The sequence below is a fragment of the Camelina sativa genome, chromosome 2 (genome assembly GCF_030686135.1).
Source record: "Camelina sativa cultivar CO46 ecotype springtype chromosome 2, ASM3068613v1".
Classification (NCBI taxonomy): Eukaryota; Viridiplantae; Streptophyta; class Magnoliopsida; order Brassicales; family Brassicaceae; genus Camelina; species Camelina sativa.
Window position 1 is genome coordinate 13,397,934 of NC_141881.1, and position 142,078 is coordinate 13,540,011.

The 142,078-nt window shown below is 37.1% G+C and overlaps 11 protein-coding genes, 1 non-coding gene and 6 pseudogenes across 17 annotated transcripts; 12 read left to right on the plus strand and 6 right to left on the minus strand.

Annotated features, from left to right (window-relative positions):
* The first annotated feature begins 5,229 nt into the window (after positions 1-5,229).
* On the plus strand, positions 5,230-14,530 carry LOC147948551 (uncharacterized; annotated as a pseudogene). Its single transcript, XR_015567116.1, has 4 exons — positions 5,230-5,271; positions 6,209-6,232; positions 6,308-6,638; positions 13,669-14,530. The product of XR_015567116.1 is annotated as an uncharacterized LOC147948551 (transcript).
* Positions 14,333-17,329, minus strand: LOC104719470 (nucleoside diphosphate kinase III, chloroplastic/mitochondrial). Its single transcript, XM_010437410.3, has 8 exons — positions 17,253-17,329; positions 15,881-16,119; positions 15,453-15,593; positions 15,325-15,362; positions 15,184-15,234; positions 14,910-15,077; positions 14,727-14,839; positions 14,333-14,639 (listed from the first exon to the last, which is right to left on the minus strand). Exons 2-8 carry the CDS (start codon positions 15,960-15,962, stop codon positions 14,516-14,518), a joined length of 717 nt encoding a protein of 238 aa, XP_010435712.1. The 5' UTR covers positions 15,963-16,119; positions 17,253-17,329; the 3' UTR covers positions 14,333-14,515.
* Positions 17,330-17,433: 104 nt separating this feature from the next.
* On the minus strand, positions 17,434-18,307 carry LOC147948552 (putative protein S-acyltransferase 2 pseudogene; annotated as a pseudogene).
* A 376-nt stretch (positions 18,308-18,683) lies between these two features.
* On the minus strand, positions 18,684-29,362 carry LOC104749367 (uncharacterized). The gene is made up of 4 exons (XM_087467533.1): positions 29,293-29,362; positions 28,862-29,030; positions 28,654-28,750; positions 18,684-18,773 (listed from the first exon to the last, which is right to left on the minus strand). The coding sequence occupies exons 1-4, from the start codon at positions 29,360-29,362 to the stop codon at positions 18,684-18,686; spliced, it is 426 nt and encodes a 141-aa protein (XP_087323659.1).
* A 6,869-nt stretch (positions 29,363-36,231) lies between these two features.
* On the plus strand, positions 36,232-36,338 carry LOC147948553 (small nucleolar RNA R71). Its single transcript, XR_015585878.1, has one exon. It is a non-coding gene; the product is annotated as a small nucleolar RNA R71 (small nucleolar RNA).
* Positions 36,339-43,229: 6,891 nt separating this feature from the next.
* LOC147948554 (uncharacterized) lies at positions 43,230-44,223 on the plus strand (annotated as a pseudogene).
* A 10,005-nt stretch (positions 44,224-54,228) lies between these two features.
* On the minus strand, positions 54,229-55,067 carry LOC104719462 (uncharacterized). Its single transcript, XM_010437400.3, has one exon. It carries the CDS (start codon positions 54,898-54,900, stop codon positions 54,556-54,558), a length of 345 nt encoding a protein of 114 aa, XP_010435702.2. The 5' UTR covers positions 54,901-55,067; the 3' UTR covers positions 54,229-54,555.
* A 15,356-nt stretch (positions 55,068-70,423) lies between these two features.
* Positions 70,424-71,161, plus strand: LOC147948555 (uncharacterized; annotated as a pseudogene).
* Positions 71,162-75,873: 4,712 nt separating this feature from the next.
* LOC104719445 (long chain acyl-CoA synthetase 5-like) lies at positions 75,874-79,984 on the plus strand (annotated as a pseudogene). The gene is made up of 19 exons (XR_015573688.1): positions 75,874-76,085; positions 76,422-76,485; positions 76,575-76,664; positions 76,767-76,823; positions 76,910-76,958; positions 77,066-77,142; positions 77,247-77,286; positions 77,368-77,462; positions 77,570-77,737; positions 77,826-77,936; positions 78,028-78,115; positions 78,228-78,294; positions 78,372-78,447; positions 78,520-78,637; positions 78,712-78,956; positions 79,061-79,200; positions 79,337-79,519; positions 79,591-79,710; positions 79,789-79,984. The product of XR_015573688.1 is annotated as a long chain acyl-CoA synthetase 5-like (transcript).
* A 3,830-nt stretch (positions 79,985-83,814) lies between these two features.
* On the plus strand, positions 83,815-85,848 carry LOC104719435 (putative protein phosphatase 2C 54). The gene is made up of 4 exons (XM_087477025.1): positions 83,815-84,041; positions 84,453-84,931; positions 85,264-85,412; positions 85,619-85,848. The coding sequence occupies exons 1-4, from the start codon at positions 83,903-83,905 to the stop codon at positions 85,740-85,742; spliced, it is 891 nt and encodes a 296-aa protein (XP_087333151.1). The 5' UTR covers positions 83,815-83,902; the 3' UTR covers positions 85,743-85,848.
* Positions 85,849-87,148: 1,300 nt separating this feature from the next.
* On the plus strand, positions 87,149-89,913 carry LOC147948556 (uncharacterized). The gene is made up of 5 exons (XM_087467555.1): positions 87,149-87,391; positions 87,665-87,754; positions 87,829-88,312; positions 88,500-89,075; positions 89,186-89,913. Exons 1-5 carry the CDS (start codon positions 87,149-87,151, stop codon positions 89,911-89,913), a joined length of 2,121 nt encoding a protein of 706 aa, XP_087323681.1.
* Positions 89,914-90,965: 1,052 nt separating this feature from the next.
* On the plus strand, positions 90,966-93,547 carry LOC104719426 (uncharacterized). Its single transcript, XM_010437364.3, has 4 exons — positions 90,966-92,018; positions 92,153-92,248; positions 92,329-93,366; positions 93,452-93,547. Exons 1-4 carry the CDS (start codon positions 90,966-90,968, stop codon positions 93,545-93,547), a joined length of 2,283 nt encoding a protein of 760 aa, XP_010435666.2.
* Positions 93,548-101,174: 7,627 nt separating this feature from the next.
* LOC104719419 (GDSL esterase/lipase At1g31550-like) lies at positions 101,175-103,209 on the minus strand. Of its 2 annotated transcripts, none has more exons than XM_010437352.2 (5): positions 102,729-103,209; positions 102,352-102,564; positions 102,116-102,264; positions 101,748-102,021; positions 101,175-101,653 (listed from the first exon to the last, which is right to left on the minus strand). In XM_010437352.2, exons 1-5 carry the CDS (start codon positions 103,000-103,002, stop codon positions 101,373-101,375), a joined length of 1,191 nt encoding a protein of 396 aa, XP_010435654.1. In that variant the 5' UTR covers positions 103,003-103,209; the 3' UTR covers positions 101,175-101,372. The 2 variants fall into 2 exon arrangements, with proteins under 2 accessions (XP_010435654.1, XP_087338912.1); XM_087482786.1 differs by having other exon boundaries at positions 102,116-102,179; positions 102,729-103,159.
* Positions 103,210-106,765: 3,556 nt separating this feature from the next.
* On the plus strand, positions 106,766-111,878 carry LOC147948557 (uncharacterized; annotated as a pseudogene).
* Positions 111,879-113,634: 1,756 nt separating this feature from the next.
* Positions 113,635-115,915, plus strand: LOC104719411 (cytochrome P450 709B3-like). Its single transcript, XM_010437339.2, has 5 exons — positions 113,635-114,128; positions 114,225-114,448; positions 114,532-114,776; positions 114,854-115,220; positions 115,339-115,915. Exons 1-5 carry the CDS (start codon positions 113,771-113,773, stop codon positions 115,777-115,779), a joined length of 1,635 nt encoding a protein of 544 aa, XP_010435641.1. The 5' UTR covers positions 113,635-113,770; the 3' UTR covers positions 115,780-115,915.
* Positions 115,916-117,279: 1,364 nt separating this feature from the next.
* Positions 117,280-122,843, plus strand: LOC104719401 (uncharacterized). Of its 2 annotated transcripts, XM_010437327.3 has the most exons (7): positions 117,280-117,901; positions 118,004-118,082; positions 118,268-118,344; positions 118,427-118,541; positions 118,898-119,240; positions 122,440-122,551; positions 122,648-122,843. In XM_010437327.3, the coding sequence occupies exons 1-7, from the start codon at positions 117,414-117,416 to the stop codon at positions 122,721-122,723; spliced, it is 1,290 nt and encodes a 429-aa protein (XP_010435629.2). In that variant the 5' UTR covers positions 117,280-117,413; the 3' UTR covers positions 122,724-122,843. The 2 variants fall into 2 exon arrangements, with proteins under 2 accessions (XP_010435629.2, XP_087338929.1); XM_087482803.1 differs by lacking the exons at positions 117,280-117,901; positions 118,004-118,082; positions 118,268-118,344; ... (1 more) ...; positions 122,440-122,551; positions 122,648-122,843 and adding exons at positions 119,572-120,748; positions 121,039-121,209 and having other exon boundaries at positions 119,160-119,354.
* A 573-nt stretch (positions 122,844-123,416) lies between these two features.
* Positions 123,417-127,175, minus strand: LOC104719384 (endoglucanase 19). Of its 2 annotated transcripts, none has more exons than XM_010437316.2 (9): positions 126,661-127,175; positions 126,135-126,347; positions 125,836-126,036; positions 125,535-125,624; positions 125,283-125,447; positions 124,922-125,206; positions 124,221-124,569; positions 124,033-124,107; positions 123,417-123,930 (listed from the first exon to the last, which is right to left on the minus strand). In XM_010437316.2, exons 1-9 carry the CDS (start codon positions 126,859-126,861, stop codon positions 123,632-123,634), a joined length of 1,878 nt encoding a protein of 625 aa, XP_010435618.2. In that variant the 5' UTR covers positions 126,862-127,175; the 3' UTR covers positions 123,417-123,631. The 2 variants fall into 2 exon arrangements, with proteins under 2 accessions (XP_010435618.2, XP_010435611.2); XM_010437309.2 differs by having other exon boundaries at positions 123,417-123,933.
* A 2,230-nt stretch (positions 127,176-129,405) lies between these two features.
* Positions 129,406-130,529, plus strand: LOC104749335 (uncharacterized). The gene is made up of 2 exons (XM_010470940.1): positions 129,406-130,104; positions 130,230-130,529. The coding sequence occupies exons 1-2, from the start codon at positions 129,406-129,408 to the stop codon at positions 130,527-130,529; spliced, it is 999 nt and encodes a 332-aa protein (XP_010469242.1).
* Positions 130,530-142,078: the final 11,549 nt, after the last annotated feature.

The following is a 142,078-nucleotide window of genomic DNA, read 5'->3' on the forward strand; positions in this document are numbered from 1 at the left end:
TTAGGAATATCCCGTTAGGCAAAGGCGGAATGGAAATTGAATTCTATAGGGTGCTAATGACCGAACGAAAGGAATGGCCAGTGAAGCCAGAAGAATACGGTAAATATGGGTGGGTTACTGATGAAGTAAGTTTATCTTAATGTCTTAGTTATTGTTGTCGTTGTCTGACTTATATTACATTATGGCTGCGTTGTTGTTTACTACTCAGTTTTCTGTTGTACAGCACTTGGGCGCGTTTATGAGAGTCCTTAGGTGTAGGTACAAACGAGATCCCTTCCCATTCCACAACAAACGCATTGCGTTTATAGACCCGTGGTTCACCAGTGAAATGGTTCACCGTCATTATCCGTTGTTCAAGTCCGAACCCAAGTTTTTTACAATGACTGGCAATTGTTATGAAGAATTAGTTAAAGGTTTGATTCCATCAGATGAACAAACTAATTTGAAGTGGATAGAAGATGTGGATCACCTGTATATTGCTCCACAAATTGGAGGCGATCACTGGGTGGCGCTGCACGTGGATCTCAACAGAAGGCATATTGATTGCTATGATAGCATCGTGGGACAAGTAACCGGAGAGAGTGAGCTTAGAATGCTGAATGCTTGTAGGGCGTTTACGCGGATGATTCCAGCCATGATGAACGCGAACGTTCCTCACGAAATTCGTACACCTACTTACAAACAGTTTACCTTCAGGAGGAGGACAGTCTCCAAGGTCCCTCAAAACGTACAGGTTGGTGACTGTGGCGTGTACGCTTTAAAGTTTATAGAATGTCTAGCGCTTGGTGTGTCTTTCGATGGAATCTGTGATCAAAACATCCAGGGTATACGTGTTAAAATGGCAGCAGAAATCTTCGATGAGTCACCTGATTTTATGAATCAGTTCACGTAAAAAACATTTGTATTTCTTTTGGTAGGTAGGAATTGCACTTTGGATATGTAAAAAAACCTTTGGATTTCTTTTGGTAGGAATTGTACTTGGATATGTAAAAAAACATCTGGATTTCTTTTGGTAGGAATTGTACTTGGATAAGAAAGTTCTTTGTTTAGTATATTTTCAATGTTACGGCTGAGTTATGTACTTCACACGGCTGAGTTATAATTAAATATTGAATAAACATATATGTTATGGCTGAGTTATATATTTCGAACGGCTGAGTTATCTACTTCGTACGGATGAGTGAGTTATGGCTGAGTTATGAACTTGGTACGGCTTCGTTTAGTCTTTCGTGTCGTGCCTCGATATTACTAAAAGTGTTGTTGGGGAAGCCCAAACAATAATTCTGTGCCTGCTCAGATCCACACGCGTAATCAATTTATAAAGTTAGTTTTTTCACAATATATTATACAAAATAATTAAAAAATTGAACTCAAAATTCGAATAAAAAATCTTAAAATTCCGACAAATTGACTAAGTGATGGCTGAGTTATTGACTTACACGGCTGACTTATAAAATATTTGTAAATTTACATTATTATAACTCAACATTTAAATGTAAAATTGAATTATGAATATTACAATTATTATAACCAATAAAAAGTAATAATTATAGAGAAAGATTGATTTTTACACATTCTCACCAAGGATGTGTAAAACATACAACACATGACGTTTAGGGGTTAGGGTTAGGGTTAGGGTTGGGGTTTAGGGTTTGAGATGTAGGGTTCAGATTATTTGATTTTTGGATTTGGTTCTAATGTGTTTTAATGTGTATAGTTTAAGGTGGTAATATGGATATAATAATATTATTACCATTTGAATATTTTTTAAAAAAATCAAAAAATCAAAAAATATTTGGTTATTTCCGGTTATGGGTCGGTTATATTAATATCTAACCATAAATAACCCAAAATATATTGTAATTAAGTATTTCGAAATTAATTAAACATACCAATTCAAAAATATCAAATTGGAAAATTTATTTTATCGGTCGGTTCGGTTTAGTCGGTTATTTAGGCATTCTAATAAATAACCTAAAATATATTGTAATAAAGTAGATTAGCCTAATATAACCAAAATTAAGCCGAATATATCCGAAATAAACCAAACATACCAATTCAAAAATATCAAATTGGAAAATTTATTTTATCGATCGGTTCGGTTAAGTCGGTTATTTAGTCATTCTAGTTTGAGGGTTGGCTGAGATATCGTCTATGACGGCTGAGTTATAATTAATGATGACTGAGTTATAATTAATCATGACTGAGTTATTAAAATAGATTGATAAAACACCACAACTTAGAAAGTTCATATCAATTCCAAAAAAAAAAAAAAAAACAACGGAGCTTGACTAATCTCACAGATACTTGTTCAAGCTCTCAAACTTCTTCTCCAGCGCGTCATATTTCTTTTCCAAATACAAGATCATTTCTTCTTGAATCTCGATGCGCTTCTTGGTTGCATCCAAGTCCTGCTTCATCTCATTCTTCTCCTCCTGAGTAACCCTAAACTCTTCGCGCACTGCATCAGTCCACCACTTCCTGAAACCGCAGCCTTGACCGGGACCCTTACAAATAGTACATAATTCATATTAGATTAAAAAAAAGTCAGAAACAGAACACAAAACTCAACAATAAGAGTACAAAAATCTTTACATCTGTGATGTCATACGGACAACTGAAATAACGTTCTCCTCTCGTGGTAGGATCATTAGAAGTGGCAACGAGAAGCACCGCACCGCAATTACACCCGATTGGAACGCCCTTGTCTCGCCTCCGGATTTCGCCGTACCTCATTTTCATATTTATTTCATTACGATTCAGTTCCTACAGTTCCACAAACACAATATTAAGATGATGCTTTGAGATTTCAGATAGTCTAGAGATCTACCTCAGCTAGTGCTTCAGAAGCAGTTTTCTCATCAGCCCTGGAGTTGCCGCCGTATATATCTCTATTTGCCATCATCTTGACTCGATCTCGATTACTGAAGCAATAAATCACACCAAATCCCTTAATTTATACTAAAACAATATATCGAACGACGTCGTTTGACAGTAATATACTTGAAGGCTGAGTTGTGTTCTTTACACGACTGACTTAGGATAGTCAGTTAAATTAACAACTTTGTTATGGCTGACTTATGCAACGGCCATAATAATGGTTTTACGGCTGAGTTATCCGACGGCCACCCTATTAATTTATTATATACCCGCTCGGGAATGCAAAAAGGGTTGTTGGGGAGACGCAAACAATAATTATGTTTCTTGTTATCATCCATACGCTTAATAAAAATATTTTAAACGATTTATTATTAAAAATAAATTCAAAAATTTGAATTCAAATTTTTCATGTATTTTTATTTATTATTAAAGAAGGGGCCAGTAATTTGACTAAGTAGTGGCTGGGTTATTGACTTAAACGGCTGAGTTATGAGATATTTGTAAAATAAGGTTATTATAACTCAAAATTAAAATTTAGAATGGCAAAATGAATATTACTATTATTATAACCAATAAAATAATAATTATAGACAAAAAGAGTGATTTTTACACATTCTGATCAAAATGTGTCAAACATACCAAAACATGTTGTTTAGGGGTTAGGGTTAGGGTTAGGGTTAGGGTTAGGGTTAGGGTTAGGGTTTAGGGTTTAGAGTTAGATGAGGTAACATTATTTGTTTTTAATATAACAGTTTGGTTTTGGATATAATGTGTTTGGATTAAGGTGGTAATATGGATATACTTATGGTTGAACCATTTTGAAAATAATTTTTTTTTAAAAATTTTAAAATTTTGAAATTAATTTTTGGTTATTTCCGGTTATTGGTCGGTTAGATGAATATCTAACAATAAATAACCCAAAATATATTGTAATTAGGTAGATTAGCATAATATAACCGAAATAAGCCGAATATAAGAAAACTAGGCAAACATACCAATACAAAAATACCAAATTGGGAAAAATTATTTTTTCGGTTCGGTTCGGTTTAGTCGATTATTTAATCATTCTAATTTGAGGGTTGGCTGAGATACCGTTTATGACTGCTGAGTTATCTTTCCATCATCGACAGTTACAATGAGAGGGAAAGTGAACGGTTTTTAAACCGCGGAAAAAAAAAACTCTCTGTCCTTATCGTCGGCGAAATCTAACCCTAATTGCGCCGGCGATAATCTGTCTTTTTCTACTCTCCCGCCGTCATCTCTCGCCGTCCTCGCTCGATATCCTCATTCGCTCTTTCTTCTCTTCGTCGGCGCTGGTCTTGTTCGTTTCCGTCTAAGCCATCTCGTCTTCGAGTTTCGGTATGTGTCTTCCTATTTATTTTTGAGATACGGGTGATTGTCGCTGTCTTGGATGGCTGAGTTTGGACTGAGTTATCTTATGCTTTACGACTGAGTTATGTATTATGGCGGAGTTATTATATGCCTTGTGTTTGCCATATGTTATGGCTGATTTATTTTATGCTTTACTATCAGATGGCGAAGGATATTTCTGAAGAACAAGCAAGGGATTACCCACCAAGACTATACACTAAAATAGAGTCTAGAGATATAAACACAAATTTCAGGATGTTAGAATTACCTCAGATTAGGGAATCAATAGGACTGGATGCGTGGGATGAAACGAAGAAAGTACCAATTGGAATAATCTCTAAGCTAGTTGATAGCCAATTCGTCTGGTCTGGTAAGGTTGTTCATTTCCTACTATGTAACCAGTTAAGGGTACATAAGAAGGAGCTTTGGTTTGTGGTCGGCGGTCAACCTATCAGGTTTGGGTTGAATGAATTTCATTATCTGACGGGGTTAAACATAGACCCAATGCCTACTGAACAGTTTGAACTTGAAGAGGAACACAAAAAGTTCTTCCGACTTTTGAAAGTGCCTGGTGGGGCAGGTCCAACGCTACTTGAACTCAGAGAAGCATTAAAAGTGTGCCGGGGATGGGTTAACCTTGATCATCGTAAATGGTTGGGGCTGTTGCTTCTTCAACACATTGGACTTTATGGTTTGCATCATAACTCTAGAATTCCATATGAAAGTGCCAAAAGAGTTTTTGATGATGAAGCAATGAAGACGTATCCGTGGGGTCGGTCAACATTTGAAGCTCTTGTTGATTCCATAAAGATGCTGAACCCTACGGGAAAGTCGTACACCCTCAGTGGGTTTACACCCGTGTTACAGGCTTGGGCGTATGAGTCCATCAAATGCTTTGGAGAACGGTTTGGGAATGCATCAGCTAATGATGGTGGCATACCAATGCTTCAATGGGGTGGAAACCGTACACGTTCTACGATGGTATCGGTAATTGCTAAAGAGATCAAAGTGCTTGGTGAGGTAAGGTTTATATCTGGTTGAGTGATTGTTTAGTAATGGCTTCGCTATGATTTAGTTATGACTGATTTATTGTTTAGTAACGGCTGAGTTATGGTTTAGTGTTGGCTGAGTTATTGTTTAGTGTTGGCTGAGTTATTATTCCCTGATGGGTCTCATATTCTCTTATGTTACAGCTGCGTGTGACTAAAATGGTTATGAAGGATGATGTACGGGAGCTATTTCATACGTGGCCAGATCAAAAAGACGACCCAGCAGTTGATCGCCTTATCCAAGACATACATGAGGATAAGTTTGTTAAAGGTTTTTGGGATGTTGATTCTGACTCTCCTCCCGCAAAGAAGCAGAAAGTCAAGAAGGTGGTAGTTTCCAACAGTCAGGGTGGTGGATCTGGTGAAGGAGCTGAATAGAAGGTGGTAGTTTCCAACAGTCAGGGTGGTGGATTTGGTGAAGGAGCTGAACAGAAGGTGGTAGTTTGCAACAGTCAGGGTGGTGGACCGGTTGGAACTCTCATTGAGTTGGTGTCTAATTTAACCTCAAGGTTTGACACCTTGGAAAAAAACATTGGAGATAGAATAGAAGAGAGGATGAATGAAAGGTTTGAAACCAGGTTTCGTTCTGTTGAGAGTGATCTCAAGCAGATGAAACAGCACGTGCTTTCCTTGGGTGTTGGGCAAACTGGCCAAAACAATGTTGAAGACCTTGGGGATGAACTGTTTTCACAAAACACTTGTAAAAATTTCAAAATAAGGAACCTTATTGATGAACTGTTGTCACCAAAAAGTCCACCAGTACTAGCAGTTCCAGGAAAAATGCACCAAAACTACTCTGTCAACAGTCCTCCGGTATTGTCTGAATTATGTTAATCTTATGGCTGAGTTTCCAGATTGTTTAGGTTGAGTTATCATTATCTTTAATTGTCTTCGCTTATGTTATACAGGTAGTTGGCAGTGGTTTGGCTGGGGTCAGTAGGAATCTGAATAAAGAGTTTGATAAAGATGAGTTTGATAAAGATCATCTTCTTAATTTCATTGAGAAGTCTCCAGCTGCTACGAAACCAATTCAACGGACTAACACGAGGAAAAATGCCAATGATGGAAAGAAGGACGAAGAATTAAATGCAAAGAAGGCCAAAGTTGAGGTGGCGGCTGCGAAGAAGGTCAAAGAGTTTGCGGAAAAGAAGGCAGAAGATGAGGCGGTAGCTGCAAAGAAGGTCAAAGAGTTGGCGGAAGAGAAGGATGGAAATAATCCGCCAAAGAAAAGAGTTAGAAAGACTACTAAGCCTAATCAAATCAATCAATTGGGATCTGATTTGAATGAGGGAGTATCCAAAGCTGGTGCAAACGCTGGTGCCGACGCTGCTGACAGCAGTATATGTGATATGACAGCCAAGATTATGGCTGAATACAATATCCTTGAACCTGAATCTGAGGATGATGAGGAGGAAAAGATTAGGCTTGATAGAATCAAAGCTTTAAGGCTGGAGAATGTTAAGCTGTCCCCGGATGGAAGTTCATTGAATAAACTACAAGCTACACAAGAGAGGACTTTTCCTTATATTGGGGACAACGGACTGACGTGCATGAGGAAGAACTGTTCACCTGGACCTGGAATATATGATCCTCTGGCACCTGTTGATCCGGTCAAGTTGCAGAAACTTTTGGAGTACCTAAAGAAAGCCGAGTATGACCCTTTAGACCCTTGTTAATCACATCTTGTTAAAATTATATTAACCTGTTCTTATTTTTTTCTTAGGGATACACCATTAGGCAAGTCAACATCAAATATTGAATTCTATAGGACTCTCATCACCGAAAGAAATAACTGGCCGTCTGGTACATTTGGGTGGCTGTTTGATAAAGTAAGTTTAACTTGATGTCTGAGTTATTATGTTTACGGCTGAGATATTATAAGTGATGGCTGAGTTATTATGTTTACGGCTGAGATATAATACATATTGACAGTAGGTGGCAGTGGTATGATTTGTTATTGTTTACGACTGACTTATATTACATTATGGCAGAGTTGTTGTTTACTAATCAGTTTTCTGTTTTACAGCACTTGGGCGCGTTTATGAGACTCCTCAGTATTAGGTACAAACGAGATCCCTTCCCATTCCACAACAAACGCATTGGGTTTATAGACCCGTGGTTCACTAGATCGATGATTGGTGATTATACGATGTTCAATATGAAACCCAAGTTTTTTAAAATGACTGGCAATAGTTATGAAGAATTAGTTAAAGGTTTGTTACCACTAGATGAACCGACTAATTTGAAGTGGATAGAAGATGTGGATCACCTGTATATTTGTCCACAAACTGGAGGCAATCACTGGGTGGCGCTGCACGTGGATCTAAAGAGAAGGCATATTGATTGCTATGATAGCATCGTGGGACAAGTAACCGAAAAGAGTGAGCTTAAAATGCTGAATGATTGTAGGGCGTTTACACGGATGATTCCAGCAATGATGAACGCGAACGTTCCTCACAAAATTCGTACACCTACTGCCAGTCAGTTCGGTTTCAGGAGGAAGAGTGCCTCCAAGGTCCCTCAAAACGTACAGGTTGGTGACTGTGGCGTGTACGCTTTAAAGTTTATTGAATGTCTAGCGCTTGGTGTGTCTTTCGATGGAATCAGTGATCAAAATATCCAGGCTATACGGGTTAAAATGGCTGCAGAAATCTACAATGAGGCACCTGGTTTTTTTGATCCAGATTAAATAATGCATTATGTCCTTCCTTCGTTTCGTTTGTTATCTCGTTGTACTTGGATTTGTAAAACTTTGATTTGTCTATTTTCAAAATTATGGCTGGTTTACGGTTAAGTTACGGCTGATTTACATACTTCACACGGCTGACTTATGAAATATTTGTAAATTAAAATTATTATAACTCAAAATTAAAATATAGAATGAAAAAGGAATATGACAATCACTATAAGCAATGAAAAGTAATAATTATAGACAAAGATTGATTTTTACACATTCTGATCAAAATGTGTAAAACATTCAAAACATGACATTTAGGGGTTAGGGTTAGTGTTAGGGTTAGAGGTGTATGTTTCATATTTCCAATTTTGAAATTATTTTTCGGTTATTTCCGGTTATGTGTCGGTTAGATGAATATATAACCATAAATAACCAAACGTTTCAAAATTAGGTCGATTAACTTAATATAACCGATAGCAAGCCGAATATAACCGTAACTAACCGAAAATAATGTAAAAATAGTTTCCGGTTTGGTTCGGTTGGTCGGTTATTTATTCATTCTAATTTGGGGTTGGCTGAGTTATGGTAAAGTTATTGCTGAGTTATCGTTTACGGTATATTAATTTATTATATACCTTCTCGAGAAGACAAAGTGTTGTTGGAGAGACACAAACAATAATTATGTTTACTGTTAAGAACCACACGCGTAATAAGTAAGATTTTAGCGATTTTTTATTTAAAAAGAATTTAAAATTTGAATTTGAATTAAAAAAAAAAAAATTTAATAAAAGTATTTCTCAAACATTTGACTGATACGGCTGAGTTGTCGACATAAACGGCTGACTTATGAAATATTTGTAAATTATAATTATTATAACTCAAAATTAAAATATAGAATGAAAAAAGGAATATTACAATCACTATAAGCAATGAAAAGTAATAATTATATACAAAGATTGATTTTTACACATTCTCACCAAGGATGTGTAAAACATACAACACATGACGTTTAGGGGTTAGGGTTAGGGTTAGGGTTAGATATGTATGTTTCATATTTCCAATATTATGGGTTTTAATATAACAGTTTGGTTTTTGTTTTATTGTGTTTGGTTTAAGGTGGTAATTTGGATATACTAATATGATAACCATTTTTCAAATTTTTAAAAAAATTCTGAAATTACTTTTCGGTTATTTCCGGTTATGTGTCGGTTAGACGACTATATAACCATAAATAACCCAAATGTTATCCAAATTAGGCCGATTAACTTAATATAACCGATAGCAAGCCGAATATAACCGTAACTAACCGAAAATAATGTAAAAATAGTTTCCGGTTTGGTTCGGTTGGTCGGTTATTTATTCATTCTAATTTGGGGTTGGCTGAGTTATGGTAAAGTTATTGCTGAGTTATCGTTTACGGTATATTAATTTATTATATACCTTCTCGAGAAGACAAAAAGTGTTGTTGGAGAGACACAAACAATAATTATGTTTACTGTTAAGAACCACACGCGTAATAAGTAAGATTTAGCGATTTTTTATTTAAAAAGAATTTAAAATTTGAATTTGAATTAAAAAAAATTTTTTTTAATAAAAGTATTTCTCAAACATTTGACTGATACGGCTGAGTTGTCGACATAAACGGCTAACTTATGAAATATTTGTAAATTATAATTATTATAACTCAAAATTAAAATATAGAATGAAAAAAGGAATATTACAATCACTATAAACAATGAAAAGTAATAATTATAGACAAAGATTGATTTTTACACATTCTCACCAAGGATGTGTAAAACATACAACACATGACGTTTAGGGGTTAGGGTTAGGGTTAGGGTTAGGGTTAGATATGTATGTTTCATATTTCCAATATTATGGGTTTTAATATAACAGTTTGGTTTTGGTTATATTGTGTTTGGTTTAAGGTGGTAATTTGGATATACTAATATGATAACCATTTTTCAAATTTTTAAAAAAATTCTGAAATTACTTTTCGGTTATTTCCGGTTATGTGTCGGTTAGACGACTATATAACCATAAATAACCCAAATGTTATCCAAATTAGGTCGATTAACTTAATATAACCGATAGCAAGCCGAATATAACCGTAATTAACCGAAAATAATGGAAAAATTAGTTTCCGGTTTGGATCGGTTTGGTCGGTTATATAGTCATTCTAAATTGGGGTTGGCTGAGTTATGGTAACGTTATGGCTGAGTTATCGTTTAGGGTCTTCTCAATAATATGAAGATATGAAAACGTATTCTTCTTTCTTTCTTGGGTCTTTTGTTCTGTCAGATTACTAATAAGTATTAAAACATCTCTCGATATTACAAAAAATGTTGTTAGGGAAGCGTGAAAAATCACTAATTCTGTGCCTGCTCAAATCCACACGCATAATAAATTCATAAAGTGAGCTTTTTATCACAAGATATTATTGCAAATAATTAAATAATTATTATTCGAATTTCGAATTTTATTTTTCTTAAAGTATTAAAACGTCTCTCGATATTATTAAAACGTTTCACGCATTTTTATTTTTTGTAAAAGTATTTGTCCGACAATTTAAATTAAAATTATTATAACTCAAATCTAAATTTAAAATAATTATTCAAAGTGTTACGGTAAAGTGATGTCTGAGTTATTCTATAATGTGGTTGACTTATTGAACTTTATGGTTGAGTTATGATTCTGTGATGGCTGAGATATCGTAATAACGACTGATTCCCTTCCCTTATATTAATATGAAAGTACTAACAAAACGAAATAAAAAAATAAAAAAACACAAAATCATAGTTCGTAGTTCATAGTTCATTAGTTCATGTAGAAGACGACACAAAAGTACAATGAGTAAGAAACCGAAACGATACAATAAATTAAGAGAATTTAAAGGAAAAACAATAGGTTAACTTTTGGAAAAACGAAAGGTCACGTCGACTATTAGGTTAACTTATGGTTTCCCGCCAAAATATTGCTTTACAGCTGAGTTATATTTTTACGGATTCATGTTATGGCTGAGTTATAGTTATCAAAAGACAGGTCGCGTCTATTATTAGGTTAACTTACGGTTTCCCGCCAAAATATCGCTTAACGGCTGAGTTATAGTTTTTTACGGGAAAACGAAAGGTCTTGTATATTCATGTGATGGCTGAGTTATAGTAAGTGATGGCTGAAATATATATATATATATATATATATATATATATATATATAACTTGACGGCTGAGTTATCACTAGGATTATTAGTCTATTACATGAATAGCTTATGGTTTCCCACCAAAATACGATACAATGAATTAAGAGAATATAAAGGAAAATATATATATATATATATATAATACTTTCTAAACTAAAATATAGAATCAAACTCTAACAACACATATGAGATATAACAACATTTGATATTGGTGGGATAGGAGGAGAGAATGATTACTTATAAGATAATAATCCAAATTAGATAAAAGAGATAAATCTTTTAAAGTAAGAACAATGTAAAATATATATCATGTAGTCTCTAAAATTAAAATTTAGCATTAACAATTTACAACGATATTTCATTTGTCTTTTACAACCCATACAACAAAAATAAGAAATCAAAAATAATAAAAAAAAACGAAAAATGATTTGAGGTATTGTAGAAGAGAATGAGAAAATGTGAAAAAGGAGATAGTAAAAGAATGTCAATATGAGAGAATGATAGATTGAGAGAATGCTTATTTATATGATAAGAAATGATGAAAGTTACATTTAGAACTATGGAGTTATAATAATAATTTATTGTGTTTGAATAAAATTGAGTGGTAGAATATGATTAATGCATAATTTATTTTATTTTCAGTTATAATTTTATTTTAATGTGTGAGTTAAATGTATTGTGTTTATTGGGTCTTAAATATTGTTTAAAGCAATTAGAAAGCAAATAAAAAAATAAATAAAAATTAGAAAATATTAAATGAAAATCAACCAATAAGGAGAGACAAAAAGCTTACTTTTATATACATGATATATTGCTTTAAACTTTGAAATGAGAAATATATTATAAACAATAATTTTGCATGAGAAATATATTAATTTCGCCAACCAAAATATGAATATAAGTTTACCCAACCAAAACAAATAAAAAATGTTAAAATTTAACCAAAAATATTTTCTCTTGAAAGATAAATAAGTTAGTAGGAGGAATGAATTAATGTACAATTATTGGATAGGAGTTACATTTGAGTTAAATGGAGTTACATGTCTTTAATTATAAATAAATATTTTAATTTTTTATAACCTAAAATAAAAGGAATACCAAGTGGCTGAATCAAAATTCACATGATTTGGTTGTTTGTTGATATAAACTCAACACTTACACATAATACTTCAATATAAAAAAAAATATTACTTTTTAAGTGACACACTAAATTAGTTTTCTTATAAAATTATATGAATTCTTCAATCTCAATAATTTTTAAAATCCCAAGGATAACTTATATTTTTTTAGTTTTCACTCATCAATTTATCTTATAGTGCTAGATTTCATACTAATGGTTTCATCTTTAGAGAATTTAGTGAAATGATATTTTTAAAATGATATTTTATTTTTATATTTAAGTTCCAGTTGAATATGTTTTTGTTTTTTGGATCATTTTTTATCTTGATTAAAAGACACAAAAAACCAATTGTTTAATTATGTTCTTTTTGTTTTCAAAAACCTCAAATCATAAAAAAAATATATATTATATTGATCTCTGCAGATTTATCAATTGGATCACAAAACAAAATAGTCTTTATAAATGGATAAATGGATAATTATATTGATCTTTATAAATTATTAAAAAATGATACATGAATATGTGAGATAACCAGAGACATAATAGATAATTACATATGGATCATTTCAACTTTATGATCTTATTATGTGGTGAATATTGTAAGGAAGTATGAAAATAATGACTTATAAGATGTTAATATAAAATAGAAGCTTTTACAATGATATTTGATTTGATTTTTTATAACCCATACAACAACAATAACAAAAAAATACAAAACAAAACAAAACAAAACAAAAAAAGAGATTTGAGAGTAGTGGAAGAAGATGAGAGAATGAAATAGTGATAGACTAAGAGAATAAGATAATGAGTATTTATAGGAAGAAAAATGATGAAAAATTATATTTAGAAAAATGAGAGCTACAATTCTAATTTATTGTTTTTTAATACAATTGATTAATACAACTTAGTGGAAAAATAAAGTTAATGCATAATTTATAGGGAGAAGCTATAAAGATTTCAGTTTTATATTATGTGAGTTAAATGTGAAAATTAATTGTTTTTAATTTGTGTTTTAATATAATTTTTTTTTTGTTAAAATTGCATTGCCAAGTGGACCAATAAGGAGAGACTGGAATTCTACTTTTATATATATGATTGGAAACCCGATCCGCTTGAAGGAACCGGCAAAATATCCAAATCGATCCCGATTTCTATATCTAAACCGAACCGAGAACTGAATGGCTATTGAAATTAATAAGTGGTCGTCGTATAGACTCTACTTGACCTGAGATAAGAATTATCAAAGTCTTTGTGTTTAATTTAGTACGCAAAACGCAAGTTTGTGTTTGCTCTATGACCAAAAAACACAGTGGAGGCAGCACAAGTTTGGATGACTAGTGAAGCTGTGTCGACTGTTGTGGTTGTTATATAGTAGAGTATCAGATCACAGATGTGGTAGCTCAAGATGCAAATATCTATGAACGATTGAAGAAGGTGGCTCAAGTTGGAGATATAGAAAGACTCTACGAGTTGATAGCAGAAGATGCAAACATTCTAGATCACTTTGATGAAGTGTCTTTTTCTGAATTCTGAGACACCACTACACATTGCAGCTGAGCTGATAAAGGGCAAACTCATTTTGCCATGGAACTAATGACCCTTAAACCGTCGCTTGCTTTGAAGCTAAACGTGTCAGGTTTTTTAGCCTTACAAAAACAACCACCTTCGAATGGTGAGAGGGTTCGTGGCAATCGACAGCAGCTTACTTAGCATCAAAGGAAGAGGAAGGATTACTCACTCCTTTGCATCACGTGGCTCAAATAGGTGATGCTGAACTGTTTAGTTAGTTCTGTTTTGCTTGTCCTTCTTCTATAAACGTTTTGACGATCAACTGTGAGCCAGCTATGCACATTGCTGTGAAGAAACATTAAGTTTTGACGTTTAAGGTTCTATTGGGATGGATTAAAGCGAGTAAACAGGAAAGAAGTCTTGGACTTAGAAGGATGAAGATAATAACACAGTCTTCCATATTGCTGCATCGATAAATCAGACTGAGGTCTTCTACAAAATTTAAAAGCCAACAGAACAAACAAGAATTTTCAAAAAGTAATCATCCCATACTTATTGCTTATGCTCTTGATTACTGAGTTCATCGGGGAAAATCAAAACCCGTAATGTGTTTGTATCCGTAACAACTGTTTCTTGTTTTTATTGTATGGGTAAGATAAGAAAAAAAAAAACAATGTTCTCTGGTTTCAAAGACGAGAGATAGTGGGACTTTAGTTTTCGCCATAGAGCCACTTCTCAGAATTGTTGGTGTAAGAAACAAGTTCTTGAGGCTTAAACCACAGACTGATCTCATCCTTTGCTGTCTCTGGTCCATCACTTCCATGGATTATGTTCCTGCAATTTTCACATTTTCAGTTACCAAATCTTTTTAAAACGTCCTAATGCGAATTGATGATTTAAAGAGGAGAAGAGAGAACAAACCTGCCAACAGTAACTGCAAGATCTCCTCTGATAGTTCCAGGCTCAGATTTCTGAGGATCGGTGGCTCCAATCAGTTTACGTCCGTATCTGATCACTCCTTCTCCTTCCCAGACCTTAAAAACAAGACATGTTAGTCTAAACTCAAACTCCAAAAGATGAATAGAGAGTTTCTCTTATCTTTACCATGGCAATAACAGGTCCAGAGCTAAGGAAGTCACACAAGCCATTGAAGAAAGGTCTTTCCTTAAGGTCATGGTAATGCTTTTGTGCAAAATCTTTAGAAGGAACAACAACTTTGATACCAACAAGCTTGAATCCCTTGCGTTCGAATCGAGAAACGATCTCTGATATCTGTTGATTCATGAGACAGGAAGGATTCAGACACATATGAATAAGAAACTATAACAACTCAGACCAATCAAGACTAAGCAAAAACCAATCGTTACTGTTTCATTACCAGTCCTCTTTGCACTCCATCAGGCTTGATAGCAATAAAGGTCCGTTCCATCTGATTTAAACAGAACAGTTCAGCAACAAATCACATAATGACTATGAATAGAAATCAAGAAATACTAAAAAAATGGTTTCTTCTTTTTACCTCAGCAGCAAGAACCTCTTGATCTTGTAGCATGTAGGCTGTAAAACAAAAAAAAAAAACAATATAGTGGTCACGAATTGAAGTCTAAACTCATCCTATTCTACACAGATTTTGGGTGTTATCTAAACCTGCAGCAGGAAGAGCTAAGAGTCCAGTGATCCAACTCTTTGAGGCAACACCAGAACCTGATGCTCTTGCAAAGTTAGATGCATACAGAGGAATCTTTCCTGATGCGGAAACAGCTGCTGCAGCACCAATAGCTCGTCCTTCTATTAAAAAAATCAAGATCAAGAAAACAAAAATCAGATCTTACCGCAAACTTAGGTACCAGATCCCAAATTCAGAATAACACTACAAAGAAACGAATCCATCAGATCATATAAACACTAGATCGATCTCACCAAATTTGAATCCATAGTTAAAACGAATCAAATCAACCGATCGAGGAATCTAAAGCATCTATATAGAGATGTTCCAACACATGAATTCAAGAAGTTATCTCAAAACGTTTCAAGAAAAGAATCAAAAACAGAGTGAAGATATAATTAAAACGTACCGGAGAAGAAACGAGCATTCTTAGCTGAAGAAAGAAGAGACCTAGCTGCTTTGGAAGCAGATCTGCAGATTTGGGAGCTCATTCTTTTTTTTTTTTGTTGGTTTTGGGCAGAGAGAGAGAAGTGAGAGTGATGAAGTGAAACTGAAGCCTTGGAAAAAATGTAGGTGTGAAGATGATGATGAGGTTTGTTGGGTCGGGTTTTTTTAATAGCCTGCGTTGTTCGGGTCGGGTTTAAAACCCTACCCAAATCAAAAGTAGGCACAGACAATTTAATCACGTGTTTGTACTTATGTGAGAGACTTGTCAAAAATCAAGTTTATGTAATAAAACTACACCAATTCTAGACCATACTAGCATATTAATTAACATCTTTTAACATGTTTTTTAAAATGATTCTCTGTTTTTATAATGTTAAAATGGTCAAATACAAAGATTAGATGGAAGATAAAGAGCAAATCATAACAATATTATAACATACTAGGTTAATACCCGCGCTACGCAGCGGGGTTGTTTTTAATTATTTTTTAAAATATTTTTATTATTTATGTTTTTGAAAAAAAATTTGCATGTTGTTTGTAATAAAAAAAATCATGAGTAAACATAGTTTTTGATGGTGTTTATTGATAATGTTTTAGTTTTTAATGGTTTAGCCAATGAAATAATGAAGAGAGGTAAGAATTTGTGTCCCTTGGATTCACTCGGATCCTACGGTTTGAAAATACGCCACATCAGCTATTTGAATTATCTCTTCTTATTGGCTCTCGTTTTATGTATATTTTTATCCCATTTTAATCTCTTTTTTAATTTAAAATGATTTAAAATACTATTATCAAATGGAAATGTGTTATAATAATGAGAATATGATCATAATATTTTTTTAACATAGATTTCAATTTATTAGTAATTTTTTACAAATAAAACCATAAAACACAAGGTAAACTATTAATGAAAAAAGGCTTACAACTAAACAATTTTTATAATTAATTTGTATATTTGTAATATTATATTTATTCCTATTGTATGTTATTATAATTACAAAATAACTTTTTGTTTTATTTTATTTTGTTAATTTCTAAATAATAAAATGTGTCTTAATATTGAAGATTAAACCCTAAAACCTATACCCTAAACCATTAAATTTTGAAACACATTTAACTATTTTTCAAATAACAAAGTAATATACAAAAAAAAACATTTAAAACTTTTTACTTAAATTTTATCTACGAATTATGAACATATGAAGCATTTATATATATATATATATATATGATAATACATTAGTTTATTCCATTGTTACTTCTATTTTTTTTTTATATATGTCAACTGATAATACAAATTTTCAGGAACTTAATCATTACTTTATTCAACATACCTCTTCGAATTGCAGACGAACTTGTTGATAAAATGAGGAAGAGAACACACAAAACAAGGCACAAGGTTTGCTTCATGCGGCTGAGAGAGAAAGAGAAACTAAGAAGTTTGTGACAGACATATACCGAATATATATACACCGATTCGATCTGAGATTCCTTTTTTTTTAAATATATTTTTTCTTATTTTGGTAGAGTATAGTTTACACAAGTAATCAAGCATTTTTCACACGCGCAAAGATTCTGCAAAAGATCTATGTTCTGTGATCCATGGTTTCTTTTTTTGTGAGATCTCACATCAACACTCAATTTTCTTGTTAAATATGCGGGCTCTTGAATCCCTGGGATGGGAAACACGGTGTTGGTCTCAATTGTTCCTTCACCTAGACCTTTCTTTTTGTTAGTTTGTTCGATGTTTCTATTGTCATACCTCAATGTCTGGAGGAGCAAACCGCCCTTGCTGTTTTTGCAACCGCCAATTTCCATTTCCATATCATATTTATCTCCTCGAGGTCCAAAAGTTTGGTCTAGCTCAGATGCAATGGATCCAACATCTATGTCAGTTTCCTCTGGAGCCCAGTCTCTGAAGTTGATCATAGGAGGTGGGATTCTGGCAAAGAACAACTCATACAGGTTTTTGAAGAGACCCTTTCCGTAAGGGTTTCTTTCTTGTCATATCGGTATGAAATTCTCATAAGTTGTCTGCAAAATAGTAATAAAAGAGTCAAAATTACAAGCAAACTAAACAAACAAATTTGCAAAAACAGATCACCAAACAGAGCAGCAAGAGTAAGGTTAAGGATCTTGCCTGATTAGTGCAGATGAGGTAGAGGTGGAATACAGTGAGTCCGCCGACAAACCAAACAACGACGAAGCAGTAGAGGATAAGAACAACAAAGACGAAGTCGTTTGCGATGACCGCTAACAACATCTTGCCGTGTAACTCAAGCATACTGATCCAAGAGAAGACAAAGACGTACAAGCAGAGGAGTGTTGAAGTTGATATGAAACAGACAAAGACGTACAAGCAGATCTGCCGTGAAATCGTAATCTCCATCTTCGAAACCAATCAATTTGCAGTCGAGAAACTCCGGTGGTGACCTGAGAAACAGAGAAGTATTATCGCGTATATTTGGTTCTTTAGGCCACGTAAGAGCACATTTCGATTATCTGTATTATTGTTATAATTTTATTGGTTGTTTATTTTTACTGATGTGTCAGCTTCTGGTTCAATACATAAGCTGAGGTGTCAACTGGAGAGAAACTCCCTTGTACTTTTCTAGTATTGATTTTTCAAAATTATTTTTCTTTATCCCAAATGTATATCTAGGAAAAGCACTAATACATAGAAACAAAAGGAACAAAATTAAGAAAGAGATAACTCAGCTTTTATTTTTTGACCAGAGAAAAGAAAACGATGATAAATCAGCTTTTTAGTTCTTGAGACCAAGAGTGAGCTCAAGGGACATATTATCATCATTGTTGTCAGCGTCCTCTTCATCGCCAGATTCATTCAGTCCAATCTGCCATACACAACCATGTATACACATTAATATAATACCAATCATAGATGAGATCATGCATGAACTTGTAACATCAATTTTTTTTTCATCTTTGTAATGTTTTCTTCTTTTTTCGGATTTACAGTCTATTACGTGTGAAGTGTAGTTGGAAGAAGAGGTTCCTTTTATCTTTACTGCAATCTATGCTTCAAACACAGTGGAGGAGAGACAATCGCTATGGACTTCTCTAAGAGATACCTGCATCTCCTTTAATTTCTCGTCCAGGCCATGGTTAGTGGGAGGTGATTTTAAGGAGATTTTAAACCCGTGGGAAACTTCTAATGATAGCATAACCCATTCAACCTCAGCTATGAGAAGATTCAGGGACTATCTTTCAGATACCGGACTTTTTGTTCTCCCTTTTCAAGGTCCTAAGTTTACTTGGTCAAACCACCAGCCATCCAACCCGATAGCTACAAAGATTGACCGTGCTCTGGTGAATGCCCAATGGTTACTGGATTTTTCGTCTAGCCATTGTTCTTTTGAGCCGCCACAGTTTTCAGACCACACACCTTGCCATATAAGGATCCGCTCTAAACCGCCTTATTTTGGATCCCGGCCTTTCAAGTTTTTCAATCTCCTAACCAGTTTGCCATCATTTGTAGAAACAGTTGGAAGCTCGTGGAGATCTTTTGGTCATTCAGCTTCATCCTTGTCGGACATGTGCCATAAGCTTAAGCATTTAAAAAGGCCACTAAAAACGTTGATGAAGGAACGTTTTAGTGACATTGAGAAGCGGGTGGCAGAAGCGGAGCATGAGCTATCATCGCTCCAAGTCTTGGCTCTTAATGACCCAAATACTCATAACCTGCAGCAAGAGTCAACAGCAAGGACTTCCTGGTACTCTCTGCGGTTAGCTGAAGAGAGTTTTTTCAGACAAAGATCAAGAGTTCGATGGTTGGAAGTGGGTGACTCAAATACGAGGTTCTTCCATGCTTTGATGAAGATCATAAATGCTACAAATGCTATAAAGTATGTCCTAAGGCCTGATGGGTCTCGCTCAGAATCTTTGGAAGAGGTACATCAGTTGGCAGAGAGATACTTCTCATCAATCCTATGTAAACCTCGTGGTGACCATTGTCCTTTCTTGAAGGAGTTCTTAGGGAGACTTATCCCGAGCCAACAGATCCATTCTCAATTAGCTTTGCTCTCTATCCAAGTTAATGATGATGAAATCAAGAATGCCTTATGGTGTCTTCCTCTCAATAAAGCACCGGGCCCAGATGGATACCCAGTGGAATTCTATAAAGCGGCATGGCTGGTTCTAGGTCAAGAGTTCACATCAGCGGGCAAAGAGTTTTTTGCATCGGCCTTTTCGCAGACCTGTGTCAATGCAACCTCTCTGATCTTGATTCCAAAGCGCAGTGGTGCGGATGATCTGAAAGATTTCAGGCCCATTTCTTGCATGAACACAACCTATAAAGTGATTTCTCGAGTTCTATTTGATAGACTTAATAAGATTCTGCCGGCAATAATGCTCCCTAATCAGACGGCTTTTATCAAAGATAGGCTTCTCATTGTGAATGTTCTTCTAGCTTCTGAGGTTCTTCAGGGCTACCATTTGGAGACTCTCTCGCCAAGGATCACTTTAAAAGTTGACATCTCTAAAGCTTTTGATTCAGTGAGGTGGGATTTCGTTATATGTGCTTTGGCCGCCAATGGGATTCCTGATCTGTTTGTATAGTGGATAATAAGCTGCATCTGTTCTCCAAGTTTCTCTATCAGCATAAATGGGGTCACTTCTGGATATTTCAAGGGCAAAACTGGTCTCAGGCAGGGAGATCCCCTCTCTCCAATCCTCTTTGTGATGCTCATGAATGTCCTTTCTCTAATGCTTAACAAAGCAGCGCAAGATGGTATCTTTGGCTACCATCCTGGTTGTCAAGATGTAGAGCTCACTCACTTGTGTTTCGCCGATGACCTTCTTATTTTTCTCGATGGAATAGAAGCCTCTCTGGCCGGAGTGTTCACGGTTCTCTCTAAGTTTGAGAAATTCTCTGGTCTCTCTGTAAATATCTCCAAAACCTCCATGTTTTCATCTGGTATAAATGAGGATGTTCTATCACGAATGATGACAAAATTCCCTCTTCCTCTTGCCTCCCTTCTTGTGCGCTATTTGGGGCTTCCATTATGCTCAAGATAGTTATCTATTAAGGATTGTGATCGTTTACTCTCAAAAATTAGGGCGAAGATGAACTCTTGGTTGCATCGGCATCTGAGTTTGGCGGGAAAGTTGCAGTTGCTTTCCACTGTTATTTCGGGTATCATAGGCTTTTGGACAAGTGCTTTCCTCCTTCCTAAGAAAGTCATCAAGAGTATAAATAGTTTGTCTAGCTCTTTCCTATGGCATGGCTGTTTGGACAAGTTTACTGGAGCAAAAGTAGCATGGGAGGATCTCTTGTTCCCTAAGAGAGAAGGAGGCCTGGGTTTGCGATCGTGGCACTCGTGGAATGAAACGTGTGCCATGAAATTGATTTGGATGGTTTTTTTCAGAGCGGGCTCCATCTGGGTTGCTTGGATCAGGAAGAAATATCTTTCTATTTCCACTTTTTGGGCTCTAAACGGGAACTCTTCTAGGTTTTCATGGATGTTCAACAAACTGCTCAAGCTGAGGCACAAAGACATAAACTTCCTCATGATTAAACTGGGCACAGGCGAGGATACATTCTTCTGGTGGGATCCATGGACTCCTTATGGCTCACTCATTCACTTCATGGGCCCTGATGCTCCTCGTCAGCTTGGGATTCCTATATCATCTTTGGTTTTGGACATTAAATCAGGTGCAGTGTGGAATCTCCCACCCGCTAGATCATAAACCTATCTTCAAGACCTAAGCTTCATCACCACTCTTCTAAACTTGGAAGTAAGTGACTCTCCCTCTTGGATCATCAACAATAAGGCATATAAGTCTTATAATTCCAAAGTTATGTGGAACTCTATGCGATTATCAAGAGCGACGGTTTCTTGGTTTTCTCTAGTCTAGCATAAAGCTGCAGTGCCAAAACATTCGCTGGCTGTTTGGCTGTTTATTTATAATTGGAACCCTACTTTGGATCGTATGATTAGATGGGGGCTGGATGTTGAACCGACCTGCCTTCTTTGTGGTCTGCATGATGAGTCCAGGAACCATCTATTCTTTCAATGTGCATACACATCTGAAATCTGGTATGCTTTGATTGGAAAAATGGATTTGCCTAATCCTCCTCTGGATTGGGAAAAAATCATCCAGTGGATCCCGTCAGCAACTTCCTCACCGGTTATCTCTCTTGCACTTCTTCAAGGGTGGCAAGCTTGTGTGTATGAGATTTGGAATGAGAGGAATCGTTGGTTCCATGATGGTATAACACTCCCTCATACCATAATCCTACGCAAAATTACTACGGCTATAAAGTACAAGTCAACAGCTCTCAAGAATCTCTCCTCGAAGCATGGAGAAGCTCTGGAACTTTTCTGGTCCACGCACTAAGATGACTTTCTCAGTCTGTTTGAGTGGTTTTTTCCCCTCCCCTCTTAAGTCTCTTTTTAAATCTGTAATATGCTGGTTATTTTGTTGGTTCTTGTCTGATTCCTTGTTTTGTTAATTCTATTTTTATATATAAGAAGGCCCTTTAACAAAAAAAAATTCAGATAAATATCCCTCATTATAGAAGGGCCTTTAATTTTTCCAAGTGGGGAATAAAACTAGCGATCTGAGTTTCGACCTCTGTTTAGAAAAGTCGAAGATTGGCCATTAGACCAAACCCCATTTAGTATGTTACTATGTTTCGAAGACATGTATAAGAGTTTTTGGTGTCATAATAAACGCGTTGTATATAAGTCCTTTGTAGCAAGTCTACGTTATTAGTAATTATTATTTATCATGAAAAACATAAAAATATCAAAGGAAGAGTATACATACTCAAGAGTGGACAATCGTTCCTCTCTCTTCTCTCTCTAAAAGTTTTTTTCCTCAGATCTAGTTTTCTTTCTTCTTCTTCGTTTCTTTTTGGCCCAGATCTTCATAGATTTGGTCTGGATTTCAAACCGCTACAGGAGTGAGGTAAGCTCTCTTCTCTGACATCGGAGCGGTGTGGTTTTTCGGGCACGCGTTGCGGTTGTGGCCCCTTCCCGGCGGACAAAAGGCGTCGATCTGGTTCCTCCTGGTTTGAAGACACCGCTGGAGATGCAGAGCAGTCTTTCACGGCTCATCCGCATGGTTGGAAGCTGCGACAGCGGCGGAAGACGCTTGTGTATTGGTGGGCTTTTCTGATGGTTGTTTGGTGGTTAATGGCGGATCCTTTCAGGATCTTAGAAGGCTAACACGGACTTCTGGCGATGGAGAGGTTGTCGAGCCTCCTCCTCTTCTCTAGCCACCGTGTTTTTGTTTCCACCAAACCAGATCTGAAGTTTGCTTTACCTCCAGAAAACTTTCCGGTTCACGGCTTCGGAGAGCAAGGGCTTGGATCTGAGTATGTCGTTTTGCTAGGTAGGCACTACAAGAAAACCTGCGTTTAGCGACTCCAACAATCGTCGCTAAACCGTCGCAAAAACCTACTTTGCGACTACTATGCGACTACTTAAGATAGTCGCTAAAAAATGGTCATAAAATTTAGGTGTCTCAAAATGGTCGCAATTTTACGATGGAATTATGACTGCTCTAATATAGTCGCTAATAAGCGACTCTTTACAGACTCTTGATATTAGGAAGCTTCGGTCGTAAAGGTAGTTACAAGTCAGTCGCAAGTTAGTGATTAAATTGTGTGACCATTTTCAGACTACTTTCTGTCATCGCAAAATAGTCCTCGATTATTAGTAACCATTTTGCCACTAGTCTGATAATTTCATAGAAATAAATTTGGTTGCAATTTGGTGACATTTTAGCATATAATAAACCTATTTTATCTATCAAATTTGGAATGAATCACAATAAATTAAAATTGAAAACCAAATTACCACAAAAGATATCATAATCATTCATTAAACATTAAGATTAGCATAATTATGTATTAACCAAAAAGATCATCATAAAGCAAAAACAAGTAAAAAGTCTCAAACAAGCAATTCATGTTTTTTTAGAAAAGACAATGTTTAGAACTTGGAGTAAGTGGAGAAAGGAGATGTGGTGGCTGGTGTTGTGTCTAACTCGGTGGCTGGTGAGTACCTGACACGGTGGCTGGTGGTGTGTTGTCTTCAGGTGTGGAGTCTTCAGGTGTGGTTGCTGGTGTTGTTGCTGGTACTCTTGGTCGCAAGGAAGCAATATTAGTATCATATGCTGGATCTTTCTCTTTCACGTAGATGAGAAGCTCTTGATGCTCCTTCTCACGTCGGGCATTCTCAGCATCTAGATGAGCTATCTTCTTGCGAAGTTGTTCATGAAGCTCGAGAAGTGATGGTTGAGAAGATTCTGCATAGCTTTCCTTCCTTTTCCCTTTCCTTAGTGTCTCAACAAGAGATCCAAGACCAAAAAGGTTTCCCTTCTCATATGTTTGAGTACACTAAAAGAAAGAAAAACATCAAGGTTAGAAAGTTACCATTAAGATTAATCATACACACTCATCAAAATATAGAAACTAAGGAGTTACCTTAAGAAAGATATCATTCTTTTCATCAATGCTGAGAGTACGGTGAGTTGAACGTTCAGAAGAATTCTCTGAATTTTCTGGACCATCATCGTCCACTCCACACAGTCTCTCCTCTAATGTTTTCTCATAAGTCTCAGCTACTTGTTTAGCTTTTTGATCAACAAACGATCTGTCAGCTCGAGTGTGTGTCTTCATGAACACTTCAGCAAATGATACCGGACGGCCCAATTCTTCTTCCTACAAAGAAATTGTGATATGTTAAAATCATGGAAACAAGGTGTTTAGAGTGTTATAATCATGGAAGCAAGGTGTTTAGGGAGTTAAAATCATGGAAGCAATGTTAAATTACTATTTCTTGATGAACTTGCACATATGATTTCTGACTGGTAAGGTGTTTGTGGACACCAAGACCACCACGATCGGAGTTTCTGCACTGCGAGGCATTTGAGCTCCAATGATCACACATCTCAGCCCATAGTTCTGCACTGGTGATCCAAACAGGTTGTTTACCACTGCTTTTAGCTTGACTAACAATGCCTTTCATTCGCTTCTTGGCTATCTTTAAGAACCTCTCTCTAACAAGCTCAGTAATCCCAGTATCCAAATAGAACTTCCGCTACATATTACAATTTAGTTAAGTTAGTGATGATACTAAGTCAGTTATGAGAGATAATAAACTTTGAAAGCTATAAGACATTACCGCAAATGTCCTGAAATATCTCTCTTGAACGGGTCTAGGAGTAACCTTCCAGCTGTAGTAAGGACCATCGAATTTCCTTCTAAATATTCCAGAGATCACCCGAGAAATTTTTCCTTTGTGTCTGTTAAACCTGTCACAAAACAACACACAATCAGTCTTAACCAATACAAAGTAACACAATCAACCTACCACTAAGAGCAAAGAGAACAATCTCAATCTCAATCTCAAAACAAAACAAACAATCTCAATCTCAATCTCAACTTAATCAACAAAACAAACAATCTCTAACTTAATCAAAAAAACAGTCAAAATACAACCTACCAAATCTTTAAAACCTTTCTTCTTTCAATCAATCAAACAAACACAACAGTCAATCAACCTACCAAATCTTTAAAACAAACACAACAGTCAATCAAATCTCTCCTCTCCTCTTGTCCTCTCAATCGATAACTTAATCTCAAAACAAACAGTCAATCAACCTACCAAACAATAAAACAAAACCTCTAACTTAATCAAACAAAGCAGTCTTTCACTAAACGTAATCAAGCAAAAACAGAGTCTCAACCTAACTCTAAGAGCAAAAAGAAATTACCATAGAGTCTCAACGCCGGGGATGGGATCGACAGACAAAATTGGGAGATGTTGTCGGCCTGGAAGAGCTAGCATAACATCTAACAAAGCTTGGTAGTCTTGTTCAGCTGGATTAGGAATAGGGTTTTCTTCTTCGGCAGGATTGTGATTAGGGTTTTCTTCTTCGTAATCCTCTTCCATGTTTAGGTCTGGTTGTTCTTGTATGAATGGAGGAACAGGAGGCGGTGGTTGAGGAGCAAGAACCGGTGGTTGAGAACCAACCCGCAGTGGTTGAGAACCAACCCGCGGTGGTGGAGAAGCAACCCGCGGTGGTTGAGAAGCAGTAGGCGATTGTTGTGTCCTCGGCAGAAACTGGGACGGCATAGTTCTATATGAATTTGTCACGGACTGAGAGCCTGATGGATTGGAGGAGTGAGACGACGTTCCGACACCACTTCAACCTCCGCGTGAAGTCGCACCATTGGAGGCATGATTAACTGCGGCAGAACTGGGTTCCCTCGCACCATTGGAGGCCTGATTAACTGCGGTGGTTGAGGGTTCCCTCGCACCATTGTAAACCCTAACACCTCCAGAGGATCTGCCTCCGTGACCACTAACACCTCTCGCGGATTTGCCTCCGTGACCCCTACCAGCCATTAGAGAGAGTTGAGAAATAGGAGAGATTTGAGAGAAGAAGAGGCGAGATTTGATCGATTGAGAGGACAAGAGGAGAGATTCGAGAGGAGAAAGAAGAGAGAGTTGAAAGGTTTTCGACACTTAGTCAAAATAGAAAGCGAGAAAGAAGAGAGCTTGTTGTGTTCTTTGCCTGGTAATTAACGAAGAGGAGTCGCAAAGTGGTCGCAAAAGAGACACATACTAAAAAAGGGGGGAACATTACGCGCCTAAACCTTGGCAAAAAATCATTAAATGGTCAAATAGAGTAACACAATGGTCACAAAAGTAGTTGCACAATCGTTGCAAATTTAGTAGCAAAATAGTCGCAAAAAACAAGAGTCACAAAGTTAGTAACAAATTAGTCGCAACTTGTTACCCTATTGTGACTCTCTGACTTTAGTCACAATACAAATTTTTGTAATCTATCATTTTTGCACAATTCTATTGATATCAATCAACAATATGGACTCATGATTGTCTTATAGTGTATATGGAATAGTTTATGACCTTCAAATATTGTTTTCATATCTTTGTTTTGCAATTTTCATAAAATTACAAACCTTCTTATGAAATAACATGTACACTCTTTACAATGATTTAGATATTATGAAATTTTTGTGTCTAAATACTAAAATGGAAAGGTTAAACAAAGTTTATATGACTGATATTGATCAATTCAAAGTGGAAATGTGTATAGAAACATGTTAACATTTCTCTAATGTGAAATTTCAAATTCAACAAATCGAGAGTTGCTAAGGAGTCGCAAACCAGTATCTAATTCAGGTGTTAGACGCTAAACAGTCGCAAAAGAGTATCTAGCACAAGTGTTAGACGCTAAACAGTCGCAAAAGTAGTTGCACAATCGTCGCAAATTTAGTAGCAAGATAGTCGCAAAAAACAAGAGTCACAAAGTTAGTAACAAATTAGTCGCAACTTGTTACCCTATTGTGACTCTCTGACTTTAGTCACAATACAAATTTTTGGAATCTATCATTTTTGCACAATTCTATTGATATCAATCAACAATATGGACTCATGATTGACTTATAGTGTATATGGAATAGTTTATGACCTTTAAATATTGTTTTCATATCTTTGTTTTGCAATTTTCATAAAATTACAAACTTTCTTATGAAATAACATGTATACTCTTTACAATGATTTAGATATTATGAAATTTTTGTGTCTAAATACTAAAATGGAAAGGTTTGACAAAGTTTATATGACTGATATTGATCAATTCAAAGTGGAAATGTGTATAGAAACATGTTAACATTTCTCTAATGTGAAATTTCAAATTCAACAAATCGAGAGTTGCTAAGGAGTCGCAAACCAGTATCTAATTCAGGTGTTAGACGCTAAACAGTCGCAAAAGAGTATCTAGCACAAGTGTTAGACGCTAAACAGTCGCAAAAGTAGTTAAACAATCGTCGCAAATTTAGTAGCGAGATAGTCGCAAAAAACAAGAGTCAATATGACTGATATTGATCAATTCAAAGTGGAAATGTGTATAGAAACATGTTAACATTTCTCTAATGTGAAATTTCAAATTCAACAAATCGAGAGTTGCTAAGGAATCGCAAACCAGTATCTAATTCAGGTGTTAGACGCTAAACAGTCGCAAAAGTAGTTGCAAATAAGTCGCACATGTCGTAGCACCTTCGTCGCAAAAAATAGGAGTTAGCAAGTTATCGATAAATAAACTTGTGACCGGAGTATACGTTGCAAAAACGATGCTAATTTGTGATTTTTTTTGTTTTGTAAATTACAGTCACTAAACAGTCTCAAAATGCGATTGTTTTGCGACTATAATGTTTCTGTCGTAAATTGCTACTATTTTGCTTCTTCTGTATATTTAGTCGGAAAACAGTCGTAAATGAATCGCTAAGTGGTCGCTATATTTTGCGACTGAATAAAGAGTCACAATCGGTAGTCACAATCAGTAGTCGCTTCTTCTTGTAGTGAGGGGACTCGACATTCAATGGGTGGCGGAGCGTCGGAGAGTTGTTCTACTCTGGAAGGCTTGTGACGGGTCAGGCTTGTCGTTGGTGACGGTTTGGAGACCGGATCCGAATACTCCGGTCAAAGAATCTATCCGGCGACGTAGTCGCAAAGTTGTGGGCCTTGTATTTGCCGGAACTAGTAGATTTGACTCTCTGCCTCCGCTTAACCGCCCGACTTCAACCTTGTAATCTGTTTCTGTTCACCGGAATTTGTCTTTCCGTTTTGTAATTGTAGCTGTTTGATTTGCAGGCCTTAAGCCCGTTAAGGGATGAGGCCCATAAATAAAGTTGTGTTTTTCTTAAAAAAAAAAAAAAAGAAAGAGTATACATACTCTTGAAGATTGATAGAGAGACTTGCAAGAAATTTCTTGAGTACCGCTACTCAATTCTCCCACTTCGATTGTGCTTTTATCCATCTTCTCTTCTTGCCTACAAAAAATCATAAAAAAATAAATTCAAAAGCATATATCATCAAAATTAATTTCAAAAGCTAAAAAATTACAATTTTGTAAACAAATATTAATTGTTTATTAGACGAACCTTTGTGGGTTTTGGATATTATTATCAACAATTTTTTGATGACGTTCATATTGACGAAAGTGCAACTGAGTTTGCCTCTGAATGATTTCCCTCAAACGGGCGTGTCTCTCTTCTGACATTGCGAGTCTACTCTCATTCATGTGCTCTAAAATACTCCTTGGAGTTGCATCTGCAATTTTAAGATAGTTAATACCATTGCTTTACATTAAAATAAATGTGCTATTTTATATTAGAATTGCAACCCAAAAATAGTCTTTAAATTAAAATTTTGGTCGACAGAAAAAAAATAAAATAAATAATGAGAAGTATCCAGCTATATTTTTTTTTCATCAGAAAATAGAAGAGATAAACATAGATAAATTGTTGATTTGACAAAAATTTTACGATTTATTTTGAAATTTTGTACATAGTAAGAAAAAGAATCAGCATACCCCTTTCTCCACCAAGTTCTTCAACTGTATTGACAAACTGGCAGTGCAGATCGCTCGTCCATCGCGACATTTCCGACTTGCCACAGATCTAGCAATAATCTAGATTTTATTTTATAGATTTTAATCCAGGAATTCAGTTCTCTATGTTTGTTTAGAAAGAACTGATTATCTTTTGTTCGATTTATAATGGTTACAAGAAGCAGCTATGTACGATGTTATAAATTAATTTAAAACTATAAAAATACAAAAATAGAAAATGTAAGAAATTAATTATTTTAATTTGTCATTTGGTGTAGATTGTTTTTTAAAAGAATAGTTTCCATACATTCTTAAAACAATCAACCAAATTCCATTATTTGGATATCATAATAATTTAAGTTTCCAAATGTGTTTTAAAAGTAATATTATACTAATATTTTAAAATATAAAAATAAGATTTACAAAATTTATATTTTATTTTCTAAAGAAGTTAGTGTAAGAACTAATACTATGAGAAGGTAAAAAATCTATTTCATTATCACTGGAATTTTGAGATTTAATGTTGAACTTCTACTTTATGAGCTGTCATTTTTACCTTTAACTAGGTTCTATATACGCGCTATGCGTGGGATATTATTTTAGTAAAAATCATATCTATTGAAATTTTTGAAATAAAAATTATATATATATATATATATTAGTTATAAAATGATAATTATTAATAATTTCATGATACCACATAAACTAATTCAATTTAAATATATATATATATATATATTTTTATTTAGCTTTTACACTTGTTTTTTCTTTTCTTTCACAAACAATATTTTCAGCCTTGTCATACTTCTCTAGCCGACAATATGAGCTACTTCTTGAAATTTAATGTTCAACTTCTATTTTATGAGCTGTCATTTTTACCTTTAACTTTGATACTAGGATTTTTGTGTGTCTTATCCTAGTAGGTTCAATTAACCTTAAGTGTTGTAGTATTTAAGGTGTCAATCCAAATGGGATGTTGCTAGCAATCAAAATGCAATCAAGGAATCACAAGTCAAGCCAATTCAAAAAGAGTGTTTTTTTTAACAATCCTAGAATGACAAAAAATGCAAACGGAAATGTGTTCTAGAACTAGAAACGAGAATGCAAGACAAGAAATGAAAATTAATAAAAACAGAAACGAGTCTAAGCATGAACTAAAAAGCAAGAAGTGAAACAATCTCAGGAATGTAATATCAATCAAAAGGATAAAAGTCCTAAGGATGGGAGTAATTGATGTCGGTGGAGTATCCTAGTCTACAGAGTGTTTAACATGCCACAAGCAATCTATCCCTAAACAATGAACATCACAACTTAGCTAATCCAATCTCTTGGTAAAAGCTACTCAGACTCAACCACTTCCATACCTAGCTCTCGCTAGAGAAACGTGGTCGAGCAGGCATGACAAACAAGTTCATTCACGTCAACAAACATCATAGACAACTAATCTCTTAGGCTAGGAACGTAAGTCTCTAGCACTAGTTGGTCAGACATTTCATCGAACACCTTTTGGGTGTGGAAATGTCTCGAACCTAGTTCCAACTGATCAGAGAGAAACTAGTAATTCTGACTCTAGTCCAGAAGGGAATCATACAAATCAAGCTTAAACACCCTACATCCTAAGATCCTCCACCTAATTTATCCCATCCTCAAGAACTAATGCACTACTCAGATCCAGAAATCATCATCAACAATACAAACTTAGAAAACATTGAAACAAGCATTCTTAGATAGGTAAAAATAAGATAAACAAGTTTGTAGAAGAAATCAAATGCAAATACTCAATGTATCAAAAGATATCTCGATACAAAGTCTGAGAACGGTTCTTGGTGGCTAGGGAAACCTTACAAAATAAAAACGAGATAAAAACTAAGATATTGTCGCAGAGACTTAACAAAACGTATTTATAGTAAAGACATAAAATCCCTAAAACTTAAAACGACAAGATGAAGAGTCGGTTTGGGAATCTCCTGAAGCATGTAAGATGGAACGTCTTCCTAACATGTGCTAACGAGAAGTGGCTCGAGTGAGTGATGGCGTCGGCTCAAACGGTAGTCGACGACGGAGTGATGGCGTGACTCGAGCGGATGTGTGATGACGGAGTGATGGCACGACTCGAGCGGATGTGTGATGATGGAATGATGGCGTGACCCGAGCGGATGTGTGATGATGGAGTGATGGCGTGACTCGAGCGGATGTGTGACGATGGAATGATGGCGTGACCCGAGCGGATGTGTGATGACGGAGTGATGGCGCGACTCGAGACAGCCTGGCTCCAAAGTCTCCCAAATACCTGAAATACTCCAAAATGCACGATGTATGCGAAGATAATGCAAGAACTACCTAAATATGAAAAGTGTACAAAAGAGAGTAGAAATTCATGCAAAACAATTAGTTATCCTAACTAGATGCGTGACAAAAACATGCTTAGCAGAGACAAAATATAGACATATCAACTCCCCCAAACTTATTCTTTGCTTGCCCTCAAGCAAACGATCAAGAACAAAGTATGGAGAAGAGGTGTGAAGATAGGGGTCTCAGAACCTAAAACATGCTGAATAGAGTAGTTAGAATCAAGGTCCTTGTTTTTAGTTCTATGATGCATGGTGAAGGAATTTCATTCGCTTGATCTACACATGCAATCCTATCAATCACCCCCTTTAACATTTATTAACAAAGAACCATGAATCAAGCTATGCAGTGTCATTGAACTCATTTGGCTAGGGTGAAAGGTTAGAGACAAATGTGGTCTCTTTCTCAAGTGGTTCCATCGATACATAACAAGGTTCTCAAATGAAAAGAGTTGAGCTTAAGAGAAGGCTAAAGGTTGAAACCAACTGATGCATACAAGAGCAGCGCCCTGTCTACCCAAAGAACATTCCAAACCGAAGTTGGACCTATCTCTAACCTTCATCAGAAACTTCATCTCAAACTCATTCTTTCATTCTTTAGATTTGGTCTTAGGAAGAGTTCACTTCTTATCACTCTAGCGGATTGGGAAAGCTCTAATATCACGGTTCATTCTCTTTTCTTCTAGACATCTTAAGCATTTTTACTTTCTTTTCTTTGTCTAATTTTTTTTAATTTCATGCCCAGAACCAATTATTCTTTTTACTTTGCTCACCCCAAATCCTTTACTAGACGTGTAAACTTTGAAAACACATCCCCTTCCTTAAGACTTTCTACCCTTTACTTTTCTGCACAAATCCAAACCCAATACCCAATGTCAAGTTCTCACCTAGTCCTACTAGTCCGGATAATGCGAACTAGAGCTACACAGGATCTTACTCTTGTCGGTTAGAATCTAACACTTTCTAACAAGCTCAACTCGGAAAAGATCTGACACTCAAGAATACAATTGGCTTGAAAGAACGGTTTGTTAAGGGTGCGGGAGACTGTTCCAAAGATGGGAATCAGCTACTTGGATTGACAAAGGTGGTAAAAATGTGAAAGACAATCCAAGTATGTATATGGTATCCATGAGTTCAACTTCAATGCATAACAAGATAATTGCAAGTCAGGATTAGGTTCAGATAGATAGGGAATAACGTCAATTCAGAACATGCTTCAATCTTACATTTTCAAATTCAATCAACATGCATCAAAGAACTAATAACAAGGGCCTTGATCCTATATCCTATTGAATTCAGCATGCTACCAAGGTTACAATCATCATCAACCCCTATGCTAAATGCAACAACCCTATATGAATGACACTAGACTCAATCCTAATATGCAAGTGCAAGCTACATGAACACTCTGTTTTTGTGGAAATTTTCAAAAATTTTCAATTTTTTTGGTTTTTCTATGCAAATAAATGGATGCTATCTCAAACATGATATGATGCAAAAAATTGAAATGAGAATCACAGAACACAACATCAGATACATCATCTCAAACCCTCCCCCAAACTTAAAATACACAGTCTCCTGTGTAAGAAAAATTTGCAGGAGGATTTAAGAATCACAACAGAAACAATGCAGAAATGGAATGGTATATACAATGGAAGGTAGGAGTACCTCAGTAGTAGAAGAAGGAGTCTGAGCTCGCCCAAGGAGTTGGTGCGTGGTACTGGCTCTGTCCTTCATTGTGTTCTGGATCCGCAGTAGTGGTCTCACCTGGTTGGTCGATGTGGGTCGAGTGTACGCACGTTGACTCGAGCGAGGTGGATGATCCGGTAGTCGAGTAGTTCAGCTCGTGTTGTGTAACAACAAGGTTCGAGTCGAAGGGTGAGAAATGCGTGTTTGTTCTCCGGGACTGCGACTAAAGCTTCGGAAGAATCAAGTCAGAACTGGTCGTGGGTGACAAACAGCAGCGATGATGGGACGTGTGTTGAGCTTGTCGGTCGAGTGGGATATGGTCGACTCGAGCGGGATACTTCGGAACAGAGGATTGAGTTGTGTCGGTTGAGTCGTGTAACGAGCTGGGATCGCCGGATGGGTAGAGTCACACGGTGCCGACTCGAGTGGTGGTGAACGGTAGCGATGGAAGTGATACTTGCGTTGAGCTCGTACTCCCTTCTGTAGATTCCTAAACACAATAAAACTAAAAACGAAAATCAAAAACACAAGGATCCTAAAAAATATTTACAGTGATACCTTTGGGACTTCCCCCCAAGTGAGCTTGTTTAAAGTCCCTAGCTTGACTTAGCATACTCCTTATGCTTTGGGAGGGTCATAGAGAGGTGGTGAGCTCCCCTCTGGTATGTCTTGTCTAGCCAGATACTCTTTAACATTCTGCCCAGGTTCAACAACAAATGAACTGCTCTTCTTCATTATCCCAAACCTCCACCTTAATTTCCTTGTAGGAGAACTTCTCATTGTACCTTGGAGCTTCTTGATTTGCCCACTCATCTCCTTCACCATAGCTTTTAACTCTCTCACCGAATCCCCTAGAATCTTGGTAGTTTGGAGTTCAGACAAACTGTCAAGCGCGGGAGGACTTGTCTCTTGCGGTTGGTGAAGTTTAGGAAGCAGGTCATGACGCTTAGGGAGAGCAACAACTTCACTCGATTTGGAACACGGTTGAGTGCCCCTTCGAGTTTTTTCTTTGGTTACCCAAACTCTTGTTTCTGCCTCATTGATACCCTCAAAGATGTCAAACCCATCTTTCTGATCTTTCTCTTCAATCACGAAGGTCTGCCCATCAATAGTTGGCTTCTTCTTAGCATCCTTGATATCAAATTTCATCTTGAAATTCTTACCCAGATTGAGATCAATCATCCCCTTCTTGACATCAATGACTGCTCCAGCTGTAGCTAAGAAAGGCCTTCCCAGGATTAGTGGATCTTTAGGCTCTTCATCCATTCCCAGCACCACAAAGTCAGTAGGAATCTCAGCTTGTCCAATTTTGATGGGCAGGTTCTCTAATAGACCATGAGGCAATCTAGTAGTCCTGTCAGCCAATATTAAGCGGAGGTTACATGACTTGTATTCGTTGAATCCTAGCCTCTGAGCTATTGATAGTGGCATGAGGCTTACTGAAGCACCAAGGTCGCATAGACACTTTTTGAAGGCCAATGGACCTAGAGAACAAGGCAAGGTGAAAGAATCAGGGTCCTCTAGCTTCTTTGGGATAATCATCTTCTGAATAACAGCCTTGCATTCATGAATAACCCCACCTATGTCATGCACTGCCCTCTCATCTTCCAGAGCCTTAGCTTGAGCTCCTTTAGCTATCTCCTCCTTCTCTTTGGTCTTTTCGGTTACCAAGGTAGTTAAAAACTTTTGATATTGAGGCACAAGTGCAAATGCATCAAGCAAAGGCATCCTAAGTTCAATCTCCTTGACTTGTTTTTCGAACAGAGCTTTATATTTCTCAGTAAGCTGCTTCTTAAACCTCACTGGAAATGGTAAAGGTGGCTTGTATGGTGGAGGAATGAATCTCACAGGTTTATCCTTGGGAGCAGCGGGTTCTTTAGTAGCTCGAGGATCAGATTGCTTGGCTGACTCAATTGGATCCTTGAGCACCTTGACGGGATCTTTTATCTGAACTTCATCTTGAAGAAAATCCTCCCCATCTAAACTCTCATTGTCCTCAGTGAGCCGTACATCTACAGCTTGGGTGGTGATAGCATGGATAGTAGCATAGTCCTTGGGGTTTTGAACTGCTTTTCCAGGTAGTTGGCCAGGTGTTGGGGTAGAAGCAGTCTTGCCTTCCATGTACTTCAGCTTCGAGTTAAGAGCTTCAAACTTGACATTAAGATCATTGTATGAACACTCCATTCGCTGACTGAGTTCAGCAAACTTCTTAGCAGTATCCAAAGATCCACTAGCTTGACCCTGAAGAAGTTGTTGCATCATTTGCTTCATTTCTTGATCTGGGGTTGGAGTAGGCTGAACTGGTTGAGGGCGGAATCCTGGTGGTGGTCCTTAGGGAGCTTGGTATCCTTGCTGGAACTGTTGTTTAGGGACGAATCCCTGATTGTTAGGCACAAAAGGTTTTTGTTGACCTTGTTGTTGCTGCTGAGGAGGGTACACCTGATCCTGTGGATTTGCAACGTTGATGCTCCGGTAAGACAAATTGGGGTTCGTCTGATAGGGGTTGTAACCCTTGTTGTATCCACCTTGATTCTGGACGTAGCTGATCTCCTCAGACTGCTCACCCTCCCCATCTTAGACGTGAAAATGTTCACCCTCAGATACGAAGTGGATGCTCTTTTGTTGGTTGAGCAAGAGGCGATCAAGCTTCTCATTGACATTCTTGAGGTCTCTCTTGTACTTCTCCTCAGAGCCAGCATCTCCTCTAACTGTGCGATCATAGTCGTCATGGTAGTTGCCATCAGACTGGGCGAGATTTTCGACGAGTTGCCAACCTTCATCTACGTCTTTGTTCAAGAAGTTGCCATTTGAAGCAGTGTCAAGCAGCATGCGTATCTTCGGAAGTACACCACGGTAGAGAGTGCGCAGCAATGACTCGTTACTGAATCCATGGTGTGGGCATTGGCTGTGGTAACCCTTGAAACGCTCCCATGCTTCACAGAATGATTCTGAGTTCTTCTGAGTGAAACTGGAGATATCATTCCTGAGATGTGCTGTTCTAGAGTTGGAGAAGAACTTGGCCAAGAAAGCTTTCTTGCATTCGTCCCAAGTGGTGATGGTTCCCTTGGGAACGTTTTTCTCCCATTGATGAGCTTTGTCTCCCAGGGAGAATGGAAAGAGGCGCAACTTGTAACCATTCTCACTCACGCCGTTGATCTTGGTGAGACTGCACAGACGGTCAAACTCGTCCAAATGGTCGAGTGGATCCTCCATAGGCAACCCGTGAAACTTGTTTCCTTGGATCATGGAGATCAGACCACTTTTGATTTCGAAGTTGTTGTTCTGCACGGCGGGAGGGACGATTCCAGCATGCTGAGTATGAGTGTTCGGTGCATCTCCAGCGCCAATGTTTCGTGGTCTCGGATTTGGTCCGTTAGGTTGTTCCATAGTGATTGGTGCGGGATGATCAGTGAGTTGACGAGCTTGTCGTGGTCTTTGTAACCGATTGATGTCGTCGATAGCAGGGAGAAGATTCTGATTCCCTCTTGATCTAGTGTGCATGCAAGGTTGCAATCAACAGTTACCTGAGATGCAAAACAAACAAGCAGAAAACCAAAGCAAGTCAGTACTCAGAATGATAAGTGTAACGGAACTTAATCTTGCAAAACTTGAAATCTTAAATGTAGCAAAACGAATCCCAAATGGCAACGGCGCCAAATTGATACTAGGATTTTTGTGTGTCTTATCCTAGCAGGTTCAATTAACCTTATATGCTTTAGTACTTAAGGTGTCAATCCAAATGGGATGTTGCTAACACTCAAGATGCAATCAAGGAATCACAAGTCAAGCCAATTCAAAAAGAGTGTTTTTTCTAACAATCCTAGAATGACAAAAAATGCAAACGGAAATGTGTTCTGGAACTAGAAACGAGAATGCAAGACAAGAAATGAAAATTAATAAAAACAGAAATGAGTCTAAGCATGAACTAAAAAGCAAGAAGCGAAACAATCTCAGGAATGTAATATCAATCAAAAGGATAAAAGTCCTAAGGATGGGAGTAATTGATGTCGGTGGAGTATCCTAGTCTACAGAGTGTTTAACATGCCACAAGCAATCTATCCCTAAACAATGAACATCACAACTTAGCTAATCCAATCTCTTGGTAAAAGCTACTCAGACTCAACCACTTCCATGCCTAGATCTCACTAGAGAAACGTGGTCGAGCAGGCATGACAAACAAGTTCATTCACGTCAACAAACATCCTAGACAACTAATCTCTTAGGCTAGGAACGTAAGTCTCTAGCACTAGTTGGTCAGACATTTCATCGAACACCTTTTGGGTGCGGAAATGTCTCGAACCTAGTTCCAATTGATCAGAGAGAAACTAGTAATTCTAACTCTAGTCCAGAAGGGAATCATACAAATCAAGCTTAAACACCCTACATCCTAAGATCCTCCACCTAATTTATCCCATCCTCAAGAACTAACGCACTACTCAGATCCAGAAATCATCATCAACAATACAAACTCAGAAAACATTGAAACAAGTATTCTTAGATAGGTAAAAATAAGATAAACAAGTTTGTAGAAGAAATCAAATGCAAATACTCAATGTATCAAAAGATATCTGGATACAAAGTCTGAGAACGGTTCTTGGTGGCTAGGGAAACCTTACAAAATAAAAACGAGATAAAAACTAAGATGTTGTCGCAGAGACTTAACAAAACGTATTTATTGGTAAAGATATAAAATCCCTAAAACTTAAAACGACAAGATGAAGAGTCGGTTTGGGAATCTCCTGAAGCATGTAAGATGGAACGTCTTCCTGACATGTGCGAACGAGAAGTAGCTCGAGTGAGTGATGGCGTCGGCTCAAACGGTAGTCGACGACGGAGTGATGGCGCGACTCGAGCGGATGTGTGATGACAGAGTGATGGCGCGACTCGAGCGGATGTGTGACGATGGAATGATGGCGTGACCCGAGCGGATGTGTGATGACGGAGTGATGGCGCGACTCGAGCGGATGTGTGACGATGGAATGATGGCGTGACCCGAGCGGATGTGTGATGACGGAGTGATGGCGCGACTCGAGACAGCCTGGCTCCAAAGTCTCCTAAATACCTGAAATACTCCAAAATGCACGATGTATGCGAAGATAATGCAAGAACTACCTAAATATGAAAAGTGTACAAAAGAGAGTAGAAATACATGCAAAACAATTAGTTATCCTAACTAGATGCGTGACAAAAACATGCTTAGAAGAGACAAAATATAGACATATCAGTTCTATATACTATTTTTAGTAAAAATCATATTTATTTAAAATTTTGAAATAAAATCTTATTATATAAATTTTAATGTCAAAGTTACTCATTAACAAGATCATGACATATGTTACTTCTATCGATAAGATGTTGACATATGTCAATTCTAAATTTACTAAAATATTAAAAAGAACTAAAAATTAAAAAGTAAATGTTCTAAACTTATTGTAAAAAAGAAATTTACTAACTATCAATATTTGTTTTTTTTAATTTAATTATGTTGTAGTAATATATATATTTTTAATGTTTTTAATGTTGTAGTATTTTTAAATTGTTTTTTAGTTTATATTTTATATCTCTAAATTATCTAAGACTCATATATCATTGTGCTTATAATTTTCAATTTTTATTTTTATTATGTCAAATTAACTATTTTTCAATTTCTCAAATTTTATTGGATTGGTCATAAACTCATTACAATCGTGTAGATTTTTTTCTTTTTATCCATAATATTTTTTGAGTAAACAATTTTAAAGAAATGTTTTAGTGGTTATGCAAAATGTCACAAACAAATTTTAGTGGTGAAAAAGATCTACGTCAAATTGAAAGTAAATGAACAAAAATTAGTTTAATTTGTTCACAAAATCATTTTATAGGTGGTGATAAAAAGCAAACTTTAACAATAAACTATTTTTGGATGTAAAAACATATTTTTAGTGGTAAAACATATAGTAAAATTGTATTTGGATTCTAATAAAATGACGTGTTGACGGATTAACTCCATGTAAAACATGAATAAGTTGCAGAACGTTTTTTGAAATTTGACAATATTGGTCTTTAGTTGACTAGCTACTCCTCTGCTTGGTCCTGAGTTTGACCTCCCGTAATACTATTCATAATGATTAATGTTTGAAAAAAGTTTTGGTGTCTGATAATATAGCTTTAGATTATTATAATAATTGTAATAATAATTTTAAAATATAAAAATATAAATTAGTATATTAAAGTAAAAACTTATCTTTAACTAATAATATTTATATATTAATTTCTGAATAATATATTTCATTTACAAAAAATATTTATATTTTCTTTCAAAATTTTATTTTAGTAGACATTTTTAAAACCCGCGCATCGAACGGGTCCTAACCTAGTTATATATACATATATATAGCTATAAAATAATAATAATTAATTCCATGAATTAAAACTATCATATAAACTAATTCAGTTATATATATATTTTTTAATTGGGAAAAATGTCATTAAAATCGTTTTGATATTAACGGATCTCGTTAACGGGATAATTAACCGCGTTTAATTTCTCCGTTTGACCACTTAACGTTGTGCCTCAAATGGCTAAGTCAACGAGAGTTTGCGATTTATTTGGAAGTCAACAAATAATTGGTGTTTTTTTCCTCCAAAAGCAGAGTTCGGACTTTAAATCAACGAAAATGTAGACTTAGGGATTTTAATGACATTTTTCCCTTTTTTAATTTAGCTTTTATACATTTTTTTTTCTTTCACAAACAATATTTTCAGCTTTGTCATACTTCTCTAGGCCGACAATATGCACTGATGGCTATTGTGTAAGTCACTTGCCCCGCATCACATTATTGCTTCATAGCCGATTCATAAACCTTAACTGCTTCTCCAAAACCTGTTTGCTTACATAATTTATTTACAATCACATAGAGTATGCAAGGCTTTAATTTTAACTGCTTAACTTATCGAGAACTATGATTCATGGAGATATCTCCAAAACCCAATGCCTTTAATACCTGATCTTAATTCATATTTATTTTCGTTTTTGAAACAATCTGACCCATTTTTTTAATATCTTATTAAACTAGTGATCACATAATCTATAACAATCTAACCCAAATCAAACAACAACGAATAACATAAAACGATATTATTAATCCAATTACCAGTAAACCAATAATCAGTTCATCATAAACAATAATAAACCATCCAACAAAGTTATTAAACATTAAACCAGCAACGTAGCAACATTTTAACGACTCGACTATAGCAACCTAATAGAAGTCAGAAAACACATCAATAAACCACTTGAACATCCTCCTCTTCATCGCCTTGATTTCACGATCACACTTTGTCTTTACCTGTACCACAAACACAAATGAGATGCGTGAGTGTTATCATAAACACTCAGTGAGGCGATCTTCTCATCTACTGGGCTATAAACACAAGAGAGAAGACAAACACAATCAATACACAAAGAAACAAGCAACCAGACAATTCTGAACACATGCATCGACTCTACGCACTTGCATCGACCGACGCACTCCTTGCGTCGAGCGATGCAACGTCCTTCCATCGACTGATGCACTCTTTGCATCAACCGATGCAATAATCCAAAATCCCTAGATACATCTATTGATGCACTCCTTGCATCGACAATTGCAATTTCTAACTGCGTCGACAGATGCAGTCGCACGACGCATCGCCACACGCGATCTACTCTGTCTCCTCTCAGTTCCATGATGCCGAAACCAACCTCCAAAGGCCACAAAACTCATAACAAACACTCACATACGAGCACATAAGCATTCAACACCCAAAATCACATAAAAACACACATCTAATCGCTTAGATCAACCATGGTCACACACTCACCTTTAAGAATGACAAATCTGATTCTAATACCCACAAAAATAGACTCCTAGCAAGCTCCTCTCACGTCCTCACCCTCATATCTCCACTCACAGGGACAAATCTCTCCAAAACGGCTTAGAACTCACCAAAAACGCTCATAAGAACTTTTGAGAAGTTTTCTCTCTTTCTTTTTCTCTCTGGAACGACAAAGTTGCTAAACCATCTAAAACGTCGAGTTTTTCCCTTAAATACCCGACCTTAAGGTTTTCGAAAACCTAAAACGCAACAACACACACATATAGCTTAAGTCGTCCCACAAAAGTGACCCTTGCATCGATCGCTACACAGCCTGCATCGATCGATGTGCACCACAAAATCAGGATTCCGGTTCACGGGCGTTATAGTTTTTATTTTTGCACATATCAAAATCTAAAACAATCACTCTTTCCACCCAAATATGTGTACACTTACATCATCTAAATATGTTTATTCGAGATTAAAATCATATTAGACATCATATAACCTTTTTGCTAGTTTTGGTACTTTTTTTTTTGGACAAACAAGCATTTCATTAATCTAAAACCTCAAATGAGGGATGTTCATACAAATTAAAAGCAGAAGAGTACATAAAGGGTAAAGATTGAGACTACATGAGTCTTCCAAGAAGGTGCAAAACTTTGAGGAGCTTGCAATGGATGGAAGACCTTTTGTTGTCTTGAATGATTCAGGCTTGAAGCCGAGCTTCGAGAAATCCTCGACCAATAAGTGGTCATAACTAGCTCGGGCGAAAGACGCATAAGAGCTTTTAAAATATTGCTCCATGAAGGATACTAAGGGTTTAGGTGGTTTCAAACTGCCGAGAGGTTCTGGCGGGAATGGTTTCTCCAACTTGGGATAAGTTTGCAAGGTTAACCAAGAACAGTCACAATACCAATTTTCAGTTAGAACAGCAACGCTTTTCTTTATCAAGGCTGAATAAATATGCTTTGTGGTTGAGTTCATACTCGGACTATGCTTCACTACCATAGCAAAGTCGTGGCCATAGAGAACTCTACAGTTAAGCGTGCTTGAGCTGGAGTAGTCTCAGGATGGGTGACCTTCCGGGAAGTGACTGTTGGAACTGTGATAGTGAAGACAAAGCACGGAGAAAGATCATGTGGTGATTTGTAGGGACGGTAACAAGTCTTTAAAGCCTCCCGAACATAGCAAATCGACCGTCGGATATGGATGGGCTCACGAGCCTAGTGAGAGGACTTGAGGCCCATTAAGGAATTTGAGCCCATGGACTTGGAGTAGACATGGGACCCACTAAGAGGTGGTGGTCGGGGCGTTACAGGACACATGTTACAATCTAACATGTTTATTTTTTTTTATTCTTTAAATAAATAATAATTTTATATAAAAAGATTAAAATAAAATATTTTGAGATATCCACTGAGTCTAATGCAGATGCTCTTTTAGACTACTTACATTGGTGTAGTTTTAGGCTGTTCAATAATTAATTCAACTATTGAAGCAATGCAATAGGGTGTTGAAAAAAGGAAAAGAGATGAGGTGGAGACAACTTAGTTGAAGCGCAAAAGTAGTGGGTTTGCTCGCCACGTGGCATGTTCTAAATAGTTTACTTTTTTAGTTATAGGATAATATTTAGATAAGAAATGTGTATTGTTTCTATTGGATGATGAGATTTCAGATATTTTTTAGCTAACCTAATCATTTGAGATCAATTCTCTTAAAGAATACAAAAAAATGATTTTATTATTTTTATACCAAATTCATCATTCTTCATTCTCTATAAATAGAGACATGTTTCATTTAATTTGGACATACGAAACAAAAAACCACATTTTATAATATATTTTTGATATCACCCTTCATAAACTCTTGTTATTGTTTTACCCGTCTTTTTTTAAATGGATCCTAATAATAACCATTTTATCTCCCAAAATTCTTCTAATTACCGTTTTAACTACCTAAATCCCAAGAATTATCAGTTTTAAAATCAATCTCCCAACCATCCCTAGCATATACCAAACTATGGATATCCACCAAAATTTCTTCATGCCGTCAGCTGTTCCAAACTATCGTCTATATCATGGATCGATGATGTCATACTCATCTCAAACACCCTTTTATTCTTCTTCTCCAATGAGTAATGAAACTAATAAGAATGCGGGAGGAGCTGAATTTTCTACACAAAAGACTCTTGGTGGTATGAGTGGTGTTCATGAAGCCATTCCAAATGAAGATGATTCAACTCCTCATCAGAGAAACTCTAAATGGAATGTTGAGAAAAATTTGGTGCTACTAAGTGAGCGGATTAAATATGGAACAAATAACATCGTTGGCCAAAACTAAAAATGTGATTTATATTAGGGTAAAATTGTTGAGTAGTGTAATGAGCATGGATCATTTGATACACCGTGTGATAGAGTTTCATGCAGAAATCACTACAACTAAATGAACAAAAGCTTGGAAAAATGGGTTGACGCTTACGATCACGCTAAACGTATGCAACAAAGCGGGTGGTCGGAGGATAATATATTGGCAAAACCGCATGAATTTTATTCAAGTACTGGTAATGGAAATTTCAAATATATAAAATAGTGGCTCGCAATCCATGATCAACCACGTTATGGTAGTCACGTAGGAGGAAATACTGGCTCTGGAAGCAGTGGTTCTAAGAGATCCTACGAAAGTGATGCTAATGACTCTAATTCTGTAGGGTCTAGTGGTCGTCCAATGGGGAGGGATGCTTCTAAGAAAAAGTCTAAAAATAAAGGTAAAGATGCAGCCTTGGAAGTTGTCAACAAAGATGGAACGAATCTAAACAATTAAAAATGCAAGAACTGGATCAATTGAACAACATATGCATGTTGCAAAAGGAGACAAACCAATTGATGAAAAGAAGCTGGCTACAAAAAATAAGGAAAATACGCTGGCTAAGCCGTTGATTAAGAAAAATTGTCCTACAGCGTGGAAAGGTCAATTTACTCGGAGAGATAAGGTAACCACCACTGTTGTTCTTGAAGTAGTTGCATCTCATGATTTATAGATATGGCATGCTTTTTTTTGGATGTCCTGGCTAGGCCTGCGAGTTTGGGGTTTTGGGTCGGGTCGGGTCGAGTATTTTGGGTAGTCGGGTATTCGTTTATTTGAAAAGTGTGCCAAAATAGATTTCGGTTCGCGAAGGGTTTCAATTAATTTGGATATTGATTTTTTTGTCAAAATGAACCGAATTTTGTTTCTTTTCATTGAAGGGCTGTCCAAAAAAAAGAGAAAAGAAAGAATTTTAGGCCAAGCCCAATACAAAAATTAGAAAAATAATAATAAAACGTTGTTTTGTGATGAAACAGTGAGTTTAACTCATCTTCAACCTTTTACAAACATAAATTCAAATAAGAACATTGATGGTGGCTTCGACAAACTCAGAATCTTAGCAGATCCGGCGAAAAAAGAGGAGAAAGATTAAGATCTCAGTTACCCAAATGGGTACCCGAACTGAAAAAACTCGGGTAACCGATCAAATTTATTTAGTTTCCGATCGGTTCAACTCTTCTAATCGAAGCCAACCCGAAAACCAAAAAGTTCGGTTCAGAATGGGTCAGTATATACGGGTCGGGTTTTTATCGTAGGCCTTGTCTCGGCACATTGAACGCTATAAACGTTCTATACCATTCACCGGTGTTCAATGATGTTGAACAAGGAAATATTCCAAGAGTGAATTTCTTCGTGAACTAACATCCATATAATATGGCATACTATCTACCTGACGGTATATACCAGATAAGTTATTTGCATAATTTCATGAGGGGTGTCGGAAGGACATCGAATGTACATTTGGAGTGTTGCAGGCTCGATTTAAAATCATTCGCAAACCAGATCGCCTATGAACATAGCCAATTTGGTGATTATCATGAGGTCATGTATCATATTGTATAATATGATTGTTGAGGATGAACAATAGACGTATGGTCAACACTGGACTGATTATGATCAATCTGAGGCAAGTGGGTTTAGTACACAACAACCATTCTCGACCGAAGTGTTACCTGTATTTGCAAACCATGTGCATGCTAGATCTGAGTTACGTGATTCAAGTGTACATCACGAATTATAATTAGACCTATTAAGACCAGTGTTTTAAAAAGCGGTGGACTAGCGCCTAGCGCCTAGCGCCTATACATTTTAGAAGGGGATTAATCGTTTAGTAGGCGGTACAAGGCGTTAGGCAATATATCTATGTTTTTAAAAATATTTACGTTATATATAAACAAAACTAGAGATTATACTAAATGTTAAAAATATTTGCGCTTCACCTGATTTTTTCCCACGATCTCAAATGCTCCTCTCCGCTTCTTTCTTTAACAATAGAACAGCAACATGATTTCTACAAGAAGCCTCTTCTTCTCTTCCTTCTATCAGGTTAAAAAAATTGAAGTTGTCGTTTCATTGTCGAGTTGTATCGCACGGGCTTCTTTGTTGTCACGGAAGAGGTTTTCGATGATGAGCCAGAGTTCACGGGCAGAGCAACGAGTTTTCAGCACCGTGTCGAGAAGAGAAGATGAAATGGTTCCATAGATCCACATCTTGACGAGACCATCACGCTCTTTCCAAGATATGTTTTCTGGATTCACAGGTAGAGAGGTGCCATCGAGATGGCCAGACACGCCAAAGCTGAAACAATGTGTTTCAAACAGTTCACGCCAAGCATCGTAGTTGATCTTGGTCATATCGAGGGTTATTGGAATATAAGATTTGATAAGAGTCGCCCCAAAAGCTTTGTGAGGAGCAGGGAGAGGGTGTAGGGAGAGGGTGGAACTGTTGGTTAGCCATGGAAAGAGAAGAAAGAAAACAGAGGGAAACAGAGGAAGAAGACGATGGTGAGAGAAGAAGAGAAGGGTGGGGGCGGCGTGTTTTTTTTTTTTTTTTTTTTAGGTTAGAGAAATGGGCTCTGATACCATGTAACTTGATAAACCCTTGATCGTGTTTTCATTACATTATGCACAATATATACAAGTGTATATGGGTGGTGCCCAAGCAATATCAATATATACAAGGAAAGGGAATATTACAGAATCCCTAGTCTATCACTTACCTTCTTCTTTGCAATTCACAATTTGTTTCGTATTTCTCATCGTCGTTTTTAAATGATCATCAAATTCTTTATTTCTCAAGTTTTTTTCTTTTGGATTTGCAGGTTCAGATTCCAGTTTCTAATTAGCCGTCGTCTCTTCATTCGAAATCTCTGACCCCAAACAGATGTTCTTATCTGCAGGTACCTAATCTCAATTAGTAGCAAATAATGTGAAGCTTATTTATGATCCAAAGAGAATTGCTTTGCTCTAACCATACACCAGTTCTTATAGATAGCAGATCGTCTTTTTGATTTATGATCTATATAGTTTCATCCAATTCTATTTCCTTTAACTGTCAAACAATTTGTTAGTTGGTTCAACTCCATAAGGATCTATTTACTGTTACCATTCCATCTATTAGTCTGATGCTATATATGATGCAAAGCTTTTAAGACTTAAGAAACTTCGCAAAGTAACAAACAACATAAATATTTATTCTCGACGTTTTTTTTTGTTGTGTTCAGATAAATGGCAAGTTTTAATTGTGGTGTTCAAGTAGTAATATGAAGGTTGAAAAACGTTAATAGGAACGTAACTTTTGTCTGCATTTAGACTTTGTTTAAAACATAACTTTTGTCTTTGTTTTTACTTTATTTTGCAAAGGAAAATCTCTTCCTTTGTTTTGCTTACAAGTGATGTTCTCTTGGAAAAAACTGATTTATGATAATAACTCATCCATTTTTATTTTCATTGCTATTTTGTTTCAGGATCACAAGAGACACGACTCAAAACATACAGCTAGCTTCAGAGCTTCAAACTCAAGAAGAATACAACAGTACAACACCATGACCACAACCACGAACTATACTAACAAAAACACACCAATTATATATCTACACTCATATACTCTTCCTGCTCAAAGCTCCTTGGTTATCTACTTATCTTGAAACAAAAGATCCCTCTCTTACCGTACGTGGGATCAACACGAATATTATACCAACTTTAATTATAGTAGAGATTCATATAATTTTATCATTTTACTTTTCAAATTATCAGGCCGAAACTTGCATGACATAATATTGGCACCTCATCGGGCCTAAGCCCGTATGCTATGCTATAATATATAAGAAAGTCCAATATTTGTCTTTCGGGTTGCCACCTTACAATGTGCCCTCAGATCGTCATCCAAAGTTGATATACCAACCATACTCTCAAGCCACAAAGTCTCAGAATATGGCAGGAGAACTAAAGTCTCCCAAGAGTCGTTAATGACCAACTGTCCTTAGAGCAAACAATTCTGAACACGTCTGAGTCCTATCCCTAACCAGGTTTCCTTCCTGGGCTCGCGTAAAACAACCCAATGTCCTACCAACTACATATCCCTTCACTGGAAGGCCACACAAGTCCCTCCAAGGCTCACAACCACTAAAAATGGACCAATTCTAACTCCCATAAAACTTTATCTTTTAAGAACTTTCCTCTTTTAACTCAGCTTCGTGGTAATTCATATCCTGAATGCCACCTCATCTTGGTACTTAGTCATACAACTAACCACCCCTAAGCGACCAAGTAACAAGAGAGATGGGTTGGAATACTCCATTCCTGCTCCAGCCATGGACTACAGCTGGGACCAGGCTAGACAAGCTCAAGTAGCGGCCTGCTTCTCAAACCACTTCTTAAACCTTGCCTTCATCCTCGCCTCTGGCTCCTGCTCCTCACCACCATCACAGTCCCAATGTCCTACCAACCACATCAACATGCCACAAGGGCCACCACTAAGGCCAACAAATGTTCTAAACAGGACCGCCAAAAAGGCCAAAATGTCTAAACATACCGCCACTAAGGCCAAACAAATATCCTAAACAGGACCGCCACAAAAGCCAAACAAATATCCTAAACAGGACCGCCACAAAGACCAACAAATGTCCTAAATAGGACCGTCACAAAGACCACTTGTCCCGAAGGACCGTCACGAAGACCACTCATCCCGAAGGACCGTCACGAAGACCACTTGTCCGTAAGGACTGTCACGAAGACCATACATCCCGAAGGATTGCCTAAACAGGCCACACGTCCCGAAGGACCGTCACGAAGACTAGACATCCCGAAGGACCGCCTAAACAGGCAACATTTGTTCAACAGCCCGCCACAAAGGCAACAAAATTGGCTAAACAGCCCGCCACAAAGGCCAAACAATTGGCTAAACAACCCGCCACAAAGGCCACACAATGTCTCAAAAGACTACTGCACACGGGCACGCAATGATTCAGCAGTCCGCCACGAAGGCCACACAAGCCCCTCCAAGGCTCACAACCACTAAAAATGGACAAATTATAACTCCCATAAAACTTTCCATTTTAAGAACTTTCCTCTTTTAACTCAGCTTCATGGAAATTCATATCCCGAACACCACCTCATCTTGGTACTTAGTTGCACAACCAACCACCCCTAAGCGACCAAGTAACAAGAGATATGGGTTTGAATACTCCATTCCCGCTCCAGCCACATACTACAGCTGGGACCAGGCTAGACAAGCTCAAGTTGCGGCCTGCTTCTCAAACCACTTCTTAAACCTTGCCTTCATCCTCGCCTCTGGCTGTAACGCCCCCGAACCGTTCTATGACCACGAAGGCCATCGGACAGCCACGGGACGTCACGATGGGAATTGCACCAAGGTGATCCGGTCAAGGGACGGAAGCTGCAGACTTCCCGACCGGTCCTCCCTGGCATAACTCCACCCGCAACCGAGACTACTTAGGCTTTGCAACCCTTGTGGCCTGATGCGTTATGTTAGCCCGGACAAGGCCGAGTATCATTTGCGACTTGCCATGTTTTCCTGAAAACCGTATATATATTATTTTAATAAAATATTTCATCAAAAATAAATCATTAAAGCAATATAGAAAGATAGTCGGGTAATTTTTACATAACCGTTTAAGAAAATATAGGGTTTTACAAAGGACTCAAGAAAACCCTATCCGGTACCCTAATGTTTGCTCCAGCTCTAGACTCACTTAGGCTTCCCTGCAAGACCAAAATAAAATCATGAGTAATCTAAGATTACTCAGTGAGCCTGGGTACCCCTTTCACCTACACGGGATTCTACTTTCCCCAACCCAACTACCCGGGCAAGCAAAGAAAACAAGCAACGCAAACTGTTAGCAAGTAATTAAAGCAACGCAGCCGAAACAATAGCGGAAGCAAATCAACAACAAACAAGCGAGAGAGGTTAGATCAAAACGACTCGACTCGAATGATCTAGTCTCACTACTCACAGAGAAAGATGACTGAAGGACTTTAGACTCTTAACTCTACTCGACTCGCAAGGACGACTAGAATATACAAGGACTTTAGACTCCTTCTCCTACCAAACACGCAAAGACGTCTAGAATAAAACAAGGAGCACTTGAAATACCCTATACTCTTTCACCTAAGGGCCCTCGATAATCTGTTCCGTTCCCCCAACGTCTCCCATGCCGAGACCACAAAGGTCACCAGCATGAGTCCACAAGTATGCTACATCGTCATGTAGCGGTCACGCTAGTAGCTAGCTAGCCGTGACTTTGTCCCGCGCAAGTTGTCATCGAGAACTCTCGCCAGACATTCACATTTGGAACAGAAGATCGACACACTATTCTAGCTAAGACTCAAGAAACAATTTCAAGAGACTCGCTAAACTACCAACAACAACTCAAGCAAGAAAATCAAGCGTAAACAAGCGAGAAACTTCAAGCTAGAGTACATGCATTAATCATCAAGTAACAAGAATAATAATTCAAGTAACATATGATTAATCTACATGCATGCAACCGATTTAATCAACTTAAGCAACTAATGCAACAAGTTTATTTATTTATGCATGCAACCAATTTGATTTAACCGCTTAAATCCTCTTTAGTCCAATTCCTCACACAAGTTCATTCGATTTACCCCTTTAAATCCTTTAAACTCGTTTATGCATTCACGTTAACCTCACATGAATTTATGCAATAAACTTGCAAATGAACTTAGCCAATTTAATCACGCATGCAATCCATTTTAAGCAAGAAATTTTGCTAATAAATTCACTAAGTCTCATCATGCATGCAATCCTCTTAACCAAATTTTAAGTGAGTCCAAATTACTTATCATGCAACTTGTTCATTTTCACATGGTGATTCTAACTTGAATCCTACCATATTTTCATGCATCAACTTTTAACCGAAACTACATGTATTGACTCTACATGCATTACCGCAGACTCACCTCTTACGCAAACGTCGATGATTACTGGACTTCACCGCAGCACTCGAACAGACAATATCCACCCTCCTCACGTCGAACAGCTTCCCGCTTCTTCGACCGCTCTCGTCCGCAACTACCGTCTCGTACCCGGTTTTCTTCGATCACAAGTGCGTCTTGCTTTCGATCTTTACCCGACACAACCGTCGTCTTTTCTCCATCTCTTTCTCGACACTTTCACCGGTTCTTCTTCGATGATTTCTTTGACACGATATCCGTCTTTTCTCGATGAACTTCTTCGACAGAATCTCCGTCTATTCTCGATGGTTACTTCCTCGCTTTTCTCTCTCGATCGCTTTGATTACAACACCGTCTCCACTCGACCCTCTTTGACGCAAGCGTCGATGATCTCTCTCTCTCTCGATCTCTCTCTCGATCTCTCTCTCGATCTCTCTCGACAATCTCTCTCGGTCTCTCCCGACTTTGAGAGAAAGCAAGTCTTTAGTGTTTTTGGTGTTTGAGAGAACATGAGAAAAATGAAGAATGAAGTCCCAAGCCTTGTATTTATAGGGTCGAACTCCTCCTCTTCTCCCTTAGTGCATTGTGACAAGTGTCTTCCTCCTTGCTTGCATGTGGAGCGTGATTAGTACTCTCCAATTGCTAATTGCCATTAAGACCACTAACTCCATTTTATTAGTGCATGTTAATGCATGCAATCTGATTGGTCCATTTTGGTGAGAGAAATTGATTTTTATTTCTCTCGGCAAAACCCGTCTCTCGTCCGATGTTTTCTCGACATCCCTCGGCATTCCTCGGTCTTGCTCGGACGCTCCTCATGGCATTTCCCGGACAGTATCGGTCCTCTCGATATTTCTCAAACAGCTTTTCTCGGTCTCTCGGACACTGTCGGTCTCTCGGTATTTTTCAGACAACTTTTCTCGGCCTCTCGGACAATTTTCTCGACCATCCCCGAACTTCTCGATTTTCCTTGGTTATCTTGATATTTTCTCGGACATTACCCGGACATCTCTCGGACGTCTCGTTATTATTTCTCGGTACTTACCCGTCTCTCCCATGGATGCCGTTTCTGCAAAAACTGATAATTTTCGATCGGTCTTAAGGTCTCGATCACACCTCTGGTCACTCCAGTCTTGGCTCGGTCATTAACCAACTCAAAAATATTTCCTCGGACTTCCTCCGGTCGTTCTTCTTTGCTTTATATCTTCTTTCTTTTTAGGTCTTTTCCGAGTTTTTTCCTTGAATTTTTATTTTGGGATTTTTGCCCTTGGTGAGGGTCACTACACTGGCTCCCCAAGTCTGCTCCTCACCACCATCACAGTCCCAAAGGACTCTCATCAAAGGAATCTTCTTCTTCTGAAGTTCTTTGGTCCTCCTCTCGGGAACCCTCACTGGTCTTGCCTCCAAAGTCATGTTAGGCTGAAGATCCTCAGTAATCTTAGCCAATAACCGATCATCCTCGCGGAAACACTTCCGCAACATAGACACATGGAAAACTTTGTGGAATGCACGCATAACCTCAGGCAGTTCCAGCCTATATGCTACAGGTCCCACCCACTCAATCACTCTGAACGGACCAATATACCTCAGACTCAACTTAGTCTCTGCCTATGACCTGTTCGGATCCTGCAACATGGCCATCTTAAGGTACACTCTGTCTCCCACCTGAAACTCAAGATATCTCCTTCTCTTATCGGCGTAACTCCTCTGCCAATTCTGAGCTTCCTTCATGTTCAGCTTCAGAACCCAAATCTTCTCCAAGGTCTCCTGAACAAAACTCGCTCCATACATGCTCTTTTCCCCCACCTGAGGCCAGCATAACAGTGTACGACATGGCCTCCCATACAATGCCTCATAAGGAGCCATCCCAATACTCACCTGGTAACTGTTGTTGTAAGCAAACTCAACCAAGCACATGTGATCTACCCAATGGCCATCCCAATCTAACACACACATCCTCAGCAAATCCTCCAGCGTCTGGATCATCCTCTCTGACTGCCCATCTGTCTGGGGATGATAAGCTGTACGCATATGCACCTATCAGACACAATACTCGCTGGCACACCACGCAACCTGACTATCTCCTTCACATACTTCTTAGCCAAGACCGCTGCCCCATCAGTCTTCTTAATGGCCAAAAAATGTGCCGACTTAGTCAATCGATCCACAATGACCCAAATCGCATCAAAGGTCCTAGACACTGGCAACCCTACCATGAAATCCATCGTGATCATATCCCACTTCCACTCTGAAATGGGCAAACTCTTCAACAAGCCTCCCGGAACCTGTGACAACCCGTCCCATGGACCCCACTAGCCCCCCGCTAGCTTGCCCCTATGGATCCCAAGCTGGCCCTGCAGGGCATCAATCCTAACCCCTCACCGTGGAAAGGAAACTAAGTCCAAATCCACCAGTAGGTTATTGGTGCGCCAGGCGTTCCTTGAACCCTGGTCCCCACCCTTTAACAACTTCCCTAACCCAAAACGCAACGTGTAACTTAAAGTCATTCGTGAAAACCGACCTTGCATCGACGGATGCACCTTCCAAACCGGGATTCTGGTTCGCGGATGTTACAAGTTAAAAAGAATATATTTGGCCACCTATTTCTCCAAAGTGCACTTATTGTTTCGGTCAAGGGTCCTTAGAGAACTCCAGAGTTAAGCGTTCTTGAGTTAGAGTAGTATCAGGATGGGTGACCTTCCGGGAAGTGATTGTCGGAACTGTGCGAATGAGGACAAAACACAAGGAAAGATTATGTGGTTTTGTAAGAATGGTAAAGAATTCTTTAAACCCTCCCGGACGTAGCAAACCGACCATCGGATATGGATGGACTCACAGACCTAATAAGAGAACGTTTGATCCATTAATAAAGGTAGACCCATAAACTGAAAGTGGTCACGGGATTCACTAAGAAATAGTGGTCGGGGCGTTACATATATGCACTCCATGTCATCTATACACGCTTTGCGATGAATTCTTACCCTTAATGTGTATCGTTCAATTATTGTCGAGACAAGATTTTCCAATTAAAACTAACCTAACCAACCTCTCATGTGTTAAAATCCGGTCAGCTGACAAATCTTTAGTTGGTCTGCCACATGACTAGCGATAAATAGAAGAGGACTTCAAGAAAAATACCCAAAGTTATTGTTGATTTTTGAAAAATAGTCTTATACATATTTTTAGTAGTAGACGGAATTGAGGCCTTCAGAATCTTAGCAAGTATGCCAGGATTTGGTGCAACTAGATAATCTTACATGCCAAGCAGTTTTAGTGGCAGCTTCAGAAACTGTCGCATGTGAGATCCAATATATATAATGTGTCGTCAAACCAAAAAGAAGTTTTCTTACCATTCTTCTCGATAAACTGAGGAAAACTAGAAGTTTATCTCGTAGCTTTAGGATCTTTTGTCCAAACCCATGAACCACGATGATATAGACCCAACAAGAAAAATTATAACAATTTGTTTGTGTTTCTTTTTATTTTAACAAGAGAATGGTTACTAACAATATGGTGATGTAGTGGTTAGCACTTGGAACTAGTTATATTGTGCCCCTAATTCAATCTCTCTTTAAGAAGAAAGGTAATATATTTTCGAAGGGAATAGATTAGAAACTTTCTCCAAACGTGCGAAAAATTAGAATTTAAGTTTGAACTTGAGATTATCAAAAAAAAAAAATTAATAATTTGTGTGTTTCTTTAAAACTTTCGTCAAGGCCAACAGATAGATAGATAGATACACAGATAAGAACATGAACATATTGATATATAGATTATCTTACACAACACACGAGCTAGCAGAAGACAAATTTGAAAGCGAAAGTTTAACTTGGAAAATAAATTTTATTTAATGGAAAACAAAAAAAAGTAGATATTTTTGGATATTATCTTGGTAATACACCATTGCCCATTTCAAACACCCAAGATTTCAGATGCAAAAAAAAAAATCTTGGGAAAAAGGTCGGAAAAAAAATAGGCAATAATGTAGTCCCAAAAATAGAATCCTTCTTTTTTTTTTCTTGGAGAAAATAAGAAATTTAAAAATCTTGAATTATAAGAATGTGTGGGAACTATACTTCTTCAGGCCATTCAATGACACTCTTCAACGATGGTTTCCACCTCCGACATAATCTCTGGCGAGACTTCTCTTCTTCTGCCGCAGCAGCCTCTCCTGCCAATCTTTCTTCCTCAAGTTCTTTAAGAAAATCTCCAAAAGAAGCCAACGAAGCATCTCCTCCTTTGTTTGCACCGTCTGCGTTAAGTTGGAAAAGTATGAGTTTTTCTAACTCAGCTCTTGTTAGAACAATCTTCACCTTCCGATCTTTTCTTTTGTAATCTTTCTTCATCACTTCTTCATATTTTTGTTCTTGTTCACCAACATTTTCATTGTTTCTTCCAACTAAACAGTTTCCCATTATGATCAAATAATATGGAGTTTTGATACCCACACAAAAAAAAGGAGAAGGAAAGAAAAAAGGGAAACTTGGGATATGCCCAAGAAAAAAACCCTTTCCTCTTGTTCTTTTTTTTTGTTTAGTGTGTGTTCTGTGTAGTATATATGATTTAGATTTTGAAGTTTCATGGATCCATTGAGGTATTATATATAATGTGTGTATAAAGAGAGGAGGAGAGAGAGGGAGATCGTTGACTCCTATATAGTAAGGCTGCTAGATTGATTGGTTTTTTTAGTTTTAGGTTTAAAATGGTGAGGGCCGTTAAACCTGTTGAAAGTCGCAACAGTTGAACCATGCATGCATATGCATAAGTGCAATCACACTACCTGGTAAAGGAAACGATCCCAAATGAATGATGTTAAGGCTAAGAGACTTGAGTTATGACTGTCAAATCAATTGTCAGATTCTTCCAAGCCAAATAAACCGTTCTCATTTTTATGAAGTTTTCACGCTTTAGAAATTCGCATGTTTGTTCTCTCATGTGTCCCTATGGTGTTGGGAATTACTGTATCTCTTTCACACGTGACAGGAAAGAATAATATCGAAAACAAATATACAACCTACATGCACGTTAAAGATTTCAAGTTATGGTAAGCAAACCGAGTTTTAAACTTAATAAATCTTTTGATATTTTTTTATATGGCGCATTGTGTGGATTAACCATCTAAAACTTTACTAATTTTCTTGATTAGTTATACAATTAAAGAAAATGTCATTATAGGTTTAGTCGTAATCAAAACAGAATCTGAAATATTCAGTTATTCTAATGAGACTGAGTATGAATTGTATCAGCTATTATGATAGAAACTAAACTTGAAAGCAACAAATTTTGCATAGGAGTATTTACCAACTATATAATCCTTTTTGTTTTGGTGTCTAGAAATTTCTTTTAGTATTTAGTATTTACGTAGATTTAGAATAGTTAATATTAAAGTAACTAATAAAATATGATTGTAGAAGAAGACAGTAAGCACATGTTCTGTCTGATTAGTTGGGTCTTTGAACCAAACCAAAACCGTGTTAAAAAATCCTGGCAAATTTCATTTATTAATTTGTACCAACTACCAACCTACCTTATTATTTTTTATAAAAATGATCATCATTCATTAGATTCTATAGTAAACTAATATTTCAGTTTGAATGAACCTATTATATATATATTCTCTCTCTTTTTTTTTTATTAATAATAATCCTAATCATTCTTGTTAGTTATATTACAATTGGAAGGAGTTTTAGGTAGTCTTAGATATAATTTCAAATCTGAAAATGATTAGCCGTATTTCAAATTAAACTACAATGTCAAACATCTGTAAATATGATATATCAAGCATAAAACAAAATAAAATTGAAACCGTAGTGCAATGTGATACTCCAATCATTGAATTTGTTCTTAGCATAATTCATAACATAACTGTGTTTGATATTTGAATTTTATAAAGAAAAAACATAACTGGATAATGATATAGTTACAAGTGAATAGGCTTGTAAATATAATTAGCCCTTCACATCTCGAAGAGACGTTTCCATAACACCGTACGTGTTGTATAATTGATTAAACGCACTAATTCTTGTAATATTGGAAACTTCGTACTTTAATAGAAATTTGCAAAGAAACAAAAAACAGTTCTGTATGAGTAAAACTACTCTAGTGATGGGCTTGCTGGCCTTAGCATGACTCTTCTATTCCTACGATCCCAACTTTCAATCTTTGGAATGTTTTCCTCGTATAGGATCCCGAATGTTTTCCTCCCAAAAAAGTTGGTCCAAAAGCCATATATATTGGCACAAATGTAGGAATTTCAAGCTGATCTGATTCTAGTATTATACCCCAATCCAAATTTATATGGGTTCAAGATTTTGATGGGTTCTCCAATCCTAGTTGCAACAACAGACACATTTGAGAGAAGAAAGGTGCCTTTCAAATTCTTCTCTTTCTTCACAGCGCATTCGGGTTATCCAAGTATAGTGGAAGATGCCTGGCTTAAAGCTGTTAAGCTAGGGTGTAAGGCACTCAATAGAAACAATTTCAGTAATATCCAAGGTAGAACAGCCGAGGCTCATGAAATTCTGGCACATGTCCAAAATTAGCTGCTGTCCAATCCTTCTCCTGCTCTAATTGAACCTGAGAAAGAAGCTAGAAAAAATGGGCAATTCTTTCAGCAGTAAACGAGACTTTCCTAAGGGAAAAATCTAGAGTTCGATGGTGTTCTGAAGGGGATACAAACTCGAAGTTTTTCCACGACTCGGTTAAGGCTCATTAGGCAAGAAATCAGATATGCTATATCGTGAATGAAAACTTAGAAAGGATTGCAGACAAGGATCGATTGAAGGAGATCATTGTTGATTACTACAAGCAACTTCTGGGAATAAGAAACTACTCGGTTCAACCACTAACTATTGATCAAATCAGAGAACTCAGCTCTTTCAGATGTTCAAGTGAGTTATCATCCCTTCTGTCTGCAATTCCTACCCTGGAGGAGGTAACAGCCACTCTATTCACTCTGCCAAGGAATAAAGCCCCAGGCCCTGATGGTTTCACTATCGAATTCTTTGTCACTTCCTAGGCGACAGTAAGTCCAACCTTGATTGAGGCAGTTCTAGAATTCTTCAAGACTGGAAAGATGCTCAAACAAATAAATGCTACAATCTTGGCTCTTATTCCCAAAACTATCAACTCGGAGAGGCTAGCGGACTACAGACCAATATCATGCTGCAACACTATCTATAAGGTTATCTCCAGAATTCTAGCCAAACGTCTCAAGCTTATCACTGCTCAAGCTGTTCAATGTAATCAAGTGGCTTTCATTCTAGGTAGGCTTCTCTGTGAGAATGTTCTGCTAGCTTCGGAGCTAGTCACTAATTTCAATGCTGATGGACCAGTCACCAGAGGATGTCTACAAATAGACATTGCCAAGCCTTTGACAACATTGACTGGGAGTTCCTTACTAGAATCCTCAAAGCTCTTGATCTTCCTCCACTGTTCATAAAGTTGTTATTGGCTTGCTTCACTACCCCTTCCTACTCTGTTGATTTCAATGGAGAATTGATAGGATACTTTCAAGGGGAAAAAGGGCTTAGGCAGCGAGACTCTGTTTCTGCTCCACTATTCACTCTAGTAATGGATATTCTCTCTAAACAACTGGATGGCACCGCTGCTTCACTGAATCAATTTGGAGTTCATCAGAAATGTGTTGATCCCCTAATTACCCACTTGAGTTTTGCTGATGACCTTCTGGTTTTCTTTGATGGAGCTGAAAATTCCTTAACCTGCATTCTCGATGTGTTGGGACGTTTCAAGGTATCATCTGGTCTCAGAATCAACCCTGCAAAAACATGTTCATACCTTGATGGAAATGATTCTGCTAGAAAATCTGAACTGGCACAACAACATAATCTAACACATGGCACACTTCCTGTCCGTTATCTGGAAGTCCCACTCATACCTCACAAGCTTTCCGCCTCAGACTATCAACCTCTAATAGACAAAATCAAAGGGCGAATATCCAACTGGACAAACAGGCACCTATCTTTTGCAAGCAGACTACAGCTGCTCCAATCAGTCATCAACAGTACCATAAATTTCTGGGCTTCTATATTCATGCTTCCTAACCAATGCTTAGAGAAGTTGGAGCAAATCTGTAATGCCTTTCTCTGGAGGGGTGTTGCTGATACTGCAAGGGGAGCAAAAGTCTCGTGGGAGGTGGTGTGTACTCCAAAGTCAGCTGTGTAAGTTTAGAAACAACGAGAGTAAGATTATCGAGTGTGTTGAAGAAGAGAGAGTGTAAGAGAGAGTGTAATCGTGAGAGAGTATGCGAGAGAGAGAGTGTGTAAGAGGTAAAAGTGTAGAAGAAGAAAAGAACTTCTTACTTGATTTAGATCCTAGGTACAAACTAAATATAGACATGTGAACTATGGAATATTCTTTACAAGATACTAAATGTAATTAAGACATGAATGGGACATGTCTTCTCCTTAACAAAACATGTGACTTCTTGCTTCCCACTTGCATATCTCCAACGGTAAGAAGAGAAGGATCTAGAGACTTTGGTCAATTCCACATGAGGCTTGTGAGACAAAGAATGGGCTTCTATACTCAAGACAATTTGGTTGTACGGATGGCCCGGCTAGACGTGTATGGACAGCCCGGCTATACTTGTACGGACGACGGTTGTACGGTCAAGGGTGATCGATCCCAATTTATAAGCTGGGGGGCTATGTCTTAAAAGATTGGCTCAATGGAACCAGATTTTTGGCCTCAAACTAATCTGGTTACTGTTCTCCCAGGCAGATTCTCTCTGGGTATCTTGGATAAAAATGCACATAATAAGAGGAAGAAGCTTCTGGGAGGCAGACTTTAGAGCAGTGGGAAGTTGGATATGGAGGAGACTGGCAAAATTGCGATCTATTGCACGACCCTATATTCATTGCACCATTGTAACAGGACGTGACTCTCTGTTTTGGCACGATAATTGGACTGGTTTAGGACCGCTATCTCAAATATTCGGAGATAATGGCCCGCGTGTAACAGGCATTGACAACTACTTCACGGTTATACAAGCTGCACCAAATGGTGTCTGGTCCAATCCGAGGGGAAGACATCCCCTAATTCTCTTACTCAGAACATGTCTACACTCACATGAACCTCCACTGGAAGCTCTTGGTAATGCTGATTTTCAATGGAAGTTATCATCGGACCAAACACATGGAAACTTCTTCTCTTCATCGCTCTGGAAACATCTACATCCTCTGGGCCCAAGTGTTTCATGGATTTCTCAGGTATGGTTCAAGGAGAACATTCCAAAAATGGCATTCATGACCTGGCTTACAATTCTTGGTCGGTTAACACTAGAGACTGACTAAGAAGGTGGAATATCCGAGTTTCGAAATGTTGTCTATTCTGCCAAGGCGGAATAGAATCAAGGGACCACTTGTTTTTCCAATGTGATTACTCCAGGGAGCTCTGGTCAAAATTCTTTGCACAATTCTCTCCTCCACAGACCTCCTCCTTCTCAGGCCTATTGAATTGGATCAAGAGAACTAACTCAAACAGGAAGCTGTATACAATTATTAAGCTTGTCTTCCATGCAATGCTCCACACTTCTTCTTCTCGACCCGAAGATCAACTAAAGAGAGAAATTCACCTTCTCCTCAGACGAAAGCTAATGGGCCTTGACAAAAAGACCACCCTAACAAGCCAATCACATGAATCTTTCCTCACTCTCTGGTTCTCAAAATTTCATGAGCTATAAAAAATAAAATAAAAATTCTTGGGGTTTTATTATTTGCTTATTCCATTACGACTCAACTCATGTACTGGGTAGAATTCTTAAGGCTTTGTAACTCTTATGGTGATATATATAAAACGGTATGTTTTCTTTTACAATTGAGAAAAGAGGTATTTTTAAAAGTGACATTGAGAAAAGAGGTATTTTGATAAGTGACATTGAAAATAGACAAGGGGTATTCTTTCTTTTACAATTTTTTTTTTGTCATTATTGAATCGACATGGCCCAAATCATAGCCAATCCTATTATGCAGGGTAACGCGATTAAGTAGATTCAAACTCCGATGGGATCAGTCGCAGAGGTGGTGTTGTAATTACTTGACTAATTAAAGACACCATGTACTTATTTTATAGGTTGAGATTTATATATTTAAACTCAAAACTGTAATACGTATGTATGGGTTTAATATGTTATATGGGATGTCTATATATATATTAGATAAGTACCAAAAAAAGCAAAACATATACCATATGATTATAAAACTAACGAGATTTTTCGAGTAAAGAAATTAAATCAAGTAGAAAAAGCATAGTATAATTCTAAAACCATAAATCAAAAACTCCATACCGAGACCCGGGGTGTTACACATTTTGAACAGGCGATTTTTCAAAAAACAAAAGGTGGTAAAAAAGGCGATTAGGGTTTTTTACTTTCTGGCCAAGGATGCTGCAGTCAGCGGCTTCTCAGGACGGCTCTGAGGCGGTTCTGGCGGGGATAGGTGATGGTGTTGCAGTGGAGAGGGTGGTTATGGAGAGGAGGGTTTCAGGGGAAGTTTCAGGAGATGGTAGTTCGGGAGGTAGTCAAAATCAAGGGGAGTCTCGGGACGACGCTTCGTCGGTTCCTGTTACGACGGCTAAGCGTTCATTCCTTCAAGTTGTTCAGAAGCGTGTGTTTACTCGACAAAAGATTACAGTTGCAGAGGTGGATGGTAAGGAGAAGGTTATTGTGCCTAAGGAGGTGTTTATGGGTGCTAAACCTCTACGGGAGGATTTTGTGATAAGTTTCTCAACTTGAAATCTCCTCATGTGGATAAGATCCACATGATAGTGAATAAAATCTGGCTTCTTGCGGATTGGTCTTTGCTGATTGACGTTTTCGCTGTTAATGACTATGCAGTAAAGTTTCGAATCATGCATGAGGGTATGAGGCAGCGGGTTCTCAATCGGGGGATGTGGAATCTTATGGACATACCTATGATAGTATCTAAGTGGACACCCTTTATGGAGGAGGCTCAACCAGCGTTGAAGTCGGTTCCCTTGTGGGTTAAGATAAACAATATCCCTCCGACTATGTTCACGGACAAGGGCTTGGAGTTTTTGGCGAGTGCAGTGGGAAAACCTATTTGTTTGCACTCTACAAATGAGAATTGTGTTAGTTTTGAGGAGGCTCAAGTTCTGATTGAGGCGGATATGACGAAAGATTTACCGGTGGTGATGTGAGCACCGGACGCGGTCGTCTACGGAGTCGTACGGACGGACGGTCACTATGGACAGACTGACGGATGCTGCGGACGGTCGTTGCAGATGGTCGGACGCGAATCTTCAGTTGCGGAACAACGATCGACATTCAAACTAGTCGGCTCTCTTCAAGGTATGGTGGGATAGAGGGGATCGACCGATGAGAATCTCGACTCGGCGATCTCCAGAAGAGATGGACGGATGGATAGGACGTTTCGAACAGACATACGGACGGTAATTCGGACAGACGGTCGGACGCAACGGACGGTCGGATGGGAGAACGTCTCAATAAGAAACTCGACCCGATCGGTTCTCAAGGAGATGGACGGAAAGGACGCTGCGTATGGACGCAACAGTCGGAACGATGGATTGATGCGACGACACACGAGAGATGGCTCGGCTCGTGATACGGTCGGACTACGGAATTACGAACCCGGTTCTGAATCTCCTAGGGTTTCTTTGGAGCCAAGTCCCAGACTTGAGCGAAAGAGAGGAATGAGACAAGAAACAAAGATCCAATCTTTGGGAAAATAGTTCTTATTCAAGTCTACATTTTACAGTGAGGGTTTAGGCCTTTATATAGGCAAGCTTACATAAGGGGGATGCTAAAACCCTAGACACGCGGCCAATAGCTAAGGAACACACATGTCCCTAAAAGCAAAAGCAAAAGTAAATCAAAGCAAAGACCAATCCAACGGTCATAGAAGGTCCAAGAAGAAATAAAGGAAAGGAAGGAGGGAGATAGGATTGCCACGTCATTGGTGGGACGTGGTGGATAAAATCTTCACTTCCTTGGCTCCTAAGAATGTCAATGAATGTTTCCAAGCCATGAGCCAAGTGGGATGAGGTGGAGATGCACTAGAGATCGCTGCCTTGTTAAAACCCCTTCGGTAAACCCATTGGGACAAACCCGAAGTAGGAAAAAGAGTAAGCTCCTTCTAATGATTTAGGTGTGTCTTCAAACTAGCGTGGTGGTGAAGACACGCGCATCAAGCTTCCCAAAGCTGGCCGCACCCAAGGCTCTTCATTGGTAATGCTAGCCATGAGTCCTTGGTGTAATGGTTGGAGCTTGGCCTGGAACTGCCATTCGATGACCTTGTGTTGCTCCTCCTTGATGATCCTTGGGGAATGGTTGATGCTGCATTGTAGTTCCGGGACTGATCCTTGCCGCCTACGCTAGCTGCTGGACGCTAGTATCGATTGTCTGAGTGTCCGAGAGGTGCCCGAGAGATGTCCGAGAGATATCCGATCCCGTGCTCACATCATTCTCTTCCTCTTCTAGAAGTTTTGACCTCAAAACTCAGCTCAACACCTAGATCAAAAAGGAAAAACCAAATCAGCAGCATCAAGAGTTTAACCGCGGTTTAACATACCGGGATCAAAAGGAAAAAGTAAGGCCTTAAGGGAAAAGGATAAGACTTCCCCGGTAAGGCCAGTGGCATTGGTTGCTCCGACCCCTTCATGAACCTTGGTTGCTTGCTGAGACTCTCCTGGATGCCATACAAAAGTTTGATCCGCACCAAAGTTGCAAAAATGCCTCGCCATAGGACCTTGTGCAGTAACGGTCTTGGCGCTAAGGGTGGTGAAGGATGGCATGGCATTGGCAACTCCCAGCTAGAGCATACTACTAGTAGTAGTCATGAACAATACCAAATGAAAAGATCCATCAATGGCCATCTCAAGTGGCCCACCTAACTTGAAACTCCCCATTACCGAGTGATTACCGGACAGGGAACTGATCGTGCGGTCAGAATCTTCATTGGATTCGCTTAATGGCTCTGTGCACGTCCCAGATGAGGATCCACGTACCATGGTCGGCTCCGGACGCGGCGATCGAGTGTTGGCTCGATAGTCAAGGGCGGTAAAGAGTTGACCGTGGTCCGTATGATGGACTAAACTTGTGCCTCCGAGTATATGAGCTTGGTGATCTGGCGGTTCGGCTGGCGTCTCTATGATCCCTCCTGATCTGGTTGTGTCCTTGACACGGGTCCTTTAGCTATCTTACGGCATGGCTTGATACTTGTCCGCGGCATTTCTGGTTTTGGCATGACCTGGGCAAGGACTTCTCCTTGGGCTGGTTCCTTGTACCGTGTTGGCAGCTCAAGGTACTGGACTGGAGGCGCATATGTCCTTGATCTCTCATCCCAGTCCGAGTAGTGGGTTGATCGCGGAGCCGGCGTACGGGATGGTACACGGTACTGGCGCCGTGATATTTGTTCCCGAGTGGACGCGCTTGGGGACCAACTAGGAACTCCTCGGTTCCGGTTGTGGTGGACACTCAAGCGTTTCTCAACCTGTTTCCGAGTTGATTGTGATTCTAACCGGTCAAGTCTGTCGTTGATGTCTTGAAGTCCGCATTGGAGAGAGATCAAAGCGTCTCTTGTACTAGATGGTTCGGGAGTAGGCTCCATTCTCCTTGCGGCTAGGTGCCTTGTATCCTGGTAGTAAGGACCCAAATCATCACTGTCGGAATCATCGTTGCGGTTCACCCTTGGCTTGCTATGGTGCGTAGCTCGTGACATAGACGACCAATAGTAGTCCGGTGATCCATGCTCGTGTTCCACTTGATCCGGCCCTTCTTCATAGTCCTCTGCGTACCATGATGCGTCCTTGGTAGCCTCTTGTTCCGGATCAGTACCATGGTGTTCTTCGTACCATGGTTCGTCCGCGGTGGCCTCTAGTTCTGGTTCACTACCATGGTGTTCTTCGTACCATGGTTTATCGTCGGAGTAAGGATCTCATGCTCCATACTTGATCAATGTGAATCAAGCATTGGCTATCGATCACGGGCTTGAAACTAGGTACGGTCGATGGTACGGACGGCCAACGGTGGTCGTACGACAGTACGGGCGACTGGTGCGAGCAATGGTACGGACGGCCGATGGTGGTCGGACGATGGTACGGACGACTTGTGCGAATGGCCAACAGTGGTCGGACGTAATTATGGACGACGGGTACGGACGCCAACGGTGATCGGACGTCGGTACGGACGATGATTCGCAGTACGGCGATAAGAGCGCTGGACAATGATACGCGGATGCGGTTACGATCAGACGTCTCGAGAGCGGTACGGCCGATAACTTGTAGTTGACAAGGTAATGGTACCTCGCAATCAAGATAAGAGAGAAGGATTAAATAAAATATCAACGGAACTAAACTCAATCCTAAAGCTAACAAAGGAAAGAACAAGAACAACTTTAACACATAAAGCCAAAAACAAAAAGTAACCAATGATTGGCTAGAGTAGTCACTAAAGGCCAAGATGACAACTCACCCATGGACTACAAGGTTCAAAGATGGCTGTCCACATCCACATGTTGTGGCCTTGACCAAAAGAACTTTAGAGGTGGCTAATCTTCTTTAATACAGAAGGAAACAAAACCTAGACCACACAATATTCCAAACGTGGCTTTGACCAGTTTGAAATTCAAAACGTTTGGCTGAAATTTAAAGAGCAAAAAGCAAGTGGTAGAAACCAAATGAATTTTACCCTAGATATTTACCGAGCAAAAGGTTAAAACACACTAAAGCAACAAAATCAAGGGATAAACGGATCTACACCCTAGAAACAACAAAACAAAAAGCAACACATCCTAAAACAGATCTAGCACAAGCAAACTAAGAACACTCAAGAACACAAACAAGAACAAACAAGAACACAAGATGAAACTAACAACCTAAAGCTCAAAGAATGCAAAGGATGATACAAGATGCAATTTTTATGGATTTTTATGAAGATGCAAAACAGAAAGTAAAGGATAGATACAACCTTGGAGGAACTTTTAGCTCTGATACCAGCTGATGTGAGCGCCGGACGCGGTCGTCTACGGAGTCGCACGGACGGACGGTCGCTACGGATGGATGGACGGATGCTTCGGACAGATAGTCACTACGGACGGTCAAACGGTCGTTGCGGACGGTCGGATGTGGATCTTCGGTTGCGGAACAATGATCGGCCTTTGAACTAGTCGGCTCTCTTCAAGGTATGGTGGGATGGAGGGGATCGACCAATGAGAATCTCGACTCGGCGATCTCCGGAAGAGATGGACGGATGGATAAGACGTTGCGAACGAATGTACGGACGGTGATTCGGATGGAAGGTTGGATGCAACAGACGGTCGGATGGGAGAATGTCTCAATAAGAAACTCGACCCGATCGGTTCTCAAGGAGATGGACGGAAAGGACGCTGCGTACGGACGCAACAGACGCAACGGTGGATTGATGCGATGGCACACGAGAGATGGCTTGGCTCGTGATACAGTTGGACGAGGGGATTACGAACCCGGTTTGTGAATCTCCTAGGGTTTCTCTGGAGTCAAGTCCCAGACTTGAGCGGAAGAGAGGAATGAGACAAGAAACAAAGATCCAATCTTTGGGAAAATAATTCTTATTCAAGTATGCCTTTTACAATGAGGGTTTAGGCCTTTATATAGGCAAGCTTACATAAGGGGTAAGCTAAAACCCTAGACACGTGGCCAATAGCTAAGGAACACACATGTCCCTAAAAGCAAAAGCAAAAGTAAATCAAAGCAAAGACCAATCCAACGGTCATAGAAGGTCCAAGAAGAAATAAAGGAAAGGAAGGAAGGAGATAGGATTGCCACATCATTGGTGGGACGTGGTGGATAAAATCTTCACTTCCTTGGCTCCTAAACGTGTCAATGAATGTTTCCAAGCCATGCGCCAAGTGGGACGAAGTGGAGATGCACTAGAGATCGCTGCCTCGTTAAAACCCCTTCGGTAAACCCATTGGGACAAACTTACCCAAAGTAGGAAAAAGAGTACAGGTCCTTCTAATGACTTAGGTGTGTCTTCACACTAGCGTGGTGGTGAAGACACGCACATCAAGCTTCCCAAAGCTGGTCGCACCCAAGGCTCTTCATTGGTAATGCTAGCCATGAGTCCTTGGTGTAATGGTTGGAGCTTGGCCTGGAACTGCAATTAGATGACCTTGCCTTACTCCTCCTTGAAGATCCTTGGGGAATGGTTGATCCCGCATTATAGTTTCGGGAGATATCCTTGCCGCCTAAGCTAGCTGTTAGACGCTAGTACTGATTGTCCGAGTGTCCGAGAGGTGTCTGAGAGATGTCCGAGAGATGTCTGATCCCGTGCTCACATCAGGTGGAGTATGTGTTCATGGGTGAGGAAGAGGGAGAGTTGGACTCTGTTATTACATATAGTTACCCCTGGCTACCACCAAAGTGTGGCTGTTGTAAAAAATGGGGACATCTCAGTGCCACATGTATGTCCGCGGGGATGGGGGATGTGGCTATGACTAAGCAACCAGAAAATGTTGATGCACTTGTTCTGACTTCTGATTCACGAGTTATTAATGGAGGGGTTGGGGGGAGTGGTGTGATGGAGGATTCACAATAACCCTCACCTGATGAGGGTTTGGTACAGCAAGAAAAGGAGGGTTTGGTGGTTAGTGCTATGGTGGAGGGGATTGCATCCGACAAGGTTGTGGTAGGGCAAGAGCAGGAGGTTTGGATCACACAAAAGTCAACTCGGATGAGTCCTAGAAAAGTAAAGATGCTGTGGTGTCTGATGGTGAATCGCTGTTAAAAAAATCTTTTGCAGCTTTGGAACTGAAGCAGATGAGACATCTGAACAACCTGCAGTTGGAGGTTCCCTGGATCCGGGGAATCCACTGGTCACGGTACGTCCACGGGGTACTGCTGCTAAACCACAGAGTTCGACAGAGGAGATCCCTTTGAGAACTTATTTGCCTCGAAGCACCAAAACGGCTCAGAAAACCGCTTCTACTCTTCATGCACTTGTGACTAGGGACCAACCTAGAAATCAGGGGAGGAAGGCTTCATCAAAACATTAATGTCTTGGTTCTCATGGAATGTTCATGGGTTAAATAAGACGTCTAAGCATTTCGTGATCAAAGAATGGGTGGGGAGGAGTAATTTTCAGTTTGGTTAAATGTTGGAGATATAGAGTTAAAGAAGAGAAGGTTGGGAAAAAAGTTGTTCCCAAACTGGTCAGTTTTGACGAATTATGAGCATAGTAGTAGAGGGCATATTTGGGTGCTATGGAGGGACAGTGTGAGGGTTGATCCTTTTTATAAAAGTGAGCAGCTCATAACGTGTTCGGTGAAGTTGGAAAATCAGGAGGAGTTTTTTTGCACTTTCGTGTATGGTTTATTTGCACTTTCGTGTATGGTTTACATACAGTGAAAGCCAGAAAAGTGTTGTGGCAGGAGATACAAGATCATTATGATTCTCCCTTATTTCGTAAGAAGCCTTGGGTTCTGTTAGGTGATTTTAACGAAACTTTGGATATGGTAGAACATTCCAGGGTGGATGATAGTCCATTGACTACAGTGGGAATGAGGGATTTCCAAGCTGTGGTTATTTCCTGTTTGTTGGTTGACTTAACTGCCCACGGTCCCCTGTTTACGTGGTGTAACAAACGTGATGATGACTTGATACTTAAGAAATTGGATCGGGTGATGGTTAATGCAGTTTGGGATAGTATATTCTCACAAAGCTATACCATTTTTGATGCAGGGGGTTGTTCCGACCACCTCTATAGTCGGCTAATGGTTCATGGTGAAGCTAGTCCTCAAGTAAAACAACGACCTTTTAATTTTGTCAATGTTTTGACGGAAATGGAGGAGTTCTTTCCACTGGTGAGTGGCTACTGGAATGAAACAGAGCCTCTGTTTTTATCAACTTCCACTCTATTTCGATTTTCAAAGAAGTTGAAAGCGCTAAAACCTCGACTAAGGAGCCTCGCAAAACAGAGAATGGGAATTTGGTTCGAAAGACAAAAGAAGCGTTTCAAACATTGTGTCACAAGCAGCAATCCAATTTGCAACATCCTTCACCACAAGCCATGGCGGAGGAGCATGAGGCATATAGGCGGTGGGATTTTTTGGCAGGTCTGGAGGAAAAATATCTCAAACAGAAGTCGAAGTTGCATTGGCTTCAGGTGGAGGATAGAAATAACAAAACTTTTCACAAAACAACTAAAGTGAGAGAAATGCAAAACAGTATCCGGGAAATACAGTGTCATGATGGTCGTGTGGTTGTGATGGGAGAGGATATTAAAGTTGAGGCTGAAAGGCACTTCAAAGATTTTTTGCAGGCCATTCCGAGTGATTTTGAAGGTCCAACAGTGGAAGGTCTGGAGAGTTTGTTGTCATACCGTTGTTCCATGGTAGACTGCGAAGATCTTGTGAAGGAAGTGTGGGTGAGGAAATTAAGAAGGCTTTGTTTTCCATGCCGAGTGATAAGTCACCTGGTCCAGATGGATACACAGCAGAGTTCTACAAGGCTACATGGCCGTTAGTAGGAAGGGAGTTTGTTTTGGCAGTTCAGTCTCCCTAAAAGTGTAAACGCAACCATTCTCGTGCTCATCCCCAAAACCTTGGAAGCAAGGCAGATGAAGGATTATAGACTTATATCCTGTTGTAAAGTGCTATATAAGGTGATTTCCAAAGTTTTAGCCAATAAACTGAAGCGCATACTCCCCAAGTTCATATCAAGTAACCAGTCGGCTTTTGTTCAGGATCGTTTGTTGATTGAAAATGTGTTATTAGCCACTGAATTGGTTAAGGATTACCATAAGGATTCCATCTCTAGTAGGTGTGCGATTAAGATTGATAACTCAAAAGCGTTTGATTCGGTTCAGTGGTCTTTTCTTTCAAAAGCTCTCTCTGTGATGCAATTCCTGCCATTATTTATTCATTGGTTAATGCTATGCATTTCTACAGCTTCTTTTTCGGTACAAGTGAATGGTGAACTGGCTGGATTTTTCCGTAGTTCAAGAGGGCTTTTTCAAGGTTGTTCTCTTTCGCCGTATTTGTTTGTCATTTGCATGGATGTCCTATCAAAGATGTTGGACAGGGCTGCGGGGGATCGTTTATTTGGCTATCATCCGCGATGCCAGCATCTTCGGCTAACACACTTGAGCTTTGCGGATGATCTTATGGTGCTTACCAATGGAAAGAGACGTTTAATAAGAGGGATTGTTGATGTTTTTGAGGAGTTTGCTAAGATATGAGGGCTAAAGATTAGCATGGAGAAGTCCACAATTTATTTGGCTGGAGACGTGGATCCTTTGGGGGAGAGTTTTCCGTTTGCAGTGGGACGCTTGCCGGTTAGATATTTAGGGATGTCGTAGGTTACTAAGCAACTTACTTATGCAGATTGTTCTCCTTTGTTGGAGCAACTTAGAAAGCGTATTGGTTCGTGGACAGCACGCTATTTATCTTATGCAGGCCGGTTCAGTCTGATTTCCTCTGTTATCAGGAGTGTGTGCAACTTTTGGCTTGGTGCTTTTTGCCTTCCTAAACATTGTTTGGATGCTATCGATTTGATGTGTGCAGCTTTCCTCTGGTCGGGGCCAGATATGAATCCTAAAAAGTCCAAAGTCTCGTGGGAGGTGGTCTGTAAGCCCAAAACAGAGGGGGGTCTAGGTTGAGATCACTTAATAAAGCAAATGTAGTTAGTTGTTTGAAGTTGATTTGGCGAGTTGTTTCGAAGGGTAGCTCTTTGTGGGTTCAGTGGGTTCATTCGAACCTGTTGAAACAGGGGTCTTTTTGGTCGGTGCAGGATACTACAAGTGTAGGTTCTTGGGTTTGGAAAAAGCTCCTCAGATTCAGGGGTGTTGCTGCCGATTTCTGCAGAGTAGAAGTGGGTAATGGAGAAACTACCTTGTTCTGGTTTGATAGATGGTCGGATATGGGTTGTCTCATGGAGTTGGTTGGTGAACGTGGGGTTATTGATATGGGGATTAGTAAACAGTGTTCTTTGGCTGAAGCGTGGACCCATCGGAGAAGGCGTAGACATCGTGGGAGCCAGCTTAATGAACTGGAACAAGCTCTGTCTACTAAGCAGGATGCTAGAGTGGAGGCTGTGGATAGAACACTCTGGCGAGGGAAGAATGATGTTTTTCGACCAAAGTTCTCAACAAAGGATACTTGGAACCATATACGTACTGCAGGTAGTTTGGTTTCTTGGCATAAGGGAGTTTGGTTTACTCATTGTACTCCCAAATATTCCTTTTGTGTGTGGTTGGCGGTTCAGGATCGACTTTCAACTGGGGCTCGAATGGTGTTATGGAATAGTGGGGCTGTGGGGACTTGTAGTTTCTGCAATTCTGCTCTGGAAACTCGGGGCCATCTTTTTTTTCTCCTGCGCCTTTTCCTTGGCTGTTTGGTCTACACTGGCTAAAGGTTTGTTCAAGGTTAGCTACACAACGGATTGGGGTTCGTTAATAGCTCATATCTCGCAGTCTCAACTGTCTCGGGTTGAGGGTTTTCTTCTTCGGTATGTTTTTCAAGTAGTGGTGTATACGATCTGGCGAGAGCAAAATGGGAGAAGACATGGAGATGCACCGAAGTCTGTTGAATTTTTGATCGGTTGGGTGGAAAGACAAATACGCGACCAGCTTTTAGCTTTGGTCGCTTAGGAGATCGTCGCTATGATGAGGGTTTCCAACTTTGGTTTCAATCTCATGTTTGATTTTCAGCTAATTTTGTTTTCTGGTTTCTAGCTCAGTTTTTAAGTTCAAAATAAACGATGCACTAGTTGTAACACCGTAATTTTTTCTTTTTAATATAATTTAACATTAAATTCAAAAAAAGAAATAAACAAAAACCCCATACCATTTATTTTAACAATATTTCAATGAATTTGCAACATAATTTTATACATAATAAGATATTACAGTAATATTTTGTTTAAGTTTATCTAAATAACTTTCCTTTTTAACTAATTTAATATAATTACACATAAACATCTATTTGAACTCCAAAAAAGACGTCTATGGCCCTGTTCTTTTAACTGTCGCGCGATTCATATCGGCTTTTTTCTTCTTTTTTTGATATGGCAATTTTGTAATTATGAGTATTTTAAAGGGTATAACTATAAATTTAGCAAACTCCCAACAAAGATTTCTAATTTTACATGAAGAAAAAAATACAGTTTTACAAATCTAAGAATGAAGATTTGATTTTTTAAATCTAGCAACTGTCGCTGCTTCTAAAAGAAAGCTTTGAGTTGTGTAGCTGGTTTTTTCAGTGATTCTGAAATTTGACAATTGAAGTCACAGCGACAAAAAATTAAAAGAGATGAAGAAAAGATGGAGAAAAGTAAAGGCAAATTTTTAGTCGCCGATAGCTGTCGTTGCGACTCTCTCCCGAACAGGGCCTATCTTATTTTTATCACTAGTTAAACACTTATATTATGTTTCTTTATTGCATTTTAAATTTTAACTACCTAAGATAACTAAATTTCTTTGGATATAAGTTGAAGTATAAAACTAAAGCATTTACGTACAAAACAGAAACATATCAAAAAGAAGAGAAATACACTAGCACCATTCTAAGTTTTTCTTCCAAAGTTAGCACACACGCTCAATTTTTCCAAAATTAACATTTGTAAATATTAAATATTTAGGTAAAACAACAAAATTTATCATTAATAAAAATCAAACTCACGATCTCTTTTAGCTTTCTCCCATGAAGCTTGTTCCAATATGAGATCTCCATTTCCAATCTCAGAACTTTCAATTAAGTGATTAATTCATCGATTGAAACTTCAATCAAGTGATTTCATCAGAGACTCATGGATTCCATTACCAATCGAATTCAGATTTGTAGCTCTGTTTTTGTTTCATGTCCAGGTCAAATCAGATGAGATTTTGTGGTCTCGGTTTATAAATGCGGCGGGGGAGGAACATAGAGCATTCTAGATCGATAGTTCCTGACGACGTTGAAGACAGAGGTGACGAGTTTGAGCCACAGTTCATCAGATCAAGTGAAGGATGGGTGTTTATCGGTTCTGGATTTGAATCAATGGAGATGACATGCAATAGCAAATGAAGCGTTGTTGGATTGTTTTAAGAACATAGAGAGAGAAGTAATGGAGTTTTGAGATCCTAATTTCTCAGGTCTTTTATTTCAGGTATGTATGTTCCATTGAAACAGAAGCAATTCTTATTTCTAGGAACTATGAAGCATACCAATGTAAACCTGATCATTTTTTCTTTCCTCTTTAAAACTTTTTTTTTGTTTGTTTAGTTAGCTACTGTTTTTATTTGGTAGTGCAGGAGGAGAAACTAGAAGATTTAGCTATTGAAACTTCAACTATGAGTCTCAAGTTAACGGGTAAAAAAATAAGGAAGCAACCGGTTAACTAAGATGGAGTTAACGACTACGACATGTAGCTAGAGTCGTAATGTAGAATTGGACCATCTTGTATGTTTAGTATAGTTTACTTCTCAACAAAACTTGTTTTGTTTCTCAAAAATGATGATGTTAGTATTATAATTTTTCAGAGTTTCTCAAAAATAATGATGTTAGTAATGTAAGCTAATGCTTATATCTTCAGATTTTGACAATTATCAGAGACATACAAATTGCAAACCCAATGTTAGCCACATAGATGTTGTTTCGTATATTTAGGAAAACTTTCATGAACTTCAAGAACGTCTTCCTAAACATTTTGAAATCCTTTATAAACTCAGAGATATATGTATTTAAATCTCTTTATTTATCTTTTACCCCAATGTATCACAAACTACTCCATTAGAATGAGTAATATGTGATATATTACTCTATTAGTAAGGGGCAATGTATCACAAATATCTTCTTCTTTTTTTCTCAATGAAAGCCTTCCTGAAATTCGATAATTCCTTCCTAAATATCTAGGAATCCATCCTAATTTTCAAGAAATCTTTCCTGAATTTGAATTAATTTTTCCACAGTCTCTTATAAGCGGTTATGAAGCCAAAAAAATCACTATTGTTATGTGGTTATCTATCATTTCTTAAGTTCATCTTGAAATTCAAACGTTTTTATGAAGGTCATCCTGAAATTCAAGAAATCTTTCATGAAGTTCGTGAATTTCTTCTTGGATTAAAGAGAACCTGTAGCAAACTCAGTCAAAATTACTTCAACAACCACTAACTTGTATAATAGAAACCTTTGACATTCTTATAGTGCAGAAACATCAGACAAGTATCAAAACAATATAAAAATATTTTACATCCATCATAGATGTCTAATAAAAAATATAGATGATAGGTGAATCAGACTCTTTCATTGATTTCACCATGGCTATAAAATCTTCCAAGTCTTCGGTATGCAAGCATGTTTCACGAGACTTCTCCAAAATATTGATGTTAAGATTAAGAACATATGGTGCTGCATTTTAGACGTGATGTTGGATGTAGTAAAGCCCCCACTAAAGGTTCTTTTGCAATATATTTTACCATCTCGTCTAAACTCTCGTTTCTATCCACAAAATCATCAAGAATAACTACCTCTTGCATTCTGTAAAAAAAATAGACAAAAATTCCAAATATTTTAGTGTGTCATAAGTAGCAAAGCAATACTAGCACACCTGGTCAACTTAGAACAATTAAGACAGAATATGCAAATAAACACTTGATATACAACAAATTCAAGCTATTTAGTTTACTCATTCTTGTTGTGTTTAGATAATGTATCAAAGAGAAGCTAAAGGTTAATTAACAAATGAGAGTCTTAAATAGATGAAGGTCGTTCTGAAGTTCAAATAAACTTTCCTGAATTTCGTGGAGTCCTTCCTGAATTCTTTGAAAAATGTCACTAGGTGAGAATATTAACAAGCTAAACACAATACAAGAAAACAATACATAAACTTACTCTTAATGTCTGCTTATCCAAACAGTACATGTATATAATCGAATTTCATAAACCAATCATAGCAATACAAAATCAACCAAACCTTTGAAAGCATCAAGTTTTAGAGAGCACCTAAAACCAATCATGACTCCAACAGTTATCCAACAATTTTATGGAGCTCTTCCTGAACTTTCAAACTAGTTAAGTCAATAAGAATGACACAACCATTCATCTCAAGTTTCTATAAATTAACATGAAGTAAACCTAAGAACAACTTTAGTTATGATTCTAGAAAAACAAAATTACATAAATGCAAAATGAGTCATGATAAGTCAATATGTAGTGGCCAAGTATAATAATCAAACTAAAGTAAAGAATAATACAACACAAAAACACTTAACCAAATCAGCAACCCAAGCTTAATGTATAAATTAAGTCTAATAACTATGATATGTATAAAGCTTATCTCCTGGATAAACAAACAAAGGTGACCAAGTTTGATACAAGATAACAAACAAAGGTTATAAACACGTTTTCTTGAAAGCAAAAACTAAAAAAGGTCATTTGTGTTCAAACCAAATCATTTTTAATAAATCAGATCCTGTAAAGGTACCATGAAATTATGTTAAGCCATCCATCTACTTTAAAATCGATACGGAATGAACCATGAGTAAGTAAGAAAATCAATTAGATTGCACTAAGTACAAGTTACAAAAATTAAACTAAACTTAACCAAAATCTATTACTCGTTAAATCCAATGAACATAGAAAAGGTGGAATGGAAACTTACCAGTTTAGAAACTGAGAAACCCAAATCACAAATCATCCAATCTACTGAAAATCTGAAACTTTTTGAAAATGAGATTGTGATTTAATCACGACATAGGTTTATATTGGACAAAGTAATGAGATTTAAGAATTGAATCCAGAATCGAGCTTCACATCGAGAATCCAAAATATCAATTTTACCATGAGTTTAAAATTCGAGATTGAAAAGGTTACAGCGATAGAGAAGCGTCAGTGGCGGCATCATCTCCGATTTCATTCCTCAAATTCAAAGCTTTGCCTCTCTCTCTCTTCACTCTTCCCCGTACGTACACTCCGTTGCTCTGTCTCCTCCTCCTTCGAGCCTCTCGAATTCAATTGGAGTTTTTTTAGGTTTTATGCATAACGATTGCTACTATTTCTCTTTTCTTTTACTTTTATTTAATATTTTTATTTTATTTGTATAATTTCCCCAAATTAAAATTGTGCTATATTTGGAACAATTAAGAATATGTGCTAGTTTTGGAACAAAAATTTAAATTGGTGCTATTTTTGAGAATCTCCCTTTGAAGAATCACCTTTTTAATGAAATAAGTTTCATTCTTAAAATAGCTATTAATGAATTTTGTTACTCCAAATTTAGAGTACCACTATTTATTTTTATTTTTTTTTCGGACAAAGAGTAACACTATTTAATACTCTATTTTTGGAGTTAAAGTTAGGGATGGTGCTCTTATCACTACCGGTTCTTAAGCCACAACCTCACTCAGTCACATAGTTTTGATTCAAATATAGCAAATAGCAATTGATTGGTCATAAAAAAAAAATTGTTTGTACCCGAGAGAACAAGAGAGAAAAATGACGTCGCAGAAGAGATTCATTTTTGAGGTGGAGGCGGCTAAGGAAGCCACCGATGGAAACCCCTCTGTTGGCCCTGTTTATCGTAGTACTTTTGCCCAGAATGGTTTCCCAAATCCCATCGACGGAATCCAGAGCTGTTGGGATATTTTTCGGTCAGGATCTCGTTTCTTTTTATGTTTTCACGATAAATAATGTGTTCATGCCATTAGTTTTTCTTGCTGCATTATTGTTATATATTTTGAACGATTTTTTTTTAATATGTTATAATCCCAAAAAAATGCTTTGATCCATGATTGTTGCATTAACTTTTTCAAACATGTGGTTGTGATAAACGTGTATCGATTATGGATCTTGGGGAAAAAAAAATCATGTTTAGTAAGAAGCATTTGTTAGTTTACTTAGTGGCTCGATATGGATGAATGTTGGACTTCTAGTGAGAATCCTTAATTAATAAATGTTTTCTATATATCGTGTGTTTCTTCGTGCAGCACGGCTGTTGAGAAATATCCAAACAATCGAATGCTTGGTCGCCGTGAGATTGTGAACGGGAAGGTGTTTTTATTTTATTTATTATTTTTATTTTATTGAGTTTTTAGTATAAGATGTTGTGTTTTTGAGTTGACAGTTTTATCAATATGTAGGCAGGGAAGTACGTGTGGAAAACATACAAAGAAGTATATGATATCGTCATAAAACTTGGAAATTCTCTACGTAGTTGTGGGATTCAGGAGGTTAAAATTCATATTTACGTGTTTTGTTTTTTATACATTTTCCAATGTGATCATATCGTGCCTTAAGTTTGTATCTTATGTTCTGATATGTGGAAATGCTAGGGAGAAAAATGTGGTATCTATGGTATAAATTGTACTGAGTGGATCATTAGCATGGAGGTATGTGTAACGTCTAAACTTTGCTAATAATATCTTTGATGTTCTTTTACTTTGACTTGATCAATAATGGTGCATTTGTAATGCAGGCATGTAATGCACATGGCCTCTATTGTGTCCCTTTATACGATACATTAGGTATATAAATGCACCTGTCGTTATATGTATCGTGTCTTTTGATGATCCTGCTCTTTTGAGTCTTCTAGATCTAGTGTATTAACACACAGTCCGGTTTTTGAACACAGGCGCTGGTGCTGTGGAATTCATTATTTCACATGCAGAGGTTTCGATTGCGTTTGTGGAGGAGAAGAAGATCCCTGAGGTATCTTTCACTTATAGGCTATAGCATATGCTAACTCCAGAGATAGGCTTTTTACATTTTAACTATTCTGAAGATTTTAAATGTATCTTTCTTTTGACTGTCAGATTTTTAAGACTTGTCCAAACTCAACAAAATATCTGAAGAGTGAGTAATACTCAGTGAACCATTCACCTTTTTCATTTTATAATAGTTGTGATGCTAATGATACAATTTTTACAAATGAAGCTGTTGTGAGCTTTGGCGGTGTCAAACCGGAAGAGAAAGAAGAAGCTGAAAAATTGGGGTTGGTAATACATTCTTGGGATGAGTTTTTGAAGCTGGTAGGATCAATACATAAAATTTAATCATTACATATAAATATGATTGAAAATGATCATTACATAGAATATGATTTGAAATATATTTCTATTGTGGTTATCTGTGACAGGGTGAAGGTAAAGAATATGATCTCCCTGTTAAAAAGCAAAGCGACATATGCACGATTATGTATACTAGTGGAACCACTGGTGATCCGAAGGGAGTTCTGATTTCCAACGAAAGCATTGTTACAATAACTACTGGAGTGATGCATTTCCTTGAGAATGTTAAGGCAAACGTGAGTTTCTTTCCATTTATCATGATTCACATTGAAACAGCAATTTTTTAAAGTTTTAAGTTACATTGAGTTTTGCAAAACAAAACAGATATCTGAGAAGGACGTGTATATTTCTTATCTTCCTCTTGCGCACGTCTTTGACCGGGCTATCGAAGAATGTGTTATTCAAGTAGGTGGTTCTATTGGTTTCTGGCGAGGGGTGAGTGAGTATAACTCAAGTCTAAGCTTCCAAGTAAATGATATTTTTTTGGTTGTAAATTAGTGTATATATCTCTACCTCATGTCCTCAGGATGTCAAATTGTTGATTGAAGACCTAGGTGAGCTAAAACCAAGTATCTTTTGCGCTGTTCCTCGTGTCTTAGATCGAGTATACACAGGTATTCATTACTGAGTTCTCGTAAAAATATTTTCATATAGTTAATTAGAGCATAATAATATACTTGATTTCATCTTTTTGACCACTTATATGTAAATTATCATCTCCAACAGGACTCCAGCAAAAACTATCTGGTGGTGGTTTCTTCAAAAAGAAGGTGTTTGATGTTGCTTTTTCCTAGTAAGTCTTTTTCTATGTCACTTAAACCTAATTACCTTAAGTGCATATAGATATCTAACACACTCGATCGTCTTCAGTAAATTTGGAAATATGAAGAAGGGACAGTCCCATGTGGCGGCAGCTCCATTTTGTGACAAACTTGTATTCAACAAGGTAAGTAATGATCTTCAATACCGATCAGAAACTTCTTTGAGATTTCAACCCTCATATGTTATCTCTCTCAAGGTTAAACAAGGACTTGGAGGCAATGTGAGGATTATTCTATCTGGAGCAGCTCCTCTTGCTAGTCACATAGAATCATTTCTAAGAGTTGTGGCATGTTGTCATGTTCTACAAGGATATGGTAAACCTCTATACCCAAAAGAGACTCACTTAGAGATAACAATCTCTGAACTTATGATTTTTTCTTGTCGGTAGGTCTAACAGAGAGCTGTGCTGGAACCTTTGCAACGTTCCCAGACGAACTAGACATGCTTGGAACAGTTGGTCCACCTGTGCCAAACGTGGATATACGCCTTGAATCTGTCCCGGAATGAATTACGATGCTCTTGGAAGTACTCCCCGTGGCGAAATCTGCATCCGTGGAAAAACTTTGTTTTCCGGGTACTACAAACGTGAAGACCTCACAAAAGAAGTTCTTATTGATGGCTGGTTGCACACAGGTTATTAGAAAAACCACAACAGTTTGATCAGTTTGATTTGCTATCATTGTCAATGTCAGTTATTCTTTAGTCTTTACCTTATTTTACTATGTATATTTCACCAGGTGATGTTGGTGAGTGGCAACCAAATGGAAGCATGAAGATAATTGACCGGAAAAAGAACATATTCAAACTCGCGCAAGGAGAGTATGTCGCAGTTGAGAATTTAGAAAATATCTACAGTCAAGTAGAAGCTATTGATTCAGTAAGTTATATTCATTGTAGCCTAGTCTTTATAATTGTTAGTTTACGGATTGTGAGCCAATTCGATGATGTCACATATATATTAGTCTACGTCTCATCAGCATAAAGTTTCATCAAAAAGTTTCTTTTTTTTTTAGGTATGGGTGTATGGAAACAGCTTTGAGTCCTTCCTTGTCGCAGTTGCTAACCCGGCCCAGCAAACTCTTGAAAGATGGGCCGTGGAGAATGGAGTGAATGGAGACTTCAACTCCATCTGCCAAAACGCAAAGGCAAAAGCATTCATACTTGGGGAGCTCGTTAAAACAGCTAAAGAGAAAAAGGTTTTCTTATTTTTCTCTTTCTCCTTTTTATTTGGAACTTTCTTTTGGTTTTTAACTCTATGCATTTGTAGATGAAGGGTTTTGAGATCATTAAAGCTGTTCATCTAGAACCAGTTGCTTTCGACATGGAAAGAGACCTTCTTACTCCAACCTACAAAAAGAAGAGGCCCCAATTGCTCAAATACTATCAGGTAATATTAAACATTAGGCTTTATCAAGCTTAAAAGATTTAGCTTTTAATATCACTTTCTATTGGCGTTATTGAACAGAGTGTGATAGACGAAATGTATAAGACAACAAAGGAAGGTCAGGCTTCCGGACAGTAGTTTTTCTTCTACTTATCTAATTCATTCTTTCTTTTGCATAAGACATTAAGACATTAAATAAGTTTGTATTGATGTTTTGAGATATTACATAGCAACTTGACATGCTACATGTCTACACAACATGTACTCTTGATTTTTACTTCCTTGAAACGTTTCACATATGGTTCCAAACTTGGACACGGAATATATCTCGCAGTGTTCAAGAAAGCGGTCTAGGCGGCCGTCTAGGCGCCGTCTAGGCGCTAGGCGCTCAGTAGACGCCTAGATGACTGCCTAAACCGCTTAAAATTACATTAATTTAATTTTAATATTTATTTTTGATTTTTAACTATATAGATTTAAATTATTAAGTTTTATATTTGTATACGTAATTATAAATGTTTATATGTTGTTAATATAACTTAAATAAATGTATTTTTGTTAATTTTGTTTATAATTTATAATTTTTTTTATTTTTCTAACATATATTTGTACATAATTTTATATATATAATGTTTTATGTTGTAAACGCCTAAACCACCTAAAAACCGTCTAGGCCCCGTTTAGGCGTTCTAGGCGCTAGGCGCTGGGTCACCGCCCATATACCGTCTAGCGCTTTCTTGAACACTGATATCTCGTAATCGGTAGAGAAGATAGTATGAATTGGGTTATTTAGACATGTCATTAATGGATTTGAGTGTATTTGGAAATTTTTTTTTTTGACTGGTAAGTAAATGTCGTCACTAATGGATTAATGTAAATAATTGTGTCAATAAGTTATTAAGGATCCAATATGGTGTGTTTGGTTGTTTTAAAGATGAACGGAATAGAGCTTTCTTGTCTCTGACTGCCGACGTGATGATGTTAGCTTATGCTGATCATGGTGTTTGATATGTATCGTTTTTTCTTGTGTGAATATAAAATTTGTTAACCAAAAAAACGTTTGTAAAATAAATACAACATTGAGAGTTTAAAGTATTGAAATGAGCTGATTTTAAATCTGGAAGTTACAACAAAAGAAGTACGTAGTCTAGGCTTCGGATGTGAAACCAATAGCAAAGACCATCAGCATAAGCGTCCGTGCCCGACATTTGAATGGTGCTGAAGCGATTGCAGATGTTGTTTGTCGATAAGTTTGATATGTATCATTGATGCATCGATCTCTCTATCTCTATCCATCCTGTTTTCATTGAAAGCAACGAAAGGATATTTAATGCTTGAGCCATATGGCATATTGATAAGAATGCTTCAAGGGTGGTTTTAAAACCCTCATTTCTTCAACGAAAGATCCACGATTCCAGAATGGTGTAAATCACGTTGTGCTGGATTGAGTACAAACATATATCCTTCGCCAATATAACGAAGCGGCGTATAAGTATAGCTAGAAGCGGTGCTCAAGAAAGAATACACTATTTAATTCTTCTTGTTTATTCATTCCCATTTAGTTAACTGAATCTGTTCATCCTGACAATGTCTTATCTTTCGATCAATAAATTAAAAAGCACCTTTTCTTAATAAAGAACAAGAAAAAAAGACTTGCGGTAAGAAAACCCCTTTGGAGAGGAAATGTGACGTGGCTTTGTCATAATGAACAATGAACGGCTTAAGTGACCGTTACTATACAACGTCATGTGATCGAAACTTTGGTGTTACGATGAACCGGACCGGGTCAGTCTAATGAACCAACTCTATAGAGACACGTGAATTCTATTCAACTTTTTCGATTGCTGAAATTTATGAATTCAATTCTGTGAAAACTCCAGTATTAGACTTTTGGTCCTTGATCAAAAAAAAAAAAAAAAAAAGACTTTTGGTAAATTGAACTCCAATATATTATTAGAACTTTTGTTTAGTTTACGGCTTTACCGTTCTAATGATTGGATAATTCGAACGATACCATGTCTAATCAGAAAATCGGTCCGGTACCTTTTTTTTTTTTTTTTTTTTGTCTATCCTTACTTGATAGGTTTACACGAAGGACAACAACAATTCTGTTTTCATTACCAAAAAAACAACAATTCTGTTTTTCTTCTAAAAAGTTTTGGTTGGAAATTTTTACTTTTTTTTTTTTAACTCGGTGGAAATTTTTCTTTTTTTCTTTTTTAACAAAAAGAAAATGTAATACATGCATAGTTTTAGAAAATATACTTTTAAATTCATTTTAAGAGCTTTCTCCTGAAATTTTGAATTAATTTTTGGAGCTCTTTCCTGATATTAAATTTATTTTTTTTGTAATTTTGGTGCGTAGCTGTTTAAAAAAAATAAAAAAATTAGTGCTTATATAATAGTCGCATAAAGTTAACCAACGAATATCATGGAAACCCATTTTGGATTTTTTGGTGGATCATTATCCTGCTCAAATATATTCCAATTAATTAACAGTCCTTAAAAAGAGAAATTTTTAAATCTTGTACCAATCCGTTTCATAAAACTAAGCATTGTTGTCGCCGTTTCTTTCTTTGCATTTTTTCTTTCATTTTGAGATTTTTGAAACATATGCAAGTTGACGAACAAATATGCATGCAAGTTATGAAACAGACGTGTGTCGTTTCACTCGTAATATGTGTCTGTTAGTGGACGGACCTCCATTCGCAGGCATATGATGTTCTTTTTTGTTTCTTTCTATAAACCTTATATTATTATAAATGCTTTACTCATTTGAACTATTCGACGTATACTGGTGAATCAATGGAAAAGAGAGAGATATTTTCTCAATCAAGTTTGGATATTTTGTAGACTTTTAGATCATTTGTTTACAAGAATAAGAAAAGAATAAAATTTTTTTGATGGATTCTTACAAAAATTATTTTGTAATATTCATATAGATATATATTAGATTGATATTCGTGCTGTAACATGGATTGATTTTACAAAACAATTTTAAATATTTTTATATATTAAAATAACTTTTTAATATATTTTATTAGTTTTTTAAACATTTTCCTCATTTAATTTTAATAATTTATATTTAAAATGTCATCCTTTATAAAGATCATAACTCATTTTATTACATAACTCATTATATTTAAATTATCGTCAATATATTAAATATATTTATCTTAAAAAATATATTAGAATATTTTTGATAATTTTTTGATATGTTAAATATTTATCATATTCTTTTAGAAAATTAAGTTAAACTTGAATTTTAGAATTTCTTAATAAACTGTTTTTTCTTAATCAAAATTAAAAATCAAATTTTCCACCATTTTTAAATATAGATTCAAAGTTCGCTTCTTCATAAATGGATTTTTGTTAGAAAATGATACTTATGGTTTGTTTATAAAAAATGAATTTTATTAATGGTCTGTTAAATAATTTTTTTAGAAAGAATTTTTCATTTGACCCATAACTCAAAATATCATGAATGAGTTAGAAATAATTAATAATTTAAATATTCTTAATGATTGATTTTATTTTGTTTTTGTTTTGTTATGTAATTTATAATAGTATTTGATTTTCTTGTAATTAACTACTTTTAGTAAGAATATTTCTTAATAGTACTTCCGAATTATTTATTAGGAGAATTATTTAACTACTTAAGCATGGTGAAAAGAAAAGAAAAAAAAAAAAAAGCGTTCTGGTTGTCTTGGAATATAATAATAAACCTAGTATTCTGAAAATTATAACAAAAATATATAATAGTCGACGAGAGATTTATTAGCCTGACTAGGCCAAGTCTTCAATGTTCTCACCGACCCTTTGATGGAGTCGATCTCCCATGTTTGGGTTAACGAAGTGTATAGACCACTTGACTAGTAGACAAAAAAGAAAAAAAAAAACAAAGATATTTAAATAGCCACATAATCACAAACAATGCGGTCTACCAAGGTGTCTAGATTACGGTTTCTATTTTTAAGTACTTTTCTTGTTCCATGAAAAAACGTATCCGAAGTGGCTATCTCTAGACCGTCATTAATTACATTTTTTTTCATTATAACAATATAACAAAAGAAGAAAAGACACGGCAAGATATGTGAGTATATATACATAAGCATGTGTTAGGTATATAAATCACTTTTTGCCCACCTCAACGGGTGTGTTAGTCTGCGAAAGGCTTTAGAGAAGTCAAAATATCATGAAATCGGACATCACTCCACCAATACTCACCGAAGATGGCGACTGCAGCGAGAATAAGAGAGTAAGAGTTGCTGATCCGGGATGTACCGTTGGCGGCGAGGACAGGCCTGTGAAATTACCAAAAATCGAAGACAACGGTACGTATCTTAATTACTAGTTTTTGACCAAAAAAAAAAAAAAAAAAATTACTAGTTATGATAGTCCTTATATAGTTTTGCTTCTTTTCGAATTTTACAAGAGTGCTTGAATCTAATCTAGCACAAAACTGTTTTTTGTTCTTTTTTTTTTTTTTTATCATTATCTTGACATAAGAACTAAAATGTAATTAAAAAAAAAAAAAAAAGTTATGATATATTATTAAAGAATAATTTTATTGAACGTAAGACTTATTTCTTTCTTGATTAACTTATAACATAATAACAAATTCTAAAAGTAGCAATCTAGTATTATCAAACCCGAAATAATCAGATTAAAGCAAAAACATTTTGGGTAAAGAAATTTTATATTGTACGTTTTTTTGACAAATAAATTATCTTCGATATATTTAGGGGATGTTGGGACATCAGGAGGAGGAACACAAGTTCTAGTCGATGCACTTATGGCTGACGTGGCAATCAACGATAAAGACGGCAGAACAAACGCCGTCCACGGAGTAGTCTCAGTCATGGGACGGCAGAGAGCTATGACAACCGCCGTTTCCACCGTCGTCGACGAGATTCCCTCTTATGACATTTTCGGAATCTTTGACGGTCTTAGGCTCGCTAAATTTTTCGAGGACAGGCTGCGTCGCCTCGTGAAAGAGGAAGTAAAAGCATGCCATGGTCGTGGGGCTGCCGCGGACTGGAATAAAGTTATGAGATCGTGTTTTTCGGAGGCGGTGGGGACTGTGGGGACAACCGCGGCAGAAGCGGTGGTTATGATTGTAGGAAAAGAGGAGGTGATTGTGCTGTGTCGTGGCGGTGCGAGGGTGGTTCTTTATTCTCATGGCGGAGTAGCTTTGCCTCTATGCCATATCCACCATCACAAGGTAACTTCTTTGTTGCAACAAAGAAAACTCATTAAATTGGATCATTTAATTTTTTTTTTTTCTGCATTAGTGTGTGTGCATGTTTTTCTGTGTTGTTTTAGTTTTTATGTTTTCGTTATAACAAAATACGATGTTAAGTATTCATAAACAACGTTTTTTCCGTTTTCGTAATTTCTTTAGAAATATGGTGTAATTTAGAAACTATGGTATTAATTTCATAGAACATGGATTTAGATTTTTCTCTTTTTTCTAGAAGTCTATCGTCACTAACAGGTTTTTTTTTTTTTTAGTATAATAGCTAACCAAATAATTTATTTTTGTCATCTTTTCAGAATGGTGAGGAGCAAATCCTGAAGATCCATAAACGAAAGAAGATAGACGATTTCATAGTACTTGCATGTGAAGGCCTATGGGACGTTGTCTCCGACAGTGACACATATCAGCTTGTCAAACGTTGTCTTTACGGCAAATTACCAGACGGGTTAGATCTTTACTAGATTATTCTTGTTCTTTTGCAAGAAAAACTGATTTTTGTTTTTGTCCTAATATAGTTTGCGACTTATGTGATTTTTAAAGATTATTTTTTTCTTCATTGTTATGGTGTAGTTGTAGAATAAGATAATTTACCATATAAGATAAGACTAATAGAATTTTATACTTGTTTATTGTTTATGATGTCTATGACAGATGTACAAGTGAATCAAGCACGACAAAGGCTGCAGTGATACTGGCAGAGCTTGCAATTGCTAGAGGAAGCAAAGAAAATATAAATGTCATCGTTATTGATCTCAAAAGCTCCTCAGTTTCTTAGTTTTTCTTTCTTAATTTTGGTTTTTTTTTTTTTTCTTATTTGCGATTCTTTATTATTATTATTATTATTATTACTTTTTTTTTTCAGTTATAATTTTTCCATTTTACATCTTTCTTTTTTAGGTGATATATTTTTCTTTATTTTTTTTTGTTTTGTTCGATTAGTTTTTTTTTTTTTTTTTGGTTTGATTAGTTCTTATATATATATATATATATATATATATATATATATATATATATATATATATATATCATAATTTGCTTGAGAGTTTGTTTCTCACACCCATGCTTTGTCATTCTCCCCGGTGACAAGTTATTATTTAAATGTATTTTATATATATGCAAGATAACTTTTTGAATTAAAAGTATTGCATACAGCATTAGTGCATTACTAAATGTGTGACGCGAGTTCTGTGAAAATTAATCTTATTGTAGCTGAGGAAATATTCTATAATATACAATGCAAATGACGATGATTCAAATTGATATTTAAAAGTACAAAAAAAAATAGGAGAGTCAAATATGTAATACACTATACAGATCGTCCGTAGAAGAAAAGATACACTAGTAATTTGAGTAACAACAGAAAAGGCATTCACTTACAGTTTGGGGACGAGCTGAAACCTCCACACATAACTTTCAAACTCTGGAAAAGCTTAGTGGGACGAGATGAAAAAGGTCTAAATAGTCAAGGAAGTTATGTATGGAGTTATTTAACATTGATACAAAAAAAAGAGTTATGTATGGAGTAATAGTTGGGTAGTGAGGACATATGGGATATACAAATACAACCATGAACCATCCGAACATGCTGAAATCACGGAAGAGTGGACACTAAGACGGATTTTGCTTTCAAGAACATAGTATGTGAAAGGGGTATTTGTGTATGTCTAATGCTAGTTTTATATAGCAGAATGAGGCTTGTCTATTATTGTAGAAAGTGAGCTAAGGAATGTAATGGACTGTTTATGATTAGGTTCCAAAGTATGTGTGTTTGGGCCTCATGAAGAAATTGGACCGAAACTCTTTTATTTTTATTCTCATGCATTCAACTGTAAAACTTCTAAAATAATAACAATAAACTGTTTTAAAATCATTATAGTAATCTATTATGATTATATTTGTTTATTTTAAGAATTATGAAAGCATAAACAATTGAGCTTCTTACGAGGCGGATGATGCAACCTCACCGGAAGAGATTACAGAGTTGACTTCACAATTGAGGGAGGCTTATCGTGATGAAGAAATTTATTGATATTAGAAGAGTCGGAACAGATGGATGTGGGTGGATGATAGGAATTCCAAGTATTTCCATGCCCAGACAAAGCAACGCATGGTTCAAAATAGAATAGTAGGACTCTTTGATAAAACTGATGTACGGATGACGATGTGATTCGTGAGACAGCGATGTCTTATTTTGAGGATTTGTTCTCTACAATTAATCCGGCTAATTGTGATGACATTCTCAAGGAAGTTAATACGGTGATTACGGAGGAGGTTAATGTCCGTCTGACCGGCCCCACTAAGGAAAAAGAGGTCAGAGCTGCTTTATTTATGATGCACCCCGATAAAGCTCCAGGACCAGATGGGATGACAGCGTTATTTTTCCAAAAGGCATGGAATGTGGTGAAGACGGATTTGCTTCATCTGGTGAATTCGTTCTTTGAGCAGGGTTCTTTTGACAAGCGGTTGAAGACAACGCATATTTGTTTAATTTCTAAAGTGGCAAAACCAACTCGGATGGCGGAGCTACGACCGATCAGCTTTTGTAATGTGGGATACAAAATCATATCCAAAATCTTATGTCAAAGGTTAAAACAGGTTCTACCAGCTCTTATTTCGGAAACTCAATCTGCTTTTGTCACAGGCCGCTTGATTTCAGATAATATTTTAATTGCTTAAGAAATGTTTCGTGGGCTCCAGACTAATCAATCTTACAAATCAAAATTTATGGCCATAAAAACAGATATGAGTAAGGCGTATGATCGCGTCGAATGGGTTTTTGTGGAGCAGGTACTAAGGAAAATGGGGTTTTCGGAGCGATGGATTTTCTGGATTATTGATTGTGTTACATCGGTGGAGTATAGGATGTTACTGAATGGGCAACCGAATGGGCTCATTCAACTGGCCCGGGGTTTGAGGCAGGGGGATCCCTTGTCGTCTTTTTGTTTATTTTATGTACGGAGGTGCTTATTGCCAATTTTTGGAAGGCGGAGATGGATAAATTGATCACAGGCATAAAGGTGGCAAATCAATGCCCTCCTATCAATCATCTTCTTTTTGCGGATGATAGTCTGTTTTTTTGTAAAACTACTAAGGACGAATGTGGGGCGATTTTAGCGGTCCTGAAGAACTATGAAGCGGCATCAGGTCAACTGATCAATTTTAACAAATCCTCACTCCAATTTGGCCACAAGGTTTCGGAGGACACAAAATTGGAGATGCAGTCGATTCTTGGTATTACTAATTTAGGTGGTATGTTGTCGTACTTGGGAATCCCCAAAAGTTTAGGGGGCTCAAAGACGAAGGTTTTCTCTTTTGTTCGGGATAAGCTCCAGGGCCGTACTACTGGTTGGTTGGCAAAAGTTTTTTCGAAGGGGGGGAAAGAAGTGATGATAAACTCAGTGGCCACTGCTGTTCCGACATTTGTAATGTCCTGTTTTCGGATTCCAAAATCAGTGGCCACTGATGTTCTGACGTTTGTGATGTCCTGTTTTCGGATTCCAAAAACTATAACGTCCAAACTTATGAGTGCTAGATCTTATGGATCCAATTAAATCTTACTCTCCATCTTATGGTTGGAGAAGTATTGTTTCCGCTATATCTCTGGTAAGTAAAGGGCTTATTAAACGGGTTGGCTCCGGGGATACTATTTCTGTCTATACAGATCCCTGGGTTTCAGCTCAATTTCCGATACCAGCGTCAAGTAAGGATTCTTTTAAGGATCCCTTACTCCAAATTAATGATCTTATTGATCGTAGTTCTAACACATGGCGGATGGATCAGCTAGCTGACCATTTCGAACCTATTGATGTTGCTTTGGTCAGGGCTATACCTCTGAGTATTACTCCGCAGAGCAATTCCCTAGGTTGGCATTTTACTAAATCGGGAAAGGATACGGTTAAATCAGGGTATCATATGGCTCGGATGGCGTTTCCTCCTGGACTTGCGCCGGTGGTCTGTGGTCCTGATAATGTTTCTTTAAAGGCTAATGTTTGGAAAGTCAAGTGTCCCCAAAAAATCCAGCATTGCATGTGGCAAGTACTTTTTGGTTGTCTTTCGGCCACGGTGAACTTAAGTCGCCAGGAATTTCCTGTGATTTGGAATGTTCGAGGTGTGGTTTTCCCCTCGAAACTGTAAATCATGCCCTCTTTGAGTGCCCGCCCGCAAGATCGGCCTGGGCTCTTTCCAATTTCCCAACGGGCACAATTGGATTTTCCACAGCCTCGGTGTTTGCAAATTTGGATCATTTTCTTGGGGCACAAAACCCAGGTGCTCAGGTTGTAGCTTTTCCTTGGCTAATGTGGTACATTTGGAAGCGCAAAATGCGAAGGTATTCAAAAATGGGTGAAAAGGCCGGCGAGATAGCGCGGTTGGCGGAAAGTGAGGCAACGGCCTGGTTTGTGGCTCAGGTTGAGGACGAGGAGGGTATTACGGCTCCAACGCGCTCTGAATCTCGGTTGGTGCGGGAATGTGTTTCTCTTCCTACTGTGTATATTGGATTCTGTTGTTTTGTTGATGGTTCTTGGAAGGACACAGACAAGTTTGCAGGTGCAGGCTGGGTGTGTATGTCGTCCCAAGATTCTCCTCCGCTGATGGGTGCCTCAAACTTTCGGCGAAGCCTCTCACCACTTCATGCTGAGGTTGAAGCCTTTGTGTGGGCTTTGCGATGTATGATCGGACATGATTTCAGAGATGTAGCTTTTCTCACTGACTGCTTGGATTTTGTGAAGATGGTGTCTTCATCGGCTGACTGGCCGGTTTTCTCTGCCTATCTCGACGACATCAAGGTGGATATGGAGGAATTTTCAAGTTTCTTATTGACTTTGATCTCTAGAAATACAAATGTACTTGCGGATCGATTAGCACGACAAGTTTGTACTCAACCGCATGTGGTTACATATGTTAACTGTTCTTCTCCCAATTGTTTGAGTCAATTCTTTTGTTGTTAAAAAAAAAAGCATAAATATTAAATGATTTGCAATCTTGAAATTATATATAAAATATTAATAATTTCTATACATAATTGATAATTGAAAAAATAACCATGAACATTACATAAACTTGCAAAATGTAGATATTAAGATATATAATTTCGAATCATCATTTAAATAAAGTTGGCAATTTTTTCTTTCAATCATAGTTTCTTAAGTCTCAGTTTTTTTTTTAGCTTACATTTTTATCTTTTTATTACTTTCGTGCATTATCTCTGGTGACTTCTACCAAAAAAATAATGCGAGATTCAATCAACAAACTTCACCTCCTCAATTCTCTACCAACTGTATCTTTTATTAAATTTGTAGGAAACTTATATGTTCTTTTTTTTTTCTTCTCGTATGATCTTTTAAATAACGAAATGGTAAAACCAAAAATTTTCTTCTATTTATTTCATTATTTTCAACGAAATTTTTACCAATTCTTTTTTTATAAAAATTCCCTACAAACTATTTTGTACAAATAATTTTTGTAGGAAAATGATAGAAAACCCATGTTTTTATACGTTTTCTATGTTTCTAACCAGAGTCTCCGTTTTTCTTGTAGTGCCTGCATATGAATTACAACAACATTTGTTAAATGAACTGCTGTGGCCCTGGGTTATATTGCCCACGGCGCCATAAGTATGGGACGAAAAATACAATATCTTCTTCAAAGCAAGTATATAACGATAATGATATATAAGAATTTGTATTTAAATATAGCGGAAAAAATGGATGACAACCCATAAAAAGTCAAAGGATTCCTTTCGAGAATTTGTATATAGCAAATGATTATATATGACAGGAAGATGGTAGCTGGATAAGTTATAAATTTTTTTTGTTGTGTTTGTCCTATTTTGATAAGGTATTAAAATATTTTGTTTCACCTATGAACTGAAATCTAGATCCACATTATCTTAGGTTGACTTCGGAGTCTTTTGAGGATAAACCCTTCTGATCCTTCTTATCTCTTGGCTATGTCTTCCACTGTTTCTCCTCTTCCTTACAGTGACACACACAAAACATTAATGGAAACGTTTCAGCATTTCTCCCATAACTGCCCCTCAAGCTTAACAGAAGCCAAAGATGCGGAAGAAGGAAGTTGTAGCTTGTGCGAGAGACAAACCTTGATCCATTACACTTGTCACTCCTGTAAGTTAGATCTATGTAAGCTTTGTTCTAAGTTGACTCCCGAGCTGCGACACAAGCTGCACCCAAAACATACCCTCGAGTTCCATCCTCGTCAGCCTGGTCAAAAGCCGGGCTGTTTCATTTGCTGTGGATGTGGGTCTGTCTCTTCTGGATCTTACTATGAATGTAAAATCTGTCAAATCAAGATCGATCTTGAGTGTGTGTCCAAGGATTTAACTAATCTTTGGGATGCAAATGTAACTTACCATTATAGTCACAGGCATGTCCTAGCTCGTTGTTGGCCTCGTGGGTCCAATGGTAGCGGCTCTTGCTTCATATGCGAGCGTCCGTATTCGGAGACAAATCAGTGCTACGGCTGTGTCTACTGTCTTTGCTTTGCACATGCACAATGTCTTGATCTTCCAAGTGAGATTCAACATCCAGTGCACGCGGAACACCCTCTCAAACGCCTCAACTATATGCAACACAGAGAGCGCAAGACTCAGTGCAACGCATGTCAAGAACTGATCTCTGGTGTCCCTTTTGGCTGTCTGAGGTGTAATTTCTACCTTCACATGGGATGCGCTGATTCTTTGTTACGATCTTGTAAGTTCGAGACTCATGACCATGAGTTGGTCTACGTGCAGCGTAATGCTGCACGAGCCATCACCACGGAGAAACCATGTAATATATGCCATGAGCCTCAAAAGATATGGAAGAATTGTTACTACTGGTGCATCGAATGCAATTCTAACTTCCATTTCGAGTGTCTCAAGATACCCGATTTTGTCTTCCGTAAGTCATGTCACACGCATCCCGTTCAGTACAAATTGTTCACAACAGAGGGATACGAGTATTGTGATGTCTGTGAGACCATTATAAACGTTGGGAGCTATGCTTATTCTTGTGATTGTTGTTTCCAGGCACACATCGAATGCATTCTCCCCAAGGTCTAAAAAATTATTTATTACTTCTTGTTCTATTATATTCTTTATGATACTAATATCTAAACAAAATATATTCTTAAATCTTAACTTGTTTTAGCTCCATGTTAATTGATAGAATAACGGACAACTAAATGCAGGAAAAACCAACTATAAAATATTTGAAGGATATTTACATCGGTAGTGAGGACGCAACAACATCAACAGGAGTGAAATCTAGTGAACACAAACTTATGGTATAAAATTTTAATATTTTTCCATATTGATTTTGGTTTAGGGAAGTTTCATCTAGTTTAATGTTTCTTATATAATGCAGATTGATGATATAAAACATACTCATCTCTTAACATCCTGCGACTTGAGTGGTAATCCTCATGCCACAACTTGCACTATTTGCAAGCAAGGAGGACTTGGACAAGCATATAAATGCGAGAAATGTGAATTTGTAGCTCATGACGAATGTGCAGAAGTAGCACAACGTTTAAAGAGTCGGTTTCACAAGAATCACCCTTTGACTCTCCTACCACAACCTCCTTTGGAAGAGATGAAATGTGATCTCTGCACGAAAAAAATTTGTGGGTTCAATCTCTTCTGCCGAACCTGCGATTATGTTATTCATATGGAATGCCTCACGCGGGACACACGGCCAGAGCCCAAATATATAAACTGGGAAGGAAAATGTATGCAGGGACATAACTTGGTTGAGTTTCTTGGTACAGTATCAAAGCAAAACCTTTGCAGTGTCTGCGGCGAGGAGCTTTATGGGAAATCACCGTCATGCTTAACATGTGAAGAGACATATCATATAGAGTGTCTTGAAGTTGAAGGAAAAGTGGATCACCCGCTTCATTATCATTCTCTTCATATCCATAGGAATGTTACACCAGGATCTCGCTGTCTTAGCTGCGGAGAAAACATCAATTCTTACAGCTACAAGTGCAATGAATGCAAGGATGTCTATTTCCATGTGAACTGTACAAAATCAGTGGAAGCATCGTTGAAGCTTACCGACATTCACGAGCACAATCTTCATCATTTCATGGCTTCATTTGAGGATAATACAAAGATGAGGGATAGTGATGTTATAGCATGCAGTGGTTGTGGTAAAGCATGCACTAAATACTTCTATGGTTGCGTCAAGTGCAAGTTTTACCGCCATGGGGAGTGCCTTGGGTTACCAAACTCTGTCAGGCACAGAGTACACGAGCACGCTTTGACTATACTGTACATGTTGGTGTCAGAAGCGGTTAACCACTACTGTGAGATCTGTCTTAAGGCTGTTGATCCTGGGCATCCTGGTTATATATGCAAACTATGTGGCTCTATGATACACCCAGAGTGCGCTTTGTGCTGGGTAAATCTTCTCCATTTAGCTATATCCTCTTTTTACTTTCTTGTCGGTAAATCTATATTATCTTATTTGATACGATTATGTTCAGGATAATGACTGGAAAAATGCAACGGAAGAGGATCATAAGTTGGAGGTGGTGGAGCTCAAGGCTTCAATCCTACGTAGATGTCACATGAACTTCTAGTTCACATAATTACCATAATTTGCTTTGTGATTTCGGAATATAAAAGACATGTCTCCTAAGCACGACCCCAAAAGCTCCATTTATCACTTCCTCCTACAGGAGAGGACTTATTTCTCACAACGTGTGAACCAGGACTTATTTCTTGGTCTCTCTCTCTTCTTTTTTAATTTTGTTTTATTTAAATTTACTAAGTTATTATCCGCCGCTACTTATTTGTATCAGTTTATTTAATAATTGCATTGACTTTAATCAATGTATCTTTGAAGTCTTTATTTTTATCATTTTGATGAATTTATTAGTTATGAAAATTAAAAAGTAATCTTAATTTTTAATATTTATTTTGCATTTCTAATTTCATAGTTTAACGTTTATTTATGATTACTTACTTGAAAACAAAAAAAATAAGTCAAATTTTAAAATATTTTTAAATAAACTGAGAAAATTAATGTTAATTTGGTATCTCATATATTTTTTAAAACCTAAATTAAACTAATATTCATTATAGAATAATATAAACTGAGAAATAAACCCATATACATAGTAATCAATACTTTGATTTTATCTGCACTACAGGTCCACAAACAACAATTGAGATAAATGAATATTATCATAAATATTCAGTGAGGCAATCCACACATCTACAAGTCTATACACACAAACAATTGAGATTTCTAAATGTTACAATTAACAAACAAACAACAAACCGAGCAATATATAAAGGAAACAAAGCATCAGCCGCCTGTTGAGGAAGGTATCGACAGACACTGGCCACCTGGTGTCGACCAACACTCAAGTGGTGTCGAGCGAAACCTGCTCGAAATCTCCAGAAAATCCTAGTTTGTGTTGATCGAGACCTCCAAATGGTATCGATCGACACTTGCTAGGATTTCCGCGCCGTCCTTGCATTGGTGTCGATCGACACCTATGCCGAGCATCGATCTCCATCTCTCATTTCCGCCTCCAAACACCTACACGCGTCCAAGACATTCCCAAGAGTGGAACCAAGCCACGGAAGACACAAAATCAGGAAATACGACGATTCCAACACAACAACAAGTCTCCCATGTTCCTAGCCTCTGATCACCACTCCACAAGAAGGATCTCTCAAGAAAAGGCACAAAACTCACCAAAAACTCACAAGAACTCACAATCAACTTTTCTCTGTTTTCTATCTCTCTAGAAACGACAAATGAACGGTTGCTGAACTCTCACATCAACTTTCCACTTAAATAACACGGTTTAGGGCTTACCAAAACCCAACAGCTTTGATCCGATAATTTAAAACCAAACCGGCTGAACCGAACAACTGATGGTGTCTACCGATACCCTACAGTCTCCCATACAATGCCTCATAAGGAGCCATCCCGATACTCGTATGGTAGTTATTGTTGTAAGCAAACTTTACCAAGCTCAGATGATTAGTCCAATGACCACCACAATCTAGCACACACATCCTCAACAAATCCTCCAAAGTCTGAATCATCTTCTCTAGGGATATTAAAAGTGGGTTAAAACCTATTGGGTACCCGGAACCCAGGTATAATGTTGGATATGCAGACCTGTTTTTTCAGTAAAAAAATATGGGTTTAAAACGGACGGGTACCCGAAACTACAGAGTCTTACACGGGTTTACCCTATAGGAATATGGGTACCCATCGGATTTTTTCTCTTACCCTTTAAGAATCACAAAATTTTATATTTTTTCCCTCTAGAAAATCAAAACACGAACCCTGAACCATAACCCAATTGATTTTGTTTGTTTATGCGTGAATTTTTAATTTTGTGAGATCTCGTTTGGTTTCAGATTTGAAAACTTTAACTGAAAAGAAAATGAAATTTGATAATTCCAGTTTAGTTTGATGTTGTTCATGTTTTGATATTTTCTGGAATTTAGAAGCAGTGCTCCTGGTTTATCTTGAATCGGCTATTAGAGCTGTGAAGATGGGTTTGACTTTTTTTGGTTTTAGCTATCGATGGGATTTGATTGTTGTACTTACTCGAAATTGTCAAATTATTTTCTACTGTATGATTGATTCTTCAGCTTTTTTTTGTATTTTTTTGACGATGATTGATTCTTCAGCTTTCCGTAGGATCAATGGTATCATTCAGTTTTTTTTCTTTTTATTTTTTGTTTTTTTCCTTTTTTTGGATGTGTATGTAAATCAATGTTTTATTTAGCTAAAATGGTGAATTGTGTTTATTTTGTGATTTACAATTTATTGTTTTATATATCATTAAATCGTTAAAGCTGATATATATATATATAATATAACAAACAAAATTCACGCATCATGAATATATCTAGAAAATTTTAGATGAATATAGTGGGTACCCACTCCGAAATGGGTAAATCATTCACATTGTTTTTTTCAATGCGTGAATGATTTTGTTTTTTTCAATGCGTGAATGAATATCTAGAAAATTTTAGATGAATATATATAATATAACTAACAAATACATATAAATCCAGAAAAAAAAAACAAAACAAAACTGAGATAAAAATTCGGGTATCCACAAGTTACCCAGAATTTAGTGGGTTTTTTCGGATTTACCTATTAGATTTAAAACCCAGTTGGGTTTTTTGAGTTTGGGTTTTTGATGGGCGGGTTTAATTCGGTTTCAGGTTGGGTCGGATTTTTTTACCCATGACAACATCTCTGATCTTCTCCAACTGCCCATCTGTCTGAGGATGATATGTTGTATTCATATGCACTTTATTGCCCATCTCTGCCTGAAACGTCCTCCAAAACACTGAAGTGAACTTGGAATCTCTATCAGACACAATACTCACCGACATCCCATACAATCTGACTATCTCTTTCACGTATTTCTTAGCCAAAACCGTCGTTCTATCGGTCTTCTTAATGGCCATAAAATCTGCAGACTTAGCCAACCATTCCACAATGTCCCGAATCACATCAAAAGCCCTAGACACTGGCAATCCTACCATGAAATCTATAGTGATCATGTCCCACTTCCACTCCGGAATGGGTAAACTCTACAACAAGCCACTCAGAACCTGATGCTCAGCTTTCACTAGTTGGAAGACATCGCACTTTGCAACCCAACTAGCTACATCCTTCTTCATCCTGACATAATGATAATACCGCTTGAGTTCACGATACATCTTAGTCTCTCTTTGATGAATAGAGAACATGCTCGTATGAGCCTTCCTCAGAATCTCACGCCTCAACTCCTCATATTGGGCACACAAATCCAACTATGCACAAGAATGGTACCATTGGCGGAGACCTGATACTCCAAATCAACATCTCTCGAAGCATTCACCAGCCTTCATCCTTCTCCTGAGCCAACCGCACTCTGCTTAGAAGGTCTGCTCGATCAGCTGCCTCCAAATCCAAAGGCTCCTGTGAAATATCACACAGACTCAATGCACTAATCTCACCCACCATGATGTATTGTGTTTTTGGTATCTTTTTCCTATATTTAGTATTAGTTTTTGAGTCATTTGTCGCATCTTTGTCCGTCTTTTGTGTTTTTTTGGTCTTTCTTGAGTTGTGATTATGTGTGGAGACGATGTGCTAGGTTTGGAGTCTTTTGGTTGGATTCGAGCTTAACAAGAGTAAAGAAGCAGGAAGTGGCTTATGAAGTCTAGACAAGTTAAACTGAATCATGAAGTCTAGAAGAGTCTGGAGAAGTCTGATGAAGTCTGTAGACAAGTCTGCTAATGTCTAGAGAAGTCTAGTGAAGTTTGTAGACAAGTCTTCTGAAGTCTAGAGAAGTCTCGTTAAGTTTATGGATAAGTCTGCTGAAGTGTATAGAAGTCTGGAGAAGTCTGGTGAATTTTATGGACAAGTCTGCTGAAGTCTGGAGAAGTCTAGTTAAGTCTGTTGTCATTCTGCCTGCGATCCAGAGCCTTATTTTTTTTTTCTGAATTTTACTATTTTCACTTTTATTATATTTCTTTTATTTTAATGAGGTATTTATACCCCCAAAAACCTAATTAGCAGGACACATTCTATTTTTCTAAGTTTTTTTCAGCACCTTGATACCTTTGTAATCCATTTCTAGAGATTAGAGATTCATTCATCATTCTTGAAAATTTGGAGAAGAATTCTAAACTTTTTGCATTTTATTTCATCAATTTAATTATGTCTTCTTCATCTCTTTGTGTTATTGAATTCAATATGTGTGAGTAGTCTTCTAATTGGGGTTTAGGGTTTTAAGTAGGGGATCAAACGATTTAATGATTTAATTGTTGCTTGGGAATTCTGTGAAGTTAATTGATCAAATCTTTATGATCTTCAGATTTAAGGAAGTTGCTATGGTCATGGCGAAATACGATTTAGTACAGTTTGATATGAGCTTTGTGATAGTGGTTTGTAGGTAATTGTTTTAGAGCATGATTCCAGAAGAATATGTGAGTTCTCGTGTTTTCAAACCTCTTTCTTTGGCAAAGATTTTGTTTTGCTTGAGGACAAGCAAAGATCTAAGTAGGGGGAGTTGAAGTATTGTGTTTTTGGTATCTTTTGTCCTTTGCATAGTATTTGTTTTGAGTTATTTGTCGCATCTTTATCCGTCTTTTGTGTTTTTTTGGTCTTTTCTTGAGTTGCGATTATGTGTGGAGACAATGTGCTAGATTTGGAGTCTTTTGGTTGGATTAGAGCTTAACTGAAGTAAAGAAGCAGGAAGTTTCTTTTGGAAATCTCCAAGTTGAACTGAATTATGAAGTCTAGACAAGTCTGGAGAAGTCTGGTGAAGTCTGTAGATAAGTCTGTTGATGTCTAGAGAAGTCTAGTGAAGTTTGTAGACAAGTCTGTTGTATAGAGAAATCTGGTGAAGTTTATAGACAAATACGCTGAAGTCTAGACAAGTCTGGTGAAGTTTATGGAAAAGTCTGCTGAAATCTAGAGAAGTCTAGTGAAGTTTGTAAACAAAATCTAGTGAAGTTTATGGACAAGTCTGCTGAAGTGATGCGTCTGTATTTTATATAGTTTTAACCATAGTTTTTTACATTTGTTTTGAGTCTTTTATTGAGTCAAGGTGTGTTTTAGAGTCTTTTTAGTCCTTTGTGAGTATTTTTCAGGTTTTAGGTTGCTCTGGAAAGAAACTGAACGTTTGGGATGAAAACATTCATTTGGAGCCAATATGGTGAGGACTGATCAGTCTAGCAAGCAGATGGAGCAGATGCAGAAGAAGCACCCAGGATCGACCGGTCCTCACTTGGGATCGACTGGTCCCGTACCCGAAGCAACTTTTCATTTTCCGTTTTAAACCGACTTTTAGAGTTTTATTTTAGTATTTAAGTTAGAGACTCGGCCTTCAGAGAGATAAGTTTTATTCTACGCAGCTTTTGAGCACTTGTAAGCTTGGGGAGATTTATTCCTACTCTTGATCTTGATTTGGAGAAGAACTCTGAACCCTTTTTAATCTATATCTTTGCAATTCAGTTATGCTTCCTTCATCATTAGTTTGCTGTTTTTGTATCTTCATGTCTGAGTAGTTTCTCAGTTGGGTTTAGGGTTTCAAAAGAGATTTATGGTTAACTAACATAGGTGTGTTAGATTTGGGATTGATCTATTTTGTTCTTCATATATTGTTATTCTTAATGCTTAAATTAGACTAGCTACCTAGTTTTTGATCTTAGGTTTAATTTATCGGGGCACCAAAAGTGTTGTTGAGTAGCTTGAAAAGAACATAGGTGAGCAAGGTGACCCTTAGCCAACGAGAGTTGAAGTTAAGGTACTTTGTGAACAAATCCAAACTTAAACTTGTTAATGCTTGTTTGATTTGTTAGATTCAAACGAGAGTTTAGAGTCTAGTTAATTCATTGCTAAGATAGTTAACGCTGCGAGAGCGGGTTAGCTTTACAACCGTGATTTGAGTTCAAGAACGATGTTTAATGCATCTTTATCTAATTATCAAACTTCGTGATCATATTCCCTAATGATTCCCTACACCCGATGTTTTTCCATTGATTTAAACCACTTGCTTTGATCAGTTTTTGTTAGTTACTTTCACTTACAAACTTACCATTGTCTTAGCTATATTTAATCTTCATAATTTTATAGTGTAATTGTTTGGTCTCTGAGGATTCGATCCTAAAGTATTACAACGATACCACTAGATCGTGGTTGAGTACACATTAGATTATTAATTGACCTTTGATTATGAAGTCTGGAGAAGTCTAGTGAAGTCTATTGTCATTCTGCCTGCGATTCAGACACTGCTTTCCTTTTTCTGAATTTATTTATTTTTACTTTTATTTTATTTCGTTTATTTTAGTAAAATATTTATACTCTAAAAACTTAATTAGCATGACACGTTCTATTTTTCTGAGTTTTTTTCAGCACCTTGATACCTTTTTGAGCCATTTCTGGAGATTAGAGATTCATTCATCCTTCTTGAAAATTTGGAGAAGAATTTTAAACTCTTTACATTTTATCTCATCAATTTTAGTTATGTCTTATTCATCTCTTTGTGTTATTGAATTCAATATGGTCTCTTAATTGGGTTTTTGGGTTCTAAGTAGGGGATCAAATGATTTAATGGTTTAACTGTTGCTTGGGAATTCTATTTTCTTTGTGGTTCTTTGATTCAGATGCTCTTAGTGCTAGAATAGGACTGATCACCTTGTTCTAGATTCTAGGTTTTTCTATGCATCAAAAGTATTCGATATAATGCCTGAACTAATATGAATCTAGCAATATTTCTCTAGCCTACGAAAGTTGACGTTAGGGGATATTGTGAACTTAGTGAACTTGTTTGATAATGCAAATTTGATTAGGAGATTACAAATGAAAGTTTAGTAATTGAGTAGTCAAGTTTAGTGATTAATACTTTGAAAGAGGGTTAGTCAAATCTTGTGTTCATGTTCTAGAATGTGTTAACTATTGAATTCCTTATTTCATTTCCCCATTGATCATTGATCTCTGAAATACCCTATAGGCTCAATGTTTTAATCTCATAAGCTAAACCGTTTTATTTCTTGCATTTTTATTTACAATCCTGAAAACAAAACAAAACAAAACAAACATTCGTCCGTTTTATCTATTTACAAGTCTCGCAAATATTTAGTATACCATTGGTTCTTGTGGATTCGACTCCGCATATACTGCCTGATGGTTAAGTGTATTGGGTAATTACTCGAGCAATCATATATCCTGCCTGACTCAAAACATCTGCAACCAGATTAGCCTTATCAGGATGGTAAGCTATCTCCAGATCATAATCTGCCACCAACTCCATCCAATGTCCCTGCCTTAAATTTAGCTCAGACTGAGTAAAAATATACTTCATGCTATTATGATATGTAAACACATGTACGTTCCTGCCATAAAGATAACATTTTCAAATCTTCAGGTTAAAAACTACATTAGCCATCTCCAAGTCATGAGTAGGATAATTTTCATGAAATGGATTAGTAATAGTCAGTAATTTATATATTATGATATATTTGTGTTTTAATGATTTTAATTTATTGGCTACTTTTAATGTGCAATATTACTATTTTTAGTTTATTTTTTTGTAATATGTAGTTAGATAATTGAAATGAAATTAATATTTATATTTGATATATATGACCATATATGTGACTTGATGATGATTGAACTTATATTTTCTATTTGTTAACATATAAATAGAAATTAATAGAGATATAACAATATTTTGCTCACCTTTAAAAATTAATTTTTGTAGTTACAAAAATATCAAAGAAATGTTCAGATGATTATCTCCAAGAACAAAATCAAAACATAACTACATACATAACACATAACATCAGATTTTGAACATAATTATGAGAAATCAATTCAAATTGAGTTACATTTATACGACAATTATTTTTCTTTGGTCATTTATACTATCAGCTGTTCATCAAACAAGATTGTGTGTCTAATGAATTCTTGTTCTTAATCTTAGAGCTGAGGCATGTCCAATTGAAAGGAGGACTCGCATATGGTCCTTTGAGTAATCCATCTGCCATTAATTTGTATGCAGCCTCAGTCATATGAATGCCATCCCAGGCCACATACTTTGAAGGGTCATTACAAGAGTCCACTCCAAAACTCCCACAACATGTACTAAAGTTGAAGTTGTACGGTTCTCCTACACCGCAACAAGCGGACAAGGGTTTGTCTATGAATCCTGACAATATCATTGTTTTGGGAACTCGTGATTATTACGAAATCGGTAAATTGGTTGTAAAGATTCAGTGGAGGTATATATCAAGAAGGCTAACCGTATTTGGTTGGTTCTTGGTTAAGGCGCAACAAAGCATTGTAATAGTCAGCATATATGATGTTGACATGAGGGTTGAGATTCCTGAGTCTCTTGAGTTCTGCTTGAAGCTGTTCGTCGTGATATTCTCCAAACTTGTTCAGCCATTTGAGACATCCAAAAGAATCGTATTCTTCCATGTTTGATGTTTGATATAATGTCAAATATGCTACTGAGCATCCTATAGGGAACTCTCCAGGCACCAGAAATGTTCTTCCCCCCATACTAATCAACTCCTGGATTCAAGACAGTCCCAAAGCAACAAATACATTATGGTTTCTGACAAACTAGTCAATCTGTTTTACTCGTTATTGTGAGTAGTAAATTTACCGTAATTGCAGAAGAAATAGTACTAATCACCAACGGAACGAGCTCTTTGACCTCGTCAACGGGTCTGCGTTGGAAGAATGGGCCGTTATAATCATTCCCTCCGATCTCTCCCATGAGAATCAAAGCATTTCCAATCATATTTTTACAGTCTAAAAACAAATATGATTGAGTTCAAAGTTCAAATTACTTTAAAAAAAAAACATTAAAATTATACCATTAAAGCTGATCTTTACTACCTGATGGCAAGCCACATAGATTTGGTAAACTCTCCTTGAAGATCTTAACTTGAACCCCTAAACTAATGTTGTGAGGACAATGGTATCCTCTCTCCTCGAGAAAAGAAACTTCCAATGCCGTTGCTGAGCCTACGGCAAAATTAACTCCTTTTTGAAAGTTTCCATTTTTAGATCCGAAGTAAGGAGTTACATAAGGAAGCCCCAAAAATTCAGCTGTAAAAACAAATTTGTAGCATCTATCACTTAAGGTTAGAAATTGCTAACTTGCAGTTCAAGAAAAAGAAAAAAAAACAGAGAAAGATTTTACATAAAGAATTCAGTGAAGAGTTAAAACACAAACTCAAAGTGTCATTTTACATATAAAGAAAGAGAAGTACCAATGAAGTCAATGATGAGACGGCCGTCAGAGGACCGACCGGTTGGGTGGTGGAAAAAAGTTTCTCCGTACGGTGGAAAACCGTTCAAAGAAAGATTGTTACGATCCGAGAGACCGAGCAAGTTTCCCGTGTCGGCAATCGAATCACCGAAACTGATGATTGACTGGAAATTCTGGCATTGCGATTCCGATTTTACCATAGTGATCATAATAAAAAGAGCAGAAAAAGAAAGGCTAACCAGCTTCTTCAACACATGAGAATCTAGCGACGCCATACGAGAGAGCTCCCAATTGACTTTTTGTCTTTCTAATTCTAACAGAAGTAAATTATATAGAAAATTTCATACAAAAAAAAAAAAAATTATATAGAAATAGAAGTAACTTGCAGGGACGGACAGATGAGTTATGAACTAATTGACGGGATGGACCAATGAGTTAATGAGCCTTTCTTGTTGCTTTATAAATAAAGATATTTTCACCAAACTCACCAAATTATGTGGCTATTATGTGGAGGGGCAAGGCAATTTACTTTCTATGGCCACGAAAGTTTGTATTTGTTTTGTATCGTTTCAAACGGGTACTTGAACTTTTAAGTTTTAACCAATCTCTCGAAAATATATATTTGGAGTTATAAATTACTTGAAGGGGAGTGTACACAAATATTAAAATCGTAACTAGTTTATCCCTCAGTATTGTCTCATGTATTTTGAATATATATGTATATATATAATGGTTGATGGTTTTTTAAAATATTATTTTTTCAACTTCTTCAATCGTGCAACCAACTTCTTCAATTATCATTCACTTAACAAAGTATTCAGACCATTGTTCTACAGATTAATTATCCCATTTTTATACATTTTTATTTTGTTGGTTTCAATTTGCCTGAAAACAATTGATGCCATTTAGAATTACAAAATAACAACTAACAAGTGACACTTATTTTGTGATTTAACATTTACCATTAAAAACTGATATCTCTAGTAAAGATTTTAACAAGAAGAAAATTGAATGCAAATCAAGATTTATCTGTAGCCCTTAAACAAAATAAAAACTGAAGTTATTCTACCATGTCATAGTTTTTTTTTTTATGTTTCAACTTCGCAAATTCCTTTTACAGTGGAAAAAGTAGACATGCTTGGTCGTAAACCTAGAGTGAAAATCTGCAATTGAAGCCAACGAATGTAGAGCAAGAACTGCTTGGAAATGGCTAATTGCAAGGCTGACCATTTCTTCTAGATAAATGATAATCTTTGATCCTTCTAATCCAACATCTCTCAAAAGGATACCACATGATTTAGCAAGTAATACTTGAACAACACTCTCTCAAATAACACCACAATATACAATACAATGCACAATATTAATATTATACCACGTGACAAGCTATAAGGAATGCCCTTCAAAATTTGTACATAGGATTAGTTGTAATGAGTTTAATCTATATAATAATAACAATATGAAAAAATGCGATCAACAGTTATGTTTTTTCAATCGTACCTTTTGGAACGTGCGACCAACAATTGTGTTTTTTCAATCGTACATTTTGAATATTTTCTGAAAAGTCGTGATGGATCAATAAAACAGTTATTTATGAAAAGGTACAACTGTTCACTATAAAGTTGTGTTGATTAGAACATTCGTATCTTTTGAAATATATGTATATATATATATATATGTGTCTATTTGAACTGTTTTCATTTTTTGGCCATGAAACAAAATCAACTAAAATTTCAATCTCAACGGTTTTTACATTCTAAATTATTTTTTAATATTCATTCTTTTAAAAGTCAAGAAATTCCTCTATATATAATAGCAATCCGAATAAATACCACCAAAAGTTGTGTTTTTTTAATCTTACCTTTTGGATAATTTTCTAAAAAAAACTGTAGAAAAATTAAATTGTATGTTTTACAAAAAGTTGCGATTGTTCATTGTAACAGTTTATTTTGTAAAGTTGCAACTGTTCATTGTAGAGTTGTGTCTATTCGAATATTAATATCTTTTGAAATCTATATATATGTGTCTATTTGAACTTTTTTCATTTTTTTGGCATGCCACAAAATAATATAAAATTTCAGTCTCAACGGTTTTTACAGCTCTCTAAATTATTCTCTAGCATTCATTATTTTAAAAGTAAAGAAATTCCTCCAATTCTTGATTTAACAAAAAATTTTTGGAATGATGAATCTAATTTACAACTTTTAGTTAATTTTATACATAAAAATCTAATGAAAATACCTAGAGTTTTTTTCGAAGAGTTAGATAGATTATATAGTGAGCTTTTGGATTTGACTTTTGAATATGGTAATAAAGATGTCTTCTATTTAAAAGCAGTTTATATGAGTTTGTAGGTCTAATCAAGTGCAAATACAACAGTTGAAACTTTTCGTAAAAAAATTGTTTTTATTTGTTATTTTAATTCCAACGATTGTATTTGTTCATTGTAGAGTTGTGTCTTTTCACTAAATTTTATTTCTATTTTTTCTTCACAACTTTTCGTTCTAATAGGTGTGTGTATATTTAAATAGTCATGCCTTTTGAACTTTCTTTATATTTTGTCTCTTCATCATTAACTAACAAGTTCGTTGAAACAAATTTTCCATTTTATGTTAAATCTAAATGATTTAATATTAATATCTAATATTTTACGTTATTCTATAATCTAACTAAAATTTTAGAAATGATTATATCAATAGAGAAATTTAATACAACTTAATATAGAATTTACAGTTGCGTCTATTTATCGTAACTTTTCGATAAAAAAATATTTTAATATTTAAAAATAATAATAACAAATTGAATAAATACGAACAACATTTGCGACTTTTCGTAGTACTTTTTGTAAAAAATGGTTTTATTATTATTTTTTTAAACTCAAACAGTTGTATTTGTTCATTGTAGAGTTGTGTCTTTCACTATATTTTATTCATATTTTTCATCACAACTTATCGTTCTAATAATTGTGTCTATTTAAATAGTCATATCTTTTGAACTTTCTATATATTTGTCTCTTCATTAATAACTAACAAATCATCGTTCGTTGAAACAAATTTTTCGTTTTTTGTTGAATCTAGAATATTAATATATAATATTCAATGTTATTTTATAATCTAACTAAAATTTTATAAATGATTATAGTAATATAGAAATTTAATAAAACTTAATATAGAATTTACAGTTGTGTCTATTTATCGTAATATTTTGTTGAAAACTATTTTAATATTTAAAATTCATTTTATTTTGTTTTAAGAGTTGTATTTTAATTTGATTTTTTTCATTGATACAGTCTCACTCATTATTAAATATATTTTTAATTATAATTATTTAATAGAAAAATATATTTACTCATTACATCCATTTGTTCAATATTCTCAATTAGGATCACTTTGTCATAATAATTTTATTAATTTTACTGTTTACCATAATTCTTCATAAAAAAATCTTATATTTATAATACTTTCAACCATATGTTTTGTAAAATTGCGTCTATTCTACATAATATTTTTGGTTATAAGTTTTCATTTTGATGGTTGTGCTTTTAATAACAGTTTATGTTTAATTTTTATGTATTCAAACTACTCTATTACATTCAAATAATTTTATAATATATAATTTTAATTTTTCAATTTTTTTTTTCTAAAGTACTTCCTCTGTGACACCGCGCGGGGGGGGGGGGGGGTCTGAGTCCTAGTTAAACTAAAATTTTCAGTAAATTAAAGTTTAGTGGGTTTTCCTAATTTTAATTTTAATAGGCTTCCATCTTTATTTTGTAATGGGGTTAATTTAGAATCATGAATTAAAATTGAACTAATTTTTAAAATTCTATGGGTGTCAATTGAGCCCATGGTAATACACTCCCTCCGCCCCTTGAGTGTCGTGTTGATTTAAAGCCTAGCTAAGAGAAGTTGTTAGGAGTTAATAGTGTTTAAAGTATTTTTTTTTTTAATTATCAACAGCAAAAAGGGCTAGTGAAAGGGCTGACGTGCCGAGAGACAAAAAGGCGATTTTAGAGTTTTGACTTCCTCTGCAAGTTTAATGCCGCCGGCGGCTCCTCCGTCGTTAGGAGGGGAGGTCCAGGCGTCGGAAGAGCGGATCCCCTCTCAGGTAGATGTGGTTACACAAACGGTTGATGGTTTGGCGACGACACAGGCTCCGATGGGGCAATCTACGGAGGTACACCAGGCTGAGGGAGTGGCTCCGAAAACTAAGTGCTCTTATGCAAACGTAACCCGCAAACATGTTTTTACAAAACAACCTTTCGATGTGGTAGTAGTGGATGGCCAACAGCGTGTGACTGTTCCGAAGGAGGTTCTGCAAGGGGCTCAGCCTTTATGGGAGGATTTTCTGCTAGGGAAGTTCCTGAGTACGAAGGCCCCTCATATTGGCAAGATCCATATGATAGTTAACAAAATCTGGCGTTTAGGAGACACGTCAACTTTGATTGATGTTTTTGAAGTTAATGATACAACTGTGAAGTTTCGGATTCGTAGTGAGTCTATGCGGCGTAGGGTTTTGAACCGTGGTATGTGGAATATCATGGATATTCCAATGGTGATTTTGAGATGGTCTCCCAATGAGGAGGAGACTCAGCCTGCTTTAAAGACAATCCCTCTGTGGGTTAAGCTAACTGATGTTCCGCCTTCCCTGTTTACGCATAAAGGTCTGCAGTTTCTAGCTAGTGCCGTCTGAAAGCCGCTACGTTTACATCCGAATACGGATGCTTGCACAAGCTTTGACGTTGCTCAGATTCAGGTTGAAGCTGATTTAACCAAACCGTTGCCAAGTGATTTCGTTTTTGTGGGGGAGGAAGAGGGTGAGCTTGAGGTTATCATTAAGTACACCTATCCTTGGTTGCCACCTAAATGTGATTTTTGCGGTAAATGGGGCCATTACAAGGCGACTTGTATAGCTCAACAAAACGTTGTTCAAACGAATACAGTGTCTTCTCCTGTTCTTGTCACAGAACCGGCGAGGGCCTCATCACCCCAAGTTGAGTTACAGAGTGAGGGGAATCAGTTCTCCCTGACGCAAATAAAATCCATTCGCCCGCTAAGGAACATTGTCTTGTAGAAGGAGAGGAGTGGACAACTCCAAAGTCTGTTAGTAGTCCAGGGAAACAGAAATCAACTGCTCTGAAATCTATCAGTCAATCTGTCCTCTCTAACGCCTTCTCTTCTCTTAGAGGTAAGGGGGATGAAGGGGATGCTGTGGAGGAGGAAGAGGCTGAGGAGAGGGAGGAGGACTCCCCTAGTGATGCCTCTGATGCAGATAGTTCGGGTACAAGCTCTAAGGCTGAAGTGGTGGAGGAGACTCAGCAACCAGAGATATAGTTGGAGACATCCCTTATACCACAACTTCGTCCTATTCTGCCTCGTGGTTCTAAGACCGCACATAAAGTTATTTCTAATCCTTCGACTCTACCCCCTAACTTAAACCTTAGGGATCAGAGTAAGAGGACTTCTTCCAAATGTCATTAATGTCAGGCTTCTTTTGGAATGTTCGAGGATTGAATCAAACCTCAAAACATTCAGTCATAAAGAAGTGGGTTGGAGATCCTAAATTGCGGTTTGGGTGTCTGTTAGAAACGAGAGTTAAGGAACGTAAGGCACAGTGGTTGGGTGCCAAGTTGTTTAGGGACTGGTCGATTTTATCGAACTATGAGCACCATGCTCGAGGACGTATCTGGGTGGTTTGGCGGAATGACGTGAGACTCACTCCGGTATATAAAACAGGGCAACTTATCACATGTTTGGTTAAGTTGGAGGAAGAAGAGGCTGAATTCTTTTGCTCTTTCATTTACGCTTCAAATTTGGTGGATGAAAGGAAATCTCAGTGGGAGGATCTCCATAATCATATGGATTCCCCTCTCATGAGGGATAAACCGTGGATCATATTTGGGGACTTCAACGAAACTTTGTCTATTAATGAGCATTCTCGGGGGGCAAATGGTCCGGGAATCACTGAGGGAATGGTGGATTTTCAAACGGTGGTGAACTATTGTTCCTTCGCCGACTTGGAGTCTCAAGGACCCTTATTTACCTGGTCAAATAAGAGGGACAATGATCTAATCTCGAAAAAGTTGGACCGGGTGTTGGTTAATGAAGCTTGGCTCGCTACTTACCCGCAGTCTTTTAATGTGTTTGAAGCAGGTGGGTGCTCAGACCATGCTCGCTGTCGGATTAACCTTGTGAGCCAAAGGGAGTACAGGCAGCGTCGCAAACCTTTTAAATTTGTGAATGCTCTCGTTGACATGTCAGAGTTTAAACCGTTGGTGACAGAGTTTTGGAATAACTCCGAGGCTATTCACCTGTCTTCTTCGTCTCTATTTTGGTTTACAAAGAAATTAAAGGCACTTAAGCCACAACTCAAGGCTTTGGCGAGAAGTAAAATCGATCACTTGGTTGCAAGGACGAAAGAAGCTTATGTTAACCTTTGTGAAAAACAAGAGGCTAATTTTTCCCACCCTTCTGCAGTTGCTACGGAGGCAGAAAAAAACAGGCTTACGACCGGTGGAGTTTTGTTGCTAGTCTCGAGGAGAAGTTTTTGAAACAGAAATCTAAACTTCACTGGTTAAAGGTTGGAGACCACAACAACAAAACTTTTCATCGTGCAGTCCAGACTCGAGCTGCACAAAACGTAATCCGCGAGATTTGTAGACCTGATGGTAGTGTTTTTTCTCACGAGGAGGGTATCAAAATGGAAGCAGTGCGTCATTTTAAGGACTTTCTTCAATTCATTCCACCGGATTTTGAAGGAGCAACAATAGCAGAGTTGCAGGATTTATTGCCGTTTCGCTGTTCTACAGAGGACCAGAGTTGTCTTACTCGACCAGTCTCGGCTGAGGAGATCAAATCTGTCTTGTTTGCAATGCCTTCGGATAAATCTCCAGGGCCTGATGGCTTCACCTCTGAATTCTTTAGATCGGCTTGGGACATTATTGGTGGTGAGTTGGTCCTTGCGGTCCAATCTTTCTTTGCTAAGGGATTTCTTCCCAAAGGTGTCAATGCAACTATTCTTGCGCTGATCCCCAAAAAGGTGGACACCAGGGAAATGAAGGACTATTGTCCAATTTCCTGCTGTAATGTCCTATACAAGGTCATCTCCAAGATATTAGCAAACAGATTGAAGCTTCTCCTTCCTAAATTTATTGCTGGGAATCAGTCAGCTTTCATCAAGGACCGTCTCTTGATTGAGAACATTCTTCTGGCTACGGAGCTAGTTAAAGATTACCACAAGGATTCGATATCCAGCCGTTGTGCCATTAAGATCGACATTTCAAAGGCTTTGACTCGGTTCAATGGCCTTTTCTGCATAATGTTCTCCTCACACTAGGCTTGCCGCAGGTCTTTGTGCATTGGATAATGCTATGTGTAACTACTGCTTCTTTTTCAGTTCAGGTAAATGGGGAACTCGCAGGATTTTTCAATAATTCGCGAGGCTTGCGGCAGGGATGCTCTTTGTCTCCCTATTTGTTTGTTACTGTTATGGATGTTCTCTCCAAGATGTTGGACAAAGCAGTTGGCCATAGTTTTGGTTATCATCCAAAGTGTAAGAACCTGGGAGTCACTCATTTGAGTTTTGTGGATGACCTTATGGTTCTCTCTGATGGTAAGGTGCGATCCGTTGAGGGCATATTGGGAGTCTTTGACAGTTTTGCAAAAAGATCAGGGTTGCGAATAAGTATGGAGAAGTCTACGGTCTACCTAGGGGGTTTAACTGCATCAGAATGTCAGGAGATAGGAGAAAGTTTTAACTTTGAGGTTGATCAGTTGCCGGTACGGTATCTAGGCTTGCCGTTAGTTACTAAGCGGCTCTCTCTTTCGGATTGTTCACCTCTGATCGAGCAGCTAAAGAAGAAAATCGGGTCCTGGACCGCTAGATTTCTTTCTTTTGCAGGACGTTTAAACCTCATTCAGTCGTTACTATGGAGTGTCTGCACTTTTTGGTGCTCTGCATTTAGACTCCCACGACAATGTACTCGAGAGATCGACAAGCTCTGCTCTGCCTTTCTCTGGTCGGGTCGGGATTTAAATCCTCATAAGGCTAAGGTTGCTTGGGAGGACATTTGTAAGCCTAAGAAAGAAGGAGGATTGGGGTTAAGGTCGCTAAAAGAACTGAATGATGTTTGTTGTCTCAAGTTGATCTGGCGCCTTGTCTCATCGGAGGACTCTCTTTGGGTTAAATGGGTGAAGAATAATGTACTCAAACAGGAAAGTTTCTGGAGTTTTAAATCCTCTACCGTTGGTTCCTGGATGTGGAGGAAACTCCTCAAATATCGCCCCTTAGCGGCTCCTTTTTGCAAAACAGAGGTCCGGAATGGCTTACAGACGTCTTTTTGGTACGATCATTGGTCTTCTATGGGTCGTCTGGTGGATGTTGTAGGGGAACGAGGATTCATAGACATGGGGATTGGTAAACATATGTCGGTTGCAGATGCTTGGGATAGACATTGCAGGCGGAGACACCGTATGTATCAATATACCCAAATGGAAGCAGAACTGTTGGGGAAATATGAGCAGAGATCTTCCATGGCAGACGAGGTACTCTGGAAAAGTAAAAACGACAAGTTTTACCCACGTTTTTCTACAAAAGAGACCTGGAACCAAATCCGCTCTACGGCTGCAGAGGTTCCATGGTCTAATTGTGTGTGGTTCACCCATTCATTACCAAAGTTTGCATTCTGTACCTGGCTAGCAGTCCGTAATAAACTTTCAACGGGTGATCGGATGGCACAGTGGTCCCGAGGGGATGGAGGGGATACGGGGATTGTGTTTTATGCCACAACGGGGTTGAAACAAGGGACCATTTGTTTTTCTCATGTACCTTCAGCTCAGATATATGGGAGAATGTCGCTAAGGGGATCTACAGAACAAGATTCTCCACTGACTGGTCTTCTATTCTGGATTCGACTTGTGGCGACTGGAGTGACCGGACAATGCAATTTCTGGCTGCTTTTGTCCTGCAATCAACGATCTACATCCTCTGGCAATAACGAAACGGGAGGAAGCACGGTGAGTCTCCGAAACCTGTACTCCGACTTATACAGCTCATCGATAAACATGTGAGGGACCTTCTTCTAGCAATTGGACACAAGGGAGACAGACGCTACGACTCGGGTCTTTCTCTTTGGCTTGGCACAAGATATTGATGTTTCTTTCTAGATACAAGTTTAAACTTTCAACAGAATGATGAACTTGTTGTAAAACAGTATTTTTACTTTTGAATATAATTTAACATTATTTCAAAAAAAAAAAAATAGTGTTTAAAGTAAGGTCTAAGTGGTAGTAGTTAAGCTAGTGGTCTAAATGCGTGTATATGTGTTGTTGTGTAATGTTATTTTTGTAATCCAATAATAAAAGGGATTATTATGGATTTTGCCACTTTTCAATCCAATTATTTTATATCTGCTATTTTCTTTAAATATTTTAGATTTGCCATTTGTGAACTTTTTTTTGCTAAAATATATACTTCATAACAAATACTAAACCCTACAAAAAAATAGAACCAAAAAACCCAAGCAAAATGTGTAAAATTGTGTTTTAAAATCTTAAAAAATGGCAAATCCATAAAATTTAAGCAAAAATGGCAAATCCATAAAATTTAAGCGAAAATGGCAAAATCCACAAATACCACTAAAAAAGTGGTTTTCTCATAATTAAAACATAATAAAATGTTGAAGATTAATGTTTTTCTCTTCTTTTACTAAACGTTAGTGCCATAGTTTAGAACAAGAAACTAAACAAAACTCAAGAGAGTAAAGAGAAAACAAGATAATCTATGTTTCAACAAAGAAGAGAAACAACGAAATGGTGAACCTCTAAGAGAAACAGAGGAAAAACATGAGAATAATGTCACATTATTACGAAGAAAACGTTAAAAACTTATTTTAGTGTTATTTGTGAGAATTTTTCAAATATTAACAATAACTGAATTTTGTTGGCAAAGGTAAAGGTTTTAAAAGCTTACTTATATATTAGTCACAGACTCATAGATAAAAAGAGAACAAATCATTGTTTAATACTCTCTCTGTTTCACAAAGAGTGTCATTTTGACATTTTTTCTTTGTTACAAAAGAAAGTATATGTTTCAATGCAATTTTTAAGATTAAATTCTTTTTTTTATCTCTATAATTTGAGCTTTACTTGATTAATCGAAAGTTCGTGAACAAAAACTAAAATCGAGAAAAATTTTAGTGTATGTGTAAAGGGTAAAATAGAAATATTTTGTTCCTACTAAATTATTGACCCATGTACATTTCTATAAATAAACATAGGGAATTTAGTTTAATGTACCACATTTCCCACAAAACTTTCTAAATGTACCATAATTGAGATTCCTTTTCTGATCTACCATAAATGTGAGATAGAATGACGTTTTTGCCCTCCTGCTAATATGACAAGTCTCGTAGACAATTTGAGGAGTACAAATTTGTCCACTAGCTTAAATTACTTGTCTACAACATAAATAAATAAATGATTAGTTGTCTCTCTTTTGTGCGAGTTTAAAACTGGTCCACCGAGTTAATAAAAATGTTGTTTACTAGAATTTTTGTGAATCATCTAGTGCATGACAAATTTAATAGAGGACAAGTGGACACTGTGGACAAGTTGTGAAACTAGTACTATACAAGCCATGAAACTTAGTAACTAAAAGTCTAATTAAGTATAACTTGTCCACAAACAACAAAACCAACTTGTCTACAAAAAAAAAAAAAAAAGAGATTTGGTCCACAGGAACTGGTTCACCAGATCTGATCCATCTACAACCAAATTGTATGGTCCACAGTGTAAACTAGGCTGGATTGTGGACAACGTCTTTCATAGACGTATCCCTGGCTCTGGTCCATCAAACCATGTCTACAACGACACCACAATCACACCAAAGAGTACAATGGTCATTTTGTCATGAACAGATGTGGTACATTGAAAAAAGAGTTTTGAATGTGGTAGGTTGGAAAAGTTTGAGTTTTGAATGTGGTATAATTGTTAAATATCTCATAAACATATATGTGCTTATCCATATCGGAAAAACACAAGTCATATGTTTGGTCCTCTATCCCCTTGGCCCTTGCTCCCCAAAAAAAAAAAAGGGGAGATAATACTTGTGTTTCTTTTAATGGAACGCATAAGCACGACCAATATCTTAGTACTCGTTCTTCTGCTCCTTGTTGTTCCCAAGGTATGGGAAGCTTGTTTGATCCTCCTTTGGCGGCCATTGATGCTGTCAAGAAGATTCAAGAAACAAGGAATCTCAGGACCAAAGTACAAAATCTTGTACGGAAACCTCAGTGAGATGAAGAAGATGAAGAAAGAAACTAACCTTTGGGTTCTTGATCCCAAGTCCAACGATATCTTCCCTCGTGTGCTTCCTCACTATCACCAATGGATGTCCCAATACGGTGCCGTTTCTGTCCAATCTCCAATTTTTTTTTTAACTTCCTTTCATAGATGAAGGACTGCTTAATAAACACATGTTGTGTCTATGCTTTATTTAGGAGAAACATTTCTATACTGGAATGGGACAAAACCTACGCTATACATCTCAGATCTAGAACTAGCGAAACAGATCTTGTCGAGCAAGTTCGGTTTCTCTGTTATACCAGTAAAAAGACCTGAGGTCTTCCTACTTTTCGGTAAAGGACTAACCTTTATAGACGGTGATGATTGGGCTCGCCATAGACGAATCTTAAACCCTGCTTTCTCCATAGACCAGCTCAAGGTCTTTTCTTCTTTTTTATTCAACTTCTCAGCACTAATTAATCTGAAACAGAATCTAATTAATCTGCTTGCTAAAACTGTCAGGCTATGACGAAACCGATGGTGAATTGCACCTTGAGGATGTTCGACGAGTGGAGCAAACAGAGTATTGGTGAAGTGGTGATGAAGTTGGAGATGGACAAAGAGTTTTATAGATTGGCCTCCGACATTATAGCCACCACTGCGTTTGGAAGCAGTTACGCGGAAGGCATCGAGTTCTCTAGAGCACAGAAAGAGCTAGAGGATTATTATGTTACTTCTCTCACTAAAATCTTCATCCCTGGAACTCAGTAAGTATAATAATACTCACTACTCTGAAACTTTCAGACAAAGATATTCTTAAAATTGTTGTTTCTTGTGTTTCAAGATACCTTCCTACGCCTACCAACCTTGGACTATGGAAGCTCGATAAGAAAGTAAAGGACTCGATCGAAAGAATCATAGACGCAAGGCTAAAGTCAGAATGTAAGAACTATGGAGACGATCTTCTAGGGCTCATGTTGAAAGCTGCAAAATCTCAAGAGTCTGATAGAAAAATGAGAAATGATGAGATCATAGAGGAATGCAAGAATTTCTACTATTCAGGGCAAGGAACTACTTCGCTTCTGTTGACATGGACTACGATGTTACTGAGCTTACACCAAGATTGGCAAGAGAAACTTAGAGAAGAGGTTTTTAATGAATGTGGTAGAGATAAGATCCCAGATTCAGACACCTTATCCAAACTCAAACTGGTAATGTTGATTTTCCAGAGTTCCTTGCGGTTGAAGCCAATTGGGGAAACCTATTTAAGTTTCTTGTGGTTGAAGCTAATGGATCTATTGTGATTGGTGAAACCTATTTATCGTGCAGTTGAACATGGTGTTGATGGAGTCGCTTCGTCTGTACGGACCCGTGATTAAAATGACCCGAGACGCAACACAAGATATGAAGGTAGGACACTTGGAGATCCCAAAGGGCACGAGCATTGTTGTTCCGTTTTTGAAGATGCACAGCGACAAGGCAATATGGGGAGAAGACGCCGAACAATTCAACCCCTTGCGATTCGAAAACGGCGTTTCTCAAGCCGCCATTAACCCAAACGCTCTCCTCGCGTTCTCATTTGGGCCAAGAGCTTGCATTGCAAGAAACTTTGCCATGCTCGAAGCTAAGACTGTGGTCACTATGCTCCTTCAGCGGTTCCATCTTAGCCTTTCCCCAGAGTATAGGCACACGCCAGTTGATAACTTCAATCTCTTTCCGCAATACGGCTTACCGGTGATGCTTCAGCCTCTCGATAGTAGTTCTCAATAGGTGAGGAAGAGAACAAAACAAGATCTTAATGGATTTGGTCAAGTTATGTTCTGTAATTGGTCATGATCTAAATAAATGTTATGATGACATACTTAAATAAAGTGGAATAAAATCAGAATATGTGGTGGCTGTTTAATTTTCTTGATTTTATGATTTACATCGTCGATTCTATCTTTTGCAATTAAACGATATATATAGTTTCATGTTTGATTTGGTGATCAACCTGGTTTCGAGTTTTGATTGGATCAGCTCAATTTGATTAACTTGATTTTGATTTATTCCGTTTAGAGATTGTATCAACAAATATCTAAAAACGATTTTTTTTTCTTTTTCAGAATATGCACCCAAATTTTATCAGAACATTTGTCTCCAAAATAGTTTATTTTGAAGAAAGGAAAATCATTTATTGGATAAATTGTGCATGGAAACTTTTTTTAAGATCTGTTTCCCGTTTCAGATACATGGAAACTTGTGGAAACACGGAACTTTTTTTTCATTTTTTTATTTTTTAATAATCAATATAACATTTGGAGTGTATCTCCTTTTTAATAAAAGGGAAGTACATAACATTGTTTTGGTAGACTTTATAATTTTAATAAATGGTTATAAATGGTTATAAATAGGTTATACATAAATTATAAATTAATCCATATATTAATTGGTTACAAGTTGATAGTTCATATATTAATGGTAACAAATAAAACCTTAATTGTAACCGAAAATCTTAAACGGGATATTCCAAATCTGACCTAACATCTTTCCAAGTTTTAAATATAAATCAATGTCTTTAAAATTGGACCGGAAGGTGAACCGGAAGTCTTTCGGGCCACTGGGTCAACAAGTCGGACCGATTGAATTACGGGTCAATTAGTTTATTAGTTTGATTACATTTTATGAATATAACATCTACTTTTATATAAATATATGAATAAAACATACATAATTAAGTATTAAACAAGTAAAATTAAACTTTTAAATGATTAGATAAAATAACTAACTGATTCTTTTATAAATAACAACATTTATTTATAATTTGGTTTAAGTTTAAAGTGTGACCAAAATAAAATATTTTAATTTGAGACCGACAACCCGATCCGACCCACCGGTTCAACCACCGGTTCACGAGGGTTCACAAGATTTTAGCGGGGTTTTATGGTTTTTTGGAGGTTTTATTTGTTAGATTTTTAGTGGTTACCCGGACCGGAATATCTATCGGGTTGTGGTTGGATCGAACTGACCGGCCGGTCCGGTCTTAGTTAAAAAACATTGATATAAATCATTCAGATCTCCATTCACCAAAATACATCTCTCATATTCATACAAAAAAATAATTATAACAATTGTTTCTGAGTTTACAATGCTAAGCGTCTTATAAGTTATATTTTATTTTGAAATTATAATACAGATAAAAGGAACTTTAACCCGTGCTCTAGCACGGGTCCAAATCTAGTTTCAATACTATTTAGACACGCGGATAAATAATAATGTTGTTTATGATTTATGAAGTCAACGATGTGTTTGTACTTTGTAGTAGGATAGATGGTGATTTCAGACCCTAGATCTTACATTGTTCTACACTTCTTCAATATATTGTTAAGTTTCGAAAGTCCTTGATAATTTGATTTGACGAGTCCATGGCGGCGGAGAAGCAAGTGGCGTTCCTCAGTTTATACGGGGAGGATGTGCCGGACAGCGTCCCACTCTACCTGAAATCCGGCCTGGAACGCAGCGGAGTCAGCGTGTTGAGACGGGATAACAAAGTGTCAGAAGACCTCCGAACGGTATTGAATAAGATCCGGGAATCGAGTTTCGTGCTGGTGATCTTCTCTGTCGGTTTCGCCAAGTCACGCGAGTGCCTTGACGAGCTCGTGCTGGTGAAGAAACGGATGGACATAGGAAAGCTGCGTACCATTCCAATCTACTACAAGGTGGAGCCAGAGGACGTTATCCGGGTCCAGGGTTTGTTTGGTAAAAATCTCCTAAGGTGCGAGGCGGAAGAACATAAAACCGCGATGAGGAATAATATGGAGGCTTTGCTGAGATCGGGGGTGAGGCTCATAAACTGGAGAGAGGCTTTGAAGTCTGTCACGACGACAAGAGACTTCATGTACCGAGAAGATGAGTAAGTTTTGCTTAGCTCATAGTCATATATTTTGGTCATTTATGACAAGATTAATTTATACAATCCAATGGTCTCATTGTCACATATTTTGGTCTCTACCAGCTTTATAGAAAAACTCACCAAACAGGTTAATAATGCTTATGCAAAAGATGATCCGGCCACTATGAACCAGTTGTCTCAGGTTTGCCTTTGTCTCGACTAAGTCATTATTGAATATATGTTAGATAGGCCGTGGAAATCTGATAACAGTTCTATTTTATAAAAGTCTAACAAAATGTGAAGTGTTATTTATCAATCCAATTTTTTGAATACCCTGTTTTGTTTTTGTAATTTTCCCATCATAATGAACTACTCTTTGTGAGACAGATCACAGTCAAGAAACGTAAAGAAGATTTGGTGTCTCTCATGAGAAGCATGGGTTTGGGGTTTGAAGGAAACTTTAGGTGATTTGCTCTTGTTTACAGCAACACTAATTGCTGCCTTCATTAAAGTTTTTCACTCAACTTTCACTTCATTTGGCTGCAGCTGGGAGACATATCCCATAGATAAACTCTCTAAGCAATGTGAGGAACAGTTGAGCAAGTTGCTATCTGAGGAAACTAAAAAGAAGGAAGGTGCTAACCCAATACCAGTGTTTGAGGTATTTCTCCCTGTTGCTCATTTTTCTAATTTAAGCCGTGACACACCACGAAACAATTTTTTATTCTACAGATAATATATAGAATCATATTTTTATGGTTTTATTATTAGTATTAAAGTTATGAAAATTTACATTTTTACATTTTTAATATTTAACATGTGATATATCATACTCCATGTTAAATATTAAGAATGTAACTTGGTTGTTTACTATTGCTCATTTTTTCTTGCTACCGTTGTATAATGAAATGGAATATTCCGAATCAATTTGTTTTCTCTTCCATTTTTTTAAACCTGTCAAGAATGAGCAGTTCCAGCTAAACTGGCCAAGCTATCTTTTTTGTTTCTCGTTTGCAGAAATCTCCCACAGAGAATAACCAAGTGTTCATCAGCTTCCGCGGCCAAGATGTGCGCTCCAACTTTGTCTCACATTTGATTCTTGCCTTGGAAATGGATGGGATCAATGTTGCGTTGGACACCAATGAAATTTTCAGAGGGCAGTCACTTTTTGAATCCATTTCCCGGATGATAAAAGGTTCGAGTATTGCTTTGGTAGTCTTCACTCAAAACTACCTAGAGTCCAAATGGTGCTTGCAGGAGCTGATGGTGATAAAAAAATACATGGATGAGGGAATGCTCAGAGTCATTCCCATCTTCTACATGGTGGAGCCACGCGACATGAGGATAAAGGAAACGGGAGTGTTCTGTTGGAGATTGGTTTCAGGTTAGCTATCGGTTTACTCTAATTGCAGTTGGTTTCGTCATGGTTATAGGTGACTTGGCCGTGAAGCTGTTTGGTCAATATGTCAATCCCGTAAGATCAGCAAAGTTAATATAGCTTTCCTTGTATGTATAGATATGATTCGTATGGATCTGCTCTCTCGAGTATATATGTTTTTGTAAATCAAGTCATAAGGGACACACAGAAAACTTTGGAATCTCTGTTTCTTCATGGTATCAGAGCTTGAATCATTTTTGTGAAATTAAAGGTTTTTCTTATCGTTTTTTTCACGACAATGACGGACGGACAGACTCAGACGAACCTGAATGGGAATTTTCCCACGAACCCGAATGGCACTCCTGCCACGAACCCGACGAATCTGACGAACGAAGTGAGAAGAACTATCTCACCCTATGATTTGACTTCAGCTGATAATCCTGGCGCTGTGATCTCACATCCACTGTTGAAGGGAGCCAACTATGATGAGTGGGCGTGTGGAATGAAGACAGCATTGTGTTCTCGAAAAAAGTTTGGATTTCTCAATGGAGCAATTCCCCGACCTGAAGAAGGATCTCCAGATCTAGAAGACTGGTGGACGATTCAAGCACTACTTGTGTCTTGGATAAAGATGACAATCGATCCGGTGCTTAGGTCGAATATCTCACATCGAGATGTTGCTAAAGACCTCTGGGATCATTTGCAAAAACGGTTCTCGGTGATGAACGGACCAAAACTGATGCAAATCAAGGCTGAACTCGCTGGCTGCAAGCAAAGGGGGCTGTCCATCGAGAATTATTATGGCAAGTTAACAAAAATTTGGGATAGCATGGCTGCGTTTCGTCCTTTGCGAATCTGCAAGTGTGGCAAGTGTGTGTGTGATCTTGGCACCTTGCAAGAAAGAGATCGTGAAGAGGACAAAGTTCATCAATTCCTCTTTGGGCTTGATGATACTTTGTATAGGACTGTGCGATCAAGTCTTATTTCTCGTACTCCGGTGCAGCCTTTAGAAGAAGTGTATAACATTGTGAGGCAAGAAGAAGACTTGCTCCGCAATGGCACAAAAGGGTTGGAGGATCAACAAGACGTGAGTGCCTTTGCTGTTCACATGCGGTCACGCTCAAACTTCTCTCAAATGCGGAGTGATGACAAGGATAAAGGTGTGGTGTGTAAACATTGCAATCGTGGAGGGCACGCATCGGAGAGTTGTTATGCTATCATTGGATATCCGGAGTGGTGGGGAGAGCGTCCTCGCAGCCGTTCTGTACCAGGACGTGGCCGTGGTGGAGCAAGCTCCAATGGAGGTCGAGGACGCGGGTCTGCAGCATATGCTAACCGTGTTTGTGTTCCGAACCTTGACGTAACAGAACACGCCAACCATGTGGTGACTGATCGTGATCGTGAGGGTCTCACTTTAACTGAGGATCAATGGCGTACCATCAAAAGGGTCCTCAATGCTGGCAAGGACGAGCCCACCGAAAAGTTAACCGGTAAGTCCAACGTTCCCTCTTGGATTATGGATACAGGCGCCTCTCATCATTTGACAGGAAAGTTTGATATTCTTACAAATGTAAGAGATATGCCTCCGGTTTTAATTATTTTGGCTGATGGTAGAGAAAGGGTTTCTGTGAAAGAAGGGACAGTTAGACTTAGTTCAGATTTGGTTATGAATTCAGTCTTCTATGTTGAGGAGTTTCAATCTGATTTGATTTCAATTGGACAATTGCTGGATGAAAACCGTTGTGTTTTGCAAATGACTGATCACTTTCTTGTGGTTCAGGACCGCACTTTGAAGACTGTGATTGGGACGGGTATTAGAGCAGGAGGAACTTTTTACTTTCGTAGTATGGAGATCGCAGCATCAGTCACTACGAAAGAGGAGAAGGCGTATGAGCTGTGGCATAAAAGGATGGGTCATCCTTCTGCGAGAGTAGTCGGTTTACTTCCTGCAATTTCTGTTTCTGTTTCTTCTTCAAGTTTAAATCAAGCGTGTGATATATGTCTCCGCGCAAAGCAAACTCGAACTTCATTTCCATTGAGTATGAATAAGACATCTCGTATTTTTGAGTTAATCCACTGTGATTTATGGGGACCTTACCGCACAACTTCTCATTCTGGGGCCAAATATTTTCTGACAATAGTAGATGATTATTCTAGAGGAGTTTGGTTATATTTGTTGGCTGAAAAACGTGAGGCTTCTGGTCATTTAAAAAATTTCTTAGCTTTAACAGAGCGTCAATTTGGGGTGCAAGTTCAAACAATACGCAGTGATAACGGTTCAGAGTTCATGTGTTTAACAAAGTTTTTCCAAGAACACGGTATTCTTCATGAACGTTCGTGTGTTTCTACGCCTGAGCAGAATGGCAGGGTTGAAAGAAAACACAGACACATTCTCAATATTGCGAGGGCTTTACGGTTTCAAGCGCAACTGCCTTTAAAGTTTTGGGGCGAATGTGTTTTAACAGCGGCTTACTTGATTAATCGAACTCCCAGCTCTATTTTGAACAACAAAACTCCGTATGAACGTCTTCATAAGAAGCCTCCTCAGTATGGACATTTAAAAGTTTTTGGGAGCTTGTGTTATGCTCACAATCAAAAACGTCACGGCGACAAATTCGAGTCACGAAGTCGACGGTGTTTGTTCGTTGGTTATCCAAATGGTCAAAAAGGTTGGAGATTGTTTGATTTAGAATCACAAGAAACCGGCCATACACATCGCAACAAATCCCGTATTCCATGAACGCACTAAACATATAGAGATTGACTGCCATTTTGTTCGTGATGAGCTTGTTCGTCGTAATCTTGTTCTTCGTCACGTTGGCACTGAATTTCAGCTTGCGGATATTTTTACAAAACCCCTTGGTCGAGACAGCTTCGCATCGTTTCGGATCAAGTTAGGCATACGAAACTTGTATGCTCCAACTTGAGGGGGAGTGTTGGAGATTGGTTTCAGGTTAGCTATCGGTTTACTCTAATTGCAGTTGGTTTCGTCATGGTTATAGGTGACTTGGCCGTGAAGCTGTTTGGTCAATATGTCAATCCCGTAAGATCAGCAAAGTTAATATAGCTTTCCTTGTATGTATAGATATGATTCGTATGGATCTGCTCTCTCGAGTATATATGTTTTTGTAAATCAAGTCATAAGGGACACACAGAAAACTTTGGAATCTCTGTTTCTTCATGTTCCGTAAGCATTCAGGAAACACTGACAAAGACACAATCCTAGCATGGGATGCGGCTCTACGGTCAGTCAGTGCAAGGATGGGCATTAAGTATGATGCAAGTCGCACCAGGTGATTTTTATAAACCATTAACTAGGCACATGGTTATGTTTAACAGTTATTCGTCTCATTAATCATTTTTGTGTTTTTTTTCAAATCCTTTTGCAGCTCAGAGAGTGAGTTTGTCATGAATATTGTTGCGGCGGTTCAGCAATTGTTGGCGGTTATTCAATCGAACTGTTGACAAAAAAAAAAACACTTCTTTCTGTTTTAGGGTCCATCTATAAACTTGATTTCTCACGGCTTTGTATTTGATATTTCAGCATGATGCACATAATAATACGCGAAGTACTTCTTGCTGGTTTATGCATATCTTTTATAAATGTTATATTTACGTGCCAAAGACCGAATTATAGAAATATTGATTTCAAACCAAACCGATTTTATTACTGAAAATTTGTTAGATTTCGTAATTTCAGTATTTTTAAAAAAAAAAAAACAAAACCCTAAACAAGTCTTATGCAATTGGTCTACATTTCATATTTATTTATACAAATTCATATTCAAATAATACTTTTTAATAAGTTGAGATTAAATTATATAATGAAGTTCTGCTAGCAGAAACAAAGTAACTTCAGCTTCAGTAAGACCGCGCCACACTAGATGCATTGCTTTGTATTTAACAGCTAAAATGTCGATCCGACTGCATAATTAGAGGACCAAGCTGCAATTAAATAACACACAAAATAACAAACCATTGGAACATAAATAGTTTGGACCAATATAGTCATTTAGACTTACCATAACCAAGTCAGTTACCAAACCGAATATGTCCAGCATCACAAGTCATAACACCTAATTTCTCTAAATATTAATTGAAGAAATTTAAATATATAAACTAAAATGGTTTCAAGAGTTAAAAAAAAAAAAACTAAAATGGAGAAAAAGCTTTTGAATTATAAGAAACAGAATTATGCCTAATTTTACAGTCTCAAATCTCTCTCTATGTGTACAAAGTACAAACTAGAGAATTCTTCTTTCTCATACTCCCAAAATCCTAACCGATCGGTATAACTAACCCGAATATTTTCAAAAGCAGGTGAACAAGTTTACAAGCAAGTAAACCGGTCTCACACACCAAAACCCTTCTACTCATTCCAAAGAATAGTTAGAAACCAAGACATTTGCCTGTGGAGCTGAGTGGATATAGACAAACTCCATGCTTTTGCCAACCGGTAACGATTGGATCCATGAAGGGAAACCATACGAGTTACCGGTTTTGGTTACACCCCATATTGCACCATAGAGTTTGGTGATTGATATCTTCAAATTTTTCAATGTTTTTGTAGATCTATTGGTTAATCTCGTTGAATATCGATAGTAAACCTTTCCTTCGTTCATCCATGAGTTTGTCATCTTCTGCGATATCGTAATGGGACTAGGAGATGAAGCTGCTATACAAAATAAAAATTAAGCAAATTGGTTAGGTTATTATACCAAATCGAATTGGTTTTTCACGATGAGTTGGTATAAAATGTCTAAAGATGACAAACCAGGAGGTGTTGTTGGTTTCCTCTTTGGTACCGGTGCTGGTTTTATGATAACCGGACTTGGAGTTGGAGTAACACCTAAAATCATAACCCGGTTAACCAAGTCTACTAGAAAATTGGGAAGTCCAGAGGTTAATTATAACTAGTAGCATAAAACTTTTGATTAGACAATACAATGTATTAAATCTTACCGGGGAGCAGCTGGTCAGATCCCCTCGGACCGGAAATTAACCGGGCTAGTACACCAAGAAGAGGTGCATTGTTGTAAGTTGCTGGTTCGGTTTGCTCGTAATTGTCCCGTTGGTCAGCGAAGTTATCGTAGGCGTCGGGTCCACCAACTATAGCTCCGGTCAAAACATTTGGGTCGCTTCCTTTTCGGCTATACCACGTGGCGTAACCACCACGGCAAGTCACGAACTTTTTATCAACATTGAAGGAGACAATCGACGAACCACGATGATGAACTTTTCGTGGATAGTTCTCTCCATATCCAACCATGTAACTCGTCGCTCTTGGGTTGTCTCCGAGAATGTAATCCACCTAGTTTATTTTAATTTATTTATCAATTATTTAATTTGCATAGATCTAACGTTACATTTTAATTTTTTAAGATGGGAACAAGTAGTATGATATAGAACGAATAATCAAAACTATCCATTTAGAATACAAAATTTAAAATACTATAAAATATTCAAAAAAATCTGAAATATTATACCGGATTCACAATTGGCCCAAAATAGTACTAGTTTTAGTAAGTGTTTTATAATAGTGTACTGTAGTACTTTCAAATACACGACTACAGTTTCAAATTCAATTATATGTTTATGGTTTCATTTTGGTTCCATATTATGGGGGTGAATAAGCAAAAATCAGGAAAGTTTTTGGGGCAAACCTGTGACTTAGAAAAATCAAGAAGTTTGGATGGAGAGATGTTTCCTTGAGAACAACGTAGAACTCTTTTGGAGGACGAGAGATAGTCAGAGTACACGGCGGATAAGAAAGAAGCGCTCGTGACAAACTGCATATTGTTCCAGCTTTGCCGGAAAATTAAACCGCCGGGAGTTTTCTTTATATTTTTGGTGCTTTTACCTAACAACGAACACATATACTGTTCTGCTTTCTCTTGGTACCTCTCGAACACGGCAGTGTGTTCTCCTGCTTTCCCTTGCATCAAAATCTATCAACCAAGCAAATTCCAGGTTTAGTATAACCATATTAAACCGAACAAACTTGGTTAAATTGAAGTGAATTACCTTGGCGACAAGGGTTTGAACGCCGGCATACTTAACGTCCCAACTGAATTCCGTTATCGACCAGCCGGTACCGCCCATTGAGTCGCCGTTTTTACCGAGGTAATCTAGATAATATTTATCATTGGTTGCTTGGTATAACCACGCAGCAGCCCAGAGTAACTCATCCTGGTTATACAAAATTACGGTTATAATGAGAATTAATGGAATGTAAAAGAGTGTTTGCATTTAGACTAAAAAGCAACATTTTAGTACATTGTAACCGCTGACTGATCGGTAGTATTTTTGTGCCACGGTAATGCTGCTGTCGTATTTGCCTCTGTATTTGTCCGCAAATTCAAAAAGCTGCCAACATAAGAATTGGGTTAAGATCAGTGGCAAAACTCGTAAATATTATGAATTTAGAAGGTTATTTCTACTATCTACGTTTTTGCACCTTTAATTCCGGTTCTGACAAAAACTAATTTCAAAATGTTATTTAGAGCTCCTTCTATTGCAATCAAGCATAACTAAAGGAGTTCAAAATTGTAAACGTTTTGGTTTGAGATTTTAGAACCTGACGGGCGTGACGGATTAGCTCGGCTGAGTATGATGGATCAGAGCGGCGAAAAACTATGGAAGCGGCAGCCATTGCGGCAGCGGTTTCTCCGGCAAGATCCGAACCAGGATTGTTCCTATCAATCTTGTAAGCCTTACGATCAGTGGTCATTTCCTCTGGCCTTTGCCAACAATAATGGTCCGATTTACCATCTCCCACCTACACGGTTACAAAAAATTTTCATAACCAAATTAAAATTAGTCTAATTTATAAAGAAAGTGATAAGTGATTAGAGTGTTACTAATTATTAATGTTACCTCTCCATAGAGGACGTTAGGTTCAGGGTGGGCTTTAATGAAATAATCAGTTCCCCACTTAACGGCGTCAAGGGCATGGCCAAGTTCGCCATTAGATTCTAGCTGGCCACCGTATTCTATGATGCTCCAACACATTGTGGTAACCGTGAAAGCCATCGGAAGCCCGAATTTCACATTGTCTCCGGCGTCATAGTATCCTCCAACTAGATCCACCTGCTCAATATTTAAAAAATGTAATTCAAATTAAGAAATATAATGTAGTATTAATAATCAGCTGCTTATGTGACGTTTTAGGTGGCCAAAAACCATCCAAACGCTTAGATTTTGATCATATTAGTTAAATAATAGGGTCAACGGAAAGTCAAATTATTTTATGGATCTAAACAGCGGTTAATATATAACTTTATATTATAAAAAGTAAAATAATTATGGAAAAAAATCTGATTAACAAAGTTTTGAATATTACTAGAGACTAGCATAATATACGAATTTCAGTTTATTTATTTTTATTTTTGAGGAAGCTTACGCCGCTTGATTTGCCGTCGTAAAGACCGGAGTGAGATCGCCATGAAACTCTCTGGTTGGGAGGAAGGTGTCCTGACCTCTGAGCTTCAAAGAATAGAATGCTTTTGCTCAGAGCTTGTTTATAGTCATGCCCTGAAACTGCAAGCTGAGCCAACCCAAGAAGAAGGAGAACAAGAATCGAAATGGTGGTAGTAGCACCCATTAATTAGTTGTCTTTTTGTGAAAAATTATGAAAAAAAAAAAAAAAAAAAAAAAAGTTGGATCCTCTTAAATCAACTAGCTAGACTCAAAAGATTAGTTGGTCCTTCTCGGACTTTGTTAAATTTTAATTTATGGGATCCTTCATCAAAAGATTGAGACTTTGATCCTTTCTAAATAGAGAGTGAGAGGGAGATAGAGATGGTTTGGTGAATGAAGATGAGAAAAAAGTGAGGTTTATATGGGAGAAAGTGAAGGAAGGTACCAGGAGGAGAGAAAACGGCAGAATTATATTCAATTTTCTTTGTTTTTGAAATTATATTCAACTTTTTTTTATAACTATATATAGTTACTCTTTTATGAATGCAACAATGTGTCGGCAGGGAGTTCAGTTCAAATTTAGGATGGAACAAGAGCTTTTTTAATATAAAAGAAAAGTATTATTATTATTATTATTATTATTCTCACAATCTAAGAGAGGAGTCCATTCTATACCAATCTTGGTAAATTAACAATTTAACATGAATAAAATTTGAACAGAAACTAAAATTAAAATATGTTCTTGAAGTTTAAAACTTTGTTAGTGCAATGATCTTCTACTTTGTCTTCTAGTAGTAGAACAGAATTTGAATCGTTTTTAAAAGGGAAAATAATAGTTGTCCTTCCACCCGTTACGGAAGCTCCGAATCTTCCATGCATCTAAACAAATGCCATAGAATAACATCATTACTTTTTTATCATATACAAAGTCAAAACCCGAATATATACAGCTTTTTTTTCCTAATTCAGTTGTGCAAGTTGCATTATCCAATGGTCAAGGATTTAAACATACCTACAATAAGTATATATAGGGTTTGATTCATAGAGCTAGAATGCTCCTTTTTAGATTATAATGGTGTAAAACTAAACAAAAATTCGAGATGCAGTAGGTAAAATCATCCGTTTTAGTGTCAAGTACTACGAGTAAGAGGGTCTATCGTTGGTGCATGTAAGAATCCTCAACTGGGAATCTGAATATTACGAAAAAAGTTGTATGTTATGGAGTTGTTCGTGAAGTTGTTTATCCTAATTATCACGTATATTATGTATCTGTAAGTAGATATGATAGATTGACCCTCATGTGTGATAGGATAAATCAACATATCCATGATGATAATATAACATACGACCAAAAGAAAAAAAAGTGATACGACCAATTTAAGAGAGATTTATATAATCTGATTTAGTAAAGTAGATGGATTACAACTATAAGATAAGAATGAAATTTTGGTGGGTTAACACCCTTTTCAAAAAAACGTTGGGTGGGATTTGATCGACCTTACAAAATAAATGCCGAACAGTCTTAAGACTGGGGACACACAAGACAAACAATACACGCACCGAAATTAAATCTAATATTTAATCAACAGTACAATGCCGTCAAATAGATAATAGAAATAGACAATCACAGAAAAAATTTTAGATATTTTTGAAAAAAAAAAAAGAGGATAAAGAAGTGAGGAAGTAAATGGTGAAAGTCATAAGTTGATCATTTTGGTTTGAGTTGGATGTCCCCAACCAAAATCAATTGTCTACCCAAAACAGAAGTTGTATCTTTATTTTTTGTAATTAAATTGGCAATATGGGATTGCTAAATAAATAGCTACATAACACCGGTCAAAAATATGTAAACACCACCATGAGATGTGGGCGGAAATTGGGTGTATATGCACGCATTGGGAGGAAACCTTGCTTGGTAATTTATTGAAATAGCGGTGCCGCTGATATTTTTGGTGAGAGTTGGATAATTTATGTAAAATTGGTGTATATGTTTAAAACGTATTATATAAGCTAAATTACACACTCAATAGTTGCTTGAATAAAACTGTTGATGTGGTCTCATTATGTATTTATTTGTTTTCAACTAAAGTTTATCACCTTGATAAGTTCAACAAACCACTTCTCTTAAACAATTGATAAATTTGAGATATGAATTAAAATGTAAATCGAAACAAGTAAAACTATTTCTTAACAAAATAAAATAAAATTTAAGATTTTACGACATTAAATTATAAGTATATATATATATATATATATGCACATATGCATTTACAACATGATAAATTGATAATAGTATTATCGGTTTATCACATGGTTTAAAGTAACTTTGATCGACGGGTTTTACATTATTGTTTCACAGTTTCAGATTAAAAAGTTTCTTAAAACATTAAAATGATATCATGGAACATCTCGTTGGAATAAGCTTGAAGTACAAACAAGTCTAAAAAGATTTGGAAATAATAGTTTAGAAAGTTATGAGAAATAAGGAAGTTATATTCCTAGAGATATTAAGAAATTGATATGAGAAGTTCCTTATAAATAGAGTTGTTAAGATGTGGCTTCCTATTAACACAAATTTGAGAGAATAGAGATCTTTAGGTTTTTGAGTTATTTTTCCTAAAGAAATAAAGAGAGTTCTTTTGAGTTTGTGTTCTTGTTGAAGTTGTGTTAAGCTTTCTTTCTTGAATTTAATATTTGGTATCAGAGCATTACGATATCCTAGGGAACGATGTCTGAGGGTACAATTGTTGCAGCTAAACCAAAAGAAGGAACCGGATCTACCTCCATCCAATGTCCAATGCTCAATTCAACAAACTATACTGTCTGGGCGTTAAAGATGAAGATTGCTTTGAAGGTTCATAAGGTTTGGGAGGCGATCGAACCTGAAACAGAGGAAGCAGATGAAGACAAAAATAATATGGCTATGGCTCTATTATTTCAGTCTATATCCGAAGCTCTTGTTCTGCAAATTGGTGACTTAGATACGACTAAAAAGGTGTGGGATGCCATCAAGTCAAGACATGTGGGAGCAGAGCGTGTGAAAGAAGCTCGTCAACAAACGCTTATGGCCGACTTTGAGCGACTTAAGATGAAAGATTCAGAGAAAATCGATGAGTTTGCAGGGAAGATGTCAGAGTTAGCCTCAAAATCAGCTTCTCTCGGAGTAGCTATTGACGAATCCAAGATGGTTAAAAAGTTTCTTAATTGTCTTCCTCACAAGAAGTTCATCCATATAGTGGCTTCTTTAGAACATGTGTTAGACCTAAACACCACCACCTTTGAAGACATCATCGGAAGACTGAAAGCATATGAAGAAAGAATCATTGATGCAGGAGAAGTACAAGAGGATCAATCTAAACTAATGTATGCAAACATGGAGACACAAAACAGTCGTGAATATACAAACGATTACCGAAACGTCGAGGAGGTCGGTTCTACAGAGTAAGAGGGAGAGGACGAGGTAATGGACAAAGAGATGCTTCTCGTGTCACCTGCTTTCGATGTGACAAACAAGGTCACTTTGCCTTTGATTGTCCTGATCGATTGCTAAAGTTACAAGAAGCTCAAGTTCTGGATACCACTAATACTCAAGATGGTGATGAACTTATGATGCATGAGGTTGTTTTTCTTAATGAGAAACGATGCATCCCGAGTAAGTTTGAAACCAACATGAGAGAGGACAATATATGGTACCTTGGCAATGGTGCCAGTAACCACATGACAGGGGATAAAAGGTATTTTGAGAAGATGGATGAATCTGTTACCGGGAAGGTACGGTTTGGAGACGATTCTCGTGTTGATATAAAAGGGAAAGGATCAATTTCTCTTGTTGACATGTATGGTGAATTGTGAGTCATGTCAGAGGTCTACTACATTCCGGATTTAAATAGCAACATAATCAGTTTGGGACAAGCAACAGAAGCAGGCTGCAACATCAGGCTAAATGGAGAATATCTGACAATGAGAGATGCACAAGGAAAACTTCTTGCAAGAGCACCAAGGTCCAAGAACAGACTTTACAAGATCCGTTTGGATTTTCGCGACAATGCCTACTTAAATTTGTCTTCTATTAGCGAGTCCAGTCGTTGGCATGCTCGTTTTGGACATATAAATTCCAACACTATCAAGTCCATGAAGCAGAAAGAACTCGTCCAAGGTCTCCCACACGTAGTGTTTGAAAAAGAAATCTGCAGTTCTTGGCTTCTTGGAAAGCAGACAAGACAGACGTTTCCACAAGCCACCACATACAAAGCATCTTCAGTCCTAGAACTGGTCCATGGAGACCTTTGTGGACCAATAACACCAAGTACAGCTGCTGGTAATCGTTTTATCTTTGTTCTTATTGACGATCACTCACGCTACATGTGGATCACATTGCTGAAGGAGAAGAGCTCTGCATTTGAGAAGTTTAAGATTTTTAAGAACCGTGTTGAGAAGGAATCAGGGGCTCGAATCAAGACTCTTAGAACAGATAGAGGTGGTGAATTTGTTTCACAAGAATTCAATGAATACTGTGAGAGCGTCGGGATTCAGAGACATCTTACAGCTCCGTATACACCACAACAGAACGGTGTTGTAGAACGACGGAACATAACAATGATGGAAATGACAAGGAGTATCCTAAAGCACATGAAGGTTCCAAATTATCTATGGGGGGAAGCAGTAAGGCATTCTGCATATCTACTAAACAGGATAGCTACAAGGGCATTAACAGACAAGACTCCATATGAAATCTATAAGAAACAGAAACCTCGTATTGATCATCTACGGATTTTTGGCTGCATCAGTTACGCAAAGGTTGATTCAAATCTGCTAAAGAAGCTAGATGACCGATCAAGGATGTTAGTTCATTTAGGGATAGAACCAGGTTCTAAGGCATATAGATTGTATGATCCTCAAACAAGAAAGGTTATTGTGAGTCGTGATGTAATCTTTGATGAGAACAAAGGCTGGAATTGGAGGAAAAATCCTACAGAGCAAGATGGTGATGGAAGATTTAATCTTAGTCTTGGTGAGTTTGGAAACCACGGTACTGTGTCTGAGCAGGAGGTCGTTAATAACAACCCGGAGACAGATGAAAATATTAATGGTAATGAGGATGACAGAGATGCAACAGACAACAACGATCACACGCCAGAAATTGCAGAACACGAAGAAGAAGCAGATGTCGTGGAGAACAATCCGCCTACTCTAAGGAGAAGTCAAAGACAGAGTAACACACCCAAGTATCTTGGAGACTATGTTCTACTTGCTGAAGAAGAAGGTGAAACACTCCTCTTGTGTTTGAACAATGAACCAAGAAATTTTATTGAAGCAAGTAGATCGAGTAAGTGGCTCAACGCTTGTAACGATGAGATTATGTCAATCGAAAAATTGCATACTTGGGACCTAGTTGACTTACCGCCTGGAACAAAGCCTATTGGACTCAAATGGGTGTTTAAGTTGAAAAGAAACTCTGACGGTAGCATCAACAAGTATAAGGCTCGTCTTGTTGCTAAGGGATATGTGCAACAGTATGGAATTGATTTTGAAGAAGTTTTTACTCCTGTTGCGCGCATTGAAACCATAAGACTCCTCATAAACCTTGCAGCGACAAATGGGTGGGAGATTCACCATTTAGATGTCAAAATAGCGTTTCTTCATGGAGAACTCAAGGAGACAGTCTATATCACTCAACCCGAGGGATTTGCGAAGAAAGGGTGTGAAGAAAAGGTGTATAAGCTGAATAAAGCGATGTACGGTCTGCTTCAAGCTCCAAGAGCATGGAACAACAAGCTGAACCAGATTCTTGAGGAACTGCAGTTCAAGAAATGCTCTAAGGAACCGACTGTTTATCGAAAAACAGAGAATGGACAAATCTTGGTTATTGCAGTGTATGTTGATGATTTATTTGTCACATGGACAGACAAGATAATCATTTACAAATTTAAAGAGGATATGGCTGCTAAATTTGAAATGAGTGATCTTGGCAAGTTAACTTATTATCTCGGGATAAAGGTAATCCAACACGAGAATGGGATTGTGCTAAGTCAGCGGAGATATGCTCAGAAAATCTTGGAAGAAACAAGAATGGTGGACTACAATCCCGAGTACATACCAATGGAGTTTGGACTCACACTGTCAAAAGCTGAAGATGAGAGAGAGATCGATGCTACAGATTTCAGGAAGAAAATCGGTTGCCTTCGGTATTTGATTCACACAAGACCGGACTTGTCATATTGTGTAGGAGTTTTGAGCAGATATATGCATAGTCCCAGAGTGTCACACGGTGCTGCAATATGACAATGCTTGAGGTATCTCAAAGGAACAACATCTCTTGGTTTAACGTTTGAAAGAAGCTCGAAAATACAAAGGCTAGTTGGATAGTGACAGCAGTCTTAGCATTGATCCAGACGATGGTAGAAATACGACATGCCATAGTTTCTATTTAGGAGATAGTCCCATTTCTTGGTGTTCACAAAAACAGGATGTAGTGGCTATGTCATCTTGCGAAGCTGAGTTTATGGTTGGAACTGAAGCAAATAAACAGGTGATTTGGCTGCGGGATTTGCTTAGTGAGATTACAGGAGTCGAAGCCAAGAAAGCTATCATTCGTATTGATAATAAATCAGCAATAGCTCTAAAAAAAAATCATGTTTTCCATGGCAGAAGCAAACACATTCAGAGACGGTTTCATTTCATCATAGAGTGTGTGGAGAATGAAGAAATCGAAGTTGAGCATGTACCAGGAATCGAACAAAAGGCGGATATTCTTACTAAGGCATTGGGAAAGATGAAGTTCATGGAGATGAGGGAGTTCATGGGAGTTCAAGACTTAGAGAAGATGTGCTTCAAGCTTAAGGAGGAGAATGTTGGAATAAGCTTGAATCACAAGCAAGTCTAAAGAGATTTGAAAAAATTAGTTTAGGAAGTTATGAGAAACAAGGAAGTCATATTCCTAGAGATATTAGGAAATTGATATGAGAAGTTCCTTATAAATAGAGTTGTCAAGATGTGGCTTCCTATTAACACAAATTTGAGAGAAGAGAGATCTTTAGGTTTTTGAGTTATTTTTCCTAAAGAAATAAAGAGAGTTTTTCTGAGTTTGTGTTCTTGTTGAAGTTGTATTAAGCTTTCTTTCTTGAATTTAATACATCTGATATCGGTTAAGACTTTAATTTTAAAGATATTTTTAATGACTTAACACTTTAGTGCATATGATTAAGAAAAATCAAAACTTTGCCCATCGATTCAACATTTTATTTTTTTGTCGATGCTAGTTTCTCTGTTTGTCGAGCAATTAAAGACAATCGTGAAGAGTTTTCTATGGTCCTTATGTTTTGTGTAGCTGCTCCAAGTAGAGAAATTAATTTTTAGAATTGGTATTACGGCCATAACTATTAGAAGCAAAACCAATGAGCAAGCATATGGTATTATGGTGAATATAACTATTGGTAGAGGCCAAAATTATTAGAGACTTACTAAATGTTTTAGCAGTTCGAAACTAGAATATCTATTCGTAAGCAACATTTTTAATATGAGCTCATTTGGCACATGCTATATTAAGCTCTCGAACAGATGTCACCGCACGTGCAAACTTTTAATTTGCTACGACACTATACAACTGTCTCTTTCCTACTCTTACGTAAACCCCAATTTTTGGTTAGTTTTATTAACAATATATTTTATCAAAAATTTTAATTTGGAATTTTATTGTATTAAGTACGTAATTTGAATTCATTTTAAATTATAGTCTATATAGTACGATTTAAATATTTCTTTAATGGTTTACAAGTGTGAGTTGCACATTCGACACAAGAATCTTATACCAGCAATCACAAACAGAGTAGCTAGCTAATATAATAATCTTACGTTGATTACTCGTTTCAATTTTATTTGATAGAGCAACGTAACTTCGATCGGGACATTTTATGAATCCCATTTAAATATACCATAATGCATGTTATTGACTAAAAAACGAAAACATAAGTCTACTTTAAAAATAACATAAATCTGAATCTTATTTTTGCTAAAACTGATAAAAACTAAAAACATATATAATATTGTACAAAAAAAATTACATAGAAAGAAATTAATTCCAGACAAAAAGAAATATGCATGATATATCATTGTAAAATAAGAAAATGAATAACTATCAGTTAAGTTAAAATAATAAAAGTGTAAACAACTGGAAATCAGACTATAACAAACGAATAAATGATTCATTTAGCGTTCGAAGATCACAAATTTGAGTTTGTCTATTTTTTAGTAATGAAACATAAATATTTTTGAAACAACAAATATCAGAAAGTTCTATTTTGAGGCTGTCAACAAAAAATAAAATTCATTCATGGTCACATGAACGCATGTGACTACTGACACTGTGAGATTTGATCTCTTCGTGCGTGACTGAGAGAGCCCCAACCGCTGCTCCATTTCATCTCATGTGGCCTCACGTGCTGCTTTCTTCACTTCAACCTTCATTTTATTTTATTATTGACAGCTTTCAAACTTTGAATTTATTAAGAGGTCCAAAAATAAGAACATATACATCATAATTTTCTAAAGAGGAGACCATGGAACCTTCTTTCATACATTTGTATAGCTTATGGTTTGGGAATCTAGAGATTCTTAACTGATTTACGGTCACAAAACAAAACAAAACGAAATTTTTATTATTTTAAGTATAAACATACGTAATGGTTTTCTGATTTTCTAATCATTTGAATAAAAACATAAGAAAATATGATTTAGAAAAAATGATAGATATGTACAAAATAAACAAATCTAACTAATATATATATATATATATATATATATATACTATAGTGTTGTAAGCTGTTGCATACTATGGAACGAAACTTGATAACAATCCGAATATAAGCCAAACCAAACTGATCTGTAATTCATTCGGTTCCTCAACGAATCATAAATCTCCTAACCCAGATTATCCGATTGGAAGGATACACTCGAATAAAGTACCCATTCCCAAATTGCTAATACTCATCAATTGTTAAAATAAAAATAATCTTAATTAAATTATTAAATAAATCTATATATACATTTTTGGAGATATTTATAAAATAAATCTTGAAGTTGGCATATATTTACAGTCATACCATTGATATTAAATAATTAATTTAAAAACAAATTAACTCTACTTATATTTGATTTTTTTATCGAAACTAAGTGTTTTAAAAAATAACAAACATAATTGTAAATGTATACAGATTTTATTTCTTTATTTTATAAGGAGTTGATTGAAGAGGTATTATTGTTTAAAAATTTGAAAAACTAATTTGATAAAAAGTGACTTTTAGCCTCACATACTATATTTTACTTTCACGGGTTTCGTATGATAAGTTTTTACAGATTAAAAATCTTTGAATATGTTGCGTGATCCTACTAGCATGGCGGGTGTGGACTATAGAACCAACACAAAAACTATTAGTTTATTTCATATACTATAGATTTGTATTCATAGTTTGAAAAATTAACTTATAAATTATTTAGTATATGAACTACAAAATATTACACATACTACAACACATTCTTAATATTCCAAAAAAAAAAAATTGTATACACATAAAAATATACACTAACATACCATATAGGCATATATATCTGTTTAATTATAGAAAACAAAATTAAGTGTCTTAAAATTTTATATTCTATCTAATAATAAATTTAATGTAATTAGGTTATAAACTGTATAAACGTAAGAAGAAGAAAAAAAATTCTAAACAAAATTATAAATTAATTAGATAAAATTTAATTAATTAGGAATTTGAAAACTAAATAAATTAAAAATTATTATTTAAAATACATTAATATAGAATTTAGTTCCGCGGTGTACCGCGGGTGAAAACCTAGTATTATATTAAATATGATGTTAAAAGTTTGCAATTAACTTCTTCTTTTTAGTTAATGTTTTTCAATTATAAAATTTTCATTTTTTATAAAAATATTAAAAAATTATCATTTTCTGAAATATCTCAACCAAATTGAATTGAAATTTTATCTATGCTGGCGGCACCAACAAACATATAAAATATTACCGCAACGAAATTCATGCGATTTTACAAGAATCCTGCAACAAATGGTTAGATTAGTCCATCGATTTTATTTGTTTGTAAGCACTCATCACTATAATCCCAAAGTATAAATCTAAATTTTGTCAAAATCAGTATTCAAAATAAAAACATTACATAGTCTATATTGTATGTTGGGTGAAAATAATTTGTCGACTAATCAACGTGTGACAGTTGTTAAACTATGTGGTCGGTTGTCTAAAAGAGCTAAAAAGTTATTGATGATATTTAACCGGTTGTTAAGAAGACCGGCTCATTTGATGGAAGGTTCTAGACAACCTCCAAGGATCATAAACAACCTGCAAAAAGGCCTATCGACATATACAAGAAGTCTAATCCTTTTCTTTGGAGGACAAACAACCGACAAACAAGTAGAAACTAGCCATAAATAAAATAGGAAGTTATCAAAGGAAAAAACAAGAAAGCAGTTCCTACAAGGAATTAGGGTTAAGGAACTTATAAATAAGCGATCTCTCAAAGGGAGAAGGACACGAAAATAAGGAGCAAGTACAAGAGGCTTAGCAAAACCACAACAACCGACTTAAGAGCAAGATTAGGGTTCATAGTTGATTAGTTGTCGCTTGGTTCTTGTACTTGTTATCAACATCTTAATCAAGAAAGAAAGACTTTACGACCTAGATTTCTTGTTTTCTGTAGACTCTGACGAACCGGTTACTTTTGCTCAAACAATTGGCGCTAGAAGGAAGGGCTAGAGTAAACTACGTGAGATGACAGGAAATGGAGGTGACGCGACTAACATCGATGCGAATGTTTCTGCTCAGCTTGAAGCATTGACTACAAAGCTGAACGAGGCAGTACATAAGCTGACACAGATCGAAGCGGATAACGCTAAGTTACGGGAGGAAAACGCTTCGCTGGTATCAGCAGGGAAAACTCTTTACCGAAGCAAGCTCTAGATTTTGTGGCGTGCAAATCAACCAGATCATGATCTTAACGCGACTCCTAGAACCAATCAACCAACACCCAGGACAGGAGACGAACGACTGGATACTCTTCATTAGAAAAACAACAGAAAAAACCCTGACACAGGGCACACCCGTGAACCTCAATGGAGTGGAAACCTTGGATCGACAAGGAACCGGCAGTACACCACGCTTGATGAGAACCGAGCACGAGCCTTTCGCCAGGTCAACCGAAACCGCTTACTTGGAAGCTATGATTACAAAGCATTTAAGTGCATTATAAGTCATGATTGAGCAGTTACCTGGAGTGGCTCCACCGATCCGGAAAAGCAACTTACACTCATACGCTGATACACCTTTTCTGATGAAATTGCACTCACTGAGATGCCAAGAAAATTCACGTTACTAACAATGAAGATGTATGATGGAACATCCGACCTGGATAACCACGTAACACAATATAAGCAACGAATGTTCACAACAGCTATACAAAAATAGTGACCTTTACGAGATATGATAGAAGAGAGAGAGGAACCGTTACGTGCCGATATGTGACGTTTCAACAAAGAGAAAGTGTCGATACCCAATTGCAGCATGTCTACTGCAATTTCAGCGTTCAAAAGAGGCTTACTACCAGATGGTGACTTGTACAAAGAATTTACCAAATACCAATGTAGAACGATGGAGGATGTACTCTCACGTGCATGGGCACAAATAAAGTGGGAGGAAGACTCAGCTTATCGCCAATGACGTTCACCACGATCTGATTCTCGAGTGGTAAGGAATGAAAGAACTAGCAAAGACGATAAACCCTACCAAAGACCTCGAGATGAAAGCGCCAGGAATACGAGGAGAAACACACATCGACCACTGAGCGAAGTTGACGATGGAAAGCCTAAGTCATCAACATGGCCAGACATCAGTAACCTCTCGATCTCTCACGATTCTATAGTCAGTGTCTTAAGATAGAGGGGTGGAACCATAAGATGGCCTCAGAAAATGAAAACACCTGACGACAAGCGTGATACCTCGAAGTGATGCAAATTCCACAATGATCATGGTCATAGAACAGAGGATTGCATCACGTTGAGGATGAAGGTTAATGAACTACTAAAATAGGTCACTTGAGAGAATACTTGTTTGATAAAGCTCGTAATCATTTAGATGATGGAAGCAACCAACGAGCAGCAACTAAGCTCGCTCCTGCTTCGCCTCCAAAACATGATTGAGTCATCAATGTTATCTCAAGAGGTTCAGAAATAAGTGGAATAACTCACTCAGCTGCAATAAGAAACACCAGGTTTGTTAAGAATCATCAGAGCAAGGAGAAAGCTCCACAAGAAGATACACCAACATGCACCATAAGTTTCACAACTAATGAATTGGCATATTGACTCCGCATCACAATGCGCTAGTCATATCATTGACGGTAGCTAATTGTTTAATGAAGAGTATTGATCGACAATGGAAGCTCACCCAACGTCCTTTACATGCAAGCATACAAAGATTTAGGACTCGACGACGAAGGACTAACTCGAAAATCCATGCCATTAGTAGGATTCAGCGGTGAGGTGAAACAAACCGGAGGCAAAGTAACACTACAAGTGTATGCAGAGGGAGTCAACAAACATACAAAATTTCTAGTTGTAGATTGTGCTTCGGCATACAACATGATTATGGGACTTCATTGGATTCACGATATGGGAGTCATACCTTCAACTCTTCATAAAAAAAATTATGTTTCCTACCCTATGGGGAGTGACAAAAAAAAGATGGAGATCAAGAAAATTCACGATCATGTTATCAAACCGCCTTAAAAGGAAAGGGTCAACAATTGTATCAATTACATAATCCAGCATTGGCACCCCACAATGAAGAACCAGAATTGGAAAAACTTGACGAGATGCCATTATTAGACAGCAATCCTGAAAAGAGAGTGAGCATCGGATCAAAAATTCCTAGTGACATACGTAAGAGACTTGTTGATTTCTTAAGATCAAATGCAGATTGCTTTGCCTGGTCACACGCTGACATGCCTGGAATAGACCCGGATGTCATCATGCATCGTCTACATGTAGATCCAAACCACGAGTCGGTCAGACAAAGATGAAGAAAATTTGCACCTGTGCGCGACTTGATAATTAACAAGGAGATTCAAATCTATTAGATGCAGGATTCATTCGTGAGGTACAATATCCAAAATGGCTAGCCAACGTGGTGTTAGTTCGAAAAAAGAATGGAACGTAGCAAGTTTGTATTAATTTCACCGATCTTAATAAGGCATGTCCTAAAGATCTGTTTCCATTACCTCACATCGATAAGATGGTAGACGCTATTGTCGGACATCAACTAATAAGTTTCATGGATGCTTTTAGTGGTTACAATCAAATATTAATTCATCTATACGATCAAGAGAAAACATCATTCATGACTTCACAAGGCATATATTGTTACAAAGTTATGCAATTTGGTTTGAAAAATGCTGGCTCTACTTATCAAAGAATTGTGAACATGATGTTTGCCGATCAAATTGGACAGACTATGGTAGTTTATGTCAACGATATGTTGGTGAAATCGTTAGTAGCTGAAGATCACATTGTGCACCTACACCAAGCTTTTACTACACTACGCAAATACAACATGAAGTTAAACCCTTCAACATTAACTGCAATTCATCTACCACTAGGAAACTATGTGACCGGATAACCAGGATTGTCTCCCACACGCATAAAGAGGAACTTCTCTTGCCAATACTTGTCACAACGAGTCCTTGAGAGGTCATACATGAACAGTTCTTTGAATGAGGACCTCCTCTGTATCAGATATATGCTATTTTCGGTTTATATGCCTTTAAAAACTAGACAAAAAGAAGCTCTTCTATTGCAATATCCAGACCGCAAAGTTCTTCAAAGACTTGAATTGTAGTTAATATTCTCCATGCTTGCGGAGTACGTTGCAGGAGATATACTGAAGTGATTGGTAACCTTTGCAATCAACAAAGGAACTTCTGTGCGAAGGCCTAAAGCAAAGAGAGTTTCATGAACAACAAATTCATATGGATAGTTGCAATCGACACCAACTGTATCCAAAGGGACTCTCAGCACTATGGATGATGGGAGGTGGTAGGTTCTTTTGATCCTAGGGATGTCTTCTTCTTTCAAGATCGAAACAAAGCTGCCATTAATAGGAGGGTATGAAGCTACAACAGCTAGTGAAGATGACTCGGATAACTCAATAACATCATCAGGAAGGAATCTGTTGTAGCGATAAGCAACTAATGGATTCTCAACCACTGAATCATACATATATGATTGTGAATAGAAACTCAGCTCAAAAGTCATTCTCGGAATCAACCATCTATAAGTCTAATTAAACTGCTGGTTGCTTATTCTTAAATAGAAAGTGACAAGCAAAAAAGGGAAGGTCTTTGGGTACTCACCAAAGAAAGAAGCCGGTTGTAAGCAACTGTATCAAAAGAAAGTCACCTAAAAAAAGACAACATGAATAAAACATGGGGTTGTGAATAAAGGAAGATTTGGAGGTTGATTTAGAAGAAACAACAACAACCGTTAATACTACAAAAATAACAATGGTCATGACCTAAGTTTGGTAACAAATCTACACAACTACAAGTTGCAAAAAAAAGAAATTGTTTATATCGACGATAGTAGCTCATCGGTGGAAACAAAAAACACATGTGGTTAAAACTCAAATGAGTAAAGAATTATCAAAAGAATAATTAATAAAAAAAAATAGAAAGAAGATGAATACAAGAATTTGCAGTAAAAACGAAGCTGAGAGTTACGTATTCCTTTCTTGGAAGAGAGCGGCGACCATCTTTTGGTGTTGCTGGAAAAATGCCTTACATAGTATCTTAAATATTAGGGTTGTGAAGGATGTATATCCAAAGGCCCATTTTGGATAAAAATAATGTGGCCCATTAACTCTCGTTCACTTTTCTTGGGATTGTGGGGACCATGTACAAAAAGGAGCCTACAAAAAAAGATACCTACAAACAAACTCCATTATTTACACATCCTCCGTTATTTTATGACATACCAAAAAAAGTGAAGAAATTGGAGTTGCTATCAAAAGATGTTTTGTACATATTGCAAAAAATCTCTTAGAAGTTATCAAATTCTTTAATATATATCGATTAATGACAACTTTCATCGGTTGTTAAATAGTTGTGAGAGAGTTGAATAAATGGAGGGTTGTAAAATAACGTATAGAAATATCTTAAATAATATTCTATGTACTATTCCCTAATACTTGTACTATCAATACCAAGGCTTGAAGAAGAGTTTCATTCAAACTTGAGTAAGTGAGTTTGAGTAAGAGTCTTAAGATTCTTTGTAATCCTTTGAGTGTTTCAATAATAAAGCTTATCCCTTTGTATAAAGATCTT

Bases quoted from the DNA above. Each gene is read 5' to 3' on its own strand.
- LOC104719470 (XM_010437410.3), bottom strand. From the start codon at position 15,962: ATGAGCTCCCAAATCTGCAGATCTGCTTCCAAAGCAGCTAGGTCTCTT. The intron at 15,235-15,324 runs GTAAAAAGAAGA...TGTTTAAATCAG, and splicing joins AAGAGGTTCTTGCTGCTGAG to ATGGAACGGACCTTTATTGC. The intron at 14,840-14,909 runs GTAAAGATAAGA...CTTGTTTTTAAG, and splicing joins CTGGACCTGTTATTGCCATG to GTCTGGGAAGGAGAAGGAGT.
- LOC104749367 (XM_087467533.1), bottom strand. From the start codon at position 29,362: ATGTCGCGATGGACGAGCGATCTGCACTGCCAGTTTGTCAATACAGTT. The intron at 29,031-29,292 runs GTATGCTGATTC...TTAAAATTGCAG, and splicing joins AGAACTTGGTGGAGAAAGGG to ATGCAACTCCAAGGAGTATT. The intron at 28,751-28,861 runs GTTCGTCTAATA...GATTTTTTGTAG, and splicing joins AATATCCAAAACCCACAAAG to GCAAGAAGAGAAGATGGATA.
- LOC104719462 (XM_010437400.3), bottom strand. From the start codon at position 54,900: ATGGGAAACTGTTTAGTTGGAAGAAACAATGAAAATGTTGGTGAACAA.
- LOC104719435 (XM_087477025.1), top strand. From the start codon at position 83,903: ATGAAATCGGACATCACTCCACCAATACTCACCGAAGATGGCGACTGC. The intron at 84,932-85,263 runs GTAACTTCTTTG...TCATCTTTTCAG, and splicing joins GCCATATCCACCATCACAAG to AATGGTGAGGAGCAAATCCT. The intron at 85,413-85,618 runs GTTAGATCTTTA...TGTCTATGACAG, and splicing joins TACGGCAAATTACCAGACGG to ATGTACAAGTGAATCAAGCA.
- LOC147948556 (XM_087467555.1), top strand. From the start codon at position 87,149: ATGTCTTATTTTGAGGATTTGTTCTCTACAATTAATCCGGCTAATTGT. The intron at 87,755-87,828 runs GTACTAAGGAAA...GGTGGAGTATAG, and splicing joins AATGGGTTTTTGTGGAGCAG to GATGTTACTGAATGGGCAAC. The intron at 88,313-88,499 runs GTTGGTTGGCAA...TATGAGTGCTAG, and splicing joins GCTCCAGGGCCGTACTACTG to ATCTTATGGATCCAATTAAA.
- LOC104719426 (XM_010437364.3), top strand. From the start codon at position 90,966: ATGGAAACGTTTCAGCATTTCTCCCATAACTGCCCCTCAAGCTTAACA. The intron at 92,019-92,152 runs GTCTAAAAAATT...AACTAAATGCAG, and splicing joins TCGAATGCATTCTCCCCAAG to GAAAAACCAACTATAAAATA. The intron at 93,367-93,451 runs GTAAATCTTCTC...GATTATGTTCAG, and splicing joins CAGAGTGCGCTTTGTGCTGG to GATAATGACTGGAAAAATGC.
- LOC104719419 (XM_010437352.2), bottom strand. From the start codon at position 103,002: ATGGCGTCGCTAGATTCTCATGTGTTGAAGAAGCTGGTTAGCCTTTCT. The intron at 102,265-102,351 runs GTAGTAAAGATC...ATTTGTTTTTAG, and splicing joins TCTATGTGGCTTGCCATCAG to ACTGTAAAAATATGATTGGA. The intron at 101,654-101,747 runs GTTAGCCTTCTT...TGATATTGTCAG, and splicing joins CCAAGAACCAACCAAATACG to GATTCATAGACAAACCCTTG.
- LOC104719411 (XM_010437339.2), top strand. From the start codon at position 113,771: ATGTTTGGTCCTCTATCCCCTTGGCCCTTGCTCCCCAAAAAAAAAAAA. The intron at 114,449-114,531 runs GTCTTTTCTTCT...TAAAACTGTCAG, and splicing joins TCTCCATAGACCAGCTCAAG to GCTATGACGAAACCGATGGT. The intron at 115,221-115,338 runs GTAATGTTGATT...TTTATCGTGCAG, and splicing joins CCTTATCCAAACTCAAACTG to TTGAACATGGTGTTGATGGA.
- LOC104719401 (XM_010437327.3), top strand. From the start codon at position 117,414: ATGGCGGCGGAGAAGCAAGTGGCGTTCCTCAGTTTATACGGGGAGGAT. The intron at 117,902-118,003 runs GTAAGTTTTGCT...GGTCTCTACCAG, and splicing joins TTCATGTACCGAGAAGATGA to CTTTATAGAAAAACTCACCA. The intron at 118,542-118,897 runs GTATTTCTCCCT...TCTCGTTTGCAG, and splicing joins ACCCAATACCAGTGTTTGAG to AAATCTCCCACAGAGAATAA.
- LOC104719384 (XM_010437309.2), bottom strand. From the start codon at position 126,861: ATGGGTGCTACTACCACCATTTCGATTCTTGTTCTCCTTCTTCTTGGG. The intron at 125,625-125,835 runs GTTCTAAAATCT...TTATGTTGGCAG, and splicing joins TAATCCGTCACGCCCGTCAG to CTTTTTGAATTTGCGGACAA. The intron at 123,934-124,032 runs GTTTGTCATCTT...TATTTTGTATAG, and splicing joins GAAACCAACAACACCTCCTG to CAGCTTCATCTCCTAGTCCC.
- LOC104749335 (XM_010470940.1), top strand. From the start codon at position 129,406: ATGTCTGAGGGTACAATTGTTGCAGCTAAACCAAAAGAAGGAACCGGA. The intron at 130,105-130,229 runs GTCGGTTCTACA...CGATTGCTAAAG, and splicing joins ATTACCGAAACGTCGAGGAG to TTACAAGAAGCTCAAGTTCT.